Raw genomic sequence first — 105,163 nt, forward strand, 5'->3', positions numbered from 1 at the left:
TCCAAACGTGAGCAGACGCTTGCAGGACCATGTGCTGTAAGAACAAAGTCACACGTCCCCAGGGGGTGCGGGAGGCGAGGGAGGGAGGGACCCGCCTTAAATTGAGCTTGGTGGAGGGTGCCGGGACCTTCAGCCAAGTGTCCTCTAAGATTGAGATCCAACCTTTCTCTCTAGAAAAGGAAGAGAACTAGTCTATTTTTTCATAAGCAGAGAGAATATGACTGAATCACGACTCTGCACGCTTGAAATTAACACAACATTGTAAATCAACTGTACTCCGGTTTAAAAAACTAAAAAAAAAAATTGTTTTAAATGTATAGCGCATGGATAGTACGTCGGACTGTAAAATATAAACCGGTTTTACAAACAAACTCCCCACGATTTAAAAGGAAGCCCATCTGAAGGAGAAGCACAGAGAACCACAGTCTCTCATTCATTCATTCAACTCCATCATGTGCGTGTGTGTGTGTGCCGAGCACCGGGACCAGGCTGAAGGACGAGGACCCGTGGCCTCGTGGGACTAAATGTTGTCAAAGTTGTCAGTGAATGAGCCTGGGCAGAGGGGGACACGCCGCCCTTTCGATCCAGGGGTGGCCCCTGGTTGTCACCTGCTGGAGTCTCTCAGCACCGACATTCCTAAAACCTTTTCCCTGGCAATTCTGGACTTAGAGGCGGTCAGTTTGCTACACCCCAGGCCCCTTCAGTGGCACATGAATAGTCAGCACTGTCCACATGTTCCACTGTGGAACATTCTGGAAGGTGCAGGGTGGGGGTGGGCACACTTGGAGATGCTCCCTCTCCAGCCTCCGTTTCTTCTGATGCACCTGTGACAGCATGGTGATGACGTGTGCCCCACCGTGGGGCGTTTCTGTGAACAGGAGTGGGGTCCAGGCCCTGCTGGGCGACGTCCTGGATGTCCCCTCCGGCCCGGCCCCCAGGCTCAGCCCCTCCTGCAGAGCAGCAGGGCACCTGGCCGCGCCTCCCCCCAGCTGGGGAACAAGATGAGCCTTGCCGACGCAGATACAGATGAGGAAGGGCAGTCTACCCACCCTCGCCGAATGCTCTGCTGATTTACAGCCCAGAACCCAGCCTTCCAGACAAGCAGGAGGCTGGAGGGGGGCCTCCGGACTAGATCCAGTCACCAAGGGGTTAACACGCGCTGCCCACGCCGGGTGCCCGTCCATGGAGGGCAGAAGTCGGGAGCGCACACGCTGGGAAGAGGCTGCCTTGCTGGAAAGAGGAAGCTCTGGCTGGAGCTGGTGCGGTCAGGCTGGGGAAGGGCGGGGCGGGGCGGCGGGGGGGCGGGGGCTGGACCGGGAGCCTCCCGGACTGGGCGGGGGGGGTGGGGGGGTCGGCCCCGGGCTGGATGGAAAACAAAGTCCTCTGAAAGGCTAACCGCTTTTCCGCAGGTTCACGGGACACAGGTGCCTCTGTGCAGAAGCTCACGGATAAGTGTCACCCATGGGGGACGAGGTGTATCTGACGTCCCAGCCACTGGCCACCTCGGGGCCCTGTGTCTGGCAGGTGGACGGTGCGGAAAGGAGACTGATGCAGTGACCGAGCACGTGGCAGCGCCTTGACGGTGACGGCGATGCCCCCTGCTGAAGCTAGCCGCCTTGGGCACGGCGGGGGTGGGTCCGGGCGCCTGGGTAGGCCCGCATCCCCGCCAGCCTGGCCCAGGCAGTTCAGAGCACGGACACCCGGGTTCGCATCCCGGCTCGGCCACCTGTCACCTGCGAGACCGCGAGTGTGTCACTTAAGTCTCTGTACACAGGTTTCCCCAACTATGAAACAGAGTGTAATAGTGCCCTGTGCGTGCATGTGTGTGTGTGTGTAAGAGAGCCTATACATGTGATCAAAGTAACATTTCTGAAACGATCAGCCTGTGTTATGCGTTGTAACGGCCGCCGCGTGCTTGCACACGCACGTCACCCAAGCGCCAGCGTTCCCGTGTTTTCTAAGCACACATACGGGCATGTCCACTTCATGGAATGGCTGTGAAAGAGAAACAGGACAACGTGGCCCTGGGATCTGGCCCCGATCCTCCCTTGTCACTTGATTCAGGCCGACACTGTGTCGTTGCAACTTTGTCATCACCTGCATTCTTTGCTTCCTTGATTTTGTTAAAAATACACACGGAAGCTGCAAATGTGTTCTCAAATGAAAACGCTATGAAGGTTTCAGAGCATCGAGCGGCTCCCGGAGAGAGGTGACTGGTTAGTAAGGACGGGATGCACCGTCCTCAGCTCTGATGAGGACGGTTATCTGAACCTTGGCGTTTCTCTTTTGGGTTTAGGGAAGGGCTCTGCGTCTCGGGGCCCTCAGCTGTCCTGAGGACACCTCCTGGTTCGGCCCGGATGCAATGCATCTGAGACCTCAGCGTGCACCCCCAGACCCCGGGAGGGGCGCAGCCCAGCCCACAAGCCCGCGCCGCCGCCCGGACCCCGGAGGCCCCTTAGGGCGGGACCACCGCAGAGGCCAGCCCGGCCCCAGCTTCCTCGCCCTGGGAGAGGGGGAATTTTCCGTGGGGACCATTGGGCAATCCCCCGCTGTGACCCAAACGGTCACAGGCTCTGTCGGACGCAGCACAGGGAGGGCTTGTCCCGAGGGGAAGCACAAGAAGGGCCGGGGGGCTGGATAAAGGAACTGCTGGGCCCGCCTCGTCCAGAAATTTCCTGTCGACTGTTTCACTTCACGTTTAAGGAAGGATGAGGAACTCTTGGGAATCCAGTCCCCCAGGGCCCAGGCTCCCCGAAAAGACCTTCTCCAGCCAGGCCTCCCTCCGGGGCCGCTGGGGCCCGGGGCCACCGGGGAGGCCGGGCCTCGCCTCCGAGACGTGGAGGCTGTTTGATGTCTGGTCTCTGGGTCTCCACGGGGGTCCTGAGCTTGCACGTGGCGTCGCCTGTATTTTTTTTTTCTCTTTCCAGGTCTTACAAAAGAAGAAGAAAAACAGGAAATGCTGAAACTGGTTTGCGTCTGCAGCACAGCCTGGCGCACGGAACAGCACCGTGGAGCCGCCCGCCGAAGTTTTTTTGTTTCTTCTGACCCTGGAGGCCAATAACCTTGCCCCCCACCCGCCGCAGGCCAGAGCAACTGAAATAGAAATCCGAGGGGGAGGGCGGTGTAGCTCCGGGGCAGAACACCTGCTTCGCATGCACGAGGTCCTGGGTTCTATCCCCAGTCCTTCCACTAAAAAATAAATTTAAAAAAATTTTAAAAATTTAAGGAATCCAGGCCAGACCAGTTACTATAACACGTCTCCTAAAGTCCACTTTAAAGCCGGAAAGAACATATATTTTTCAAAGACAGGATCTTCTTAGCTCTCCCCTGTGGATTTGAAGGAGCGGATTTTGGAAGACGGGAGAGAGAGAGAGGGAAAAAAAAAAAAGAAAAAAAAGAACACAGGATTTTCTTTCCATTTCATGGATCTTTAACCCACATTTAATGTCGACGTTGGATTTCGAGAGACAGCAAGGGTGCTTGTAATTATTTCAAAGAGTTAAAAAAGCTGGTTAATGGTGTTCGACGTAAGTGATCATGTTAAAAAGTAAAATTTAATTTCTTCAAAACTTAAATCCTCATATCTTCTGGAATGCATTGTACGGGAGGATGTCTGAGTAAATTAAATTCTCTCCCGCACACTAAAGCATCAATTTCCGTATGGTAATTATCTGCTAGATTGGATCTGTCAGAGGCAGGGAAGCAACCCCGACATTATACCCTCTTTACAAAAAAATGATTACAAAAAATTAAGACGAATGAGTGAAATTAAGGCCGTGGCTGGTAAGTCTCTAGCAGGCTCCCCGGGATCGCTGGACGTAAGACACCATTGTGCTGGCGCTAAGCTTTTAATGACTCGCCGCGTAATCGGGGCCAGTCCATTAAGGGAGCGCACTAGTTGCCGATCACAGAGATAACAGCCAGAAGCGATTTTCCGCCAAGGAGAAGCAATTTATTGCACACAAAAACGCGTTTCTGATGGAAGCGTCTGGAGAGGGGAGGAACTCGGTGAAGTGGACAGGATTCCGGGAAAGTTTGGCAGCTGGGGACCGGTTCGGGCTTTGTCCCCGCATCCCCGGGGTGGGGGTGGCAGGTGGCTCACGGGGCCGGTGGGAGCCGGACCTGCAGGGGCTCCAGGGTGCGTCCCCGGGCTCACGCTGGGCCCGTGCCGTCCCCCAGCTCTGACCCAGATGCTTCGGAAGCGAATTCGGACCGGGACGGCCAACCTTCACTGAGCGGCGTGCACAGCCAGGTTGTGCCCCCGCCGGTGTGAAAGCCAGCCATGTGTGACAGCACTTGGGAGCGTAACTGCCCAGCGATCGCCGCCAGCGCATCAGTTTAATTAACTCCAGGGCCACCGAGAAAGCAGGAACACCGAGGAAAGCTGCCCAGTCTCCGGGCATGATGGAAAATTGCGTGACTGGAGCAGCTGCCATCCGATGGTCCCCTCCTGGCCTCCCCTCTGCGTCTGCCGGCCCCGGGCAGGCCCCGGTCTGCGCTCTCCATTCATTTGTTTCAAAGGATGCGCTGGCCCCTTTGTGATGGTGGAGGCTGCCGCTCCGCCCCAGCTCTGCACCATTTCCCGCCAGTCACTGGGTCTCTGGGTCTCAGTTTTCCGGTCTGTAAAATGGGGGTTTGAATGGCGGTAGGTTTACCCTCAGGGGTCCTGGGGCACGAAGGGAGCCCCGGGCTTGGCCTGTGACGAGCACGTGACAACCCCGATTGTGCGGTCTCGGAACAGCCGCGGCGTCACCTGGCGCCGGGCTAACTCTGGGTGTGCTGCTCTCTGCTCTCCCCCGAGCGCCGTGAGGCCGGGCAGTGTGCTTTGTTTTCCATTGTGCTCCCTCGACCTAGTCCAGACGCGGCCAGATCGTCACAGGTGCTTGAAGATGACGGCTAAGTGGGGGCGGGGGGGGAACTGCAGTCTTCCGGGTCTCGAAGGACAGCTGGGGACCATGGAGTCTCTCATTTGGAAACCTCAGTCTTCCTCCATCCAAATGCCCCCGCTGGTCTGGTTTGCGCCTGTCTTGAGGCTCTGGAACTCACTACACCGACCAGAGGATGGGGGGCGGGGGTCCACGGGCACCCTGGCCACCAGCGTAGGGCAGGAAACCCGCCAGCTTCACCCCTGCCTCCGGGTGAAGTGCGTTTGTGCCCCAGCTTGGCGTGCGGTGCTTTTCCAGTGACCACGTTGGGAGCGCAGTCACATCTTCGTTGTCAGGGACACGTGTGCCACCTCTGGAGGGCATCCATGGGGACCTTCTGTGCTGGCCGGGGGGCGGCAGTGGTGGCAGGCAGAGAGAGGCCAGTCCTGTCCAGCCCAAACTTCTCCTGTACCTCCGTCTTCCTCCTCGCAGCTCCGAGCTCTGATGCACTGGTGCTTGGTCTCCAGAATGATGAAAATGATGATTCCAGCATCTCTGTGTGGTCGCCTGGACCCCGCCTGCGGTTCGTGCCTTCCTCTGTCTGAAAGATCCCTGGGTCTTTGGAAGGACTGGTCCCTCTGACGGCTTCTCTGATGCGTTCAGGGAAAACGAACTGCTTTCGTGAAACTGTTTCTGTTTCCCTAAAAGCAATGAGGGAATCCTAGTGCTGCTAACTGGATAAGTGTCCGTCCCCCAGGGGAGTTAGCTCCTGAAAGGCACAGGGCATAGTTTCCATTATTGCCTATTTTTGCCCACAATGGTCTGGAAGCCTGTTCTGTCCTCTCAGGTGACCATGAATGTACCAGGTGCCCAGGGGACGGTGCAAAATACTGACGTCCTGCTTCGCTCGACCAAGCCACGCTCTCTCCAAACCTGGCTCCCTGGAGCACCGGCTGATTCTCTCCAGACATCCCCCCTTTTCCTTCCTGTTGCCAGTCCTGATCGTGTCTCCTAGCATAAGTTTTATTTTTATTGAGTTCGGATACACATAACAAAATTTGCCATCGTTACCATTTTTAAGTGCACGGTTCAACAGAGCTAAGTGCATCGAGGTGTGATCTCTGGAACTTTTTCATCTTGCAAAAGTGTCACGGTTCCCATGAAACAGCAACCCTCCCCTCCCCCCAACGCCACCCCACCCCAGCTCCCGACAAGCACCATTCCACCTTCTGTCTCTGATTTTGACGTCTGTACGCCCCTCTGAGATGGAATCATGCAGTATATATATTTTTCATCACTGGTTTGTTTCACGTAGCATTCGGTCCTCAAGGTTCATGTGTGTTGTAATATGTGTCAGAATTTGCTTCTTTTTCCAGGCTCAGTAATATTCCGCATTTTGTTATCCATTCACCCCGGGGGAGACACTTGAGTTGCTTCCATGTGTCAGTTGTTGTGAATGATCTTGCCCCATCACATGGGTGTACAAAGATCTCCTCGAGACCCGTTTTCAGTTCTTTTGATGGAATTCCTGAATCATGCTTTTTTAAGTTTTTGAGGAACCTCTGCGCTGTTCTCCATCGCAGCTGCACTGTTTTACATTCCCACCAACAGGGCACAATGGTTCTATTTTCTCAACATCCTCACCAACACTTGATATTTTCTTTTTCTTTTTTTTTTTTCTTTTTGATAGTAGTCATCAAAATGGGTGTGCAGTACGATCTCATTGTGGTTTTGACTTGTATTTCCCTAAAGGTTGGTGACACTAGGCAAGACTTCATGTGCCTGGTGTGTATTTTTATTTGGAGACGGGTCTATGTACACATTATGGGACAGATGGCGTGCAGATAAGCAATTATGACACCATTTACTAAGAGACACAAAGTGCAATAAACAAGAAGAAGGAGTAACTGATTTCCCCAGGGGGTTAGCAGGGCCTGGAATGTTTCTGTCTAGTCTTGAGGTTTGGGGTGAGGAAGCCTTCCAGGCAAAGGCAGGAGGGTTGTAGGAAGGTGTAAAACCAAACCGGCAGCCCGTGCGATGGCCATGCCGGATGGGTAGGTGGTGACGCAGGATGCCAAGGTGACAGGCAGCAGACGAGCCTGGAAGGGAAGGCGGAACCACGCTGGGAAAGGCCTGCAACACCCTGCTAAGGGCGAAGGATTTGTCCTGGGATTTGTTGGGATTTGTCCTGAAGGTAGAAAGACTTTTAGCCCAATGAACAGATTTGCAGTTTAGAGCCATCCCAAGGCACCACCGAGGACAATGAATCTGGACCGACAGTTTCTTTTCTCTGAGGCTCTAAAGTGTGTGTAACCTGCACCGTATAATTTAGCCCTGGTGACACGTGATCTTGCTGTTAACCAAGATTCTGCAGCTAAAGGAGAAGAACTTAACATTTTCTGGGTCTCAGAAGCTCTCCCAGTAAAACATATGTGCGTGCATGCATGTGAGTGACTTTAGAGCATGCAGTCCCCTCGATGGGGAGGGAGGAACACGGATACCTCCTCTCAGTGCTAAGCAGAGATCACATGCTCCTCCATGTGGTGGGTGCACACGGCCAGCAGGTGCACTTACAGAGCAGCAGATTCAGCTACTAAGAAATGAGGGGGGGATGGAGAGAGCAGAAGAAGGCAGAAAACAAGAACAGGAAGGATGCTGACCTGAGCCCAAGACGAAGAAAAGTGGTTTGAGGGAGGAAACACAGGGAACAAAAAGAGGGAGTAAGTGGAAATACAGACATAAGAAGAAAATGTATAGGGGATTCCTGATTTTGAGTTTTACAAGTTGGGGGTTCAAATTAATCTTCTGTCAAGGGGACAGCTCAGAGCCCTGGGTGAACCGTCACCTGTCCATTCATCCATACGTCCATCCACCCATCCACCCATCCATCCATCTACCCATCTATCCATCCACACATCCATCCATCCATCCATCCCTCCATCCACACATCCATCCATCCACCCATCCATCCCTCCATCCATCCATCCATCCACCCATCCACCCATCCATCCCTCCATCCACACATCCATCCACCCATCCATCCATCCATCCATCCCTCCATCCACCCATCCGTCCATCCACCCATCCATCCCTCCATCCACACATCCATCCCTCCACCCATCCACCCATCCACCCATCCACCCATCCATCCCTCCATCCATCCATCCATCCATCCATCCATCCACCCATCCACCCATCCATCCCTCCATCCACACATCCATCCACCCATCCATCCATCCATCCATCCCTCCATCCACCCATCCGTCCATCCACCCATCCATCCCTCCATCCACACATCCATCCATCCACCCATCCATCCCTCCACCCATCCACCCATCCACCCATCCACCCATCCATCCCTCCCTCCATCCATCCATCCATCCACCCATCCACCCATCCACCCATCCACCCATCCATCCACCCATCCATCCACCCACCCATCCATCCATCCATCCCTCCACCCATCCACCCATCCACCCATCCTCCCATCCATCCATCCCTCCATCCATCCCTCCCTCCATCCACCCACCCACCCATCCATCCCTCCATCCATCCATCCATCCACCCACCCACCCATCCATCCATCCATCCATCCATCCATCCATCCATCCATCCATCCATCCACACATCCATTCATCCATCCATCCATCCATCCACCCACCCACCTATCCATCCATCCATCCATCCCTCTGTACCTCCATCCATCCCTTCACTATTACACAGATATTTTAAGTACCTAATAAGGGCCTGACTAGTATAGGACCTGGTTGACACCAAGATGAATAAAACGCAGTTGGTTCCAGACTTCAAGGAAAGGAGAATGAAAATAAGTAAACGGGCACTTTCATTGCAATGACATAATTGCTGTGTCACACACAGAACTGGAGTAAGACAGTACGAGAAGGGGACTCGTTCAAGAGCTGTACTGGAAGAGACAGAAAGTAGGATCCAGCTTGGACCTAGGAGACCCTCAGCTTCCAGCTTGGGCGCAGGGTGAGTTCTGGGACCACCGGCTTATCAGGATCTCCAGGGCAGAGAAGGGTCGGAGGCCACAGGACATGGTGGGAAGTGGAGGAAAGGCCGGTTGTTACGTGAACATTACACACACTCTAGGGAAGCCAAGGTCTGTTTCAGAGAAATGTTATTTAAAAAAATTATTTTTTAATTTTATTATTTTTTGGGTAAGGGAGGTAATTAGATTTATTTATATTTTTTTAAGAGAAGGTGCTGGGGATTGAAGCCGGGACCTCGTGCACGCTAAGCACGCGCTCTACCACTCGAGCTAACCCTTACCCCCAAGGAATGTTATTCTTAATGATAATAATTATTGATATTATTGAATGTTTCTAACATGCCAGACATTTTTGTATGTTCTCTCCTTTAACGCCCTCAACAACCCAGCGTTTTCCTAATGAGAAGTGTGACAATTGAGGACATAACTTCCCTGCCACAGATCAAGGCAGGTGCCGCGGGGACACACGGCTCGGAGGAGACTGTGACGTGGGCTGGCGCGTCAGCTCCAGGGCGGGCCTCACGGGTACATCGCCCCTTTGCAAGGGACAAAATCACTGTCTTTAGGGGTTATCCGTGTGGATTTAGAAAGTTAAGAAAATATATATGCATTAAGAATGGGGAGAAAACTTGGACCTAAATTAAGCAAATGCTCTGCATTCCCCGTCGGTGGCCAGGCCCCAGGAGCAGCAGAGGCAGAAATCTGGGGTCCCTCCATCCTTTGACCCCCGATAAGCCTGTCCTCCTGCTCGGCCCGCCCCTCCACCTGAGAACCCACTGCTTCCGTCTCAGGCAGGAAGTAAGCGCGAGGAATCCACTGACAAGGGGTGCTTCTGATGGCGACGGTCACCTCTCTGCAGGGCCCTGAGGAAGGGAGGGGTGCGGTCACTGTGGCTGGAGAGGACTGAGGCTTTCTGAGCTTGTTGCAGGAGCCTGGACTCCAGGCACCCCAAAGGGCAAACCATGAAGAATTCAAAGGAACTCCGATCCAACCACAGCCGGCACAAACACCACCACACCCCTGCTTTAGCGAACCTCACGTGTTAAGCAGAAAAGGGTAAAGGTCTGGTAAAGGTCCCTGTGCTTTGGAGAAACGCCAGAAGCTGTCACGTCCATGGTCAGGTCTGTGCTCGGGGAGCCGTCTCCAGGGATGACCTGGTACCCAACTGGAGGGTGTTTCGTCCAGCTCCCCCTTTGTTCTGCCCCCTAGTGTCTTGGGTCACCCTGCACCCCCACCCCCAGGCCACGTGGTCATTACTCCCCCGTCCTCCCCCTGCTCTCAGAGGGTCTCTTTGAAAATCCATGACCCCCGTGTGTATTCCACTGCTGACCCCGGAGAGGTCCTTTTATTTTTCAACTGGTAAGTTCATTATGAAATCATTCTTGGAGAGATACAGGCCACTGGTTTTCTGCAATTTGCATCACCACACTTTAACTTGTGTTCTGGTCCTCTTGTCTGAGAAATAGATGAAGATTTCTGTGACCTTTATGAGACGGCAGCTCAGACACAGTCTTTTAAACAGCAAAACCGAGAAAACCAATCACCTGACGTGCAAATTCACTGACCCCAGTCTCATCAACCAATTTGGAGAGATAAATCTTGTCCCGAAGGAAAGAGAAACTCAGGGGGACTTGGAAAGTTCAAGGAGATTGATTATAGACAGATGCTACGGATAGACAGAGAGAGAGAGACAGACAGACAGAAATGATAGATGATAGGTAGGTAGGTAGATAGATAGATAGATGGATAGATAGATAGATAGATGGATAGATAGATAAATGGATAGATGGATGGATAGATGGATAGGTAGGTAGGTAGATAGATATATAGATAGATACATAGATAGATAGATAGATAGATAGATAGATAGATAGATAGATAGATAAATGGATAGATAGATGGATAGGTGGATGGATGGATGGATGGATAGATAGATCGATAGATAAATGGATAGATAGATAGATAGATAGATAGATAGATAGATAGATAGATAGATAGATAAATGGATAGATAGATGGATAGGTGGATGGATGGATGGATGGATAGATAGATCGATAGATAAATGGATAGATAGATAGATAGATAGATAGATAGATAGATAGATAGATAGATAGATAGATAGATAGATGGATAGATAGATAGATAGATAAATGGATAGATAGATGGATAGGTGGATGGATGGATGGATGGATAGATAGATCGATAGATAAATGGATAGATAGATAGATAGATAGATAGATAGATAGATAGATAGATAGATAAATGGATAGATAGATGGATAGGTGGATGGATGGATGGATGGATAGATAGATCGATAGATAAATGGATAGATAGATAGATAGATAGATAGATAGATAGATAGATAGATAGATAGATAGATAGATGGATAGATAAATGGATAGATGGATGGATAGATGGATAGGTAGGTAGGTAGGTAGATAGATAGATAAATGGATGGATGGATGGATGGGTAGGTAGGTACATAGATAGATAGATAGATAGACAGATAGATAGATAGATAGATAGATAGATAGATATAATGGTTGGATGGATGGATGGATAGGTAGGTATGTAGGTATGTAGGTAGGTAGGTAGACAGACAGACAAACAGACAGGTAAAGGGTGGACTCCAGCGTCTTGCAGACAGGCTCCCGATTCACCTTTGATGTGCTGTAGTGCCTTCTGCACCTTTCAGTTCCGCGTTGTAACTCAGGCAATTTACTTGAGTTTTACAGGGTTACACGCAGAGTCAGTGCCTGGATGACAACACAGGTGAGAGAGGAAGCCGTGGGTCAGAGGGCCCCGCAGCCCTGAGGCCGGGCCGCAGCCACACGCCCCGAGCATCTCACCGGCTCTGGACCAAGCGCCCCTCGGTTTGCGTCGGTGTCGGTCCCGGGGGCCACGCCTGCCCTCCAGACCTGGATTTATTTTGCAGCCGCGGACGTCCTCCCTGGTGGGTCCGAGCGGTTGAGCTGCAGCGACTTTCCCCGCCGTGTTCACACTGTGATGGGGGCTCGGCGTGTAGGAGGGGCGCGAAGCCGGAGGGGAGACCCCGCCGTCCGAGTCACGATGCACACAGAGGACCGGAGGCCACGGTCCCTCAGGAACCAGTCTGGGGCCCCCCCGCCGGCACGTGGGACAGCTGTAACGTCGGGGTCTTTGTCTAGCTTCCGTGTTTGACCGCGGCTCTGCAGGGGCCTGCGGACATCGCAGTGAGCGCCCCCAGGACATCTCGCTCAAAGCCTGTAACTTTTAGTGACCCTGCTGATACGGGCTTGAAACCTCTGACCTGCAGAAATGAGACCATGGGGTCGCTCTTCAGGTGCTGTCCCACCCAGCCCACCTGATGGGGTTTCTCCTTGGCTCAGCTTTGCGGGTGAACGTCCCACCCCGCTGCACGCCCCCTCTCCCCCCTCCAGACCAGCCCTGAGCTCTCAGTCTGGCCTGCCTGGGAGCCCCAGGCTGCGCATGGCGCTGGGCTGTCCCCACCTGCCCGGATCCTCCACGCAGGTCCCGCGACCCTCTCCAAACGTCACCTTCAACCCCAGGGACCCCATGCCCGCCGCCCGCCCCCCCCCCACCCGCTATGGGCACGTTGCCAAGTCTGCTCTGTCCTGCATGTCCTGGGCCCGCCCACAGGAGTCACACACAGTCAGTCTGCCGGCACTGGAAAAACAGATTTATACGGCCCGGTGGCACTTCATTTCCAAGGTGGTCACGCGGGGAGGTAGAGCGCTGCTCGCTCGCAGTTTGCAGGGCTGGGCCGCGGGGTTTGCCCCGGGAACCCACGCTGGGCGGCTGCCGCGTGGGGGCGGCAGGAAGCGGGCCCCCTTCCTGTGCACCTGCGGTCGGCAGGGGGCGCGGGGCGGGCGGAGCCCCGGTTTCCACGTCAGTTTCCACCGGGGCGTGAGGAACCCCCACTGACAGGGCGTGGAGGGGGGAGCCGCTTCGATGGCAGGGATCGTGAACGTATTCGAAACCGAACGTATTCAAAACCAATCGTAATAAAAAAAAAATACGTACAGAAGTGCACCCAATAAAACCACCACACAGCGTGTGACCCTTTTGGATAGAAGACATAAAGATTTGCTGGGACACAAAGTCAGAAAAAAACCTTGAGAACACCCAGCTATTGCCTTTCCATGCCAGTTTAATAAAACTTGTGCCAGCACCCCCAAAAACTTGGTGCTCCCCCTTAAAGGCAATATATTTCCCCCCCATTTTCAAGCAGAGTGCTACTTTGGGTAAACCAGAGTCTTTTATGCCAAAGACACATAATTATCCGTTCAGTGTATCTGTGTGTGTGTACGTGAGGACACCTGTCTTTCAATAGGATGTATTTTTGTTTTGAAAAGTGCAGCATAGTTTTGGGAAGAGAAATTGATCAATTTACTAGACTGGGGAGTTCGTCTGTGTACGTGTCGGAGCTGAGAGATTAACGCACTGCTGTCATCCGTGGCCACTTTAGGACAATCAGCGTGAACCGACTTTTTCCCTGGCTCCTGGCTGCTGGGTGGCGTGAGCGCTGGACGAGGACCCAGCGCCCCTGCACCGCAGGCATCTCCCCTGTGGCTGCGTCTCGGGGTGTTTGTGCAAAGACGAATGTGCACCAGCAGAGTGGAGACCACGTTCCCGTGTTCTGTCCGGTAGTGAGAGTCTCTGTATTGTGTGGCGACCATTAAACCCATCCTGCGTGCGGCTCGGAGCGCTGAGGCGGCTCACGTGGGCAGAGTGGGAACCAGGACTCGGACCCCCTTTGGGCCGATCCTGAAGCCCGTTTTTGCAGCCAGAGTGCCTCCTCGCCTCCCAGGCTTTCCACAAAAATGGTGATGACAGAACACCGCCTTGGACGCAGACATCCTAAAAATAATCCTGCAAATGTATTTCACGGAGACGCACACCTGTTCCTGACTTAACTCTGGTCCCTCTGCCTCCTCTTCTGTCTCGTGTGCTCCAGCAGTTTACAGATCACAGCGGAGGGCGCTTGGATTCCCAGAGAGCAGGAGCGGCCGGTCTCCCCCAGGCTCAGTGGAGCGAAGGGACCGAATTTAGAACATTCGCGTTTATTAAAAGGTAGTCCGGGCCGTCAGGCTGCTCCCTCTGGGCCATCTGCCCCCTCCCATGGACAGCATGTTCTGGGCAGGACTGTCAGGGCTGGAGGTCGCTCCCCACGGAGGCAACATGACAGATGTCCCATTCGACCCGGTGTGGGTGCCTCCTTCCTTTGCCCCATTTTGCACAGGAGACGCTGATGGGAACACATTCGACATCTGTGTGTCTGAATCCTGCCTGAGATTCAGGCTCTCTTCCTGTGACCTCCTTACTAACTTCTGACCCTGTCTTCCACCTACGTCTTACAAAATTGCAGGGGTGGCCTGTGTTTGTGTCGCCCCCGGGGTGAAATAAAAGCAGAGAGAGTAAAGTTTAGGGGAGTCCGAGCTGTGGGGAGAGGGGCTGAGGGCACGTGGCCAGTGCAGCCTCGGGAGGTGTGGATACAAAACACCCAAGAGCAGAATTCGGAGCTTGGCAAACAGATGGCTCCCCCTGTAGGTGTCTCCTCTGATCTCGGTGTTTTTCAGTTGGACTGCTGACCGTGGAGACCCAAGTCACACGGCTCACATCCAGAGGCGAGGGCCAGGCATGCGGGTACCGCTCTGCTGGCCTTGGACTCCAGGTCTGCGGGGGGCGGGGTTGGCACCTTAGCGTCGCAGGGGGGACGTCTGAGCCGATGGGGGGGTTAAAATGCAGAGCCGCCCCCTCCCTTCTCCTGCAGGGGCCCCCGGCACGCTGCAGACAAGGCCCCCATCTTCCGAGAAGCAGCTTCGAGATGCTGGGAGCTCTGGCGGGCGCCCCGGTGCCCGCACTGGGAGGGTGGCCACAATCATCGGGGCCTGCTGGGGTTGGGGTCAGGTGCTTCCGGCATCCTAGCCGTAGAAAAGCCCAGGATGACCAACAGGAGCCTCGGCTGTGGAGCAGCAAGGCCTCCTGACAATGTGGACGTCCACCGCAGAACGCCAGCTCACGAGACGTAACTAACGTGCGTGAATCCACTCCCCGGGCGGGGCTCAACTTCCCCGCGTGTGTTTGGGTGAGAATCTTCTGAGATGAAGATCTTTGTTTTTGTTTGTTTTTTTTTTTTTTAAGAGAGAGAGAGAATTGCTCTTTCTGAAAATAATTAGAATTGCAAGGTCGGATTCAGGTGAAGTCAATCCTTTTCCTTGAAGGCGAGTCGGCTCCCCAGGACGGATGGAGGGTGGACGGACAGACGCGTGCCTTCCTGTCTGTCTGGGCAGAAAGGCAGTGCTCGGGGAGGGTCTGCAGTCAACATCCAAGTCTCTCGAGTTGTCAGCTGAAGCAACAGGAGAGGCCCAAGCCAAAATAGCTGATTTTGCCCCTCCAGTGGGAGAAGCAGCGCCAAGCCACCCCCAAAGGATTTACACACATGCGGGGAGCTCTGGGGGACCCCTGGTGCATCCTGGATCTCCTGGGAGAAGGAGAAGGCGTTCCGCTTCTGTTTGGTTTATTCCTGAGTGATGCACAGATGGTCTGGTCTGCAGAGAAATGGAGCGGGGCAGTTTTCTAGATTCAGAAAACCTGGGCTCTAGCTCTAAGCCTGCTAGTTATGACTTGCGTGACCTTAGATCAAAACCTCCCTTCTCCTGGTCTCAGGCGGCCTGTTCATAACATAGCAGGATGTTTGCGAAATGCCTGCCGTGGGGTTGCAGGGTCCAGTGACCCTAACAGGACCTACAGGCCTGGGTATAGGAACATAACCATGCGTGGGTGCACGGAGGGTCCCACGAGCCCACAGCACACCTGGGTGACGCTGAAGCTGGTGCTCAGTTGGGTCAAGACCCAGCCAGGCCATGGGCTGACCCTAAAGTGGACGTGGTGGCCATTCCTGCCTCAGACCCTCACGGAGCCCGGGGAGTGCCTCCCTCTCTCTGAAACGCCGGAGTCAGGCCACGGAGGCTCTGGTCTTCCTCACCACAGGTGCTGTCTCCGTGTGATGCACCCTCTGTGAAGAGAACGCCACTGTCTCTCTCAGCACTCGGCTTTCTCATTAACAACATACAGGTTTTGGGCGGGATAATCTGTGATTGCAGAATCTATGATCTGCAGTTACAACCCGTCCCTCAGCCTGAAACCTCCAGGCAGCCTGGCATCGCCACTCTCAAGAAGAATCCTCTACAATAAAACCTCCGCTGCTGGTGGCTTCCAGAAAATCTTGACTGCCATCACGGAATGGGGGCACTCCAGGGCTGAGCCAAGGGAATGACCGAGGCTGGGGTCCACCCAGCCTTGGCCAGATTCTGTGGACACACTCCAAACGTGCCTTTTTAAAATTTCCTTTATTTGCCCCTGCACCTTGCGCAGTGCCTCAGGCCCCCCCCCTCGGAGGGCGGGTGTCTCTCAGTAGCCGACCGTTCCATTTTCCTTCTTATTGAAGGGGTTGTAGGGTTTCACAGTTGTGACCATCCGGGACAGCGGGGCCTGGTGACGGAACACGTCGACCACCGTTGCTTGCCGTAAGACGCTAGAACGGGGTGGAGGAAAAACAGAAAGAAAAATAAACGTAACGTAAATAAAACATACAACCTCGTATGTTCTCCAAGTCATAGTTACGGGGCTCAGGGTGAAGGCAGGGCGGTGCAGGCCGAGGTCAGAGTTCAGGGAGACGGGAAGGTGGGAGGCACGGAGCACGCGGGCAGGGCTGGCAGCGAACGGGAGAGTGGGAGGAGGGTGGGGGTGGACGGGCCACGTGCAGGGCCCAGAGCCGGTGTCGCCCTGCCCCTGGGGACACCTGACTGCCCTCACACGACGCCCCTGACCTCACGTGTCCTTGGCTCACCTATCCCAGGGCAATAATGACCTACCAAGATTCCCGTGAAAATTAAAAGACCTGAAAACGTCGACTAGGAGGCAAGCGATGCTTTCCAAACACGGCTGATGGCCAGGGCCGTCCGCCCACCGTGGACACGCGTCATGCCATCCGTCTTGAACAGCTGGCTCACACACGCGTGCGCGAGCACACGGCGACGCTTGCGTGCGGCAGGAGTGACAGAGCCCACGGCCGCGGGACCTGAAGGGCCTTGTTTTTGTGCTCTGATTATTTTTTTTTATTACGTCGGGAAAAGAGGCCGTCAGAGTGAGAGCTCGTGATTCTTCCGTGGAAGTGCACCCTGGCCAGAAGGACCGCGCAGGAGACGCTGGGCTGGATGGAGACCGGGGTCCAGGGCGCAGGCCCGTCCCCTCACAGCCCGAGGCCCACAGCATCCCTTCTGACCCACCTCCCGCGCCCCCTCCAATCTCGTCCCAAGTCCCCTTCCTTGCTGCGTGGCATCACGTCTCAGGGCCAAGCCCCGGGGGCTGCTGGTGTCCTGCACAGCTCGCTCCAGGTGTGGCAAGGGGACCACACGGCCCTCAGCCCCCTGGTGCTCACAGTCACGGCCCAAGCCGCCTGGCCCCAAACCGCCGGTGTAGACCATCAACCACAAAGGTCCCCGGCAAATGGGCGCAAAGGGGGTTCAAAGGTCCCTCCCGGTCACATCATTCCACCGCAAGATCTGGGGAGGGGCGGGCTGGGAGGACGTGGGGTGGGGGGGGACGGGAAGGGCTGTTCACTTTTTAAAGGCGTTTAGGAGTGAAAGGAAGGGGTGGGAGTGCCGGACGGCAGCTTGGAGTTGGGGGGGGTCACGTCTGATTTCTCCAGCATGGAGGCCGCTGGCGGGGGTTGGGGGAGCAGCGCTGAAGAGGGCCCAGAGCTCAGCGGGAAGGATGTGAAGGTTTAGAAAAGTGAGAGCCTATTTTTCTGGGAGGAAAGGACACAGAACTGCGGTGGGAGCAGACATTCTGATGGGGGGGGTGGGGGGACGGGGGGGCCCGCTGGAGCAGCTCGGGGCCGCGGGAACACAGCGGTGTGGACGCGGCCTCCGCGGGGGTGGGCAGGCCTTTGGGAGACGGGGCCGCAGTGTGGAGAGCGGAGAGGGCGAGCGCCAGCGCCTGGCGCCCAGGAACAGCCGGGCGCATCACGGGAGACCCGGCAGCCACGACCAAGAGGAGGCTTGCTCGCTGGGTTCTCGTGACACTCACCAGAGACAGACCTAGACTCCCACTTCCACGGGAAATTTTTAGCCAAAAAGCAGTATAGTGTCACCAAAAAACAAAATCAGAGCACAGCTTCGTGATGGAGAGCCTCAGAGGCCTCTGGTCCCAGGGCCGGAGGGACGCAGAGCCCGGGCCTCCCTGCTCCAGGCTGCCGTCCCTCTGCTAGAACGGGGCTTCGTCCAGCCGGAGCGTCCCCGGGGCTTCCTCGCGGCCGAGCCGCCCGCCCTCCAGGAGCCGCTGCCCGGGGTGCGCGTCCGCAGGTGGGGGCGGAGACCGGGGCACCCGGCAGAGCACGCCCCCATCGCTCACTGTCACTTAGTGGGTGGCCCTTGGGATGCTGTCACTGTTTCCAGAGCCGACGTGCACCCGGAGAACAAGGACCCCGGGGAAGACAGCTCGGGGGGTTCTCAGTCCCCTCCCTGGGGCAGCGGGTGACAGCTGTGTGCGCAGGGCCTGGGGGGTGAGGGCGGGTGGGCCACGGACGTGAACCTGTGGCCTCAACGCTCTGGTTCTCCTGTAACAGTTGCAGTGACGGGGAGGATGAGTTTTCTGCAGAAATAAAGATTTCTTTCAAATGCACAGGGACACTGGGTACCTAGAGGTCTGGTGACTGTGGAAACATTCTAGGCCAACAGGCCGTCGGGGAGGAGGTCTGAGATGTTTGGGGCGGGACGGTGGATGGTGAACCAAAAGGTCAGGGATCAGGACCGCTGGCATTCGCCCCGAAAAAGCGGCTTTTGAGTTTGGTCCCTCCCCCGTCGTGAATGGTCCAGACACAGCGTCCTCGCAGCTCTTTCTGGACAGTAAGTCTCCACGACAGATAAAAGGCTGCATTTACTTTTGACATGGTTTCTTTGGGTCCTCTGCCTGAAATAAAGCACGTTGTCTAAATTTCCAGCAGCCCTGCCTTTGCAAACAAATTTGTGACATTTGAAAACTGTGTCTTGTGGGGAGGGTGTGGCTCAGGGGTACAGCGTGCACTTAGCATGCACGAGGACCTGGGTTCGATCCCTGGTGCCTCCACTAAAAATAAGTATGTAAATTTAATTACCCCACCCCAAAAAGAAACTTAATAATGTGTCTTGAGAGAAAATCAATTGAATGCAAAGCACTAGCCTTGAAAGCCAGCGACCTCCTCTCAGACGTTTTTCATCCGATGGCCTAGACCAGACGGTTGTCAAACCCACGTTCAGCTCAGGGGACACGGCACTGTCAGCGGGAAGCTCCCCGATGGTCACCACCTGTAGAACTAGGTCGTGCGCCCGGGGCGGAGGGCCCTCTGCACGCAGCTCCCATGACGGCGGGCAGGCAGAACCCGGAGCCGCCTTCTGGGGACCCCACAGTTGGGTGGTGAGGGGCTCCTTGTCGTGGGTCCCAGGAGGAAGCAGAGCCCTGGCCTCAAGCACCCGTGGGACCAACTCCCCTCGTCCCAGATTCACGGCGGAACCACCTCCTCCGTGCAGTCCCCTTTGGTGCCCCACGTGCACCCCCTGCGACCTTGCACGCGGTTTCCTCATCCGTCCCCGCAATAGCAAGATGCTTGCCTCGCTAGAAGCCCCGGCATCTGGGGCGGCCTCAGACACTGGCTGGTGCCCCGATGACCTCGGCGTCCTCACGGACAGCTGCGTGTCCCCTGCTCACGTTTAGACTGTGAGCCCCTCGCCAGCTGGGTCTAATCCTTGTGAACTCCTGGGGCGCCATAAACACACGGCCGAGCCGGTGAAACATCAGAGTGAGCAGACAGATGAGTGAGCAAGAGAGGGAATGGCCGTGTGAACCACAAACCCTGGTCCAGGGGGCCCTTCGCGGAGCATTTAGAAAAGTCCACTGGGGCACAAGGTCCGACTCGGCCTGAAGGTCACCGCCGGGAAGCCCTCCCTGACTGCCAAGCTCCATGGTCACCCTGCCTTGTCTCCTTCCAAAGCCATGCCCCCCACCCTGCAGAGTTGCTTGAGTCCCCTTCTGCTGTTGGATCTTTTCTGTTCAAACCCTGTGCGCTCAGTGCCTTAAACAGTGCCTGGTCCAGAGTGGATGTGCCATCGGCGTCTGGTAAAGAAATGGATTCTCTACCAAAAAGGAGAAACGGCACCCTTGGGGGAGAGGGGGTGCTGCCTGGCTCCCCTTCCCAGGCACACAGCGACCCACCAGGAGACCTGATTTCCTTGCACCAGCCCGGCGACTGGACCTGGTTAAGCCTGCACGTGCATTTTCAGAGCCGTGTCATCTCGCTTGCAAGGCCGAGGCTTCCATCCGACGCTTTCAAATGTGAGTCACAATGAGCGGTGCCGTGCTGCTCCCCCCAGCAGCTTTGGGGAACGGGGTCTGGGTGACCCCCCCAGCTAACGTCTCCGGTTTTCAGTTTGCAGAATGGTGTCTAATGCATACATATATATATATGGCTTCCGATCCGAGATTTTTTCTTATGAAAAATCAGGTGGTTATTCACAAGATGTGAACGCACGTCTCATGTCCCCAGTTGCGTGTTCGGATGATGGTGCAGAAGGAGCTGTGAGTCCGAGATGCAAAGAGGCCATTCACCTAATACGCTTTAAATATCTGAAAATGCTCCTTAAATGGGAAAATGGACTCTCCTGTCTTTTTGGACTTGACACCCTAATTTTTTAAACCACGTAAATTTACTCTTAGGACTTAATTGTTCTTTAATGGAATAACTGTAATTAGGGCCCCCTCCCCACACCCCCCCCAACCCCGCAACAAACCTGAACACGTTGAGTCACAGGACCCACACTTACCTCTGCACTTCTGAATCTGGAGAGGGGGTCGTCGATGGAATATCCGAATTTGCCGGGTGGGTGGCTGCGAAATGAACCTTACCAGCATATCCAGGCATATGTGCAGAGCTAGGGGAAAGAGGTAAAAAGGGGGAAGACAGGAAATGAGAATTGCAATTTATAAAATGGCTGTGGTCCCCAGCACCCGCATGTGACGACCCCGGGGGAGGACGCAGTGTAATTGGTCTTGATCTGTGTAAGGTCTGGAAATTTCCACGGAAATTTTCCGTGCAGGCGGGGGCACTGGGATGCAGAGCGGTGCCGATGACAGCCCTGCTCCAGGACCAGAGAAACTTCAAGTCCATGTTATTCCGCTGTTTGCATGTGCATGTGTTTTGCACGCGTGACTCAGCGCTGGGGTCTGTTTCCTGATGGAGGCGGACCCTCGTCCTGTACAGAAGGGCAGGCCTGCGTTCGCACACAGGGAAGGGGGTGGGAGGGATAAACTGGGAGTTGGAGATTTGCAGATACACACTGCTGCATATAAAACAGATAAACCACAAGGTCCTACTGTGCAGCACAGGGAACTGCATTCAATGCCTTGTAGTCACCAGTAATGAAAAAGAACATGGGAGTCCTGCCGGTGCGCCGGCCCAGCTCCCGGCGGCAGAGGAGAAGCCCGCCGTCGCTGGCCGCCTGGTGGGAGGGCAGGGCCGGGTGTCAGTGTGCCTCAGGGCTGCCCCTGTTCAGGAGTCGGGCATCACTTCGGCCTGTCCCTCTTCCCAGGTGATGCACAGACATAACCAAGACTCTGCAGAAGGCCAGGGGACAGCTCCCCTGTGGGTCCCTTAGTCCCCTCGCGTCCTCCCCACACCCCCCACAAGCCAAGGAAACCTCCAGGGACCATTTCCCTTAGGAGGAAATTTCCAAACAGGGCGCTCCAGGGAGGCTGGCCCTTGCAGCGTCAGGGGCCAGGCAGACGGCAGAGGGCAGGGCAGGGACAGCCGAGTGTTTGAGGGGTGGGGCTCCAATCTGGGCCCCTGGGCCCCAGACCTCGGCTACGGAAGGGTCATAATTCCAAGCTCAAGGGTGGGAAGGCAGGCCCTCCGCGTGTCCGTGACCCACTGGCTTGTGCACAATGAAACAGGGGACCCCAATGCAGCAGGAGTTAATGGATCTTGTGAGACCAGCAAATTCAGGGAGCTGGGCCTCCCTTCCAAGCTGGCTCTACCGACCCCTTGGACACTGGGTCACCTGTGGCCGGGACACAGCACACCGCCTCTCCAGGCACCCTGGGCTCAGAGGGAGTCAGCGAACGGGAAAGCACGTAGTAGCTGAGCACCTGCTCAACTAAACTTAGCTGAAATACAAGCCTTGAAAGGAACAAGAAGTTGACAAGACAGCAGCCCGGTGGGTGGAGAACGCAGCGTGCATCCAGCCAGGGCCGCTGGAGGGATGGGAAGGCAGGCGGTCTGCAAAGTAAGCACTGAAAACTCATGGGGATTTTTCAAAGGTCGCGATGCCCGGCTCCCCCCCAGTCCCCAGACACTGATTGAATCGGTCAGGGGTGTGACCTGGGAATCAGGGGCTTTCTTCAAATCTCCCCGGATAATTCTAGCGGGCATCGAGGTTTGGAAGTCTGTGTTTCAGGTCTGGTGGAGGGAGCCGGGGGGGGCGAACCACCACTGTCCCTTTCCAGGCAGTGGCCTTTAGGGCTCCTTGGAATTTTCTCGAAGAATCACAGCTGTGTGTCAGAGAAGCAATTAAAAAAAAAAAAAATGGGGCAAGATCATCCAGGCGTCTGTCTCTCCCCTTAAGATTCATTAAAGCTTCCATGCATGTTACAAAGGAAATCCCCTTCCTCTGGGTGACAGGTTTTTTCCACTGCCCCTAAAACACCTGCAGGGTGAAAACGGCTCTCGGGAATCCGCTAAGGAGTCACAGACGGAATCAGGAGATTTGCCAAAATCACGAGGAGGGCTCGACGTGCGACGTCCAGCCAGTTCCCCGTGCCGCGTGGCACGCAGATTACCGACACCGCTATCACACGTCACACGAGAATAATGACAAGGTATCACTTCGCAGCTAAAAAAACAACACGCACGAGCCAGGCGTCTGGATTACAGGCGAGCTGCTCAGGCTTGAGAAACGAATTCAGTTGTGTAACCAACTGCGAAGTGTTTGAAAACGAAAGTCCTCACCCACGCTGCTCCTAGACCCTGTTCCCTGCAACCCCTTGGCAGCGACATCACAAGGGGACTTTTTTCCGCCTGGAGCGCGCCACGCCGGCCTGGCATCAGGAAGGGAAGGGCCTCTGGGCTCCACCTGCCCACCTGCTGCTGCGACGTGACATGGCTTTTTTTTTTTAAATGGAAGAAGCAATCAATGTTCCCAAAGACACTGTTCCCAGACCGGCTGTCGCTTCAAACCCACTCTCCCATTTACGGGAAACCAAGAGGAGCAGGAAGCCCTCTGCAAGCCAGAGGGGCCTTCCCTTCTGTCTTTGTTCCATGGCTCCCAGCCTTCTGAACGCCTCCTTTTGGGCCCGCTTGCCAAAAAGAAGCCGAGATGGTGCGAACTTGGGGGTAAACTTGACTCAATCACTGCCTCAGTTTGCAACTAATCGGCTTTGCTCAACAAAGCATAATCAAAGAGAAGTTAAATGCCTTGAGAGTATAAGGAAGTGCAGTGCTTCAGTTAGAAGAAGGGGGCCCGGGTGGTGTGGGATTAAGAGCTAAGCAGGAAATGCAGAGAACACGGGAAAAGCACGTTATAGGTGGAAGGTGGGTCACGCACGCGCGCATTAGAATTTCAGGGTGCACGCGACGTCTGTCGGTGCTACAGATGTGACCCCCCACCCAGTGCATCCTGTAGCCCAGCACCCTTTATAACACGGACACGAGGTGGCTCACTTAATCTCACAACACCCGTGATGTAGGTCTCGGTGTCCTGCTCATTTTGCAGATGCAAAAACTGAGGCTCTAGTAAACGTCTAAGTGATGTGCCCGGAGACCCCTGAGCTGGCTGGTGGCAGAACGGAGCCCTACCCAGCGGGCTCGGGGGGGAAGCGCCCCTCTGGCCCAGACGGGAAGCTCTGTGAGGTCAGAGCGGACGGCGGGTGTAGGTTTGTCTAAGCTCAGTTCATTCTGACTCCCGTTACTGAGAGCTGTTCTCTGCCAGCGGCTGACTGAGGGCGGAAACCGAGCAGGCCTGGCTCCCGAGAACGCTCCCATCAATGAGTGCATTCGTTAAATGCACAACTAGAGGTTTGCAGACCTGCGTGCGGCACAGATCACTGATGCAGAGGAGGAGGGGGGCGTCGGAGGGGGACAGAGGAGGCCGGGCGCAGGGGGACACAGTGACCGGCACAGCCCGGGCCCAGAGCTAAAACCCTCCGAGCCACGTTCTGCCCGCGTCGGGGGGCCCGCAGCTCCCTGCGGGGGGCTGGGGGCCGGGTCGCCTGCTGGCATCGTGCAGGTTTGGGGGGCAGGGCTGAGGGAAGGGGGCCACAGGGCACACTAAGGTGGGGTGCAACTGCGTTTCTCGGCATGTGATCAGATGCTGGGGCCCCGGATCTGTTCGGGACTTGGTTTCCTCTCGCTGGCCTCGTCCCCTCCTCTGCTCTTGGAAGGGAACGCAGAAACGAGCCACTGCTGAACCCCGGCAAGCGCTCCCAGGCCGGCGGCTCGCCCTGGGGACAGGGCACCGTCCTCCTACGGCTCCCGGAATGAGTGACCCAGGCTCCGGACACCACGCACGCCATCCCAGCCTCCTGTCGGTCTCCTGGGGGTTCAAGCCTGTTGCAGCAGCTCTGGCCTCATCACACTGTTTGTGAAAGTCCGCTGAAAAGGCAGAAGAGGCCCTGGGGAAGGGACCTCCTGCTCACAGCCTTGTCCTAGACCTGTGGTGGTGAGATGTTCTTAAAGGACCTCGGCCAGCCGCTGCCCAGGTGGGTCAAGTCCTCATCATTTGCTGATGCTTCGTCAGAGACAACTGAGGGGAAGGCACAGATGAAGATGAAACCGTACAAAGTGCTGAAACGACAGACGGACAGCTTGATGGAAGGGGCCGGGCTGCTTTGGGAAACCAAAGGGCAAATGGTGTCTGGAAAGCACCGGGGGCGGGGCCGGGGGCGGGGCCGGGGGCTTGCACAGCAATCTGCTCTGTCGCCTGGATGGGCACCTGTCCAGCTCGGAGCCCCAGGGGCCTCGCTGGTCAAGAAAAGGATCTGGACCAGCTGAGACGCACGGACGTGAGATACTGGGGTTCCATTGCAAAAGAAAAGCCAGGTTCCATTTTCCAAGGGAAGGGCGAGGCTGCATGCCCTGGGGTCCTGGCTGCAGAGGTCAGTGCTTCGCTGTGGCGATGCCTGAATGCAAGGCATTCTGAAACTACATGGAACCACAAAATAAACACCAACAGGAAACAGACTTCGCCTCACCCTGGTCCGTTAAGCTCCTGCAAAGAATACAGCCTTAGTATTTAAGAGAAAGAGAAAAATCAGATTTGGGGGAAAAAAAATGGGGGGGAATCCTTATGTCAGTTTGACTTTAACTTGTTTGCTTGGCACAGATTATAAGTGAGCAGTGACTCGTATCTCTGTCTTTTTATTTTTATTTTTTTGTAATGCTTACACAGTGCCCCGAGCTTCACGAATTCCTCTTGAATCCAATGGAGATTGTGGATTCCAGTCCCTAAACTGGTCCCCAGTGTTAGGTCCCAGTTAGGAACCTCAGTGGAAACGGACTTAATGCCTTCAGTTCCTTAATTCTAAATATCTCTTAATAACTGGGCATGCCTGCCAAATCAGGAAACATTTTGATTTGAATGAGACAGTTTGTGCAGCAGCTCTGTTTTTAGGCACCGTTCTACAGAAACGGATGCATAACTGTGCAAAGATCTATGTGGAGGTTGTTCATTGCTGTATTTTTAAATAATAGGAAATATTTTTGTAATGAATTGGCCTGTGTGAACGATAACATAGCTCGTAGTGGGATAGCGTGCAGCCACTGAAAACAGATGTTAAGAGTCACGGAAAACGTTCTGTTTCAGCCCCACCCACACAGCCCGCACGCGCATGCGCACACCACGTCGGGCCGGGCCGCTGTCTCCGCCTTGCAGCCAGCCAGGCACGCTGGGGGCAACAGTCTAAAAGGATATATCATGTATCAACTTTCAATATTGGGATTTCAAATGGAAGAGATGGTTTACTTTTTTTACCAACGTAGTTGAATGATTTTTAAGGAAATATGTTACTTTTTACAAACGTACTTGAGTTATTTTTAAAGAAGCATTTTACTTTGTACAAACGTATTTCAACTGTTTTTACAATGAACACATTTGGAAGGAAAAGAAATATGATACTTGGTGAGTTTTAACGCTATTATCGAAGGTGTCCGAGCATCCACGTTGAACGTAAATTCTGGGTTTGTGCTAAGAGGTTAAGATCCCGTTAAAAATTGAAACCTAATTGTAAACGTACATAATACTTATAGGAAAATGTTTGGCAACATGCTTCAGAACGTTGATATAGTTTGACCCCATTTAATGCATTTCAAGGGATCTCCCCTGTAAATAAATAATTCCAAATCGTGCAGAAGATTCACTTAAAAAGTGTTTGACAGCATCATAGCAAAAATTTTAAAAATGGAGAGAATTTACACATGTAACATAAATGCAATAGCCAATGACAGCACATCTACAAGAATAAAAATTAGGATGAGTTACAATTAGATGCACCCAGGATGACACTGTAATGTGAAGGCAGTAAAAAGTGTACACGGATCAGGCTGTGTGAATATATATGCAAGAAAGATTCAAGACGCATACAACAGATGGAAATATGTCAAAACCTTAATAATGGTGATGGGTTATGCTTCTGTGTGGAAGTTTGGCTATGTTTTTATTGTTATTAATTGTTTTCTGTGCTTTTTCCCCCCCTAATAATCAGATTCAGTTCTACAATTTAAAAAAAAAAAGCTATTTTTAAAATTTAGTATAATCAAATGACTTGGTGGCCAGAATACAAAATCGCTTAATGAGGAAAATTTGAAAACATTTGCCTTTTGGGGAAATTGGTGATTCTGACAGGGGAACCAGTTAAGCCCAAGGAGTCAGTAGCCTGGACTCTGAAATGGGACCTCCACTGAAGGAGGTGGGGCGGGCATGGCTCCCCCGCCACGAATAAATGTCATGGTCATGAGCGGAAACTTAAAGATCATACAATGAAGATCTTTTCCTTTAAGGAAGTTTAAGAGGAGGAAGCAGAGAGAGACTCAGGTTTCCTTTTGAATAGGATGGTCCTCTACACGCTGCTTGGCCCAGAGTTAGGACGTTTGTGTCTCTGGGTTCTGGACTTCATGCAAATGGCATCGCACTGTGTATATTCTTCCGTAATCTGCTCAGTGTGGAACCGTGGAAAAGACAGGACATTTCATCCAGAGGTTCAGGGAGAAAAGCAAGCCAGGGAGAGGCTTGAAATCCAGCAGGGAAGGAGGCCCAGGCGACGAGTGAGGCGGCGAGATTTTAATAAAATACCACTCCCCTCGCCTGGCCCAGGTCACACAGGCATTTACCTCTATTTTAGTTTGTATTTTACATATGACGCTATGCGTATTTTTGTCCCAGTATCTCACAGTAAAAATGGAAAGCATTTCTTTGTGCTAAGAGGTTAAGATCCCGTTAAAAATCGACAACTAGAGTCCCAGGAAGAAAACTTTGCAGCCTCGGGGGCCCTCAAGTGTCCACTCTGGGTAAGTACAGTTAGCGTCTTCAATTCTTCCGCAGGGTCCACGCACAATTTCCCAAAACACAGGCGGGGCAGGAGGGCCTGCTTCCCGATTTACTCAGATTATAAAGCAGCTGCCGGACTGCTCTCCACTCTCTTTGGAGAATGACCGGAAAGAACACCCTTTGAGTCTTTTAAGAATGTTTCGTAAAACGTTCCAAAATTCAGACGCACATTGCAAAGAAGAAACTGTCTAAATTTTAATGCCGGGGGCATATTTTGAATTGGTTTTATCCTCATGTCCTTTCTTAAAAATTTTTCAGAATTACTACATTCAACACTACCAGTTTCCCTGCAGAAACTACAGAAGGACCAAACCAATACACTCTTCCTCAGACCCACTCCATCCTGCTTTGTGTTAAAATTACTGGTGTGCACAGCTTACCAGCCCTTCAGATTTTTAAGCTATGTGAAGGCAAAGTCTTTCACACAGTGCCTGGAATATTTATGTACCCATTTCTTTTTCTTTTTTTTTTTTTTTGTTGAAATAGATCAACTTATTTAATTCATCAGAGCAATAAGTTACAGAAATATACTTTGAAACAAAAGTTAGTTTTGAAAAATACTTTAGTTTAGCTAAGGAGTCCAAAGAATCAGAGAGTCAGAATTCCCCAGGGGAAAAATTCAAAGTTATTATAGCATGGTGGTGGAATACTACTCAGCCATAAAAAAGAATGAAATAACACCATTTGCAGCAACATGGATGGACCTGGAGAATGTCATTCTAAGTGAAGTAAGCCAGACAGAGAAAGAAAAATACCATATGATGTCACTTATACGTGGAATCTAAAAAAAGGACACAAATGAACATATTTACGAAACAGAGACAGACTCACAGACGTAGAGAACAAACTTATGGTTACCAGTGGGGGAGGGAAGTAGGAAGGGATAAATTGGGACTTTGGGATTTGCAGATACTAACTACTAAATATAAAACAGATAAACAACAAGTTTATACCGTACAGCACAGGGAACTATATTTAATACCTTCTAATGGCCTGTAACGACAAGGAATATGAAAAGGAATATATATATATATATGACTGAATCACTGTGCTGGACACCAGAAACTAACACAACATTGTAAATTGACTGTAACTCAATAAAATAAAATAAAATAAAATAAAATAAAATAAAATAAAATAAAATAAAATAAATTATAAGATGTAGGCTAGGTCTGAAGGACAGCCAATGTGAATTCAACTAATTGGTTTTGTGGGTACAACTGATGGTTTAAAAAAAAAAAGAAATCAATTAATATTTAAAATATATTCGAGATTCACACTGCAGTCCTGCAAGATCTTTCCTGAGAGCTTTTCAGTCATTGCAGAAATCGATGGTATCAAATTCCCAGTGGTTTAAGGACGAGAACCCAGGACTGCAGCTTGCGGTCATGGGCCATTGCGAATCCTGGGCAGTGACTTCCCAGCCTCGGGGTCTCCACTGGTAAACACAGAATGTCACGCTGCAGAGGCCCAGGCTAATGCTGGAAGCTGCCACCTCCTCTGTGACCAACTCCAGCTCTTACAGAGGACGGGCAGCTTCCATCCCGACCCAGCTCAGCATGAGGACTCTGCTGATTCCTTCCTGCTTAGCAAAGCCGGTCGCCGCATTTCCCCCCTAAGAATAAAGGGGAGTCACCGTAAGAGCAACTCACCGACTCGCTGTTGTGCGGAGAATTTCCGAGCTCCGGGGCTTGGCGAGGGACGTGATGTCGCCCCAGGGGTTGTCAAGGTCATCGGCATCTGTAGACTGCACACAGCCACTGTCAGGATGAAAAGAAAAGATGTGTGTGTGGTGGGGGGGGGTTAGAACAAACAGAAAAAAAAAATAGATGAACATATCCTAACTTACAGAGGAAATCTTGCCAAAATAGATCAATACATAAAAAATGAACCACGATGCTGGAACAAAAAGGAGGTAGACTTCAGATTTTTCAGAGTAACAGCTGATCTAACGTTTGAGCCAGAGTGAGAGGGACAGCTGGTTTGAGATTCTGAGCAGAGAGGCCGCTGTCCTGCAGCCCTGAGACAAGTCCTCCTCTGGGATGGGGAGGCGGCCTGGGGCCAGGCGGGGACGGGTCTCTCCCAGGGCCAAGGGGCCTCCTGTGGAGCTGGGAACCTGGCAGGTGCCGGGGATGCTGGGCAACCAGTGATGCGGCTCTGGATCCAGAGAGAGGGTCCGCTTAGGGGACACCAGTCAGGGGGTGTCCTTGAGGTCCTTCTGGGGCCACTAGGAGAACGAGGCGTCTGCTCCGCAGTGGAGCAGAGAGCCGGGCATGATGCGGGGCAAGGATGAAGGGCCCGGATCCCCCCCCTTTCCTGGCTTGCTTCCTTCCAAGGTACCATGATCTGATTGTTTGTGTCCACCCCCCCGGGTTGAAATCCTGATGCCCAAAGGTGACGGTAGCTGGAGGTGGGAGGTGCTTAGGTCATGAGGGGGGAGCCCTCAGGAAAGGAATTAGAGCTCTTACAAAAGAGACCCCACAGAGCTCCCCGCTCCATCACTGTGACCCAGAAGAGCCCCGTCACCCGGACGTCTGGGACTTCCAGCCTCCAGAGCCGTGACACAGACACGTCCGTGGCTTGTAACTCGCCCGGTCTGTGACATTTCTTGTAGCAGCCAACAGACTAAAACAAGTTCTTTCCTTCTATTTATGGCCAAGAAGACCCCACGTGGTGGGAGATTCATATCTCTGCCATCCATGGACAGCCAGACTTAAATTTAGAAAAGCAGGCGGCCCCATTTCCACATCAAAAATAAGTCTTTCTGGTTGACAACACCCAGGGTTAGTCGCACCCAAGGTACTTCATTTCATAAAATAACCAATTTGGGAAAACTGAAAATACGCTCCCCCTTTCCTTCATTCACCAAAATCTTTTAACAAATCTTTGATGGAACTCCTGACCTTCAGCAGGTACCACGCTAGGAAGACACCAGAAGTTGGTCAGAAAGCAGAAGTTGTTCCAAAAAGTGAATTACAGACATGAGTGAGCTGAAAGCCAAGACAACTAGATGTAAATCTAGTCATTTTGGGGACGTTAAGAAACATTACTTACGTATAGAGGGGAACGTATTTGCTTCTGGAACTCGGACTCACACTGAGAAAAGAAGATACAGGCAACTGAGTCACTGGCATTAGGTTCCTACACACCAGACTATTTCAGTATTTCTCTTATTAAAATTAAAACAAATATTCCGGGATACCGCACAGGAATTGGCTTCCCGAAGGCGGTGATTTTAAAACAGAAATGACGCAGTTTATCCCTGGTGAAAACTTGAGTTTCCCTTTAGCATCCATCCCCTTGGTTTAAGACCCATGGGGGTCACATTATTTCCGTTATTTCTCTCGCTGATTCGTAGCAATTTTAAAATCTTGCCAACAGTCTGATCCCAAATAATTTTGAAACTTTTGTACGTATTTGGCAAAGGCATTAAAAAAAACTAAAGCTAAAGTGAAATGAGAAAGATACCGCTGTAAACGAAAGTCAAGCGCAGAACAAATTGACGGCAAGCGACCAAAGGCACATACGTCTTTGCTGACGCTTCCGTTTCAAAGCCGCCTCCTCCCGGGCGTTTCTGTGCCGGGTCCGCAGTGAGCAAACAGGCGATGCTTGGCAGAGCTGACCTCCCCCTTTCTCAGACACACAGGATGCTCACGTCTGACTGGATCTCCCTGACCAGCCGGTGTGGTCCTCCAGGGTGGAGAGCCAGTATGTCCACACAAAGGGATGCCCCGGAGCTGAAGCCACCACCGTGGCCCAAGGAAATGCAGAAACTCACAAGATTGCAGGTACTCAGGGCTTTCGGACTGTGTTCTCCCTGCTCTGACCCTGGAACCAGCCACTTCTCCAAGGGTCTCAACGTGGTTTTTTAAGTGGAATGGCATTTAAACGCCAGGTGCTCTCCGTGGCCAGCACTAGGAATATGTGGGTAGACACGCACCCGTGTCTACCCACATATCTGCAGAGATTTGTATCCACTTTCTGCGTATGTACGTAAAGGGGTGCCTTGGAGATGTTGTGGGTTCACTTCCAGACCACGGCAATAACGCCAACACCGCAGTAAAGGGAGTCACAATTTTTGGGTTCCCCAGTGCATATAAAAGTTATGTGTGTACAACAGGGGGGTCTATTAAGCATGCAAGAACGTCATGTCTAAGGAAAAGCACATTCCTCAATTAAACAATACTTCAATGCTAAGCAATCTGACCATCGTGTAGGCCTTCAGTGGGCTGTGCACTTGTCACAACAGCGATATCAAGCATCGCTGATCACGGGTCACCAGTACAAATGCGATGATAATGGGGAAGTTCGGAATACTGGGAGAACTACCCAGATGTGACACAGAGACATGAGTGAGCCAGGGCTGCTGGGAAAATGGCACCGACAGACTTGCTCGAGGCAGGGCGGCTGCAAACTTTCAGTCTGTAAATAACGTCATATCTGCCAAGCGCAGTGAAACGAGGTCTGCCTGCAAATATAAGCTGGCGGGGCCTCTCCTAACCCATCCAGCACCGCAGGGTCCACGCTTAGCCTCCCCCCGCCCCATTTACTTGCGCATTCCTTCTTGGACAGTGCGAAACCCGCCTCCTACCGACCGTCAACTTTTCTGCTCAAACCTGGAATGCATGCAAGAAGTTTTACAACTGCGGCCATTTCCTGGCGAGAAACGCACGTACTGAGCAGCGCACGGTGCTCGCAGATAGTTCCTTTTGTCTTTAGCCGTACAGTTTTTGGTCAAAATACTGTTTCCAAATGTATGAAAGTCCAAATTAATTTAGGACCGCTCCCGTCTCCCCATCCACTTAAATACAGTTACGTCATTTGTAACACAGAAACACTTGTCAGTCGTGTCTGCATTCCATCCTGGGTTTTCCCAACATCCTGGTAGATTATCTATCTGTCTATCTATTTATCTGTCTATCCATCCATCCATCCATCCATCCATCCATGTTATCTATGCATCCATCCATCCATCCTATCTATCCATCCATCCTATCTATCCATCCATCCAATCTATTTATCTATCTATCCATCCATCCATTTATCTATCTATCCATCCATCAATTTATCTATCCATCCATCCATCCATTTATTTTTTTACTTTGCATTTAGTAAAGTTTGTTCCCTGTAGTGTATAGTTCTAAGGGTTTGACAAATAAAAAGACCACCACAGATCTGTACAGAGCTGTTCCATCCCCTACATTTTCCTTTCCAGGCTCTCTGTAGTCAAATCTTCCCCTTCCCCCAAATCCTGGCAGCCACCGATCTATCTCCATCTCTGGAGTTTTGCCTTTTCCAGCATGTCATGGAAATGCAATCGTGCACTATATGACCTTTGGGGTCTGACCACTTTCACTGAGCAAAATGCATTTAACATGCCCCTGCATTGTTGGTGTCGCCCCTGTCCTTTTTCACGGCTGACTAGTATTCCACCACATGGGTGTGCCCTCATGCCTCTGTCCAGCGGCTCCTGGTAAAAGATGGCTTGGTTGTTTCTAGGTCTTGAAGACTGTGAATGGAGCTGTTACAAGCATTCACACATAGGTTTTGTTGCTCATGGGAGCAACATTTGACAGAGGAAGGCACCAGGGTGTGTGGAACCCTCAGGAGCTCGGAGATGGGTCAGAACGCAGACATTTAGCTTTAGTTCATTGGATGATTAATCACTGAAACTGTAAGTGCCATGGACCTGTATAAACCAGGTGAGCTGTGTGCTATTCTACCACACAATACGTAAATAAAAAGATGATGATGACATTTTTTTATTAGCACTCACATAATATTGAGTTAGTGTCAATAATTTACATCTTTATTCTTTTACCAGACATTTGAACAGGATTACCAATAATTTCAGCTTGCTGGGTTAACAAGGATCTTATATTTTTGAATGTTTTAATCTTTTATTAAATGACTACCATTCAATTTATACTTTGGAATCTACTATTTATACTGAGATCATTCTACATATTTGGCAAAATGATCTTTTTAAATAATCTTTATCAAGAATTTTACACGCTACTTTTAGAATATGGCTCAATGGAATCTGTTTGCTGACGAAACTTAGTATTTTTTCTCAACATTGTCACTATTCTCAGTTTCAGATTCAGGATTTAAACTTGACTGTAATTTTCCATGTTTCCACTTTGTTGTTCTTTTTCCTTCTAATAATTTAAAAAATCCTTGTTTAAAGGGCAATTTATGCTGGTTTTATTGAAGTGATACATACAAGTGTGAAAGATTTTAAAAGTGTCATCTTTGATGTTATTTTTCCATAATTGAAATTTGTCAAAAACGTGTTAATTTTGCTAAGACTAAAAAAACTCCCATATTTGCTCTGCAATTAACTGTGAATTAAGTAAATATAAAATTAAATGTGCAAGATTAAAAACTCTCCTATTGAGGCAATGATCAATTTGGCCATCATCAAACCAGAAAATCAGGGAAAACTCCAGGGAACAAAAGATGGCATAACTTCACTGTGGTCACCTACATTTTTCTTATGCTTTATCTGTCTGTCTCATGCTGTTCTTCATAACTGGCCACAGTATTTGCTGCAGAATACACGTATCTGTTTAAAGTTCCCTGTGAGGCATTCTTAGATTTTCTGTTCTATTTAATTTTCACAAAATGCTGACTGTGACTCCCCAATAATGGGCTGCAACCCATAGGCTATGAAGCACTCATTCAATGACTCAGAAGGGGCTGCTCATTACAGTGGACCAGGATAACTGCCTGCCGTGCTGAGAAATGGAACCCTGGGTCACACCGAAAGCAAGAGTGGATTTCACGTGGTTTATAGAGGTAAGTGTGCATAGCAAAGTTTTGAAATTTTTAGAGGAAAAAAGTAAGTAAAGAGGAATAGTATGTTTACTACTTCTGGAGAGGGAGAAGATCTATTTTTAAAATTCCACAAAAATAACAAGACAGAGAGGATGATGTTGATGAATTCAGTTATATTAAAATTCAAAACTTCAGCTCAGCAAAGGGCACCATAAAAGAGAAAGTCACCAACTAGAAGTAGATATTTTGATGCATATTATGAATAAAGGATTTCTGTGTGTGTTGTGTGATTTTTTTTATTGAGTTACAGTCAGTTTACAATGTCATGTCAATTTCTGGTGCACAGCACGACGCTTCAGTCATACATGAGCACACATATATTCATTTTCATATTCTTTTTCACCGTGAGCTACTACAACATCTTGAATGTATTTCCCTGTGCTCTACAGTGTAAACTTGTTTATCTGTTCTATGTATACCAGTCAGTATCTGCAAATCTCAAACTCCCAGTCTGTCCCTTCCCATCCAGAACAAGAGACGTAAGAATTTCTGCAAGTAATACATAAAAAACCACCAAACTAACTGCAAAAGGGGCAAAATATAAAAGCAGGTAAGTTACACAGATGAACACCCAAATAAGTCATAACTTACCCAAAAAAATGCTTATTGGCCACCAGGTAAATGTACGTTAAAATTATAATGAAGCACAATTTCATACGTCTAAGATTGGAATTTTTTTTAATTCGAAGATTCCACATGCTGGGCCCGATGTGCGGTAGTGGGAACCCCACGTTGCCGATGGTTGAGTCCACTGGCAAAACTGGAGAATGACGTACCACATTGAGGACATAAATAGAGTGCACACCTCATGACATAGCAATTGTAGCTGTGAGGGTGTGCATATAGAACCCAGGAAGAGTTTTATACTTGGGTGCATAAAGACACGGGGACACTGTTTCCAACTGGAATAGAAAAAAATTTAAGTTATGAGACTGGATGAATCGATTGCGGTATATCCATTCACGGAAGCCGGTGCATCCGGGAAAATGAACACTGAGAGGTGCCAGCATGTGTGAATCTCATGCACACAGTACTGAATAGAAATGTTAAGTTGGATGATAAATATATGTTTGATGTCACTTATAATGAGCTGATAAACACGGAACACAGTTCCATGTCTCGGTTAAGAATAACACGTATGTTTTAAGGATCAAAGGGGTGCATGGAAATGTGAAACATCAAGTCTAGAATGACAGTGACCCCTTAGGGAGGCACCTGTGTGGAGGGATGTACTTCAGGGCTTCCCTGGTGTTAATAATGGTTTATTTTTGAAGTTGGGAAGTAGATACACAGATTATATCACATTTTTACTGACACACTGTTATACAGGAAATATTCAAAAATAAATTAAAAAAATAAAAACAGAGGTGATGGCTGGATGGTCGGTTAAAATGAGAACCAAAAAAAGAGACAAAATTGTGACATTTTCAAAGACAGAAACACCAAGTTTTTTAGACTAAATGCACAAAATTACTTGTGTGGGAAGATTAGTAACACAGTCATTGTTTCTAGCATGAATAGAACACAAAAAAACTCCATGGTACAAAAGTTGACAGAAAATAATGTACAATCCATTGAAGTCCATGAATTTTACAACATTATAATTCTTCATCTCAAATTATTTATAAAACACTCCCTATTTTTAAATGGTTGTGGTGTATTTAATGGTCTAAATTCTAGGAAGGGCTGAGAGAAGACAAGAGAAAGCTGGCAATGCTGAGTGTGGACCTGGATTTGGGTTCTCATTCCAGTCCAGGGGATGGAAGTCTGAGGACCCTGGAACAGCCCCACCCTTTCTGTAGCCCAGGGCCAGAGCAGCAGAGTCTTACGATAAAGACGTGAGAAGTCTAGTGATAATGACAAGGTTAGCAGATACAACTTACAAGTTAACTGGTTTCACTGGGGCCAAGAAAGATCTCGTTTGAAACCTGTCCCAGAGTCCACCGACCATCTGCAATCATCACCAAAACGAATTTCAGATATTTAACTAACAAGATACTGTAATTTCTTTTTTTTTATTGAGGTATAGTCAGTTTACAATATTGTGTCAATTTCTGGTGTACAGCACAGTTTTTTAGTCATAAATGAATATACATATATTTGTTTTCATATTCTTTTTCACCAAGAGCTACTACAATATATTGAATGTATTTCCCTGTGCTATACAGTATAAACTTGTTTATCTATTTTATATACACCAGTCAGTATCTGCAAATCTTGCACTCCTGTTTACCTGTTCCCACTCCCTTCCCCCCAGTAACCATAAGTCTGTATTTTATGCCTGTGAGTCTGTTTCTGTTTTATACATAAGTTAATTTGTCTTTTTTTTTTTTTTTAGATTCCACATATGAATGACATCATATGGTATTTTTCTTTCTCTTTCTGGCTTTCTTGACTTATAACGACATTCTCCAGGGACATCCATGTTGTTGCAAATGGCATTACTTCATTCTTTTTCATGGCTGAGTAGTATTCCATTGTATAAATAGACAACAGCTTCTTTATCCAGTCATCTGTCGATGGACATTTAGATTTTTTAAATCAAGTCTTTGCAAATGACTTGAGCAAAAGGTAATCTTTAAATGAAACTTTTAAAATTTCAATATAGATATTAATGTATTTAAGGACATTGATGACTTTTATGATTATGGCATTTTCATAAAAATTTCCATAAATGCATATATTCACTTTGTTCTTTCCATAATTCTTAACAATAAAAGAAGTACTACCGAGACATACAGTTTGGAGGTTGGTGCAGTAACAAATGCGTTGTTGCAAAACTGTAACGTCATACAGTAGAAGGGACTCTGCATGTGTAATTAAGGTTACTCACTGCTGACCTGAGTTATTGCTGGAGATGGTTCATATCTCTTCAGTGTAAAACACTGTGAGACGAGGTCAGCAGCTTTTTCCACCGTTGTTTCTTCTGGATCAAGTTTTGGCGGTATCATCTTGTCCCAAGGGACCACTTCGTAAGCTCTAGGAAATTATTAAATCATGACACACATTGTGAGAAAAACCACATATTCAACTGGTACAGTTCTTCACAAGATCATTTTCTGTGGTAGGCAGAATTCGACAATGACCCCCAAGATTCCTGCCCCTTGGTGTGCGTTCTGTGTGTAATCACCTCCCCTCAGGTGTGTGCAGAGCAAATGACTATGATAGGATGTCACTCTCATGACAGTGTCCATGGCAATTTTACATAGTAAATGGTTTTGTGTGTTTGTAATTATGGTTCCTAATCAGCTGAACTTGAGTTGCTCGAAAGGCAGACTATCCTAAGTGGGTCTGATCTAAGCAGCTGAGCCCTAAAATGAGGCAAAAAAGCAACCAGCAGCAGACACTCTTCTGTTATCCTTAAACAGAGCCCGCGAGTCCCTCAGCTTCACTGAGCTGGAGTCTGCCAACAATCGGGATGACCCTGGAAGATGAGGACGACAGCTGACACTCTGATTCCAGCCTGAGGGACCCATTGCATGGAGCCCAGCTGGGACGTGCCTGCACTCTGACCTGTGGGACTCTGAGACAATAAATGAGTGCACTTTAAAGCTGCCATGTGTGTGGCAATCTGCTACAGCACTAGAACCCCAATGCGTAGACTTACATACATCTTACACTTTTCAAAAACAAAATTAATTTGGCCTTTGCAGTAGGGCAGGAAGACTACTGATTCACAAATAAATTAAGGCTTAGAAAATTGAACTCGTTGGCTTATGGTCACTCAGCTACTGATGGTGGAGGCCAGGTCTCAGATGTTGATTATCTGCCTGTGAAGAGTCTGAAGGATGCCCACTGTTCCACACCCGTGTAGCCAAGGTTATAAAGTCATGAGTGTGGAGCGAGGACCCCAAGCATCTTAGCAAATGCAATCATCACATACGTAAGGACTTGAATCTTAAGGGATCCTCTTGTGTTTAGAGTTTTGAGGGCTGTTCTTTTTTGACGGACGTACATGACAGATGCAGTGAAACACACTCCGGTTTGGTCGCAAATTAAAAAACCAACAACCCCGCCTTTCAGAGACTCCTCTGACGGGACCAGTGAACACGGGCCCTGTTTCCTGCTGCCTGGACACGGGGATCCCCCTCCTGCCCCACCCAAAGGTGGTGCCGTTGCTGATCTTTTGATCAAGCCACTACCTTCCAAACAATCTCAGGGTTAGTCAAAGTCTGTTTGTGACCTTCAGTCTCTCAGAAAATATTTACTGAGCGATTACTATATTTCAAGCACTGTGCTAGGTGCTTAGGATAAGAGGAATGAATACAGACTAAAATTAAAATTATAGTTTCCACAGTAATGTTGTAAGGATTCAATAAAATAATATTAGTAACAGTAAATAGCACAGTGATGGGTCCACCTTGTTTTCACTGTTGTGTATAGATTTTGAATGTCGCTCATTCTGAAACCAGTATCCTAAGGAAAAGCAAAACCTAATAAAATGTAATTAATTGTGCTCAAGGCTTAAATGCTGCATTATTCTTTTGACACATTTAACTAGTTTGTATTAAGAAGTTAATCTCTGAGTTGAACCAGAGCTTGAAAGGCAAGTTACCGTCTCAGCCTTGTGTATTTCATGAGTATTTCATGGACTTTCCATAGCAGTTACCAGTTTTAGCAGTTTTCACCAAGAAAACTTTTATAAACTACTTTAAAAAGAGACGAGTAAATGGCATAATTTCACACTTTGTTCTGTAAAAACAACTACTGTATTCTGAGTAAAGAATAAATTTAACCAACTCATTATTAACTGTTTCTAAAATGACCACTGGAATGTTTTCCTGCTAAAAACCGAGATAAGAATACAACAGGGAATGAGCTGAAAAACCAGACAGGACTTTCAAGGCCTTTCAGTTACAATCCTTCATTTTTAAGATGAGAAAAACTGAGGGCCCAAATTATTGGAGGATGCCAAAGTCAAATTTAAGGAAGAAATAATGTCATGTTATCCAAATGACACATCTGAGGACAAAAGAATCCTGTTGCCAAACTGTGAAAAAAGTTGCAAGAAAAATTACAGTCTAATATGCACAGAACAGACCAAAAAAAAAAAAATTCCTTAGCAAAATTTAACTAGAACCCAAGACTTACGAATACATGCTCTTTTCTAAAATTGTTCTAAGATTCTGAATTGCATCTCTGCATCATATACGTCTTTATGTTTTTGCTGACCTTTCGGGGTAATATTTATGCGCGTGTGTGTTTCATAAAAACGTAGCTGGAGCTGCCATTGGAAATGTGAAGCCGGCCTGCAGCTAGTAAACGTAGGTCTTCCTCCCTGAGCTGCTTATTTCTAGCCATCGTGTAAGTGAGTAAAGACCGGTGTCTGATGTTCTTTGAATTCCTCACAGGACCCTGGATATTGTGGACACAAAGGGGAGGTGTTCTTAAACACATTTTTAAATCAAATTCTACAGGGAAACCCATGCTTACTTTTGTGTAGAGGACTTGTAAAATGAGCTTTTGGCATTAGATTTCTTGTTTGGCTGTAAAAGCAGCTCTCCATCATCCTAGAAGGGGTGAACAGTACGTTAAAAGCGATTAGATATAAAAAGGAATTGTTAACGCTCTCTATTCACCATGCTTTCTTTTCTTCCTCTCCAGTGTCCTTCTTTCACAGCATCTCTTGGATCAACCAGATTAAACGCTTTCCTACCTTCCTCTGTTGTCTGGCAAATTTACATTCTCCTGGTGATTAAGTTAAAATTTACAGAATATTTGCCCTTTGGGTGGCTTGCTGCCTCTTTTTCTTAATGATGCGTTTTGAAAATCTAAATATTTCCAGCAGTTTTATCATCTTAACGTTATACCGAGGCCCATTATCCATTCTGAGGTTAATTTTTTGTAGATGTTTCTGCAGTGAAGCTTGGTTTTTTTCCCCATAGGATATCCGGCTGTTCAGTAATATGTTAAAAGACTTTCCCTTCTTTACTAAAATGCCTTGGCATATTAGAAAAATCAAATGGGTATGTAAGTGGCTCTATTTTATGTCCCATTACCCTGTCCATCATTTTGCCAACTGGTACTGATTATTGTAACTTTATAGGAAGGCTTGAAATCAGACGGCAAAATGCTCCAACTTTATTCTTTTTATTCAAACTTGGTTTAGCTTTTTCAGGTTTCCATTTTACACAGATTTTATAATTAGTTTGCCAGTTTCTTCAAAATCGCCTCTTTGGATTTTTGATGGAGTTTGCGTTGAAACTACCTGTAGATCAACTGGGCAACCATTAACATATTAGCCAGAATAAGTCTTTCAGCCCATGAGTCGGGTTTGTTTTCCATTTATTTAAGGTCTTTAACTTATTTCATCCAGTAACGTACTGTGGTTGTCGGTGAGGAAAATGCGCATGTGTTTCATTACGTTGTATGCTGGTTTTAACGCTTGTAAACAGACTTTCACAATTTCTTTTTTTAATTGTTTGCTTCTGATATGTGAAAATGCAACTGGTTTTTGCGTATTAGCAATAAACCTATGGCTTTAAATAAATTCAACTATTACATTTAGTAGCTGTTTTGTAAGTACCTGAGGATTTTCTACAAATATTAGGTCATCTCTGTGTAGAGATGGATTCATTGCTTCCTTTTCAATTATTTATGACTTCGTTCCTTTACCTCACTGCAATAGCCATCACCTCCATCAGGTAGAAAATAAAAGTGTTAAGCAGGTATTTTTGTCTTTTTCCTGGTTTTACAGAAGAAAAATTGAAACTTTCATCATTAATTTAGCCTTAGTTCTTCATAGATACCTTATATCAGGTTGGGGAAGTTCCCTAATCTGTTGAGAGTTTTTATTACTAATAAATATTCATTTTTCCCTCTTCTTAAGAATAGTCTTGGTTTATTCTGACTCTATAAAGAAAATTTCCATTTCCACAAAAACACAGCTAGGATATTGGCTGGAATTGCCCTGAAACTGGAAGTCAACTTAGAAAAGTCTAAATTTCTGAAAAACATTGAGCCTTCAGTCCAGATAATAGTTTTTGCTCAGCTTTCTGTTTGTTTAGAGCAAGAAGGTACGTTGAGCGTGCGACACTCCATCTCCTCTACTTCATTGATTGTTTTTAACTTAAAATCTTTTTTTTTTTTTTTTTGCTTTGTTTTTGGGGGAGGTGTAATTAGGCATTAATTTATGTATTTTGATGGAGGGGCTGGGGACTGAACCCAGGAACTTGTGCATGCTAAGCACGTGCTCTGCTACTGAGCTCTACCCTCCACCCCCCCCCGATTAATTTTTTCTCTTATCGTTTTTTTCTCTTTTTTGTGCTTTTTCGGAGTTTATTACACTGTTCATTTTGTAGCTTTTTTCTTTTTATTGTCTTGTCTTTAAACCTCAAGATCCCTCATTAAATTTTCACTTCAGTCTCCCTCCCTTGGGACATCATGTAATTAAGTCTTAATTTCTGAATGAATTTTCTTTCACCTACAACTGTATTAGTAGTTAATTGTTGAAATTCTGTCTGAAGGCAGGTTTCCATATCCCCAAATGCTTGTTTGAAAATATATTAATTCACTCTGGAGTGTTATATTGCACTTTTCTCCTGCTTTATAGTTGGTTGGGGGTGGAGAGCCTTTACTAAAGTATTTCGAGTCTTGTTTTCAGTTTCTTTGCAGACCTACTCTGTGTTCTGCCTTCGTTCTGTGAACGTGCTGTGGTTTACACGTCCATAGCTCAGTGGCGCCCTCTTCTGCCAGGGCCGCCAAGTACAGTTTCTTTAATAACATTTTTCCCTTATCTTAGATGACTGCCACCAGGGAAGTTATGTAACCCCCATTAATTAATTTTTCCGTCTTTCAGGATCTTAACTGTTCCTTTTTCTTTTTTCCCTTTACCTACCACCCAGCCTCCAAAGCGTGACTCTCCTTCTGTTTAACCTTCTTCTCCTGCACAATCAGCGCCTTTCAAACATTCAAATCACGTGTTTCCACTCCTTCTCTGAACAGTTAGAGTCTGTTTCTCTATCAGTGTTTTTTTTTTTTTTTTAACCAAGTTTAGGCTGGCTTCTGTCTACCAGTTTTCCAATACTGCTCTCATTTACCAAAAAACAACAATAATAATAATATTTCTGTTGAAAGTTTGAGACTTGACTTGTTACGATTTTATATTTCCTTTTTTTTTAAACTTGCAGTAATTTGAAGTTTAGGGTTTCTCTGTCTTCTAGCTATGTTTGTGGCACAGTTTTCATATGCTACGTCTTGTCTTGTTCGGCATTTTTTTTCAGGCATGTGGGGAAGCATAGCTGTATGCGGCCACCATTGCATCTGGCTCCCCTAAAGTCATTTTTTTTTTCTTTTTTTGTTTCTTTTTTTTGTTCTTCTTATCAGCATTGGCAGGTATGTGTCAATTTTCTTCTCAGTGAGCTAACCTGTGGCTCTGGTAGTCTTTTAAAATATGTTTATTTTCCATTTCCTTCATTTCTTATTTTATCTTTACCGTTTCCTCCCTCCCTAAAAAAAAAAAATATTTCGCCATGTTTTTCTCACTTTTTGAGATGGATACTTGCTCAGTTCTGAAAATTTTCAGGTTTTCTTCTGTTATAAAATATTAAGATTATGCGTTTTCCCCAGGGTGTCATTATAGTTGCATTTTTCACACACATGGCTATTAATAATTTTATTATTATTTAGTTCAAGATGTTTTCTCGTTTCTACTTTAGGATTTCTTTGGCCCGAAGCTCATTCGTAAGTATAGGTGCCCATTTCTAAGCACACAATTTCCCAGATGTTGTGATCTGTCATAATTGTCTCGTGGACAAAGAATCTGCTCCGTATGATTGAAACATTTGGAAAAAAAAATTTACACTTGTTTTATGGCATAGTCTGTGGTCATTTTTATTAACGGTCCTTGCAAAAGAATTTATTTAACTATGTCTGTTACGTCAGCTTGTTAATTGCACTGTTTTATTCCACCATATCGAGTCTTAAGAACGACACTGAAGGGTTCTTCCTTTACATCCTGACACCTCGGCATTATTCACAGGAAGACCCTCCATCAGCATCATTGTCATGAATTCCTCAGTTCCCTAGAATTTCTTCATTTCCACAAAACCTAACAATAGCGGACAACTGATGCCTGGGTTCCAAACACTGCAGTAAACAACGTGAAAAGTAACTTTCAGAAACATCCTGCTTCTTTGCATCTCTGTGTCGTCCGGGCTTTGTCTCCCGAGACTCCTGCTGTGGGGGTCACGTCTGGCTCACTTGGCGTGGAACCGTGAGTAATCCTGAATGTGCAGCAGAAAACGTGTGGGGACGCCTCGGGGAGCCCCCAGAAATAAACACAGCAGCGGGGGTACCAAGTGTGTCTCCACATATCGCTTCTGTCCTGTTCTTTTGCACATCTGGGATTTCAAATAAACATATGTTCTTCTTTTTGCCGTATTGTCCATGTTTCTTACTCTCACTGAGGCACTTTCCATGTTTCTGTAAATTTGTGTAGCTTCTTCTCTTTCATCAACCATTTCCCCAATTCTTGCTTTAACTGCCTCGTCTGCTGCTGCACCCCACTTCCTGTTCTTTGTTTACTGTATTTTTCAGTTCTGGAACTACTCCCCCCCCCTCCCAATTTCCTAATTTTCCATTTTCTAATTTCTAATTTATTTACAAAAATTGTGAGCTCATCTTTTGTACTTTTTGAGCATTTCAAAACATCTGAGTGTCTAACTGCAGATGAATTATCAGGCAGATCAACTTTAGGAAGGAGGTCATGTAACAGCAACAGAAGTGGAAACTGATTTTGAAAGCATCCGTATCTTCACGGGGTTTCTTTTTGGGGTGATGAAAATGATCAAAAATCAGACTGTGGTGATGGCTGTAGAATTCTGTAAATAGCTTAAAAGTACTGAACTGAACACTTCAAGTGGGTAAATTTTATGGTATGCAAAATGTATCTCAATAAAGATGTTCTTTAAAAATAAAAAACCAAACTCGTCATACCCACGTACCCCTGGGAAGTCTTCAAGTAATTCAAACACCAAGGGTTTAGTCTATAAAATCCACGTGGGATAATGGTTAATAACATAATCCTTCAATCCAGAAATACATCTATGTTTAATGTCTGATTTGATATTTACTATCTTGGTGGTCAAAAGCCAGTTCCTTGACATCCCTTGGCTTCAGCTTCCTCAAATACTATGGGGCTAACATCACCGTCTTGCCTGGAAGCAGGGCCTGGAACACAGCTTTTGTTCATTTAATGCCCGGTGGGCGTGCTCGAGGTGAAGCGGAGGATAGGACGGGGAAAAGATAACACGGGAACGTGGTTTCAGCTAAAGACTGGCCTGATTCTGTTTCCTCGAGGGTGTCAGTCACTGGCCAGGTTCTGAGGGGGACGGTGTGGGAGGGAGCTGTCCTCCTGCGGGTGGCCGTCACACACTTGGTGGCCATTGCTCACGGCCACCGGGGAAGGCGCACTGGTCAGCAAAGGGGGCCTGGGTTGGGTCCCACCATCACCTGCCACTCACTCCTGTTTCACAACGTTGTTGGGACACGATACACAATGACAGCGAGGTTTCCCACAGTGCCGGGCACGTAAGAAGTACTTTGTAAATGGCAGCTATTTTTTACAGGGCATAAAATACCAAATACACAGACAATGACACAAACTAGTTACAAACACAACACCATCTGGAAAGAAAACCTTACTGTACGCGCTGCGTCCTCATCAAACGTGTATGTGTGATTTACTGAGCATCCTTCACGACGAGGCTGCAGCGGAGTGACCTTCACGGGGCTCGTCCAACCTGAAAACAAAGGTGCACGTGTTTGGGATGCATACACACAAAATGCAGCAGGAATTCCTTCTCCCACCAGAAAGCTAAACTGCGTGGTGCTAATCGATTTTTCAAGGGACTATCTGACAGCTTGTCTCAGCAGAGAGAACAGAATAGCTCTGGAATTTACGTGTTGGGGTAATTGCAATAGTGCAGAATTATTTGTTGTTTATTACTCGTTAATGGAAGAGACATGTTGGGTGCCGTGAATCTGCGTGTGTGTGTGTGTGTGTGTGTGTGTGTGTGTGTGTGTTTGTGTGTGTGTTGGGGCTGGCGAGACACAGAGTTTACTATGTAGCGACTCACCTGCTGATACAACAGACTACAAAATGTGAAGGTTGCCTTAAACAAGTATTTACTGCACGACAAAGGGAAGCAGATGACGCACGAAGACAGAAAACAGGTTTCCTGGTTTTGAGATGCTCACAACGGTGTGCGGACGGTAGGCCTGCCCTGTGACAGCAACATCACAGTCCTCAAGAGGACTGACCCAAGGATGCGCACGGCTGCATCGTGAGACTGCAGGCGAAGGCGGAAGATGAACAAGAGGCAGGCCAAAGTCAGGGCCAAGCGGCCACGGACCTAAGCTCCAGACAGACCGCCCTGGGCAAGGTTTAATCGGAGAGACTGACGACTTTGGCCGATGCCTCTGGTCTGGACTGGGGACGAGTGTCAGTGAGGATGACTCTTGGACCACAGACGTCCTTCCCCTACTCCACGGGGGCTTGTGACTCAGGCCCCTGCTTTTTAGCTCTGCCCCATGAATTAGTCTAACTCAGCAAAAGATGAACTAAAAAGTTACAGTTTGGGAGACGGCGGGGGGCAGCACAGAGACGTCTAAGCAGAGGTGAGGTGAGCTGGGCTTGGTGGCTGCGTGGACGTCAGCAATGCAATCTCTTAGGATCGTGGTTTTTTATTTTTATTTATTTTTTTTATTCTTAGGATCATGTTTTGACATTTACATAAGCCCACTGACAAGCACGCTGGTGTGTGACATACTTCATTCTGAGAAAACAGCCTGTCTTTTTTTTTTTTTTTTTATCAGAATGTACGAGAAACTATGCGTATTTAGGTCTGGCTAAAAACTGTACACACTTATCACTTATACTTAATGATTATTTCCAGAATCCACAACACCCCTGGAGGCCCAGGGGAAACGACATTGAACCCAATCCCTGCACTGCAGGCAGGGCTAGTTAACAGCTACGACTGATTAAATGCTTTACCAGCTTCCACAAATTGTGCCAAGTATTTTAAGCATCTTGATTCATTGAATTCTTACGATTTTATAAGAGAATTTATGCACAAAGGAAGTGAAAGTTGCAGGCTTCGTAACAAACGTTACTGGTTCGCTCCCACATCTAACAAACGTTACTGGCTCGTTCCCTTGTCGTAAATATTTTTACACGAATTACATTAGACAGGAAGCTTTCTGCTAGGATTTGAGTGGATTCTGTTGTCCTGACCTAGGCAGTGAAACAGAGGCTGGACGAACTCTATACTTGGTTCTAACCTGCAGGCGTAATGCCTGTTAACCCTAAGTTAATACTTTAAAGTTGACACTAAGATAATAAGTTCTATCCATAAGTTAGCTTCAAGAAATGATTTCTGCAACCTCTAACTTGCTGGAATCATTTTTTTCACAGTCCACCCTTGGAAAAACTCACAAAAACAAACCAACAAGTTTGCCCTTGAACATTGGACGAGGCTGGGATTTGCTGCTTACAAAGTGACACCCTGGTCTAAAACGGACTCCAGTGGAAAATGCGTTGCATTCTTTAAAGACGTGTTCTTGAAACGACGATTACAGTCCATGGAAACCTTAGCGAAAGGCTGAGCTCGAGCTCCCTTCCTGACAGGTTCGGAAGTTGGTCGGTAGCTCAGCATCGACGAAAAACGTCCTGTATCTGCCAGACGGACCTGAACTCACCAAGGGCTCCCTCAGCATGAATTGCACTTGCTTCTCAGTGGTACCGTATGTCCCTCGACGGCATTGCCGCTGGATTATAAAGTATTTCTTAAAATAGGTCGCTGAACCTCAGCTATATTATTTATTTGAAAATTCCAAACTAAGGAATTTCCCGGAGACCACCTGCTGGAGGTCTATTAAAAGCGTTAACTCTTATTCTGTGCTCATCTCTTAGCAAGTTGTTCCTTCTCGTTCAAAGGTTGGGTATCTGGAGAGTGGGGATGGGGACCATTGTCTGGTGGGGTTTTTCATTCCTACGACCCCTGCCTTTATTCCTACCCCCTTCCTGGCCCCAAGTGCCGATGGCCTCTCTTCTCGGAGGAGTGGCAGGAACCACGGATCCCCACTGCTCCAAAAAGTGGGGATGCCAACTGCTGCTCCCCTCGTGGGCCCGTCGGGCCTGGCGGGGTGCTGAAGGGGGTGGAGGCGGGCGCGGCCTCTCACTGCGGAGGCCAGCTCCGCGTCTGTTCCTCCAGCACCTGGCCAGCACAGGTTCATCACCTGTCGCCCCCTGCCTGCCAGACACGTTTCTAACAGGCACGCTGCCTGGGGCTTTGCTTTGGAAGCGTTTCCCGCCGCCTCCGGGCCAGGCCTGTGACACCCCCGGGGGTCCTTACAGAGACCCCCGCAAGGGGCAGCTCTCAGGCAGCGGTTATCAACCCTGCTCCCACGGCTGCGCTGCGCTTACCCACCCATCCTTCAGCTGCTGTTTTTACGAGACCCCAGCAATTTACTTCCGACGACTTCCCCCTTCCGTCTCAGGCCCTGGAACCTAACTCGTTCATAATCACCAGCCGATTTATTCTTTCAAGGGAGACGGACAGCTAAGGAGGCATGATACACAATTATTAAAATCAAACGTAAATCCCCTTGTGGTGAAATTAGGTTGTTTCCACGTTTAGACTAAGTTATCCGATACACACTTCGTGTTGATCACTTACACTCACGAAAACCAATATTCTGCTACAAATAGGTTCATAAAAGGCTTATCATTCCTCCTCCTTTTCCCCCTACAATCTGTGGTTTAAAAACAAGAAGTCCTTCTCCGGTTCTTGGCAGTTTTACGTTAACGGCCGCATCCTGAATCTGGGATCCACACCCTCCTCCCTGGTCTGGGTGTTTACAAGTAGCAAAACCCAGGTCAGTCTCTTTACCTCCAAGTCTTGCTCTGATGGAGACGTCTGGTACTGCCCTGGAATTCCACCTCCTGTCCTGCTGCAGCTCTTCCAATAAAACTTTTTCCCTTTTCAGCTTCGTCTGAAATCCCGTGTCTGGCCTGGGGACGCGATGCTGGGGCTTCACGTCGCTGACGTCTGCCAGGCTTGGGACGCTCCTGCCAACGCCAGGCCTTAACTCGGCGTCGCCACCAGGACTCAGAAACCCCGAGCAGGGATCCCCCAGGGGGACATCATCCCGCAGGGGAAACAACGGGTAACCCGGGCCAGGCGGCGGCGGGTGAGGGTAATGCAAATGGTAGTCCGGCAGCACAGAAGGCGGGTGGGGCTGGAACTTGAGGAAAGCTGGGCTGCCCTTCTTCTCAATCCTGCCGCAGTCGTGTCTGTCCTCAACCCCTCTCACAAAAGGCATGTTCATTTTCCTTAAGAGCTGACAGTAGTGTGGGTAATCTCTGTTCTCAACAGCCTTCGCTCCGGAAAGGAAGGACGGTTCAGCGATGCTTATCTTTCCAGGCGCGTGCTGCCAATCCAGGGCCATGGCTTTCCTCTTTAAAACTCTGCGTGACTGTGTATTAAGTCTTCTGGTGTCCCCTTTCCCTTTAACTATAAAACTCCTGGATTTCCAATCATCAAGGAGGATGGGTTAATCTAATATAGTTTTCGATCTGGCTTTCTAAATATCAATAGAGTAGGTTGCTTTTTTTTTTCTTTTAATTTTTAAGGTATTTTTCCTGCACCAAAGGAAGGACAGGTCCTTAATAGGGACCAGAACAGAAACAAAACAAACAAGAGTCCCTGTTGCTTGGCAACGGCTAGAACTGTACCACACTGGACCATTTATTACGTACATCATAATTTAATTCTTAGGAAGAACAAAGCAGTTTTGTGGGTGCCACCCCCATGATGGTCTCCTCACCAACGCTCAGGGAAACCGTGCACATGTAATTTTTTAAATTTTCCCCTAAGGTGGTATTTCATGGGCAAGTGAGAGTCGGTAGAGTCTAAGTTAAAGCAGTTAACCGAGTGACAATATATTTTTTAAAATGTATCTGACTGTAATTAGTTATTTACCTTATAATAAATCACAAAACACACTACCTAAATAAATGTACATTTAAATGCAGGGCAAAAAAATGAAGGTGTATTATACAATGGTTAAACTAGTGAATCTAATTTTTAAGGGAAGTACTTTGCAGTTTATAGTCAAAGTACAGACTCACTGTTCACGTGCCCTAAACTGTCCTTACTCATCTTTTTGCTACCCTGACTGACGTCCAGAGTGAGAGCAAGGAGGTCCCTAAGTCATTTCAGGAAACTGCAGCACGTAGCAGCCATTAGCTCACATGTGGAAAAAAAATAAAAAAGAGAGATCAATATACTGTCCACTTAAAAGCTCATTTCAACTAGATTAACTTGGTCTTGCTTGAAAACTGCTACCGAAGGAACTCCAGGCCATAGGATTTGGGCGCAACGGCTCACAGCATCCCTGCTGGAGTGCAAAATGCAAACATGAATGCAGACCTACTTTCTGATTTTCAGCCATAAGTTTTCCCCCTTCGGACTCACACCACCCATTAACTGAGGTCGCCAATATTACTTCCTATTCTCAGGTTGACTATTTGGAATTTGCACAGCAGACCGAGGCTGGGGGGGGGGGGGATGGACTGATGAACTGAAGCCAATTCTTGGATACAGAAAACACAGGCCTCAGGATTTAGCACGGCCTGAATAGTCCCCTGTACCCTTTATTCACTAGAAGCCCACAGTTCAACACTGATTTGGTAAAAATCGTATCATGCAGGTTTACTTGCTTATAAAAATTAAAAGTTGTAGTAGAATATGTGCCTAGACAAATGTAGTGACTGGGCACTATTCAGTAAATAGATATGTTTACCAGGTGTAGAGGAACAGCAAGACCTTGGCCAAAGTGCCAGCTGGATCGAAGCCCTCCAGGTCTCTCTTTATTAAACACGCAGGAACAAGCTAAATTAATGCAGAACTTTATGTAGATTAGAAGTCCTGAAGGAGTAAATCTACTCAGTGCAATAAACTGTACTGTATACATCTTACTAGTTAACACATGTATAATTGTAGCCAAAAAAAAACCACAAGGGAAATGCAGAAATTTCAATTTACTTTGTTAATAAGAACTAAGGATTTCCTAGGATATTTACATAACCCTTAAGAAACGCCTTCATCCTGGTCCCGCCAGGTGGGCCCTTTCCTTCTCTCTTCCCTTCCCTTTTTTCCCTCTTTCTTTGTGTCTCTTCCCTTCCCCTTCTTTCTCTTTTTTCCTTTTCTTTTCCCTTCCCCTTCTCTTTCTTCCTTTTCTTTCTTGCCTTTTTCCTTCTTTCCTTCTCTCTTCCCTTCCCTTTTTTCCTTTTCCTTTTTTGTCTCTTCCCTTCCCCTTCTCTTTTTTCCTTTTCTTTCTTCCCTTTTTCCTTTTCTCTCTTCCCTTCCGTCTTTTCCTTCCTCTCTTCCTTTCCCTTTTTTCCTTTTCTTTCTCTCTTCCCTTCCCTTTTTTCCTTCCTTTCTCTTTCTTTCCCTTTTTTCCTTTTGTCTCCTCCCTTCCCCCCCCCCCATTTCCCTTTCCTTCTTTCCTTTTTCCTCCCCTTTCCCTTCCTTTTTTTAAATTGTGGACTATCCGAATGCCTGCAGTATACCAGAAGCCACCCTACGAGGCTGAGGTTAAAACGGTGGCAAAGCCGACCGGGCGCCCAGCGCGTCCACCAGGGCAGCACGGGCGACGCCCTCCGGGGCGGGGCCCGCACGCTCCTAACGGCGCCGACTCCCCGAGACCCGGGCCCACGCAGGCGGGGGCCCGCCGGCTGGAGGCCGCCCGCCCGGGACCAGCGCACCCCGGGCTGGCCTGGCCCCGGGCCGCCCGCTCCTTCCTCCCGAAGGCGGCAGGGCGCACCGTCCTCGGCCGGGCCCCGAGCACCGGGTGTGCAGTGTCCACACGCGGTGAACTCTCCCAGCCGCACACAGGCGGGCTGCTCCTCCCCGAGCCGCTCCGGCTACCCGCGCGCGCGGGGTCGGGCGAACCTCCGGGCGGAGCGCGGCGGGGAGGTCGGGGCGGTCCGCGTCTCCGGGCGCCGGGCCTCCCCAGCCCGGCCCCAGGCCGCGCCGGGCGCTCGGCCCGCGCGCGGGCTCCACACGCCCGCCCCGCCCCGCGACGCGGGCCCTCCGAGGGCCAAGCCCTCTTCTCCGGCTGCAGAACCCGCTCCCCGGCGCCCGTGCGCCCCAGGCGTCCCCGAGCTGCGGCGGCGGCCCGGGACGCGCGCCTCTCCTCCGGCCGCACTGCCCCGCCCCCGGCCGGGCGGAAGTGGGCGGTCCTTCTGGCCTTCCGCCCTCGCCCGCCGACTTCCGGTCCTCCGCGCCGACTTCCGGCGGGCGGTGGGCGCGCGCCGCCTAACGACCTTCTGCGCTGACGGTGGGCAGGCGGCGGCGGCGGCGGCGGCGGCGTGTGGATGGCGGCCTCGGCCCCCGGCCGGGCGCGGCGGGGCTGGCGGCGGGCCCGGGCCGCGGGCTCTCCGCTCTCGCCGGCGGCGGTCGTCCTCCTGCTCTCCGCCTCGGCGGTGCTGGCGCCTCCGTCAGGTGAGGCGGCGTCGGCGCGGCGCGGGCGCGGCGGGTCCCCTGTGTCCCCCGGGCCTCCCGGGGCGGGGCGGGGCGGGCGGGGCGGGGAGGGAGGGAGGGAGGGAGCGGCGCCCCGCGGCCGCGCCGCCCGAGCCGTGAGGTGACCGCCCTGCCGGGCCCGCCCCGCACGACGGCCCCTGCGCTTCAAAACGGGCGGACTTCCCGCGGATGCCTAGGTTCCCGCGGCCGGGGCCTCCCCCTGCCGGGCTGGCCGGGAAGTGCAGGGGGGCGGGGCTTCCAGAGGCTGCTCGTTTCGTTGCTGCTGGTTTGTTTCTTTTTCACTGCTTTTTTTCACTTTTTTTCTTTTTCACTACTTTGTTCTTTTTCTTTTTCACTGCTTTTTTCTTTTTCACTACTTTTTTTTCTTTTTCACTACTTTATTTCTCACTACATTTTTTTCTTTTTCACTGAATTTTTTTATGACTATTTTTCTTTTTCACTTTTTTCGCTATATTTTTCACTACTTTTTTCTTTTTCACTACTTTTTCTTTTTCACTACTTTATTTTTTCTTTTTCACTATTTTTTCTTTTTCACTTTATTTTTTCCTTTTCACTACTTTATTCTCCTCCTTTTCAGTTTTATTAGCTGTAATTATTATTGTTCTACTGCACATACACATTATACTGCATGTAAATACAGAGAGAGAGTATACTGCGCTTTCTTTAGTTTTCATATATGTATTAATTATTGTTTCTAAGAACAGAATACATCTATAGCTTTTTAAACTTACCTAGTTACCAGAGGAACAAAGCCAATCACAAAATAAGAACAACGCGGTAATCCAATTATAAAGGACAGTCAGATGTACTTTCCCATATTCAAGAAAGCAAAGGATAATTAGTCCACTTGTGTCATTATTATTATGTTAATAATATTTTTTTAACATATCTTTATTGAAGTATAGTCAGTTTACAATGTTGTGTCAGTTTCTGGTGCCCAGCGCCATGTTTCAGTCACATAGAGACATACATGCATCCATTCTCATATTCTTCACCATAGGTTTCAAAATATTGAATATAGTTCCCTGTGCTTTACAGTATAAACTTGTTTATCTATTTCATGTTTATTAATATCTGCGAATCTGAAACTCCCAATTTATCCCTTCCCACCTCCTTTCTCTCCTGGTAACCGAGTGTTCTCTGTCTGTGAGTGTTTCTGTTTTGTAAATAAGTTCCTTTGTCTTTTTTTTTTTTTTTTTTTTTTAGATTCTACGTATAATTATGTTTCCTCCTTTGTATCCAGAGATCTGAAAGGCTGTTTTATGTGTCTGAAATATAAGTGATAATTCAGAAGTGAGAGTTTAAATGGTTGTCACTTGACTAGAAAGGCTTCGGCTGCATTATTTTGTGTGCCCCATTTTAGGCCTTTTTTAAAAAGAAAGAGTCTCCCGGAATTGAATAGTCAAGAGGCACAGGAGAGGTTCGTTTAAAGTGAAAGTTGTTCAGGGAAGGGGGCGCATGGGGAAGAGAAGTCCCCCCACCCCGGAATGTGAGTGGGGAAGGGCCGTGGAGGCAGGCATGGGATGTACGGGAGAACAAAAGGAAATGGTGCGAAACGCGCCAAGTCCAGGCACCGGGAGCCCAAGGATCGTTCCAGAACAGCCGTGGGTTGCCCTGTGGTAGGAGGGTGCGTCTTGACCATGCGCGCGACCTTAGACTAGACTTGCAGCGGGGTGTGTGTGTGCGCGCGCGCACGTGCATGCACACGCACGCACTGTCTGGTCTAAGAGTAAGATCAGACGTGAGGTATAAGGTGCAGAATAAGCAGGCGATACCTTATGAGTAGCCAGGGGGCGTTCCTGTAGCGTTTTATAGTTTGTCGACTGGAATAAATGCACGGCCTGAAAGTTGAGAGTTATGTTTTATTTGGTGGGAGGACTCGAGCCGGGATGACAGCCTCTTAGATGGCTCTGAGGGACCCCTCCGAAGAGGCAGGGGAGGAGCTAGGACATACAGCAGCTTTACAGCAAAGACCAGGGAGTCGGAACAATGAAAGATTACTTATCTAAAGAAAAATAGACATTTCAAGTTAAAGAATTTAGTGCTTTTCTAGTATGGGAGGGAGCAAACATTTGGGCTCACTGAATTCATTCCTTTGAGAAGCACCTAGCTGTCGGGCCAGTGTCCTGTCCTTTCTTATTCTGAGTCTGCTCAGAGGGCACCATTGTGAGTGGCTGCAGGAGCCGGGCTGCAGGCTGGTCTTCACTGTGGGGTGGTGGCAGCCACTGGTGCCTTGATGGCTTCAGCATTCTTTGTTTACTGGTATGGTTTGCAGTGTTGTTCATACAATAGTCCGTTCAGTTCCTCCAGTGGCCCTGTGTCTGGAATTTAGTCTCGTTTTGCAGATGAGAAAACTGACAAGACTGTCCTAAGAGCAGAGAGCGGCCGCTGGGGTTTAAACCCAGGTCACCGGGCTTTGAATACGTACGCCTTTCTTTGTGCAGTGCTCCCTCCCTGTTAACCGAGATTACTTGGGTGTAAGCGTCATTGCGTTTCTCATGCTGCTTCTCCCACGTGTTTTGTGTACACTGCCACGTCGGTCACATGGGCTCATTCACCGATGACCGAGCAGTACCAGCGTATGTTGTCTGTAGCAGATGCTGTGTGCAAGGTGTAGTGCTTGGTACGGATTTTTTTTCTTTTGATTAACTCTTTTATTTACTCTGGTTTTTGCAGAGTTAAAAGCATGGCTTACAAAGACCGCCCCAGTCTCACCCTACTTTCCTTTTCTGCCTCCCTTCCCTCTCTCCTCCAGGTTTAAGGAACATTCTTTTTTCCTTACAGTTGTGTTGAGTTGTAATTGACACAGCGCACCGTGTAAGTTTAAAGTACACAGCATAACGGTTTGATTTACATACATCGTGAAGTGGTTATCACAGCAAGTCTAGTGAACATCCACGTCTCATAGGTACAAAGTTAAAGAAATAGGAAAAAGTTTCCTTGTCTTGAGAACTTCTAGGGTTTACTCTCAACAACTTTCCTACATAACATATGGCAGTGTTAATTATATTTATCATGTTGCACATTACATCCCCACCACTTATTTACCTTATAACTGGAAGTTTGTGCCTTTGACTGCCACCTCCTACTGAGTGGGAGAAGATAGTGGCCAACAATATATCTGATAAGGGGCTAATATCCAAAATATGCAAAGAACTCATACAACTCAACATCAAAAAACCAACTATTAACATTTAAAAAATGAGTGAAGGATCGGATAGACATTTTTCCAAGGAAGACATGCAGATGGCCAACAGGCAGATGAAAATGTTCTCAGCACATTAATCATCAGGGAAATGCGTATCAAAACCATAATGAGATACTGCCCTCCACCTGTCAGAATGGTTATCATCAAAAAGACGACAAAGAACAAGTGTTGTTGAGGATGTGAAGAAGAGGGAACCCTTGTGCTCTGTTGGTGGGGATGTAAATTGGTGCAGCCACTATGGAAAACAGCATGGAGACTCCTCAAAGAATTAAAAATAGAACTACCCTATGATCCAACAACATCGCTCCTGGGTATTTACCTGAAGAAAACAAAAATGCTAATTAGAAAAGGTACATGCACCCCAATGTCCATAGCAGCATTACTTACAATAGCCAACATACGGAAGCACCCTAAGTGTGCACCAGTAGATGACTGGATAAAAAACGTGTGTGTGTATATACAGATTACACATACATTTAGTGGACTCAGCCATAAGAAATAATGAGATCTTGCCTTTTGCAACAACATTGAATGGGATAGAGGTATTATGCTGAGTGAAATACATCAGAGAAAGACAAACACTGCATGTTTTCACTTCTGTATGGAATTAAAAAAAAAACGAACAAACATATCAAAACATAAACAGATTTATAGAAACAGAGAACATACAGAGGAAAGAACTAGGCCAGGGAGATTCAGAGATACACAGTTCCAGTTGCAAGATAAATGAGCCACAGGTAGGAAATGCACAATGTGGGGAATGTAGTCAGTAACTGTACAATGTCTTTGTATGGTGAGCTGTCGTAAGTAGACCTACCACGGTGATCATCTTGATGTGTATAGAAATGGCAAATCATCGTGTTGTGTAACAGGAGCTAACACAGCGTTGTAGGTCAATTCTATTTCAAAAGCAAACAAACTCAGGAAAAGAGATTGGACTTAGGGTTGCCAGGGGTGGGAGTGGGGGTAGGGGGTAAGGGAACTGGAGGAAGGCAATCAAATAGTACTCATTTTGATAAGTTGACATAAACATGGATTCTGCTATCAATTGAGCTTGTAATCAAATAAGGAGAACTATATATGTGTATAAAGAACTGTAATACAATATAGAGTGAGTGTGATGAGGGTAATGCTCTGTGGAAAGTAAGAAATAAGGACAAAGCTTGGGGGAGGAGGGATTTGTGATTTGAGTTTCGGAGGGTGGAGATTTAAAGTTTTAAAAACGAAGAGAGTATTCTAAGTGGGTGTAGAAAAAGCCAGAGGTGAGGCATGACGGGAGGAGCAGTGGGTGCGTTAATTTCATTGGAGCCTGTGGGGGGTAGAGGCGGGACAGAGCTACCAGACATCAGAGGATGTTGATTCATGGCTCTCCCCCTCAACGGACACCAATATACCGTGACACTGCGCTCTTTGAATAGTTCAAAATTACTAATGAGGCAGATTGTTGACCATTTCTGTTCTTCTTATGTTTGATAGTTGGAGATTTGCTTCGATTACCAAGAGGTTTCCGCTATACCCAGGATTCAGCGAAAATAGTGGGATCACCAGGTTTTCCAGGTATTAATAAGTAGATTTGCAGCGACGGTAAGAAAGCAACTGGCATCTGGCTTAATTTTGTCAGCCCTTTTCAAAAGGCTGCTGTTCCCCAGTTACCCTCCTCTCCTATGGCCCCTTTCCTACTACGGAAGCCGATTAAAGCTATTTCCATACAGTTAGATTCATACTAATTCTGTTTGCTGTAACTGCTTAAGTGTGCAAGAAATAATTATTTCTAAAGATTATCTAATTAAACTTGTCTATAGTGTTTTTGCTTGTTATATAATAAGCATTAAATGTATGCAGCTCAGTATGCTAAAACTTTTTTCAGATGAGAGCTATAAATCATAAAGATTTTGGATTAATGAGATTTTGCAGTAGTTACATGAGCGTCTACAACTTTTTGTATATATTATGTATATATATTATTTTTATTGAGGTAAATTTACATACCTTAAAATTCTTCCTTTAATGTATACACCTGATTAGTTTTGGGTATATTGACCAGCTTGTGAAACCATCAGCAATATGTAATTTCACAGCATTTTCATTGCTCCAAAAAGAAACACTATACCCATTAAGCAATCACATTCCAGCCCCTGGAAACCACTGATCCACTCTCTGTTCTATCTGCATTCTCCCATTTGAGACAGTTCATATAAGTGGAATCAAACACTATGTGCTGTTTAGTGTCTGGCTTCTTTCACTTAGTATGATGTTTTCAGGGTTCATTTGTGTTATAGAGAATATATCAATATTTCATTTTTTATGGCTGAATAATATTCCGCCGTATAGATATACTATACTTGTGTGTCCATCAAGTTGATGGCTATTTAGAAAGTTTCCACTTTTTGACTATTTTGAAGAGTGCTGTTGTGAACATTCCTGTACAGGTTTCTGTGTGAGCCTATGTTTTCTGTTCTCTTGGGTATATACCTATGAGTGAAATTGCTGGGACATATGTTAGCTCTGTGTTTCACATTTTCAGGAACTGACAAACTGTTTTTCAGAGAGCCTGAGCTGTTGTACTTTCACATCAGAAATGTATGAGGATTCAAATTTCCCAACATCCATATTAACATTTATTATTGTCCATCTTTTTAAATCATAGTCATCCTAGTGTGTGTGAAGTGGATTCTCATTGTGGTTTTGATTTGCATTTCCCCAGTGACTGATACGTGGAATTTCATTTCATGTGTTTATTGACTATTTGAATAAACAAATTTCTTTGCAGAAATGCCTGTTCAGGTCCTTTGCCCATTTTTAATTTGGTTGTCTTTTATATTGTTGAGTTGGAAGAGTTTTTTAAAATACGTTCTGGATGCTAGACCCTTGTCAGGTATTGGATTTGCAAATATTGTCTTCTATTCTGTGGATTGTGTTTTCACTTTTTAATGGTGTTCTTTAAGAGCACATTTTAAACTATGATAAAGTCTCATTTCTATTTTTCCTTTGGTACTGTTGCTTTAGGAGCCATATCTCAGAAATGATTGTTCAGTCAACGTCACATAGTGTTATCCTGTGTTTTCTTGTAAGAACTTTATAGCTTTGGCTCCTACATTAAGGTGTTTGATCCATATTTAATTTTTTTGCATGTGGTGTGATGTAGATGCCAGCCTTCATTCTTTTGCGTGCGGATATCCGCTTGTTCCAGCACTGTGTGTCTCAGAGACGTTTCCCCCTCTGTTGAATTGTCTTGGCGCCCTTGTTGAAGAGCATTTTGCCATAGATGTATTTTTTCAATGGACTCTAAATTCCAGTGATACGTATGTCTGCCCCTATGCCAGTACCATGCTGCCATGATTAATGTTGCTTTATAGCCAGTTTTGAAAGTATTAAGTGTGAGTTCTTCAAATTTGCTCTTTTTCAAGATTGTTTTGGCTACTCTGGGTCCTCTGAGATTCCATGCTTGTCAATTTTTGGAAAAAAACCCTCTGGGATCTTCATAGGGACTGCATGCAGTCTGTTCGGGAGTATTACCACGTTAACACTGTAACGTCTTCCAGTTCATAAACGTGGAGTGCCTTTTCATTCATTTAGGTGTTCTTTGATTTCTCTCAGTGATGTTTTAAAGTTCTCAGTGTGTGAGTCTCGTACTTTTTTTTTGTTAAATTTTTCCATAAATATTTTACTCTTTCTGATGCTATTGTGAATAGAACGTTTTTCTCAGTTTAGTGTTTGGATTGCTCATTGCAGTTGTATGGAAATGCAATTGAGTTTTGTAAATTGTTGTTGTATCCTTGTATCCTGTCTCCTCATTGAATCATTAATTAGCTCCCCAACCTTTTCTTTTTTAGGATTTTCTAAATTAAAGATCGTGTCACTTGCAAATAGAAATAGTTTTATTTCTTCCTTTCCGATATGAATGCCTTTCTCTCCTTGCTAGTTGCTCCAGATAGAACCTCCCGTTCAGTATTGATGTCAGCAGGCAGGCCTTGTTTTGTTCCTGAGGGTGGCAGGTGGGACGGGTTTCAGTCTCTCACCATTAAGCGTGATGTGAGCTGTTTTTTGCAGATGGCCTTTATCAGGTTAAGAAAGTTCCCTTCTGTACCTGGTTTGTTGAGTGCTTTTATTGTTAAAGGGTATTGGATTTTGTCAAACTGTTTTCTGTGCATATTGAGATGATCATGTGGTTTTTGTCCTTTTTCCTGTTGATATGATACAGGAATACATCGATTGATTTTTATATTTTGAACCAGCCTCGTATTTCTGGAATAAATCTAAGTTGATGATGGTGCATAATCCTTTTTCATTCTGCGGGGCTTGGTTGCTGGTACTTTGAGGATTTTTAGGTCCTGATTCATAAGGAAAAGTGGTCTGACGTTCTCTCTCGTTGTCTGTGTCTGGTTTTGCTTTCAGGGCCGTAGTGGCTTCGCAGACTGAGGTGGGGCGTGTTCCCGCCTGCTCTGCTTTCTGGGAGTTTGGGGCGCGCTGTTGTCAGCTCTCCTTCCCGCGCCTGTTGGCAGCCAGCAGCGAGTTCGGCTGCTGCTGGGCTTTTCCTTGGGGAGAACATTTTGTTGTTAAGTCGGTCACTTTACTTATTTTCGGCCCCTTCAGACCGTCCACTTCACTGTGGTTCCTGTTGAGAAATAAGCTAATTGCGTCGAGGGTCACGCGCGTGCGATGAGTTGCTTCTCTTCTTGCTGCCCCCAGGATTCTGCCTTTGCTTTGGGGCTCTCCCAGCTGCTTACGATGGGCCTGAGGTGGGGGCTCTTTCTACTTACTACAGGTCGGGTTCACTGAGCTGCTTTGATGTGTGGGCTCAGGCTTTTCATCAGTTTGGGGAAGCGTTGCCTTTTCCCTTCAAGTACTCTTCCTGCCCCTCTCTCTGCACTCTCCCATGGCTGTTGAGTATCTGCCGTCCAGCTTGATGGCTTCCCACCGGCCTCTTACCGCGCTCCATTCATCTTTATGTGTCTGGTTTTCTGCTTCTCGGGTGGAATAATGCAAGGTCGCTCTGTCTTAAAGCTTGCTGATCCTTTGTTCCCTCTGCCCAGTTCTGCCCTTCATTCCTTATGGCGAATGTTCGCTTCAGTTGTTGTACTTTTCAATGCAGAATTTTTCTTTGGCTCTGTTTTATAGTTTCTGATGCTTTATTGGCGTTTTCTCTTTGGAGAGACGTGATTTGCATACCTTTCTCTGGTACTTCATGATGTGCTTTGACCGTATTTAAAATAACCGATTTAAAGTCACTGTCCAGTGACTCGGAAATTCGGCCTTCCTCAGAGACACTTCTGTTGTTTGTTTTTTTCCCCTTGACTGTGGTTACACTTCCTTGGTTTTTGCACGACTCCTATTTTTGGCTGAAAACTGGACGTTGTAGGTGATACTGTGCAGTGCCCGGGAGGCCGCGTTCCTCCCCCTCACCGGGATTCACGTCGTCGCGGCTGGCTGTACAGGCACAGCTCGGAGTCCGCTGCGGGGCCAGGTCCAGACCACTGCAGCGGAGCCAGTGTCGCGGTAGAGCGAGTCGCATGAAGCTTTTCGCTTTCCCCAGGCCTGTGAAAGTTATGCTTACGCTGTGCTGTGTTCTATTAAGTGTGCAATAATAGCATTGCAGCTTAAAAAGCAATGTACGTACCTTATTTTAAAAATACTTTGCTGCTAAAAAATGCTTACCGTCATCTGAAACGCAGGCTTGCTACAAGCCACTGAAGGTAAAAAAATTCAGTATCTGTGAAGCACAGTAAAGTGAGGCTCGGTGAGCCGAGGTGTTCCTGTGGTGTTTGTTGAGTGACTTCTCTGAGCTAGCTCTTACGTTATGTGTTCTCTGTCTTGTGTAGCCACTGGCGAGTCCGCTCAGGTGGCTTAGCTGGGCTGATGGCTCGGCAGACATTTCATTTAACGCCCAGAACAGTTAGTCTGCTGGTTCTTGGGAGGCGCTGGGCGTGCCCGCCGTGGCACGCCCTCCACGGCCAGCCGGCACTTGACGGCTCTGCTGTGTGCAGGGCCTCGGGTTCAGCCCGAGGAGGGAACGGCAAGGCCTCTCGTTGTTCCCCGAGCTCGCCCGGCCTTGGCCGAGTGCCGCACGCCGCGGGCACTTGGCCGCCTGTCTCCCTAGGGATGTGCCAGGCCTTGCAGAGTGCCCTTGGCGTGTCACGCCCCACTTTTCCTCGGAAGCTTTTCGGTAGCCCGATGCTCCCCCGGCCGTGCCCACGGCGCCAGGCATTTGCAGCGCTCAGTGGCCGCCTCTGTCTACCGCTGTGGTTTCTGACGAATGCCCTTCGTGGAAAAGGCTTTTTGCGGTGGGCGTGCTCCGAGCTGGATCCGGTGAAGCCCGCCTTGTGAGTGCTGCCGTCCAGGACCCTGCCAGAAAGGTCGGGTGATGACGCTGCCCCAGGAGGGAGGCGCTGAAGGCCGTCTGAGCCCGTCTGCCCCCCGGCGGCTGCCAGGCTGCTGGTTCTTGGAGCCATTGCGGCAGGTGGTTTTCAGGGTTACGCAGAGCTGGGGAGGGGTGATGGGAGTGGGGCAGCTGAATTATCGTCGGTAACTGAACGAGGATCAGTTAACCCGTCATGCCCAGATCCGGTTGCTTTTGCTGGGTTGCTGCAAGTCTTGATTAATTTCCAGAGTTCTGAAAATGTTGATTCTGACAGTTTATGCCATTTTTCTCATTACCTTTATGAAGGGGTGATTTTTGGAATTCTTTACTCTGCCATTTTCACTGATAATCACAACTTTTTTAAAAAAAACTACATAGCTTTTAAACATAAATTATAAAAGTTACATGTAACTAATTTCCCTTTTTGTTGCTTTCTTCTACCGGATATGCTTACATTTATCCTTAAAACGCATTAGTTTTGTTTGATACGTATTTCTCATATCCCAGAGTAGGTTCTTATATATTTTGCTAGTTGTCCCTGTGTAAAATGCTGGCTGCCTGATTTTTCTCACCTAGAACCTCTTCGGTTTCTTCTGTCACACGCGGTCAGCCGGCTTTCCATTCTGTGACCTCTTTATCTTGTTCCCTTTTTACTTCTTTCTAGTTTCATCCCTCATGTTTCCATTCATTCAGTAATTATTTCTTTACATCTTTGTTGCACTTGGAATTCATTTCTTTTTTTTGTTGTTGTTGTGTGTGAAGACCTTTTTCTGGGTTTCACCCTGTGCCTGTTGAGAAGGTTTCTGGGTTTGCGATACGCAGGATTAGAAGGTCCTCATCGCAGGACGGGGCGTTCTCAGCGTCAGGAGAGCCGCTCCGCTGAGCTGCTCTGCAGTTTCCGCTTCACGCACTGGTGCTGTCCCCACACCCTCACGGCGTGACGTGCCGTCCAGGTTTTCCATTTTGGCTAAACTGAAAGTTAAATTACCTCTGCCCATCATTCTCTTGCTGTCCTCGAAGGAGTCAGTTTCATATTATTTATACTCCAGTTATAAATTCATTATTGACTGTGTTTTTTGCAGACAGCTTCTCCCAGATGCCAAGTTGGTTGTGCTTTTGGTCCCAGATGTCAACTTTGTCTGTGTTGTAGGACTGAACAGAAATTGTTATTATTTAAGGAGTTGAGTTCGGTGTTTTTCTTTTTATGTTTATGCTTCTTACATTAAGAATCATTCCATATCCCAAAGATATAAAGTATTACTTTATATTTTATTTAAATAACGATTGCCTTCTTATCTTCAGTCTGTTACTCCTGTAATCAACAAATTTATCTTGTCACTTTCTTTCAGGTTTGGTCTTCGGAAAACGGATGAAGTCTAGATATAGAATTAATTAGAACTCTGTAATTAAAATACATTTCTGAGAATAAAATAAGTTAGTGTTTGTGAGCTCTGAATAAAAAGACCAGTGCATTGTGCTGAGACTGAGATACGTTCTCACACCCAAGTAAGTGCGTCTTGAGTGTTAGTTTTGTGGAGCGCAGTGGCACTGAGTTCTCATCAGGTAATAGCAACAGTCCAAAGAAAACGCACGAAAACGTGCAGCCCAGAGTGCCAGATGCAAGCCGCTGTGGAACGTGAATGAGCCTGAAATGCTATGAGAACATGTTAATGTTGTATTTGCAGTGAAAGTGTACGTCCTGCTCCATCGGAAGAGCCCGCACGTGTTGTGTGTCACGCAGCAACTCCGGAATTCCGAGCTGGTGGACCCGTCGTTCCAGTGGCACGGGCCGAAAGGGAAAATTGTTTCAGGTAGGACTCGGTGTCAGTTGTCGTGATTAAAAATGACATGTGTGAGCTGTGCTCAGAGCAGAAGGAATCCTTGTATCTCGTCCACATTCATCTCTTAACTCAGTGCCTTACTTGTGACTTCTTTCTGGAGTCAGGGTCTCAAAGTGTACGTGGTGCGGCCACGCTTCACAGAGCTGAGTCTGAGATAGATACATGCAGGATGATTAAAGTGGAAAATTCTCTGAGCATCCTTATTTCAAGACGGTGCTGCCTTTTCCTTGTAAAGTTCATAAAATCATTTTGGTTACTTGAGTCAGACTTCTGTTCGCACAGAATGTATGAAGACACAAATGTGACTCTGGCTTTTGGTCAGAAGACCAATGAGCACTTTGAGCTCTGGATCTGTAACCGTGGAGGTGTGTGTTTTACACAGCCCCACGTGGGCAGCTCGAGGCTTTTATTAGTAGTTACGCTCTTGTGTGTATTTGAACTTCTGTTTCATTCCAACCAAAGTCCTGACCACACAGTATGGATTATAGGTGAATTTAACTTAAGTGTTATTATCCATTTTGAAAAAAATGACTAAATGTAACATATTTTAGTGTTAAGAACATACTTTTAATTAAATATCCTGTGTGGTTTGGCAGTGGCCATGTACTGACACGGTATCAATGCTGTGCTTACAAAAGCGGAAATTGAGTGCTCGGGTGTTCAGCCAGAGAGGGGGGACTTGAGACGCACCCTAACGGCAGCCTTTAAGTTTTCAGATTTTTGAGAAAGCAAGCTCTCCTTCCCCGGAAGGTGCTTTTTCCACAGGGGGACTACTATTGGTCTGATTGATTTGGTCAACATTTTCTCCATTCACCGTCTTATTTTGCTATTTTGAAACACCTATCTTACTTCATTCTAAATTTTTTTGTTTGCTAAGAGCTGGTTTGTTTTTGCGGTGTTGTTTCAAAAATATAAATCAGCTTAGCTGGTTTTGTTTCCAGCCTTCAGATTAATGAATTTTCGTCCAAAATATTTCTTCCCACCGGCTCCTTCTGTAAACTGGAACAGAGAAAAACAGTATATTCACACAAAGACTTGCTGAAGAAATATTTTACGTTTTAATTCACATTGTATGTAGTTGAACGATCCCTTGTACGTTATTCTAATATTTACGTTGATTCTAAAATAACTCAAGGCTTAGAGAGTGACTCGACGCTGTATGCGAGGTGGCGTTTCTTCAGCGTGAGTTCTTCAGCTCTCAAGGGGTGACTGCGTGGTGCTGCGCATTGTGGGAGGCCCGGGGAGCCGACTGCAGCCGGAGAGCGGCGGGGAGAAGCCGGCAGAGGCCAGGAACGGGAACCCTGACAGGCTGGGCCGTTAGCACAAGTCAGTGCAATGGGCCGGGTGTAAAGGCATCCGGTGCTGAGGATAGAACCAAATTTTATTTTCATTGCTCCCTGAAAACACAGAACGTAATACAAACAGAAATATTAAATCTATTTTGCATTTGATACTGAAACTCTGAGTTCAAAAATAGAAGCGTTTAAGTATTACGTTGCTCTGCTGTAATTTGCTGCTCCTTTGATTTGGAAATTGGAACTTGAAGCATTTTCTCCTCCAAGATGCCATGCCAGTGTTGCGAAATATAGTGTGTAAGTGAATTTTGAATCCTTTAACTGGAAGTGACTTTTTTTTTTTTTTTACTTACTTTTGTAACGGAAAAATAGATTTTCAGAAATGTAGCTGTTTCCAGGTAAGGATAAAATTGTATTAATGCAATTGTTTTTGTATCTGTAATTTATAAATATTTGTAAAAGCTGTTCCCAGAAAACCCTGGGATTCTGACATCATGATTCTATTTTGGTATTTCATGCGGTATCGCATCCTAGTTCACTGTCAGCCGTTTGAAGCTCGTTAGTCTTCTCAGTTCTTTCAGGAAGACCTGAGGAAGTGTCTGATTTTCTTACAGCCTGGGAAACAGAGAACCCTTTTGGACCCTAGGTTTAACTACGCTGTCCTTTAGGTATCTTTCTGTGGATGTGCCAAAGGTGGTTCCCCTGAAGTTGAACCGAAGGAGCGCGCAGTCCGTACTTGCACGCTGCTTTGGCGAGAAACGGCCGGGGGGTTCGCGTGGTTGCAGAGTGTGGGCTCCAAGCCTGAGACACGGCGTCTGCCTCCCCCCCGCCCCCCGCCCCCCGCCGCGTGCCTCCCCCTCGGCGGCTTTTAGTTACGGGGCGGAGCATTTATGGCCACGGGGCCTGTGCCTCCTGCTCCAGCCCTGATGCCGTCCTGGTGGGTGAACTCTTCCTGGTGCGTCGGCGGGACCACTTTTCTAAGTGTCCTCGCAGACTCGGGCCCGCACGCACGCTGACCTGTACCCCGGGCCTGCATCCTCGCTGCGTTTTGTGAAGAAAGGTCATAGGTTACGTCTTACTCTCCCGCAGTGCCTTTACCGTGAAGCGTCCGATATGCACAGCCCTACGTGAGGTAGAGGTAGGGTCTGAGGCATCATAAAACCGCCTAAGAGTAAGAAGACAAGGGACACCATCATCAAGCCTGTTGAACCTTCTCGTGTCCAAAGCCCCCGTTCTCCTGAGCCCAGGCGCCTGCCAGGGAAGCCCTGTGCCGCCCTTTCACAATGCTATTCCGTAGCTTTTTTTTTTTAATGCGTTTACTACGTGCGTTAAACACATGATACACATTATATATGTTATATATAATTAATGTGTTTATATATAATGCTACATATAAACACATTATATACACATACGTGCATTTACTATGTTCATGAGTACACAAGCACGTTTCTGTGACCTGTGTCATAGATGTGTTTGTGTGTGTGTAAATGCATATCTGTATCTGTGTGTGTGTTCACGCATAGAGTAAATGCACGTATTTATGGATATAAATATAGATCTGTATGTATTATGTATTCCACAAGAACGTATTTTTATTTCATTTTTATTTTGAATTTTATAAAAACAGTAAACACATCTAAATTGAATCATACGGCAGCCACTGTTCTGAGCAATTTGCACATACTCATCATTTAAATTTCATAGCAATTCTTTGCGGTAAGTACAGCCATGTCCTCCATGAAAAGTAGAGGCGTGGAGAGAATGAGGTCATGTGCCTTTGGAGTCTGGCCTCAGACTTCACAGGTAATAACCTAAATGAGGAAGCCACCGGGTTTTTCCTTCACGCCGTTTTGTGAGTTTTCGTGCTTTGTGTCCTTTAAGGAATCTGTCCAGCTTTGATTTTCTTGGACTTGGTGAATTAACGTGTAACGCGGTTTGTGCTACCTTCTTGCTGTCTTTTCGGTATGTTCAGGACCTCTCTGATGTGCCCTCATTCACTCCTGCTGTTGGTCGTGTCTCTTCTCTTTCGCTTTGGTCTCTGGCTAACAGTTTTATCCGTTTTTCAAGGGACCAGCTTTTGGTTTGATTTATTTTCCTCTGGTATTTTTCTGTTTTCAGTTTCGTTGATTTCTGCATTCACCTTTATTATTTCCTTTCTTCTGTCTGCTTTGGGTCAAATTTGCTCATCTTTTTCTTTTGCTGGTTGTAGAATTCTGGGTTGGCAGGTTTTTTTCTTTCAACATGCTAAAGGTGACCCCCTGTGTTCTTTTGGCTTGGAGAGTTTCTCATGAGAAGGCTGCTGTAACCTCATCCCTGGCTCTCTCGGGGCACTGTGCTTTTTTCTTTTCTGATTAATGTCAGGATTTTCTCTTGGCCTTCTGTTTTCAGTGATTTGGATATTAAATGATTGTTTTTTTGTTTTTTTGTTATTTGTATTATTCTGCTTATGTTCTATAAGCGTCTTGGGTCTGTAGTTTGGGTTTGTCATTGCTTTTGGGAAAATTCTCTGCCGTTGTATCTTGAGACAGTTCTGCTCCGTCCTGTCCATCTGCTCCTTCTGAGATCCCTGTCACACGTGGGTGACACTGTTAGATATTGTTCCACGGATCTTGGATTCTTTCTTCTTTTCTGTTGTTATTTTGTTTTTCCTCTTTCTGATTCTGGTTGGGTGAATTTCTTTTGACCTGTCTTCAAGTTCGTTGATTCTTTTCTTAATTTATGAGCCCATTGAAGCAAGGCTCCATCTGTGTTACTGTATTTTTTATAGTTTCTGTTCATTTTGTTTTGTTTTTAGTTCTAACGTTTCCATTTAATTCTTTCTTATAGTTTCAGTCTGTGCTGAAATCTCCTGTCTCATCTTGCGTGCTTTCTACATTTTCCACTGCATTCTTTAATACATTATTCACAGTTATTTTAAACTAACTCAGACTTCTGACATCCGTCTCATTTAAAAGTCTGACCTCGAGCATTGCTTGGTATTTGGGAAATGTGCCATTCCTAGCCTTCCTGTGTGCTTCTTAATTTGCTGTTAGTGTTGGACTTCTTGAATGAGACCGTAGAATTGAGATAAGTGTTTTTATGCTTTGAGATGAACACCTTTTTTTTTTAATACTGTTAAACCTTGGCATCCTGAAATTCCCAGTTAAACTGAGTTATTTAAAGATCTGATTTGTTAAGTGGGTTCCTCTCTTGGCTGTGAAGCCCTCTGGGCATCTCTTCAAAGTGTGCCACGTTTAAGCTTTTTAAAATAAGAAGTGGCCAGAGGGTGTGTTCTTACGAAGTACATGCTGCTAGAGGTTCTGGCTGTGGTAATATTTAACACTGAGGTAGGCACTGAGATGTATATTAATACGCTTCCTGGGTGGTGCTTCCGGTTTGGGAAATTTCTGTTGCAGATTATCGCCAAGGAATGCGTAGCCTCGATGCTTACGTGATATTCTCAACCTTCTTTACAGTTTGTGGCACCTTTTATCGCGTTACTGCAATGTTTCTTTCTGTGTCTGCAAACACTTGAAAACCTCCTACTCTGTTCTAAAAAAGAGGCATGTTATTGATAAATATGTAATCTTTCACCAAAAGATACTCATGAAGAAATGGGCAACGCAATAGAAATGCGTTCTAAACATGTATCGCATTTCTCGGCTTCGTCCGGGGCGTAGAAAAGGGAGTCATCAAGGCACCAGGCTCTGTGTAAGTTCCCTGAGGGTGGGTGTGCCATCTGTTCATTTCTCCTTCAGCATCTGAAACAGGGGCTTCCATGTGCTAGAAACCCAACAAATCGTTCGTGAAAAAATTAATAACGAACATTTCATCACTAAGAACATTCATCTTCTGTTTTGTCTTGCAGAAATAAACTTCAAAGTGAATTTCAACCTGAGATTCTTAAGCAATAAATCATTTTCTTAAAATTGAAAAAGAAAAGCAATTATTTACTAATACTTTCAATTATAAAGAGTAGTTTATTGAGTGACTTTTAATAACTAACAATTTTTTCTGATGGAAAACCATGGCACTTTCAGAATTAACAACTTGAATTTAAGCTTAATGATTTATAGCTTTTTCAAGTATTTTAACATTCATTGCGTTTGTTACATGGAGACAATTCTATGAGACACGTTATCGTCTATTAGGATTCTTTGTTTTACAGACGAAGGAGCTAGACTTCAGAAAGATTTAGTGATTACCCCAGGGTTACACAGTTTGTGAGAAAGAAACGTGTACCTCAGATCCAGGTCTTCATGCTTCTAAATCAGGCCGCTTTTGCGTCCCACGTCGTCGCCTTCTCCTAGCGTGATGCCTAAGTCACGGAGCACGTTGACGTGGAAAGGGCTCTTCCGTCCAGCGCTGACGCCCAGCGCCGCGGGTCTGACTGTGTGGCTTTGGGCAGTCCCCGTGCCCCTACCACCTCTCGTCTGCCTTCTGCAGCCCCGAGGGCTGTAGCCCGGGTATTCCTTAGTGCCGTGTGTAATGACGAGAAATCCCCGGTTGCCGGTGACTGTGTTGAGGTAGCCTTTGTTGTGGGTACCTTGTTCCCTCCCTTTCATAGTTTGTACATTAGCTGAAAACGTAACTCCCCAATAAGTATATATACATGTGTGTATCCGATTACTTTGTAGATCTATGTTAGAATCAGTGTTATTTCATACATGCACGAGTATCCGGTGGTGCCCATTCCGGCCCCGTGAGCCGGTCAGGAGCACGTTGTGCACGTGGACTTGTTAGTCCCAGCGCCTGGACAGCCACACACTTGATGATCTCCGGTTAGTGAAATCCTGACCCTAAGAAGTTCGTCCTGGGACCCACCGTCAACAAATGCCACACGTCACGACTCCGTCCCCAACTCCTTTAATGATTCTGCAAGTCAATTTGGAAGGACTTTCTCTGTTTAGAGAATATTTTGGGTTTTTGTCTCCATTCTTACGTAACCTAAGCAGCTGATGGCCGTTCCTTGTCCCTGTACTAGAGAACAGCACCACGCAGATCACATCCACGGGGAGCCTGGTGTTCCAGAACTTCGAGGAGAGCATGAGCGGCGTGTACACGTGTTTCCTGCAGTACAAGCCGACTGTGGAGGCGGTGGTCAGAAACCTGCCGCTGAAGTACGTCATCTACGGTGAGAAGCGCTGCCGCTTGCTTTTTTAACATTTCTTAATGTTTTCAAATATTTGCACATTTTAACAGGCTTGTATTAAAGGGGGTCTGTTGTTTTTAGTCTCTTTTAATTAAAGAAGAGTCACTGGCTGCCTGCATCTTGCAGAGTGCTCTGTAAGGGGTTCGTGGTTAGGGAAGCCCGTTTTTCTCTTCAGGGGAGGACTGGCTTGCAAGGGTCAGTTTAAGACAATGCATAAAAACAGAGCAGTGTGGAGTCCTGTTTTCAGATTGAGGTGCTGATACCGTAGTCTGCACTGCTTTTAAAGTCTGCATGTCTTTGATGGTGCACTGCCATCCCCCCCCATGCAGGGGCAGGAATGGCCACTGTCTGCAGAACCCTTTTCTACAAGCAGTTTGACAAGTTGAGGTTTGAGACTGGAGAGCTGAGTTGCTAGTGGAGCGGCCAGGACAGCCCGAAGCAGAGTTCTGTGCCCCTGGTGGGACCCGCGTGTGGTAGACGAGGAAGGGTCCTCAGGGATGGCCGTGTCTACCCGCCAGCAGCCCTGAATGCGTGGCCCTGCCAGGGCAGAAGGGGCTTGCAGAGACAGTGAGGTCAAGGATCCTGAGGAGGGGAGCCTACGCTGAGTCACCCGGGCGGGCCCAGTGTAAGAGGCGGGAGGGCCCGAGGCAGGAAGGGAAGCGTGGCCGTGCAAGGGGAGGCTGGAGTGGCTTCCTCTGAAGACGGAGGAGGGGGCCCCAAGCCAAGGGACGCAGGACGTCTTGGAACCTGGAGGTGGCAAAGAAGTGGGTTCACCCCTGGGGCTTCCAGAAGGATGCACCTTGATGCTAGCCTTGTAAGACTCGTTTCGGACCTCTGATCCCCAGAACTGGAAGACAGTCAGTCTGTGATCTTTTAAGCCACTGAGTTTGTGGCAGTTTCTTACAGTAGCAGTAGGAAGCTGACAGGCGTTGTTGTCGCAGCTGGATGCAGAGCGGGTGGCGGAACTGTGAGTGGTTTCCCGAGCGTCCCGGGTCACTGACACACACCACCCCAGACATCCGAAGAAAGACGTCATTTTTGTGACAAGTTGTGTTAACTTTGGGAGGCAAATAAGCTGTTTAAACTTTGTCATCAGTCACACTTCATTTTTGTCACGTGGTTTTTTCTGTAATGCATGATACAGACGTGGATGTATGTTATTTCATGTAGTTCATAACGAATACGCCTTGGAATCTCTCATAAGGGGACACTCGTGTGTTCACAAATGTAATTGCATGACGTGAATGCTGGTTTATAGTAATGAAAATGATTGCTGATATTTACTGAGCATTTACCAGGGGCCAGGCTCACCAGGCGATGCTGGCTGTTTCACGTGTAATTATAGTAAAAACAGCAAAACGCATGCACTGCTTATTTTTGCAAGGCTTTTTTTTTTTTATTTTTTGAAGTGCTCTGTTTATTACTTACCTTATTTAATAGGCAGGGTAGTTCTCCTCCCTGTAGAGATGAGGAAACAGGCATGGAGTGGGTGTTTTGTGTGAGTGTGTAAACTTTACATAAATTCTCTGTCTGTTCATCCAGCAGTACACATGAAAACAGGTGTAAAATTCTGTGCCACTGTTAGGATTGCGTTTCCCTTAGAGCAGCTTTTCCTGTGTTTATTACTCCTGTTGAGGTTTTCTGTGCTTTTTTTTACCCTATTTTTCTAAGTTGTGTTCTTGTCAGTTTCTAGTAAGAGCAAATACTCTAACCGAATATAGATGAGTAGTTTTCAAGGTGTAGTCCCTGGGCTCCTGGGGGACCCTGAGTCCTTCCCGAGGGGTCAGTAAGGTGAACGCTATTTCCGTAACTATACTGTGATATAATTCACTGTTTCCACTGTGTTGAGATTTTCAGTTTTGGTGGGTGAACCGCTGTGGAACAGTCCTCCAGCCAGCTGCACGTGTCTGAGGGGCCACGCCTCGCCTGTCACTGGGCGCCCAGGAGCGGGGGGCCGGCTGCCTCCCCCCGAGCCGCACGGGACAGAGCTTCCCAAAGCATAAAGCGGTGTCGCTCTTGCCCCTGACCGGAAAGCGTGTTCCAGTGCCTGAAGGTCTGTTCCTTCATGGTTCTTTATGTCTCATGGGCTTTTCTCATTTTAAAATGAACTAATAAACATTTAAAAAGTTTCCCAGGTTGAGTTTCGAACACTGCAGGTATTGTTAGATGCAGCCTGCGTGGAAGGTCTTTGGCGGCCGTCGGTCATTTTCAAGGATGTAAAGGGACCCTAGAGCCAGACCTTGAGAACAGCCCCTGTAGGCTTCTGTGTCTGTCCGGGGAGCCGGAGAGACTCGGCACCGAGGTTCCAGCTCACGCAGGTTCCCTCTGCCTGGCAGAAGCCGCAGACGCCCCGCGGTGAGGGGCGGCCCCTCGACTGGGGAGCAGTTTTGTCCCGCGGGGAGCCGTGCCAGGCAGTGTGCGGAAACGCCTGCCGGCCACGGGCCCGTCCCCTCGGCGGCCTCCAGCCTGCCGCGTTCCCTCCCATGCCGCTGTTCTGTGACCCTCGTCCCGCTGTGGCTGGCCCTGGGCTGCTGTGTGTGGGGAGCGTCCCCCGGAGATTGGGGCTCTCTCAGAGGCGGATGCATCCGAGACAGGTTTGAGGGCATTTTGCCAATATTTTGCCTTATATTCAGACTCCTTTCTGTCAAAGCTGATAGCTTGATAACGTGCCAGATTTCCGGAGAGAAAAGGGGTTTTTCCAATCCCCTGAGCAGAGGAGCACGTGCTCTGTGCTCCGGCTTTGCCATGAGCCTTGCTTGCCCCAGCTTCCAGCCCCATCTGCCAGGGCTCCTCCTCTGTGTGCCGCATGTGGATCCGTCACGGGCTTCGGTGTGATCAGTCACGACACGATCGACGTGCGGATCGGCGTGCACGCGCAGGTGCCGCGGGGTGTCTCGGGAAACGCGTGTTGGGTTTTACCGTCTGTGTCTCAGTGTGACACTTCTTTTCAGCGTGCGTATTGACAGGCCCGTGGACCTTTGTGGTGCGGTGATAGGATTCTTTGTCCAGCTTGCAGAGTGCTTTCCATTTGCCCCTCAGTTGCCTCCGGCCCTGCCCTCTCTGCTCTCCTTCTGGCGCTCCTTCCGTTTCACGCTGCGTGTCCGGGCTCGCCCCCTGCCCCTCGTACCGTTCTGTTTCTGATTTCGCTCTGTGCCGAGTGAGAATGCATCACCTGGTCTCCAAACGTATCATTACATTTTTAACCTTGTTTGCTGTTTTTGTTTTTGTTTTAGGTTTTTTTGTTTGTTTATATATATTTTTATTGAAGTGTAGTCAGTTGACAATGCTGTGTCAGTTTCTGGTGCCCAGCACAGTGCTTCAGTCACACATGCACATACGTATATTCCTTTTCAGAGCATAGGCGTGAGGCGTGTGACCTCACCCCTGTGTCTCTCAGTTTCCTCGCGATAGATGTGAAGGTCCGATCTGTAATAATTTTAGGAGATTTAAATGAGTTACCATTTGTGAAGTGCCTAAAGTGTTTGTCACTTAGTAATTGCTAAGTAAGTGTTAAATTAAAAAGAATGTTAGATAAATAAGTTTACATTGTACAGCACAGGGAACTGTACTCAATATCTTTTAGTAACTTACGGTTAAAAAGAATGTGAAAACAAATATATGTCTGTTCATGTATGACTGGAGCACTGTGCTGAGCACCAGAAATCAACACGTTGTAAACTGACTATGCTTCAGTAAAAACATATTAAAAAAAAACAAAACAAAGCCGACCAAACAAAAGAGAATATATGCAGTTGTACACACAGCCGTACACAGCTGGCCCTTGGACAACGTGAACTTGAACTGTGTGGCTCCGGTTGGACGTGGCCGTTCTTCAGGGTCACGTGACGTGCCTTGCTGGATGCGGAACCCTGGGCGCAGAGGAACCCGGGCAAGGGGGCCCTGTAGGAGTCAGGTGCACGCTTTCAGCCGAGCTGGGGGTGGGCGTTCCTGACCGTGGGTTGTTCAGGGGCCAGCTGCACGGTGAATTTATTCCAAATAGTGACTTCTCTCGAATGGCTGCGGTATATCGGTATGTTTGCGTTGCCAGAATAACCCTGACTGTTGTCCTGTGGCCCCTGTCTTTCAGCTTACCGGGAGCCCCATAGCTACTACCAGTTCACGGCCCGGTACCACGCGGCCCCCTGCAATAGTATTTATAACATTTCTTTTGAGAAGAAACTGCTTCAGATTTTAAGCAAACTGGTTCTTGACCTTTCCTGTGAAGTTTCCCTGCTGAAGTCTGAGTGCCATCGCGTTAAGATGCAGAGAGCCGGTCTGCAAAATGAGCTGTTCTTCACGTTTTCAGGTAAGTGAATGCACCTCCTTCAAGGGGGCACACTGAGAATGCAAGGCTGCTTCTAAAGACACGTTGTCAAGTCCTGGGAGCTCTCATAGAGTGTCAGTCTACACGTTTCTGGTGGAATCCTAGTGCCTACGCGTGCGGTCACGTTACCTGGGAGCAGAAATGAGCTCACGCCTTCCTTTCCGACTTGGGTACTCCCGACATCCTTTCCTGGCCGTGAGACCCCGGCTGGGCCGCCCATTCCTGTGTTGGGAAGAAATGGCACAGTGCACGTTCTTGCTGGTTCATTTTAGAGGAGAAGCTTTCAGGTTTTCACCACTGACTGTCGTGTTCACTGTGGAATTTTAATAGATGGCTTTTTTTAAGGTTGTGTTATTTCCCTCCGATTTCTGTGTTTCCTAGCTTTGTTTCATGAAAGGATGTTAAATTTTGTAAAATGCTTTTTCTGCATCGGACGAGATGTTCCTGTGGGCTTTTTCCCTTTCATTCTTTTTCATGTGTATGCTCTAAGTCACAGTAATGGGTTTTGTTCTGTTGCTGCCCCATCACTGTTCTGGCAGTGAGTCCTGCTTGGTCATGGTGCGCAATCCTGCTAATTAGCCCCTGGGTGTGGTTTGTTGGTGTCTCGTTGAGGGCTTTTGCATCTGTGTTCATCTGGGATATTAATCTGTAGTCTCCTCATCGTGTCTTGGTCTGGCTTTTGTGTCCGGATGATGCTGGCTTCAACAGATGAGTTTAAAAGTGTTTCCTCCTCTTCAGCTTTCTGGAAGCGTTTGAGAGGATTGGTGTTGATTCTTGATTGTGGCTAGACCTCACGCTTGAAACCAGCTGTTTGCGAAGTCCTCTATTTCCTTGTCTTCAGTTTGACTGTTCTGTCCATCATCGTGAGGTATCGGAGTGTCCAGGTGTTACTGTCGAGCTGCGTATTTCTATTCTGAGTTCTGTTGGCTTTTTGTTTCAAGCCTTTTTATTGTCTTGTATTCGGTCTGCAAGTGTTGATAATGGTTGCAGATTCTTGCTGCGTTGAACCTTTTATCAATTTACAGTGTCCTCCTTTGTCTGTTGCTCTGCTTTAGTTACTGTTTGCATGCAGTATCTTTTCCCGTCCTTTTATTTGCAATATATTTTTGGTTTTGTATTTAAAGTGAGTCCTGTAGACAGCATACAGTTGGATTCTGTTTTTGACTCATTCTGAAATCTCGGTCTTTTCATTTGGAATTTCATCCATTTATGTTAAAAGGATCATGGGCTCACCTGTGCCGTCTTGCTGTTTGTTTTCTTTGTGCTTTACAGCAGCTTTGTTCCTCATTTGCTTCATTACGGTCTTTTTTGTAGTTAAATGTTTCGGTCTCTCTCATTTCCTTTTGTGTGTACTCTGTAGTGATTTTCCCTGTTGCTGGCGAGGGAATTACACTGAGCACCCTCATTTTAGAGCACTCTAGTCTGAACCTCTCCCCGCCTAACCTCTATCCAGTAGCACGCTCTCCTTTCACAGCTCTGTTCCCACCTTTCTGTTGTTTGGTGGCGTAAACTGCCACTCTATACATTGTGTGCCCCCAGATAACCGATTTCTCAAATCATGTAGCGAGCAGAGCGTAGAGTGACAAGCCAGAGTTGCGGTAACACTGGCTCTCGGACGAATTGTTTTTCCTCAAGCATATGAGGCTCTTAAATCACGTGTAGAGCAGTTGCCGTTAGGACCCAGTCTCACAGTGCTGGCAGCTCTTCCGTGTTGTCCGCGTGCCTCCCTCTGTCGAGGCCCGTGTTCTTCCTCTGCCCCGCACGGCCGTCTCGTGGCCTTTCCCTGCCCTGCAGGGCCCCCCCGAGCAGCTCCCGCAGGCAGGTGCAGAGGTGGTGGACCCCTCAGCTTGTGTGCGTGTTGGGAAGTCTTCATTGCCCTCTCGCTCTCCAAGGACAGTTTGCAGGTGACAGCTGTCTTCCCTTCTCTCTCTTTTCTAGGACGTAGCACCTCACCCTACAGTGTGTCTCTGCGGTGATCATGGGTTATTGTTTCTGTGTGTTACTGTTTATTCTGATTTTCTGCATTAGAACACAGTTTTCAGAAAGTCCGGGAGTTTGCAGACTTTGACCGCTTGTGTATCTCGGGCTCCTAGCTTGGCTCCTAGTATGCAGTAGGTGCTCAGTAATTACCTGTGGAGTGAATAGGTGTATACACGCGTGCACATACGAATGTGTTCACGATTGTGGTTGCCATGGCCGCGACTGAAGTCTGACCTCCTCCTCCCCCCGGTGTTATAATGGTTTATCTCTTTGCAGAGATTAAGAATTGAGTGAGTTGGTCAAATGATAGACACTGTATTAATATGGGTAGAGTTAAGTCGAATATTGAGTGAATACACACATTTATACATACATATACATAAATATGATATAGAAGTCAAAATAATTCCATTGTTACAGTTGCCAAATACTGTCAACGTGGTTGCTTAATTCTTAACTTCACTGTGATGGTGAGGTTTTCCTGATTTGTATAAATAATTTTTGACTTAGGTTTTAGCTGAAAAGAGTGATGTAACATTAGAAAAATAGCTTTATTTTTAGTGGAATAGAAATATTAGACATACGATCTGTTTTATATTTCAAAAGCTGATTTAAATATTGTGGTGTGGTACCTAGACCCATGATAAAATATATCATATTTTCTCAGTTTCCTCTGTAGACACTGACAAAGGACCCAAGCCATGTACAGGCCATAATTGTGAATCTTCCAAAAGACTAGCTAAGGTATGTTATGTGAGGTGAGAAAAAAGAGAAAAAAAAAAAGAACATGCTCAGTGTGTAGGTAAGCACCTTAGATATTTGTGAAATGCGTTACCCCCACCGCCCCCCCGACACATGTAGGGAACTCGACAATAGAACTGAAACTGTATCAAATGACATCAAACAGTAAATGGTAAGGATTTAGTAGAGTTCCTGTTTTTATGAAACGCTTTGAAATCGAGCATTCTGTAACCGTATTAAGAAAGACAGTTTTCCCATTTATCCGGCCTTGTTGGCTGTTGCGAAGTAATTTAATCACAATTGGGCAAAGTTCTCTCCACGTTACTGTGACTCGTCCTGGATGTTAAACTTGATCCGTGCCGTGTGTTCGCTCTTTTCATCTTGCTTGATGCCCAGCACGTCGTATCTGTGCTCAGGATGGAGATTACCCTGTAATTCCCAGCCACACTTTAATTTAGTCTCTCTTTTACCTTATGTTTAACATCGTTTTCATGTTCAGTAAATCTGTGGCAAACTTTCCCATCTCAGATTACTGTTCAGGGACTCCGAACACTTTGTTAAAAACAGCACTTTAACATATTTGGAATATGAAATAATTTACATCATGATGAGTGTGAAAATCTCCTACTAAAACTACAGGTAACGCCTTCAGGTCAGCGTCCATCACGTTGTGCCCGGTGAAACTGACGGAGGGGTGGTTTCTTAATTTGTACTCGCTCAGCGTCCTGAAATACGGTTTAAATTGTCTGTTTATATATGGCAAGGTGTTTTCATTTGAAAAACATCCCATTCCTAGGACAGGTTTTTTTCTTTACTTTGGAAATGAGACTTAAATTAGGGGGGCACCAAGAATAGAAGGTCACATTATTTTTCTAAGACTTTTTATTAATCTTTACTAATCACAGTTTACCTACTGCCTGCTGTACCTTTTAGCCTCCTACCAATATTTAAACTTGTAAATAGTCACAGACCCTCAGCTGATGTCATTTCTGTGCGGGAGGAGCGGGAACGTGCGTTGAAGCCTAGAAGCCGGGAGCAGGGAGAGGACGTGCCACGCGCGGTCGTCCTCCAGGATGGTCTCGTAGAGGCGTTCGCGCGGTTTTCTTACGTCGCTTGTAACGCTGAGGGCCAGCTTCCCATCTGCTTGTTAAATAGAAACGCAGAATTGAAAATGAAACTGTCCAATCGTGAAGCTTTCAGTGAGAAAGGTCTGCAATTGTGTTAGCTCTGTTGGCTCCTTTAGAACTTAATGTGCTTATATTACGTTGCTCTGGGAACATTCTTCCCTGTGACTTTCTGTCACTTGGGTTTTTGTTTTGTTTTGTTTTGCTATATACCTGTCTTTCTTCCTTTCTTTTTTTTCCCCCTTCCCTTCTTTCCCATTCCCCTCCTCCTCTTTTCTTTCCTTCTTTTCTTGGCATAAAATAGTCTCTTTTTGGTTTCATAGGGCAAAACAAAGATTGATGCTTTCTGGCTTGTTGCTAATATGATAACATTATAAATGTCTAGCATCATAATAAAAACAATTTAGAAGTTACAGGCAGGAGTGTTTTTACGGAAACATTCTGGGGACTTAAAAGACGATTGACTATATCTATCTGCCTTGTTGTTGGTTTCATTCAGTTTTCTGCCTTAGGGCTTCTTCATCTGGCATTAGCTCCTATGTGTGTTGCTAAATTTGTTTCTTTGGTTTTAGCAAGACTTAAGTAATTTGAAATTGTCCCCAAACTAAGTCCAAATTTATTTGGGCATATTTGCCCCAGTGAAGATCTGTCTGGCTCTTTGGGGATTTGATCCAGATAGTTTATATTTCCTCTTAGCTGCGCTGTCTTCTTCCATTGATCTGTTCGTGCTCATGCCAGGGCCCCGCTTTTTCACTTCTGCACCTCTGCAGCAAGTTTAGTAATAATCTCAAGTAGTAGAAATGCTTTATCTTAATTCTCTGTCGAGATTGTTCTGGGTGTTCTGGGTCCTTTTCACTTCCAAAATTTTTTTGAAAATCCGCATCAGCATGTCATTTTTCTAAAAATAACCCTGGCCTCTGATTGGAGTGGCAGTGTATCTGCGGGTCAGCTGGTGAGAAGGGACATTAAGCATCACGTCTTCTAATGCCTGAAAATGGTGTCTTTCTCCATTTATTTAGGTTTAAAAAACACTCACCATGTTTGTTTGTTTGTTTGCATTTTTCGGCTTAAAGGTCTTACATGTTTTCTGCTGAATTCATTCCTCAGTGTTCTGTGCGGTTTCTTGGTGCTGTCATAAATGGAATTTTTAAAGAAATCATTTGGTCTGTCAGATTGTTTCGATTCCCAGCAAATGTCTGCATATTGCGTATCTGCAGGCTGTATCCTGCTGTTTTGTTCAGTTCATTTGTTGGTTCATCAGAGTTGCTTTATGAAATACTTAGGATTTTCTGTGGGACCATCCTGTCACGGACAGACAGACAGCATTTCTTCTTTCTGATGTTTCTTGCCTGATCTTGTTGGAATGGCTAGAGTCTACAGTGTCATGCTGCACAGATGCAGTGAGAGTGGACGCCTTTTTCTTGTTCCTGATCTGAGGGGAAGGCTTTTAGTCTTTCACCATTAAGTGAGATATTAACTTGAATTTTTCACTGATGACTTTTATGCAATCCAGGAAGTTCCCTGTTATTCCTAGTTTCCTGAGAGATTATGTTATGAATGTTTGTTCAGTTGTGTCCAATACTTTTTCTGCTTCTATTGAAGAAAGACGTATGTTCATTATATTAAAATTTTGTTAAGTATTTTGTGTCTGTGTGAATAGTTACATTATTATTTCTGTAATGACTTGGTCAGGTTTTGATATTGGGGAACACTGGCCTTACACAGTGAGTTAATAAACATTCTCTTTGCTCAGCATTTTCGGAAAGAGGTTTTAATGATTGGATTACTCTTTTTCTTTAAATGTTTGGTGAAATTCACTGGTGACAGCACCTCGGCTTGCAGTGTCCTTTTGAGGCACATTTTCGTTAGCAATGACATTTGTTAATTAGATGTAGGACTATCTGGATTTTTGTTTTCATTTTGTTCAGTTTTGGTAAATTATACTTGACAAGGTAATCATACATTGCATCCAGACTGTCAAACTGTATGGGCATAAAATTGTTTCTAGCATCATTTTTAGAAATTATATTTTTGATTGCTTTACTGAAATATACTTGATAAAAATTGTATATATTTAAGGTGTACAGCAGAATGGTTTGATATATACAGATAATAGCACAGTTCAGCTAATTAAAGTGTCTGTCACATCAGGTGCTTGCTTTTTGGTGGGAGTGGTGAGCACACTTGGGATCATCTCTTGGCTGATCTCAAGTGTACAGTGCAGTCTGGGTGACTGGCGTCACCAGGCTGTACGTTAGATCTCCAGAAATTACTCATCCCACATCCCTGGACCTTTGTGCTCTTTGCCCAGCATCCCCTCATTTCGCTTTTAACATACGTAGCATCTGTACTGGTGATCTCTCATTTCTGCATTGTTGAGTTGTATGTGTTCTCTGTTTCAAAATGTTTTCTAGCTTCCCTTTTTTTTTTTTTGACCCATAAATTATTTAGTAAAAGGTTGCTTAAGTTCTAAGTATTTTGCATTTTTTATATTGTATTGTTCCTGATTTCTAGTTTAATTCCGTTGTGGTCAAAACACTGTGTATGTTAAGTCTTTCTAAGTTTATTCATCACATGGCCGAGTTTTGTGAAATGTACTATGTACATCTGAAAGGATGAGTGTTATGTAGATGCTGGGCGTAATGTTTTGTCATCAGATAAAGGTGAGTAATCCAGTTGTTAGGTTTTTTTTAAGGGGTTGATAAAATTTTCCTTGTAAAGGGCCAAACAGTAAATATTTCAGACTTCACAAACCCACTAGTTTTTTCACAACCAAGAAATCTGCCATCATCCTGTCGCTGTGCTTCAGTGCAGCTTCATTTACAGAAACGGGTGGCTCGCTGGTGGGCAGTGTATAGTTTGTCAGCCCTGTTCCGTGTCTTTGCTGATTTTTGTTGAAAAGTGTAGTTCTATCATTTGCTAAAAAAAAGATGGTGTTAAAATCTGTATTTATGATTGTGGAATTATTTATTTCTTCCTTCACTTCTGTCAGTTTTCATCTCATTCATTGTGAAGCTCTGTGTATTGCGCACATGTACACTTAAAAGCCTTGTGCCTCCCTTATCCTTTTATGCTTTTATCCTCATAAACGCCCCCTTTATCTCTTATTCTCAAATTGCGTCTAAAATTAATATTGTTACCTGTCTTCTGATGGTTACTATTCGCAAGAGCTGTGTGTTTCTATCCATTTAGTTTCAGTGTGTCTGTCTTTATATTTTAAATGCATGTCTTTTGTAGAAAGCATGCGATTGACCCCCGTTTCCCCCAGTAAAAAACTCTTTAGTTGAAATACTTACTTCAGTAACATTTAATGTAACTCTTGATATGATTGGCTGTAAATACCTACTATTTTCCTCATTTTTCCTCATTTTCCGTCGTCTTTTGTTATTTTTGTTCCTCCTCTGTTTCCTATGCCACTCTTACTCAGTTGTTAAAGTATTTTTAGAGTTTCATTTATGTATTTATTTATTTATACTAAGATGTAAGCAGTAACACTGTATTAGTTTCAGGTGTACAACGTAGTGATCTGATATATGTATATATTCTGATACAGTTACCACAGTCACTTAATATCTGTTACCACGTGTAGTTAGCCATCTTTTCCCTTGTGATGACAATTTTAAGATTTGCTGTCTGAGCAACTTTCAGATATAGAGAGCAGTATTAACGAGAGTCGCCGTGCGGTGCATCACGTTCCCCGGACTGACTTACCTCACAACGGGAAGTTTGTACCTTTTGACTACATTTTGATTAACTTCATCCACCCTTTAACCCGTGCTTCTGGCAACTACCAGTCTGTTGTCTGTACCTGTGAGTTTGATACTTTTATGATTCTGTTTGTAGGTGAGATTATGCAGTATATGTCTTTCTTAGACTTACTGCAATTAGCGTAATGCATCATATCATTTACCCAGGTTTTCTGTTCAGGTTTTGTTCCTTCCCTATTTTTTGGGATTGATTAAAGGTTTTTAAATTGACTTTTTGTTGTTTTATATGTATTTTCTTGTTTTATATATATATTTTTTACTCTTTTTGTGGATTTGCTTCAAATTGTAACATCCATTCTTGATAACAGAACCAAAAGTTCCATAGTTCATGGCGCCTCCCAGAAACGAACAAGGACCTTAAAGACATTTTACTCTTAGGACCTGCTTTAATCTTTCAAGGTTTGGTTTTCTAGTGTTGTAGTTCTTTTTAAAAATTTTTTTACTTACTCTTAGGATTGTTTCAGAGTGTCAGTGTCCATCTAGGTTTCCTCAGAGTTTTGCCCGTTTTTTCTTTCCTTCTGCTCTCCGCTCCTCCTTGCACCCCAGCCTTCCTGGTCAGGTCATTCTTCCTCTTCCAGTACGTACCGTTCCACTGCAGCCTGAGGATTCATTGCTTTCATCAGTTCTGGAGATTTTCTGCCAGAACACTCCTGAAAATTGCCTTTGGCTCCATTTGCTTCTCTGGAACTTCCATTTCGTACGTTTTTAGATTATCTCGATTTCTCCGTGTCTCCTGCTTCTTCTCCCCCCTTCTTTTATGTGTTCTTTATTCTGAGTAATTTCTCGAGTCATTCATAGTGTTCAGCATTTCTGGCCCAGCTGGGTCTCATCTGACGTTCAGTCTGTCCGGTGCGTTTTAAATTTCACTCCGTTTTCCACTCCCTCCGTTGGTTGTGGTTAAGTGGCTTACTTTTCAGATACTCCGTCTCTTTGATTGTGGTGTGTAAATTTCTTCTCCTGCGCTTCCTTAAGCGCTCTTAGGTCTGGATGTGCTTCGTATCGTTGTTTTCCAGTGTGGGTAACTGAGGTGCCGCTGACGGTCTGACTTGGCAGCTTGCTGTCGCTCCTGTCGCTTCTCACTCCATCCCCTTCCTCTTAATTCTGGCCGATGCGGCCTCTCTCACCAGCAGCGCTTTGTCGGCAGATGCGCCCCATTGGCTTAGGTTGTCTGTGCTTGTCCGCAGCGTCTCGGTGTTGGCTCTTGCCTGGCGGTCCACGGCCGTTCTCCAGCAAAGCCAGACGTTACGGTAGTTTCTGACGAGGGCGTCTTGTGCCACACAGCAAACCCAGTAACGATGCCCACACCTGCTCTGCGAGGCAGCCCTTGTGCAGGAGTTCACGGAGGAGTCTGCTCTCCACCACCCCCGCCCCTCCCTACCCCAGGGCCGGCAGGCAGGTTTCTTGTTATTTCCCTTTTGTGACTGAACTTCATCGCCCTCGCTCCGCTGTTGTACTTAGTGTCTTGCTCAGTGCTTTGCTTTGCCTGTTTTTCAACAGGTTCAAGGCTTTTCTTCCTTGTCTCTTTCGGCTGGTAAATTACAGCACTGGAGTACTCAGACTGACGTGAAATGACATGGGCACTTGGCTAGTGCTCGGTTTGTAATTTCCTCTTCATTTTTAATGCCCTTTGTGCTCTCTCTCTCTCTCTGCCCTTGTCCTTTTTTCCCTTCTGCTGCTTTTCTCCCTCTCTTGCTGTTGAAACGCAGCTACACAAGACCTTTGTTCTGTTCTGTCCAGTTGGGTGCTTTGTAGCAGGAGGATCCCTCAGAGTGTCTGGCCCACTGTGTGGTTGCAGATGTGGCGCCTTCTGCATTTTTAAGTGTCGCTTCTGTCCTCCCACTCCCTTTCTGCTTTCTCCGATTTGAAATATGCTGCTTTAAACACCTTAATGTCACAGTTTAGATCTCTAATAATTTCAAAACCTGAATTGTAATTTGCCTTTACTTTTTCTCGGAGAGAACCCTGTTTTCTAGAGCAGGTTTCAGGCCTTGGGGTACAGCCGCGTCCTCAGGGACGTCCGGGGTGGAGAGGGGACTCTTGTCTTTGGCTTCAGGATTGAAGCCGTCTCTACAGAGTGAGGCTACACTTTTGTGTTGCCAAGTTCTGGGACTCAGTGCACTTCTTAGCATGGATCCCAGCTTTCACAGCACTCACGGGGTGACGTGACCCTTCCCCTCCACCCTCTGCCCGTCGGCTCTGCTTCGCAGCCAGGCTTTGCCACAGAGTCTCCGCCCGCTCACTGTACGCATGCGTGTGCGTTGTCCGTGCTGTGTTCCTGCGTGACAGGGACGCCTCTGTGTTTTCACTTAATCGTTTTCAGGAGTTCTTCACTGGGACATGTCCTGCAGGGTCCGGACACCCTCCCGATCTTCTTCTCGCTGAGCAATCCCGTGCGGATTCGCAGTTCTTTTCCCTTTCCTCTAAGACACCTTACCTCTGTTTCCATTTGTTGTTGTTGTTGTTCCAGCCCCATCTGATAACTGTAGCTCTTGTCCAGAGAGATACCCCATACAGGTGTTAACCAGAGGTCTCCATCGGACTCGGTCCTGAAAGCGCCCTGTCTGCAGCACCTGGCACGTGCTCGCTCTCCCCGCGGGCGTGGCGGGGCGCCAGGCGGACTCGGGGCGTGTGCGCGGTGTGACGTTTCTTACCCGTCCTGGGACGCCGTAGTTTTAAGTAGTTGCTTTCTGGGCTGGCTGGACTCAGTCGAACAAATACGAAAGCCTCTCTCGGCACTTTTCTCGGTCCCTAATTTGATGAACAGGGGAACAGATTATGGCATTTAAAGCAAGCTGTTCAGCCTCTCCATGCAGAAGTTTATTTTATTTTGGAGAGGGTGGGGGAGGTAATCCCGTTTATTCATTTAATTTTTTTTTTCTTTAGTGGAGGTCCTGCGGATTGAACCCAGGACCTCACGCATGCTTGGCAGGCCCTCTACCACTTGAGCTATAACCCCCGCCCCCCCAGAAGTTTATTTTACAAACTGCTTCTTGTTGAGGTGGTAATGGTTTCTTACTATCGTCCAGCAATCAATACGTGGTAATTACAGAACTTACCCCTTGTATGTACACTTGATCCTTCTGTAAAGTTTTCTTTAGGGGAGTGAAGGGAGAAGTAGCCTGGGCCAGGCAATCTCTGATGTCTGTTCAGTTAAATCAGCTGATTAATTTATCTGTGTCTCTGTAATTACGGTTGGTTCTTGCGTCGTCCAGACTGGTCCAGGAAGTTTTACTTTCTCATCTTTAATCCTTGCCCAACTGAGAGAGTTCCTCCATTTCACCCTTTGTTTGGTACAATTTAACCCTTTGTCGACCATCAACGTACTTAATATAAAAAAAAATCTGTTAATGATTCAGGTAATTCTTTACCTTCTTTCCATTTTTGTCAAATAAGAGATTTAGCCTCATTCTCCTTTTCACAAGGAAAACAGGCATCTGGTTTACAACATGATTTTTGTTCCTATCAGGTTTTCTCAGGCCCAGTTTCATTGCTTTTTGTTTTTTGTTTTTGTTTTTTTCTGAATAAGATGTCAGGAAGCCAAGTGATTATGTTTGTGTCTCCTAAAACTTCCATTGGCAGTCCCGCATTTAAATATACTTAATTAAATACCACATTTGTAGCTGATTACTTCATAAAAGCACTTCCTTTACCAAAATTGTAAATAGCGGCAAACTTGACAGAATTTATTAGACGCCCAGGAAAACTATTTAATCTGTAAAAAATGCAGCAATTCAGGAATAGAATAAGACTTGAATACAGTATATTGAAAAATGTTTTTCACAGTTATTTATAGACATTTTCGTGGGAGGGACGCAGTTTGCAAGATACTGAAGAAGTGAGTAGATCGGGGTACACCGTTAGTGGTCGTAGATGAGCGTGGTGCCAGGAGCCCGTGCTCCTGGCGGGACCAGAGGGCAGGGCAGCGCAGGGGGGCTGGGGGGCGGCTGGCTGCCGGAGGGCGTGAGCTCCTGCCCGCAGCTCCTGCTCCGACGGGGAAGCGCGCCAGTCACTGAGATGTTACAAGCCTCTTGTGGGCCTTAGGACTCGCACCACGGTAATTATTACCAGGCAAGAGGTAATTAATTATCAGAGATTGGAGTGAAGCCTCGATTACTTTGTACATTTGACTTCTGAAACAGAGCTACGAGTTTTAACATGTGCTCTGTTCCCTCTTGTCTCTAAACCTAATTTTTCTTTGTGGGAAGAGTGGAGCGGCTGGCCGCCTCAGGGTACTTCTTACGAAGATTCTTAAAGTACATTTCTCTAAGAACAGTTCATTGCTAGAGAGCATTGCTTAAAAGTAAATTTGACTTCAAAGAGCTGTCTTCGTATTGCTCCAGTGTCCATCCATGTATTCTTCAAACGCAGGGGGACCAGGAAAGTTTGGTTGTGTATTGAAATTTTCCTTTGTGTTGTCTCAGGAAGTACATTTGCAAATATTTGAGGCCTCTGGGTGACATCTTTTCAGTTTTACGTGTATGATTTATATTCTGTGAACTCAAGAAAAAATAAAGACTGAGAGTTTGTTTCTCCTGCTTCTGAATACACAAGCAACTTTATTTGTCCTAAAATACATCTCTTTATGATAATATAATATAATGATATATTTATGATAATATAATATGAAAAAAGTTCTATTTCTATTTTAGGCTAAAAATCTCATAGAGAGATTTTTCAATCAGCAAGTGGAAGTGGTGGGCAGACGCGCAGAATCCCTGCCTGAGATTTACCACATCGAAGGCACTCTCCAGATGGTGTGGATTAACCGCTGCTTCCCCGGGTTCGGGATAAACGTCCTGAAACACCCAAAGTGTCCTGAGTGCTGTGGTACGTGACGAGCTCTGATTCTCACGGCTTACGTTTGTGAAAATTCACTTATTTTCATGCTACCTAACAATGTCTGTCGCTTATTTTTATTATCACTAAGATATTTCTCTAATTTATTTGAAGTCATGTATCTGAAAAGGCCGTGTCAATCTGAAGACAGAACAGGAAAAAAAAAATCTAACCTGATTTTGGCCTTGTTCTCACGTGGCAGGAAAGAGGGCTTCGGAGCAGGAAATGCAGATGATGGTTCCAAGTCACTTAGAGTCACTTGCCTTAAGAGCTAAAATATGTTTCTTTTAGAATCATTTTTTGGGGTGAATTTGCATTTGTATAGTGTACATTCGGTACCTGTTTACCTTTGCAGAAAATAAGTCTGTGAGTTGTTTCTTCCCGGGAGCTGCTTCCGACCTTTGACCCTAGCCCTCCAGGGTGTGAGCGGCTGTCAGGCTCCCCCCATCTGCGGGCTTTTGGGGGAAGAGGCCCGGGGAGGCTGTTTACCGCGAGCCCGGGGCCTCAGAGTCTTTGAATTTCCGCTTCGAGCTGCCGAGTGAGCCAGTTGGCCGTCAGTCTCGGAAGCCTTCCTGATACAGTATCACTGAGTTGGCACCGTGGTCATTCAGTCTTCTCTGTCCTTTCCTCTTCCTCCCGTCTTACGTCAGATTACAGACCTTTCTGAATGACAGAGCGCTGAATGCTATTTTTGCTTCGCTTTGTTTAATTTGGTTGTGTTTTGCTTTAACTTTTTCATGATTTTGTTTTTTGCTTAAGGGTATGAAATTGGATAAAATGTACTGAGATGTTTATCTTAGGAAATACAGTACCGATTTAATGAAGCACTTAGAAGTGCCAGCCTTGCCACTGTTTTGATAACCTGTGGTGATGTTTATCACTCAAGCAGTGAAAACGAAACTGAGTGCTGCGGCTGCCTGTTAAGTGCGTTTATACCGTCACTCAGTGACGTCTTAAGGCGAACTAGAATTTTTACATACTTGCATCTTATTTATTCTAAGCATTTTGCAATAGTTAAACATAGCTCTTTTAAGTGAAATAATAGGTTTTGAACCTCTGAGCAGAGGTACAAATAATTTTACCTTTCAATATTTTTTGCCTTTATGAAAGTTCAGAGAACACTGTTCTCAGGTACCCTAATTTTACTGTGTGGTTTTCACATTAATGTTACTACGTGCTGTCCTGCGTGATCAAGTTCATTAAGCAACTTTTTTATTCCTGACAACAGACACCATGGAAACTATATAAGTGAACGTATGTAAAAATCTCTATAATGTTTTCTGCCTCTAAAAATAACTGTTTTGCTCCCCCCAAATATGTGCTCTCAGCTGGCAAAGTCTGGAGACACAGGAGGTGCATCCATAAATTAATTAGAGAACCTGAAACCGCTAAACCACAGGGAGGGGACCCAAGGGGAGATTATATACAGCAGCCTAGGTCAGAGGTCGGGGGGGCCTGAAAGATGGACTTGTGTCCCTGAAGAGGGCTTTGTGGGTGACTGGAGACCCGCGGCAGGACTTTGAAGACAGTCTTAGCAAGCACCACCCAAGCTAGGGCGTGACTGAGCCTCAGACTTCTGGCACCCAGAACATATCCAGGGCCCCTAGAAAACGTTTCTGGAAAGGACAAAACAGTTTTGAAAAATGGGAGAGGATTTGAACAAGTAGTTCACAAACACGTAATTCCAGATGGTCAATGGACACGTGAAAATGGGTCCAACCTTTTTGTAACTAGGGAAATGTACATTAAAAACACAATGAGATCCGGCTACACAGCTGTCAGGCTGGAGAAGCTACCCAGCCCTCGCATGCTAGGTACGGAGAAGGGTGTGTCGTGCTGTCCCAGATGTGGTCACGCTGCCCGAGTGTGTAAGTGATGCTCCTTGGGGGGCCGTTTGGCGTTACTGTAAACGTGACGGTGCGCGTGCTCTGTGATCTAGCGTCTGACTCTCAGGGAACTTTCCTTGCAGCGTATTTGCTAATAGTCCCAAACTAGAGACAACCCAAATGTCCATTCGTGGTAGAATGTGTGAGTAACAGTAAGACGTTCATCTGCTGGAACACTGCAGGGGCGTGACCGCGATCCATGGGTTGGGGGGCACAAGCGTCTGGGTGCATTTTATCAACGTGTGGAAAAGAAGCCAAATGCAGTAGAGTCAATGCATGCCGCTTAGGCGTAAGTATGGTCTGTGTTACAGAGATTTGTTCACGAAGACTAACAGCTAAAACTGCCACGCAGTCCAAGGAAATCATTACCGTAACACAGAAGAATAGTGTTGACTTCTGGAGGGCGGGGTGGAAGTACGAACAGAGAGGAACACAGAGGGATTCTGAGGCGGTGGCAGCGTTCCACGTGTGGCCTGAATCGTCCCCAGACAGGTGTTCTGTGCTGACATTCATCACACGGTACATTCATGTCTCTTTTTTTTTTTTCCTGTGTGTAACATTTCATAGTAAAAAGGTAAAAAATTTAAATCTTCCTTTAAAGCTTGAACACTGTAACACTGAAGGCATACTCAAGAAAAATAAACGTTCACAAGTGTTTATTTCTCCGACATTCAGACATTTCCTTTGTGTGTGGCTATCACCTGATCTTTGCCTTCATGAATTTACCACTCTAACAGAGCCATCAATAAATGGCTCGCAGGAACGATGAAATCAGTATGCCTTTTGCTCTGTTAACCGTTAAGTTGTCAACACGCTTCCATGCCCTTCTGTTGTCTGCACATGGCTTCTATTTACTGAAAACGGCTAATTACAGGAGTTACGTTCAAACATTTCGTCTATGTTGGCCTTTAGAGTGTTTCCTGTTTTTACTGTTGCGTTAAATGTTATTTACAGTTGTACTTAACTAGCTTTAATTTTTTGAGTCGTTTCCTTGTGTGGATTTACAGAAATGTGAGTACTGATCTCAAAAAAATGAACACTTTGATTTTTCACATTTTTTTGGTATGTTGCTTTAACAGTTCAAAATGTTCACAGCATCTTAAATTAAGCTCTCTCTCAGTGTATGGGTAACCGTAGACATTTTGGAATTTCCTTTAATGGATTCTGCACGTGACTTTTCAGAAAATTAAGGCAAACTTTTACAGCCACGTGGAGTGAGGACTGTGTCTCCCCCCCGGCCGCTGTCTGCTCAGGGTGGAAGCCTCACCCACAGGAATCGCGGTTTTGCCAGTCAGGGCTTGCTAACTGGGCAGCGGAAGTCCTCCTTCCCTTCTTTCTCCCTCACTGCCCTCCTCCCGGATTTATCCCCTTGTCTTCATTCCCGCTGTAACGATTTTAATTTGGATCCTTTTTCCTTGTGCCTGGGCTGGTCCCGGTCCTTCCCTGAGTGGGATCCCTCTACTTTTTCCCCGTTTTAGCCCCTACCCCACATGGCTTCCAGTTACACGTCTCAGTTCCAAATGTAATCATCTCATTACTTTAAACCTTCAGTACTAAAACCCCGGCTTCATTGCCTAACTCACCACATGCCCTTTATAAACCAAATCTTCCTTGTCTTTAGAAACTCAAAAATGCCTTTATTGTAACACTTACGTTGGTTCATCCAGGAGGTGTTAGAATTCAGAAATGCCTAAGAGCGCTGGCTGAGTGTGAGGAGGCGGTCGGCACTGAGACCCAGCTGAGTCTTTTCTACTTCATGTTTCTCAGAGACGTTTATTGCAGAGCTCATCCTTACCCGGTGCTGCGCTCAGCTGTCCACATGGGTGGGCGTGTTTCTGAATCCTCTCTTGCTCCCCTGATTCCTACTCGGTCCCTGCAGCAGGTCGCTGTAACTTTCAGTGAGTCCCAGTCTCCGTCCGTATGTACCAGGAGGTCCGCTGCCCCTCCGCTCCGATTCTTGAATCCGCTTGCCACGCTCTGTAAAAATGGCTGCTGCATTTTGGTTGTCAGTGTGTTGCATCTGTAAATCTGCTTGAAAGAATCCGTTAACAGTGCCCTCATCAGTTTCCGCCTTGCCTCCTGCATTTTCCTGGAAGCAGCAGGGTGAGACCAGCTGAAAGCAGCGGAGTAAAACCTTTGTTTTCTTTGTTGAGAAGTTTATTTTTTTTGGTTTTCTGTTTGTTTGGTCTTTTTTTTTGCTAAAAATTCAGTTTCTTTAGTACATGTGGCTGTTCAGGTTATTCGGGGGAGGGCAACATTTTAATAACTTGCGGCATTCCAGCTATTGATTTCTCCACAGCTTCAGGGGCACCTCACAGGACCTGCCCTGTTGTGCTTTCATTTCCATTCACTTCAAAATGCTCGTTTCTCTCTTGATTTCTTCTTCAGGTAGTTGTTTTTTAGAATTGTGATGTTCAGTTTCCAAACGTTACGGGGATTTCCAGAGATCCTTCTTTTATTGAAACCTAATACAATTCAGCTATCAGAGAACATGCTTTGTGTGGTTAGAACACTTTTTAATTTACTGAAACATGTTTCATGCTGTATCCTTCTGGTTATAGTCACACCGTGATCATTATGAAATATTTTTTCATTCCTTGTAACAGCCTTTCCTCTGCCTTGACTTTGTCTGACATTAATACTGCCAACTTCAGATTCTTCTTCTTCTTCTAATCGTGGTGTTACCACGGTTTATCAGTCAGAGTTACACCAGAGAATCGGTAGGATATATGCATATTGAGGGATTTACTGCAAGAAGTTGGCTTATGTGCTTGTGACAGCTAGCTACGTCGTTGTCACATTTACAGAGCAAACCCTCAGGAAGGGCAGGCGCAGGACTCTTGGGCACAGTCTGAAGCGGAAGTCCACCGGCAGAATTTCCTCTTTCTCAGGGGAGCCTCGGCTCCGTTCGTAGGCTTTTGGCTGATTAAGTCATTCCCACCAGCCTACCTCCTGAAAGTCAGCTGATTGTAAACTTTTATCTCATCTACAAAGCCTTCACAGCCATGCCTGTATCCCTTAGCCAGACGGACACATGACACTGACTGCTACAAACGCTGTAACTCTTACTAGCCCCTTACTTTAAATTTATGTCTTCACACTTGTTTAGGCAGCAGATAATTTGATCTGGCTCGTTAAATCCAATCAGATGGCATCTGCCTCTTACTTGGGATCTTTAAACCCAATTCAATGAGACCACGCAGTTATTGTGGGGAAATACGTTTTGAGCAACTTTATTAAGATGTAATAAATGCACTCATTTTACCTTTGAACGTGCACGTTTTAACTGCACAGTTCAGTGAGTTGGGGCAGGTGTATTCATCCATTTAACCAATACCACAGTGAAGATACAGGAATTTCCATTGCCCCAGATTGTTCCCTTACGCCACCCTGTAACCACTTACAACTGCCTGTTAACCTCAGCACTACTTATCCATTCCGTTTTTGATCAGCATTTGGGTTGTTCCTAGCTTTTGGCTATTGTGAAAAAAGCTTCTCTGTAAGCGTTGTTGTGGAACTGCATCTTCATTTCTCTGGGGTAAACACGTAAGAATTAAGTTGTAGGTTAAAAATGGTAAAACGTATTTTAAAACTACTGAGAAATTCCCAGACTTCTACAGAGCACCTGTTTGGTTTTATACCTCCACCGGGCAGTGTGTGAGCTTTCTAGCTGTTTCGTTTTTCCTGCGGTCTTGGTACTGGCCATCTTTTAGATTTTCACCGTCCCGATGAGGGTGTGGTACTGTTTTGTCTGTGGTGCACTTTGTATTTACTTTGTAACTAACGATGTCAAACATCTTCCCACGTTCTCATTGAGCGCTCACTTGTATTCTTCTGTGAACTGTTGAAACCTTTTCTTCTACCCTTTTATTGGGTTATATTTCTTCTAGATAGTGACTTAGAAGGTTTATTTACATATTCTAGCAACAAGTCCATATGTATTCTTTTTACTTTATTAATGATATCTTTCAAATACAGAAGTTTTAACTCTGACAAAACTGAGTTTTTCAATTTTTGCTTCAAAGATACTGTGTCCATTCAAGAGATTTCTGCTTACCTCAGATTCCTGACGACTTTTTCCTGTTTTCTTCCAGAAATACTGACCTTGTATTGCGTGGCCTTGCTAAAACTCAGTTTTAGTTCTAAGAATTATTCTTTATTTTTTTTGATTTTCTTCATACCTAATCATCCCAGTTAGGAGTAAAGACAATTTTACTGCTTAATCTGTGATTTCCATTCGTCTGGCTAGAACGCTCAGCAAAGTGCTCAGCACAAGTGGTGAGAGCTGGCCGCCGCCTCCTGTTCCAGTTAGACGTGGTTCTAGTGGGAGGGTTTTCAGAGATGCCGTTAATCCAGTTGACAAAGGAAATTCCCTTCCATTCCTTATTTATTCTGATTTTCCGTCATAAATGAGGTTGAGTTTTGTCATATTTTTATAGACCATTGAGTTGATTATATGTTTAGTGTCTTTTATCACATTTTATGATGCACTGATTGATACATAGGAGTTAAGCCAACTTTGTTTGAACTGACCTCGTAAACTACATGCAATCATTGTTCCTAATTTCTATGTATTGTTGGGGTGTAAATGCTAATACTTAATTAAGGATTTTTGTGTCTGTATTCATGTGGAACTTGGATCTGTAGTTTTCTTGTAAATACTTGTAAACTTTTTTTTATTAGGGCATTGCTGTTCATAAAATGAATTGCAATTGTTCCCTCTTCTTGCTTTTTTTCTAAATGGTTTGTGTAAAATTTTTAATAGTTTTTTCCTCAAATGTTTCATTCTCATTGAAGCTGTCTATACCTTGAGGTTTGTTTGGTTTTGGTTTTTAGGGGAAGGTGTGTGTGTGTGTGTGTGTGTGATACATTATGATTCTTTGGAAGCAAAATCTTTCTTTATAATGTTATATTTCAAACATCTAGAAATATAGAATATGATGTTGTAAACACACATACATCACTCATTGCAAACAAGTTCCGTGTTCTGTCACTTGCTTCGTGTCCTAAGATTTAAAGTGATTTAAGTAGGACACAGCTGAAGCCTCCAGTGAAGGCCTGAGCAATCCATTTCTCCCCTTTCTGCACATACAAATGGATAATAGATCCATTATCAGAAATTGGTATTTTCATCCCAATTCAGGATTTTATACATTTAGCTTTTATTGAGTCAGTCAACACAATAATCAATAAATGATGTCTCAGCTAAACGTTAATTTGGGCTCAGCATTAACATACAATTAACTAACTACACATGCTGAAATCACACAGTTTAATGGCTTGGACGCGTATGTGGCCATGAATCTATCACTGCAGTCAAGAGAAGGACCTTGGCCATGGCTCTGAATTTTGCTCGTGCCTTTTTGGAATCAGTCCTACCTCAGGACTCATTCTCAAGCAAATACTGGTGTGTTTGTGTCGTTATACATTTGCATGCATTTTTATCATTTTGTGTAAATGGGATCGTGCAGTACGTAACCTCTGTCTGAATTCTTTCCCTCAGCACAATGATTTTGGGCGGCGTCAGTATTACTGCATGTATTGATAGTCTGCTCCTTTCTGTTGCTGAGTAGTAAGTAGTCCATTGAATGGACATACCACAGTCTGTTTATCCATTCACCTGATGATGGGCATTTGGGTTGTTTCCAGTTTTAGGCCATTACAAATAAAGCTGCTTATGAACATTCCTGTACACGTCTTTGTGTGGACATATGTTTTCAGTTCTTCTGGAAAAATACCTATGATTGTGATTGCTGGGTCATACGGTAAGTGTATGTTTAACTTTATAAAAAAAATGCCAAATTACTTCTGAAGTGGCTGTACAATTTTATATTCCACCAGCAAAACTGTGGAGTTCCAGCTATTGTAAATACTTTCTAAAACATAATATGGTCACTGTTTTTAATTGTAGCCACTCAAATGTGTGTATGTGTAGTGGTATCTCATTCTGGTTTTAATTTTCCTTTTAAAAGGTATTTTCAAGTTCTTATTGGATGTTGATATTCTTTTGCACAGTGTCTGTTCAAATATCTTCCCCGTTTTTAAGTGGGTTGTTCGTCTTACTGAGTTGTAAGAGTTCTCAGTATAGTATGGACAAAAGTTTTTTCCTGATATATGTGCCATGAATACATTCTCCTGGGCTGTGGCTTGAATTTTTGTTTTCAAAGCAAAAAGTTGAAGAAATCCAGTTTATTAATTTTTTTTCTCTGTGATTCATGTGTTTTTGTGTTCTAATAAACCTTTTCCTACCCTAAGGTCACAAAGATTTTCAGCTGGGCTTTTTGTTTGGTATTTTGGGGTTGGGCATGTAAGTCTACGCTGGGTGTTGAGTTGATTTTTCTATTTGATATGAGATAAGAGTCCATAATCATTTTTCACAAATGCAGATAGCCTGTCCTGGAGATCCAGCACCATTTGTTGAAGACTTTTCCTTTCCCATTAAATTTTCCTTGGTACCTCTGTCAAAAATGTAACTGACTATATTCATGTGGGGTTAATTCTGCTCTGTTCACCTTTATGTTTATTGTTTCACCAAAGCTTCATTACTGTAGGTTTATAATAATGACTATCCTGTTATGTTAAAAATTACTTTGCTTATTCTGTGGCTTTTTAAGTACTATATATGTAATTTAGAATTAGCATGTCAGTCTCTTCAAAGAAGCCTACTGTGATGTGAATAGATTGCATCCCCTCTAGAGGCAGAATCGATGAAAACTTGTCATCCGGAACATACTTAATCTTCCAAACAGTGAACATGGTAGTTAGGCTGTAACCTGTATGATTGCAAATCTCAGTTTAGAGAGAAAACTTAAAAAAAAAAATGTGACGCTTGTCTCTGTGTGAGTCGCTTCTGTTAACTTCCTTTCTAGAGTCACCCAATGTCTTTTGCTTTTTAGCGACCCCCCCACCCCCAGGCAGTCAGGACAGTCTTAGTTCTAGTTTTCAGCCGCCATCAGTGGGCTGAGTGGGCATGAGAGGAGGGTTTGCCCCTCCAGCAGGACTGCAGCTCCCTGTGGGAGGAATTGTAATTACAGTGGTGAAGGGACAAAGTGCTTTTCAGGTTTTCTGAGCCCGTTTTTAGAATTTGTATGTGCAAGGTGTTTGTCCGTTTTCTTTAAACGGTCAGATTTATTCCACACGTTTATCCCCATGTTGTCTTATTTTACCACTAATTTTGTAGAATGTGTAGTAATGTCTCTTCATTAATTATTGATACTGCTCATTTATCTTGACTAATTCTTTTTGGTTTTACAAGCTTTAGCTGGAGGTTTATCAAGTTTATTAGTGGCTTCAAGGAGTCAGCTTTCACTTCATTAATTTTTTCCATTGATTGATTTCTCTTTCATTAATATCTTCTCTTTAACATTTTCTTTTCTTTCTTTTTTTTTTTTTTTTTTTTTTTTGCTTTCTTTCTCATTGGAACTTAATGTGCTCTTCTGTCTTTAGGTTCTTAAGGGAGCATCACGCTGCGTTGGTTTTACATCTTTCTCTTTTCTTACATGAGCTTGTAAAGCTGTATGTTTCTCCCTAACATTGGTTTACCTTCATCCCACTAATTTGATTTATTTTTAAGTTTTCAATCAGCACAAAATACTTTCTAGTTTTTGGTTTTTGTGATTTTTTTTTTTTGGCCCAGGGCCCACTTAGTGGCATTCTTTTTAATTCCCATATAACCGGTCATTTCCAATATGTCTTTATTCTGCTGATTTCCAACTAACTTTGTCTGTTTAGAAAACACACCATGTATTAACTTTGAGTTGTTCTGAGAAAGGCTCTGAGGCTCAGGAAGAGGCTCGTCCTGATGAGCGAACGCTCCGTGCGCACTTGAGTAGCAAGCTCGGTCTCGTGCCTGCGGCGGTGGCGGTCGCCTCCGGCAGAAGACCCGTGGCTCCGGCTCCCACGTGTTGCGTCGGTCTGTGGGAGTGAGGCGCCGACGCTCCCGGCTGTGGCTGTGGGTCAGACTGCTCCGCCTTTTACTTCCTTCCAAGGCTTTTGAAACTCAGTAATTAAGTGATTAATTAAGCATTTAGGATTGCTGTTTTTCTTGATGACTGGACTCTCCATTATTATGTGACACACCTGTTTGTTCCTAGTCATAGTCCTTGCGTGGAAGTCTACGTTGTTAGACATTAATGTAATCACTCCCGGTTTCTTAGATCTCGTGTCAGTTGGAGATACACCCTGTTAACGTTGCTTCTCAGCCATTTGACAGAGTTCTTGACAATGTCTTTTAATGCACACATTTTTTTAAATTTTAATGAAGTCCTATTTATTTTTTTGTTGCCGTATCTAAACATTTACTGCCATACCCAAAGTCATGAACAGTTAGCCCTATGTTTTCTTTTAGGAATTTTTTGCTCTTACGTTAAGGTCATAGTTAATATTTGTATGTAGTGTGAGTGTCACAGATTTGGAATTACACGGTGTGTAGCGTTTTCAGATCCACTTCCTTCCCTTAGTAATATGCGTTTAAGAGTTCACCGTGGCTTTGTAGTCTGCCTTTTAGCACCGAATTTGGGTCATCTGTGTCATTTATTGCTTTCTGCGTTATTCTCTCTTCCCTTTCTGGTTATCAGTTACACACGCTGCACCAGTTTATATTGGCCCATGGGTCAAATGCAGCTCCACGCGAACATTGTAATGCGAGCAGCTCAGTGGCGTTGAGTACCCAGTGCTGTGCAAACACCGCGCTGCCGAGTTCCCAGGTACCTGAATCGTCTCCAGTAGAAGCTCGGTGCCTGTTCAGTGGTTGCTCCCTGCTCTCGCTACCCTCTGCCCCTCTCCACTGCCAGGCTGCTTTCTGTCCCTATTCTGGCCATTTCACATAAATGAAAAGACACCATACGTGTCGCTTCGGGTGTGGCTCATTTTCACCCAGCGTAATGTTTTTGCGATTCAGCCCCGTCGGAGCATGTGTCCATATGCCGTTCCTTTTATGGTTGAACAGTACTGCGTTGTTGGTTCATACCTAACTTGTTTACCCGCATCCACTGGTGGACGTTTGGGTTCTTTATACATCTTGGCTGCTGTAAACGCTGCTTCTGGGAACATTTACGGAAGAACACCTGCTTGAGTATCCACTTGAGGCAGTGCCGACCTCATAGGTTCAGTAAGAAGTGTTCCTTCTCTTCTGTGTTTGTAAGCGTTTTAGCAGCATTGGTTCAACTCTCCTTTGACTTTCTGGTAGTAGCACCAGCACAGCCAGCCCGCCCTGAGAGTTTCCTTATTGGGGTGTTTTGAATTATTGACTCAATCCCTTTGCTCGCTACAGGTTCCTCCAGATTTTCTGTTCCTTCATGCCTATTTTTAAATTAGTTTTCTGTCCTTTCATCATGGCTTCATCTGAACTGTTTATGTTTTCTGTTTAGCAGACATCGCTGATTTTCTAGCTGCAAACTGGTTCCCCTTTTGTTGCTTGACTGTTGTTACTTTTATTTGGTTTTTTTTTTTGGTTAAGTTTTTAACTTTAATTATAGAAATTTAGAAATACTGGTACGTGTTTTGAGAGAAAGTGTGCCGTCGTCACACGCCTGCGAGAAACATCGTACCAGGAGAGTTTTAACCGCACACGGTCTCACTTCGCACACGTCGCCATTACAGCAGCAAACAAGTCTGTCTAGTTTTGTTTACCCAGTAATTTTTTTTTGCATCTGGAACATTATTTCCCAAATAAAATGCTTATTAAAACTTCAGGAACTCCTTAGAACCTAGAATGGAAAATACTTCCTCTGAGTGACAGTTAAAATATTTCCCAACTTGAAAAAAAATATTTTAGAGGGAATGATGTGAAATTACACAATATGCTATGACCCAGATCCGGTCGGTGGCATGTACTGTTTATTAAATCGTGGCGCTAGAGGAAGACGGCCTGTAGTCCCCGGGCTCAGGGGTGCCGTTAGCATCCGCGTGCGTCCTGGGCGGCCTGCAGCGTTTGCAGCAGGACAAGGAGGAACAGGGTAACCGGGGTGGAGGACCGGTGGCATCGCATGGGCTCCCTGGCCCCACGCCGCGGGGAAGACTGGAACTAAGAGAACTGACCTCCTGGCCCAGCATCCCGCAGTTACTCGGGGACGGGGATGTGTGTGACCTTGGCTTCTTTCTCACGATGCACGTTATCCTTTTGTTGACATGTCGCCCTGAGGGAAGTTAGGCTAAGGAAGTTTTCCCAAGCCACCCATTTCAGCCCGGGGCAGAAGTAGGAACTGGAATCAGGACCGTCAGAAGTAACCCGCAGGCCTCCCCACGTGGCGAGCGGTCTCGGCACCTCTGAACATGGTGAGATTGGACCGGCTGACCGTCACACTTGGTTCCTGACCTTTAATTTCTTCTGCGCCTTACAGGACGGCCCCGTCAGCCTTCCAGCATCACATCACATGATTAGGAAACCTGTTTGAGGTCATGGTCTTGGTTTAAGCTGAAAAGTCACAACTTTTGACTTACACGAGGTGTTCAGAGGAGTCAAACTTGTAGAAACAAGCTGTGGACTGGCGGCTGCCGGGAGTCAGGAGATGGGGACCTGCGGGAAGTTTAGCGGGGACAGATTTGCAGTTTTTCCCGGGTGAGAAAGTTCTGGAGATCCGTCGTACAGCGATTTGACTGTATTTAACACCACTGAAGATGGTGAACTTTATGTGTATTTTACCACAATTGAAAAAAAAAAATCTTCTCTGAAAGCGTGTCCTCCGTGCAGAGCTGATCTGCGTGGCCCTGGGACCCCGCTCCTTACTGACTCCTCTTTCCTCCGCAGTGATCTGCAGCCCTGGATCTTACAACCCCCGGGACGGCACGCACTGCCTGCAGTGCAACGGCAGCCTGGTGTTCGGAGCGAAAGCGTGCTTGTAGGCCACTATTTTGAGCTCTTCCGTGATTTGTTAAACACAAAAGTGTATTTCTGAAATATTAAAATGTCATAAATTACTATTATGCCAAAATTAAATGTATCAGATTTTACCAAAAAATGGTGTCCTCGTTTTAATTGAAACACTGTACGTCCAAATGCTTTATGAATTGAAAATCCAATAGTCTTTGTTCACTGCTGCCAGACCTGCATATGACTCCCAACGTATTTCCTGGATAGCGGATTTAAGAATGGTTTTAAAATATAATGTATTTAGTTAGCTCAAAAGATTTTTCATGATTTTTCAAAACTAGCCCGTTCCATCACTACTACATTTTGACTAATCTCAGGCCACTGTTTTCTTCCACAGTCATTTTAATGTGTCCGTTTCATTCCTTTGCTTTAATTTTGGGGGACTTTGTACCTTCCAGTTGACCTTTCTTGGTTCAAAGTCACTTTTTAAAAAGCCTGCAGGTCTAATTGTTACTGCACTTTTTGGCCACTTTTAAGTGGCTCATCCCAGCCACACCATGGGCTTTTAACACAGTTCAGCGTGACTGTCTTAAACTTTCCGGGTTAAAGTCCCTTAACTTATGTTTTTGACATTTTAGAATGGAGTAATCATTGTATGGGCATCAAGTCGCATGTATGTCAACCTCCACCAGGTGGAGAGGAAGAGAAACTGAGCAGTTCCTCTCCCGGACAGCACGTCTGGGAACGAGAGCCAGACGGTCATCACAACTGTCACACACAGCACGGTCACCTCCTTCCCCGTCAGCGTCATGCTGCAGAAACCACTGCGGCCACCACCCGGTCTTAACCTCGCTTACCCTGCGATGTTGTGTCTGAAGGTGAAGACTTAACCAGGCGTTTAAATACTTAAATACCTGGGAAATAACATGAGAAAATTGCAAAATCAGTAGCTTCTCGCTTTTCTCATTACTGCTTTAATTGTGTTTGTTTCCACCTCACACTCCATCGGAACGTTCCCCGTTTTTCTCTTCCCTGTTTCCTTTCTTAAGACACGCACACTTGTAAATGGCACATACACAAAGGTCGGATCGAGCCACAAGGGTGCGACACACTGGGCAGGAAAAATGCTTGCTTGTTTCTAGACTCCACGGGGCGTTTAAAAATGGCCAATTAATAGTTTGCTCAGCCTGTGGACAGCGTCACCCTGGGATTCTCACAGCTCCAGAGGGAACAGAGGTGACACCTCTGTGTCAGCCCTGCTGATGTCTGTTCAACAGTCCCTTTCGGACGTTCGCAGTGTCCGATCGTGACTTAATTGTTTCCATGTATTTTTGAGAGGTTTTCCAAGAACCTGCTTTCCACTATTAAGTCACACATTTGCCACTTGACTGTTGGGGTGAGTTATGCTTCCTCTAGCGTATGTTGTCCGGAACTAGGAAAAACCTGTTACGTCTCCATCTGTAAAAGGTGCAGCCTCCTCAGATTTTCCAAATGTCTCGATTGTGGAAGGATGAAATGCAATACTTACTTCCCTCTGTACTCCGGAAGCTGGGATCACTTTTTTTCCCGTTGTTCAAAAGCGCAGGGGAATTTAACCTCCGGTGCATTTTTCTGAGGCGTGAACAGGATCGGCCGTCTGGCTCACGAGCCCGGGACAGCAGCGGCCGTCACGGTGGTGGTGGTGACCGTTACCGGAGGCCGGAGTCCCATCGAGGCCGGAGAGTGACCTGGGAGGAGAGTGTACCGATAACAGGAGAGTGGTCCGAGGAAGTTAAAGGTTTTTAGCTTCTGAAGACAGACCGGGCACAAGACCCCACACGTTTCAGAACAAGGTAAGATTTGAAAGTCCAGCCACAGAGAACAGCTTATGGAAATTTAAGCAGAGAATGAACCAGGAGAAGAAAGAGAAGGATTGTTTACTTTTTTTCTTGGTTCCCATAGTGAAATGCGCTTTGCTCTTTGTCACTTACATCTCATTTAATTTAGTTGGTTGTGTATCTGTCTTCCACACTCAGCTATACCAAGGTCTTCCTCCTTTCCTGGCCCACCTCATAGCACATACTCAACGTGCTTAATAATTTTAAAAATTAATTACTAGACTGTTAAGGTCCTGTATGTATAAATGCTTTAACAATTGAGATAAAAGTTGCTTCTATTATATTAACAGACGGGTTGCGCAATGCTGAAAGTTGTTTTAAGCAATGACAATAGGATATAAACCAACCCCTAACTGGGATGATTGTTTCAAGTCTTTTATTATTTTTCTTTACGTCAAAAATAGTATCTTACATTTATACAATGCCTTAATTTTAACAAAGCATTTTTTTTAAAAAATTATACCATCTGATGTTTACATTGACCTGTGACGTTAGGGCACATATGATTCCCATTGTGTATTTCATAAGATTATTTTTCTCATTATAGACGTGTAATGTGTTGTCACCTGGCAGTATGTAAAAAGAGTCGTACGTTTGGTCCACTAATTTCACTTGAAGGAAACGGTCCTAAAATAAGTGAACTGGAAGTGATGTGAAATACTGTGTCCGTTGGTCCTAGCTACATTATAGACAATAATGAAAGTGGAATTAATGTTAATTATCTACAACAGTGGAGGGGTTGAATAAATTAGGCAATTTCTGCAAGGTCGAATGTTAGTGGAGTGCTGTTTAGACTTCTAAAACAGCCGAACCAAGATGCCAGCGACGGTTGTCTGATGTAACAGGGCCACGTGTGAGGCTTCTGATAACCCTCTGTCTTACAGAGTAAACATACTTTGAAAAGTTAAAGTAACAGCCCGGGGTAGAGGGGGGACCTTTCCACTTCGGCAGCCACCTCCTGCTTTGAAATCAGTTTTTCAACACTGCGCGTCCAGTGTCAGCGCACTTCTCCCCGCCCTCCCGGCGCAGCCCCGGGGGTGTTCCCTCGGGGGCCGGTCCTCCCCAGCCAGCAGCACGTGGCTGCGCCCCGGGACGGCCGCGCAGCGTGGAGGCACGGGGGCCTGGGGCCTTGGTAACGCCGCCGCTGCGTTTGCCCTCATGCCTGAGCCCCAGGCTGCTCCGGTTCCATACCGTAGTGACTTCGTAATTCAGCTGCTGCTGTCTGTCAGGAGGTAGCGGGCTTTTCATGTTAAATTATAAATGACAACACCTATGCAAGTGGATGGCTTGAATGCAGGTGACAGGGTGGCCTGTCTTTACTGACCCCGGGGCCTCTGTGGGGATCCTGGCCCGAGAGCCCCGTGGGCCTAACCTTACTCTGGACATACAGGAGGCACGCCGTAAATGTCCGTCCGGGGGTCTCGGTGACTGACGGGTCAGCACGTGGTCCTCTGGAGGAAGGTCCGATCAGGTAGTTCTGCCCGCCCCAGCCCTGGCGAGGGCCCATCGCAGGGCTGGAAACGCACAGACCTGGCCTCCGTTCCGTCGCTGAGACCTGGGCGCGTGTGTGCCGTGTGCCCCCTCCTCGGTGACGCAGCACAGGTGACAAGGGAGACCAGATGAGAGAATCCGCGATGTCCAGCGTCGTGCTTGTCACATAACTGGCTCACAGCGAACGGCAGTTTCCTTCGTTTAGTTGCAGGGAGATGGGTCATAGCATGTGGTCGTGTCCTGTACATTTCAGGGCGAGGACCACGCCTGAACAAAGACCCACAAAACACTATTGATGCTTGAACGTTGGTTTCCCACGAGAGCCGGCTACAGCTTGCTTAGGAGTAAAAGCACACGGCAAACATGACGACGACGGGGGTCACGACGTTTTTGCAAGCAGTGCCCCTCACTCTCAGAACTGTCGAGATGACCACAGTTGAGTCGGGGGGGGGAGTTTGTGGCCGTCCATTCCCTCTCTTAGCCTAGAGGAGCATTTTGAAATTTCCTGGCTAATTTCTGCCCTAACAGCGAGTGGTTAAGACACCGAGTTCCGGGCTCTGTTGTGAAGCACAGCCTGGTTCCTAAGTCAAGCCCACTGCTCACTAGACTGAAATTTGAGCCACTTTCTGAACTCCCTGCTCGTACATTGAGTTTTCTGCAAAAAAAAAAAAAAAGGGGGGGTGGGGGTAATGTTAACCGCTGCCTGGGGAAACTGCGTAATTCTTGGCTTGCAACATACCTTTATGGATATGCTGATAGTGGATTGCTTGAAGCTAAGAATAAATTCCTTTGTTATACCGGGACATTAATAATTTCTTAGAAAGACCTTACTTAGTGCACACTTTTCACTGTTTATCATTTTGTAAGAAATCCATGCTTACGAAGGGAATAATCCCTTAAATCAAATAGAAATAAAAATAGAATTGCATCCATGTGATAATATAAAAATACATTAAAGAAAGAAAGTGGGAAGTAAGTATTGCCACAAAGTATATTTAAAAACAGTTCTGCCTGAAACTAATTCCAGGAACTGTTTAAAATTAATTAATTGAATATTATTTAATTATTAATCATTGAGTATTATTAAATATTGAATATTAATCATTGAATATTATTAAATTAATCATTGAATATTATTAATCATTGAATATTATTAAATATCAAGTAAAATTGAGGAATGAATGGAATGAAGATGGAATTTAAGACTTAAGATGTCAATATTGACAGTCATTTTCATTCATCAGGCTGTGTCAACAGTCTGCTACGATGGCTCAGGTATATGATTTGATATTTTTAAATAATTTTGGGTAATTCTGTGTCTGTGTAATGTGGGAGCCACAGGCTCTGTGTACTTCCCTGAACGTACCGGGGGGGAGGTAAGCTGTACGCATCTCTTAGGCCACGAGACGCCCACGTGCCAGGCATTTAGAGCACGTTTCCATTTAAGTTTTCTAAGTGTTATTGGAACTTGGGGCGAGCATTCCCAGCCATCATGAGTGTCCGGGGTCACCTAATGTTCAGTGGGGTTTATTCCTTTTAAAATTAGGCTTTGGGACTTAATTTCTGCCCCTTTTTTGTGTGTTAGGTTAGAACAGTAGGTGCTTTGCCAAACTGAGACCGAAATTTGACACCGTGGTGAAGTAACAGACAACCATCACTTTTTAACGCTTTTCCTACAAGCTGTGGAAACTTGTGGTTTTTGTTTGTTTGTTTTTGCACAGATGTCTCATCACTGAGGTGCTTGCTTATGTCATGCAAAAATATTAAACTATGTAGGAGCACTCAAAACTGTGAAGGAAAGTCTTAAGATGAGAGATTTATAGCCCCAAAGTTGCAAACAGGCAGTTAACAGCGAGACCGTGAACTTGACTTCCCATTAGGAAGGCCCAGTGTGTCCTCAGCATCAGACGTCACGTTCAGCCTCAGAAAGTTTACGCCAAAAGCCATTTCCTTCCTGACTTGCATCGGAAGTGGCCAGTGACCATTCACCCGGGGACTTAAACCTGGGCATCTGAGGTCTGCCTGCCGGCTGAGCAGCCAGGGGACGACAGGGAGGTGCAGTCCGGGAGTGTGAGCTGCTCTGCTGGCCCGCACGAGGGCGGCGAGGGACTGAATCCATACACTGAGCTCGCCTCAGCGGGCCGGCCACATGAAGGGGCTGGGTGACATTCTGGGGACCGAGTGCCCCGTAGCCTGAATTACTGACAGTTCGGAGTAAAAATAGAGCAAAAATAAAATGAACTGTAATGCAAAGCATGGTATGATTTCTGAATAATGCTAAAATAAGATCCCGAGTGAAGACCATGGCGGGACACAAAGTGACAACCCAGCCAGGGCCACAAGTAACGGCACGTGAGTGTGAGGCCGAGAGACGGCGCATCTCTCCGTGTGGGGAAGGGGCCGGGGGCTCTGGCAGCAGACGCCGTGCGCAGAGCAGGGTCCGGGGCACCCAGGCCTGAGGTCCTGCGATGCCAGCCAGCACGCCCGGGCCAGGGCAGGGACCACGTCCCAGGGCTCCACCCACGAACTGATTCTGCATTTAGCACTAAAGCAGTCGCCTGGGGAGGCCGGCGTGGAGGGAGCAGGAGGA

At 46.5% G+C, this 105,163-nt stretch overlaps 2 protein-coding genes across 11 annotated transcripts; one reads left to right on the plus strand and one right to left on the minus strand.

The window, feature by feature from the left end:
- Window positions 1-16,218: 16,218 nt before the first annotated feature.
- SPMIP7 (sperm microtubule inner protein 7) lies at window positions 16,219-51,336 on the minus strand. The gene is made up of 9 exons (XM_031444993.2): window positions 48,245-51,336; window positions 44,994-45,091; window positions 39,783-39,859; window positions 37,190-37,328; window positions 36,233-36,300; window positions 30,564-30,605; window positions 29,162-29,269; window positions 20,739-20,846; window positions 16,219-16,414 (listed from the first exon to the last, which is right to left on the minus strand). The coding sequence occupies exons 1-9, from the start codon at window positions 48,801-48,803 to the stop codon at window positions 16,291-16,293; spliced, it is 1,323 nt and encodes a 440-aa protein (XP_031300853.2). The 5' UTR covers window positions 48,804-51,336; the 3' UTR covers window positions 16,219-16,290.
- A 353-nt stretch (window positions 51,337-51,689) lies between these two features.
- Window positions 51,690-99,353, plus strand: ZPBP (zona pellucida binding protein). 10 transcript variants are annotated; one of them, XR_010379126.1, is made up of 9 exons: window positions 51,708-51,862; window positions 56,586-56,666; window positions 63,153-63,278; window positions 69,570-69,719; window positions 73,825-74,043; window positions 76,709-76,785; window positions 86,323-86,500; window positions 94,045-94,160; window positions 98,736-99,353. XR_010379126.1 is itself a non-coding variant. In XM_064482362.1 (8 exons), exons 1-8 carry the CDS (start codon window positions 51,736-51,738, stop codon window positions 89,162-89,164), a joined length of 1,416 nt encoding a protein of 471 aa, XP_064338432.1. In that variant the 5' UTR covers window positions 51,692-51,735; the 3' UTR covers window positions 89,165-94,038. The 10 variants fall into 10 exon arrangements, 9 of the variants coding, with proteins under 9 accessions (XP_064338433.1, XP_064338432.1, XP_064338438.1 ...); XM_064482362.1 differs by lacking the exons at window positions 94,045-94,160; window positions 98,736-99,353 and adding an exon at window positions 88,707-94,038 and having other exon boundaries at window positions 51,692-51,862; XM_064482368.1 differs by lacking the exon at window positions 94,045-94,160.
- Window positions 99,354-105,163: the final 5,810 nt, after the last annotated feature.

The sequence above is a fragment of the Camelus dromedarius genome, chromosome 35 (assembly GCF_036321535.1).
Source record: "Camelus dromedarius isolate mCamDro1 chromosome 35, mCamDro1.pat, whole genome shotgun sequence".
Lineage (NCBI taxonomy): Eukaryota > Metazoa > Chordata > Mammalia > Artiodactyla > Camelidae > Camelus > Camelus dromedarius.

Excerpts from the sequence above, each read along its gene's own strand:
- SPMIP7 (XM_031444993.2), bottom strand. The coding sequence starts at position 48,803 with ATGGCCCTGGATTGGCAGCACGCGCCTGGAAAGATAAGCATCGCTGAA. Across the intron at positions 30,606-36,232 it reads CCAGTGAAACCAGTTAACTT|TGTGAGTCCGAGTTCCAGAA; the intron begins GTAAGTTGTATC and ends TTCTTTTCTCAG. Across the intron at positions 16,415-20,738 it reads CCAGATTCAGAAGTGCAGAG|CGTCTTACGGCAAGCAACGG; the intron begins GTAAGTGTGGGT and ends ACCCCGTTCTAG.
- ZPBP (XM_064482362.1), top strand. The coding sequence starts at position 51,736 with ATGGCGGCCTCGGCCCCCGGCCGGGCGCGGCGGGGCTGGCGGCGGGCC. Across the intron at positions 56,667-63,152 it reads GGGATCACCAGGTTTTCCAG|TGAAAGTGTACGTCCTGCTC; the intron begins GTATTAATAAGT and ends TTGTATTTGCAG. Across the intron at positions 86,501-88,706 it reads AAAGTGTCCTGAGTGCTGTG|AGATTTGTTCACGAAGACTA; the intron begins GTACGTGACGAG and ends TCTGTGTTACAG.